The sequence below is a fragment of the Phaenicophaeus curvirostris genome, chromosome 18, assembly GCF_032191515.1.
Source record: "Phaenicophaeus curvirostris isolate KB17595 chromosome 18, BPBGC_Pcur_1.0, whole genome shotgun sequence".
Taxonomy (NCBI): Eukaryota; Metazoa; Chordata; class Aves; order Cuculiformes; family Cuculidae; genus Phaenicophaeus; species Phaenicophaeus curvirostris.
Genome location: NC_091409.1, coordinates 6,854,569 through 6,996,917, shown reverse-complemented (window position 1 = coordinate 6,996,917; position 142,349 = coordinate 6,854,569). Strand labels below are relative to the sequence as shown.

Genomic DNA, 142,349 nt, shown 5'->3' with positions numbered 1-142,349 from the left:
TCTTCAAAAACACACAAAGACTTAAGCTTTGATTCATACAAGCAGAATGGGCTGAAAAGCACACACAGTACAGTGCTGCAGAAAACATTAAAAGAAAGTAAATTAAAACCAGATGCACACAGTAATAGGTTGCTGGAGATGCCCAGAGCCCAAGCAAAATCTGACCTTGCACTGGAAGCAGAAGCAATGGTTCAACCACCAACAGCCTAGAAGATGGGCCCCTTGCTAATGCCACAGCTGAATGTTTGGAAGAACTCACCTTATTCTTCCTTACTAATGGAATTACATGTAGAATTAGATCTTTTTTTGTACATTTTTTCACCCATTTTTGTCTTGCAGCGCTGCTACTGTCACCTATTAATACCAGCCCAATTGCTTCTAAGCAATAAACAAGAGGCAAAGCTGTGACAGAAGATTTCTGTAATCTTTTTCACAGCTCCAAGTTTTCAGGGACAGAAAACAATGACCTTCAGAAATCTATTGCAATCCAGAACAAGATGCATGAGCATATGGCACCTCAGAGGCATCCTACAAACACGTATGGCCACAGTCTAAGTCACAAAACCACTTCTGTAAGACAATATTGACACCGACAGCAGGGTTCGCAAATGCTTCATGTGAAATCATTTCTTCCCCTACCATAACAAACCCTTGATTGATTAACTTGTTCACAATTGCCATATTATCCTAATTACCTTCTGAATTAGCCCAATTAATCCAAAAGGGCCAGTTTGCTTGTGAGACAAGCATTATTCCAAAGCATTAGCAGAGGCTAATGAAGTTTCATTTCCTAAGAGCCTATATCTTATCACGAACATTGGCTGGGGTGTGAGCCTTCATTCGTATCCTTCCTGGGGATGGAACAACTCAAGCATCTTTACTTCACAGATACCCAGGTGTCTAAAAAGCCTCTCCCTTAGCCCCAGCAATACTAGAACCTCCCCTCTTCCCAACCCCCATTATCTCCACTACTTCTGCCCCTTACCAGTTTAAAACTTATTTGAGAAGACAAAGGCAACAGGTAACCCCATTTCCACCTAGTTAGAAACGTAAAGGCAAATCATGTAAGGCTTCTTTCCATTGGAAGTGAGGCTAAAAAGCATTAAGGAAAAACAAGAAAAGGTGGTTTTCATCTTTGGAAAGTCCTTCAGAGCTGATTAAACCTGGCAAACTGTTTATACTGTATAAAAAAACAAAAGTGTAGTCGTTCACCAAGACTAATAGTTCAAGTATGCTACGTGAAGTCATAGCTAGTCAGGAATAATTCCCACACTATCCCATTTACTCAATCATATTTCTGTAAATAAAGGAAAGACTTGGGTACAATTGTGTTTCTAGCTGAATCATCTTCATCTTTACTATCACTCAATTTAGGATAACATCTTAACCTCCATTACAAACACTATGTAATGGGACATTTCTTAGAGGGTCTGCCTTCAATATCCCAGGGTAGTTCTTGGCATACTCACTCCTGGGTCAGACATGCAAATGGAAATCCTGAAGTCATCTGTGTTTATGAAGAGCATGGACAAAAGTTTAGTTCATCTCTGAGAGTACAGAGCTTAGATATCTCTCTCCAATTCGACCTCATTTAAATAGGTTTGAAGAAACACTACTGGATGAAACACACAACATTATTCTAAATGGGTTTGACTCAAGGCAAAAAAAGAAAGGACAGCTCAAGAGCAAATGCACATATTCAGCACCAACAGTGACAAGGAGTCCATGCACAAGAATATACGCGAGGGTGTTACCGGCTCTGGTTGCTGCTTGTAGCCCCAAAACTTTACCCAGACAGCAAGAGAGAAAGAGCAAGGAAGGTAGAAGCAGCTTTTAGCAAAAAATTGGCAGCAATTTTTCAGGCAAGTTAAGTAGCGAGAACCTTTTCCAGCTTTTTTATCTACTGACAAGACAAACAGTGAATATATTTGGCCACTGGACACCAAATAAACTTTTAAACAATATATTACATAAAAAAGATGCTAAATATCTTCTACAGAGCAAAAAATCAGATTTTTCTGTAAGCAAATTTAAGCTTCAGTAACACAGCTTAAGAGTTTAGAGCACCATGTTGCTGTGGTCCTTGTCAGTAGATGTGATGACCTTTTACACTTATTATATTTACATTTTCTAATCATCCTGAAGGAAAAGTAGTTTTTAAGAGGGAAACTTTTTAAGAGGGAAACTGCCGGAAGGCGTGAAAGAAAACAACTGGTAGAACATTTTCACATAAGCCAAGCAGCAAATACTTTAATACTTAAAAGCCTTAAGTTTGGGTGATTTAACAAGACATTTTTGCTGTAAAACATGCACAAGTTAGAGCAGTAATACCCTACTGCATACATATATCTGAACACCAACACTGGCAGTTTCACATTTGTTTTAAGCAGCAGCATCCTACGTGTGCAGGAAAGTGTGCCAGGCTACTGCTAGAGGTACGAGAAGAGTTATAGCTCTAAGTAAAGCTCACTGTATCCTGTATTAACTCAAGTAAGCCCTCTCTCACTCAGAACTTTGGTTCATTAAGTACACATCTTACATCTGAATTTAAAACTTTTCCAGTGGAACAGATTTTTTTGTGTCAGAGCCTTGTGTAATTCAGGCCTGACTGTCGCAGGGTTCCCAGAAATAAAAAAAGGGTACTTCAACTTTGCAAGCATGAATTAAAGGATTTTGTTCTACTGCCTCTCCAATACACCTGATGGTTACACACAGCAGAGTATCACTGTTCCTTTCTTGCTTAATTCAATCTCTGTAGATGATTACAATTCCCACAGAAATAAAAGCTAGAATCTAAAAATTTCTGTGCACTGCAAAGGGAAAATACACTGGTCTTGTGATGATCAATTCCAAATCAACTGATGCAGACAAATACATGACATTTAAAGCCCATTACAGTCAATAAGACAGAGCTAAATCTATAATCACCTTTTGACTTGCTTGAGATCCAAATCTGGTAGCCTGTGAAGAGAAGCAAATATATTTCCGTATATTAGGAATAAAGCCCTTGGTTTTAAATACATACATTTAGAAATGCTGCATCGTCCTCCCCAAGTTGAATGGACCTTTGCCAGAATTTCACAGTGAACAGAGAATATCCATATTACCACCTCTGGCATTCCAGATTGCTCTGGGAAAGGACCCATCTTTCTCAGCTTACAGGGTGTTCAATATATACCAGACCTTGGTGAGGCAGTGCAGAGGAGTAGCAATATTTGTCTCTCAATGTCACCCAAAGTAAGAGATAACAGTCATACTCAGAAGTTTAAAAGAATACTAAGCAAAACTGAAAAATGTATTACACATAATTTTCACAAAAATATTCAATCCATTTCCACCATCGTCTACATAAAACATAGTAAATTTTTCTCTCCTCTGGTTTTGGTTGACATGTAGTTCAATGATTGTGTCCTAAACCCACAAGTTTGTGGAATATACAGAGGGTGAAGACCATGCCTCAGTTTTTCTCAAAGCGTCCCCCTCCAGGCACAACCTCTGCCCAACAAGCTTCCTATTTAAACCAACACAAAATGCTTTAGTTAGACAGAAGTCAAAGGAAGGAAAAAAAAATATTAAAACCATCAGCAATTTGTAACTGGGTATTAAATTCCTGATGGGCTTAATTGGCACAGACTGAAATTCCTGCTTTATAAATCAATTTTTTTTTTTGTTTCTGAAGGAAATATAGAAATGGCAGTTGAGTTCTTTCTTGATGTCCTTGATCACTATTAAAACGCTAACAGAATCTCTGAGTTTACAAGAATTAATGAAATACATTTTGTTTACTTACACCCTCTTTCGCAGCTGAGGCAATTTTGCTGGCTCCAGTTGTAAAACTGCTCCATCCCTTTAAAGAAAGCAAGAAGGCTGTAAGCTACATGTAAATAATAATAGTGAACAAGTGTTTACTATTACACGAAAACCTTCATAGACAGAAATTGACTCTTCAACAAGTAATTCTCATAGTTTTTATATTACACAGTCAAAGGACTCAAGGCAAACCTCAACCACAATTATATCTATTCTTTACAGAACGAGTTGGGTGGTGTAGTCAGCGTGAATTCTACAGAAAATGCTCCTTCTGATACCTAACAGCAGAAAAACACATCTATACAAATGCAACACATGTAGGAAAAACAAGCGTATGCAGCAGGTTCCCTTACTAGGATGAATATGCATGAAAATGTTTGGTCTCACTATAATAAATGACTTAAAATCGCACTGCAGTGTGTATCTACAGTCACAAGAGGGCATCTTAATCATAACTTTCTAGAGGACCTTGTTTTCACACAACGACAGTTACCTGGACTACACGGTGTCACCTCTCCTTTGCTGTCTGAGCACATCTGCAATACATTACAGATGTGGTTTCTAACCTGAGCTCTCTGGCCTACAATCTAGGGCATACCTAGGGAATTGCCATCAGGCCTACGCTAAGCACCCTGTGGGATCACCTGGAATGCTGTTCAAAGGCTCAGGCATTGTCTTTTCCTATTAAGTCCTAAGAAGAAAAAAAATAATATCTTTAAAAAAAGAAAAACCCAGTAGAACCTGATGTGGATATTTAGACAGATTATATGAGGAGACTTCACAGAACACTCCTGGCTACTAAACGCAATAGAAAACCTCATGGTATTTCAAAGTGACTCTGTCTCCCAAATACTGTTCAGCACTTAATTTGCAACCTATCAAAGCACCAATGTGTCCCCAGCTGCCTCCAACTTCATTCCTGTTTTATTTCATGGATGCATCTTTCCCCATCCCTACTCTAATCGCAACTGTTCAACCATATGCTGTTATCTCTTCCCACCCTGTCACAAGCATTTTGAGTGTTTTCCATCACTGCTCAGGGCTTCTGGCAGCCATGTACACACACATTTCAGTTCTGAATGTACCCAATATGGTTAATCTATTTAGAGCATTACCAGCCTAACTGCTATTCCCAACAGGTAATTACTTTTCTTTTTACTCTCCAAGCCCTGTTGAGTATTAGTTCTTAATCCATTGCTATATCCTCGTTTCCTTACTTCTATGAACTAACACCTAATTCCTAAGGTTTTCTCATTTCTCCCGTTGTTTCACCTTTTAATGTTCACCAAGATCATCTTCATTCTTTAGAACACAATCAATACTCTGCAACTCTCTATCTACTTGCAGCCTTGAGTTCCTCTTCTTTGTTTCTATTCTCCCATAACAGAGGATAAAACAGGATAAAATAGTAATTCAGGTCACAGAAAACTTCAAGCATTTCCTTACCGAGTACAATGAAGACATGGCATTATTCAGGAAGTCATCCTCTTTTTTCGGAGGGTTTACTGTGTTTCCAAACCCCACATAGCGATTCTCTTGGCCACTACCAAAAGAAAATGAATAAACAGTATTTACATTAGCATTACAAGCATTAAACAAAAGCAACAAAAAAAAAAAAAGCAATTCAAAAGACCTGAAGCACCTAGCACCCAAAATATAATCCCACTCACTTCATAAAGCTGTAACACCAACAAGGATCCACCAGGGAACCCCCCTTGCAAATTATAGTGTCCCCCATGCAAGTTACTGTGGTCTTAATGATTCTCCACGCTTAAGAGATCAGTGATATCAGAAGTCTGATTAAACCCTAACAGTGATACATGAAAACAGGAAAAGAAAGAAAACAGTGTTAGCTTTCTAAATGCCTATGATTCACTCAAATCACTAAGATACTATAAATACTAAAAATTCCTAGTTTAGAGCCCACCACAGTAACATTTTGACTTACAAGCTCTTTCTCCAGGGCTATACAAACATTTTTGTTATACAAATGCATTAAGAGGCATTTCCCTTCCTCTTAACCTTTATCGTATACTACCAACATGCTTTTAAATGTAACTTAAACTTAACAAGTGAATCAGAATCACAGCTACATAGCTGTAAAAAACATCCTGGTCTTTGTTGTGCTAGAAGGCCAGGCACTCAAGAAGTTAATAAATATTGCATTACCCTTGGTAGGAGTTGACATCATCGTTTAACCAGTCTTCAAAAGCCTTGTCAGAAGAAGCAGTTGCAGTCTGAGATTGTCCAGCAGAACTCCTGAAATGAAAGATTTAAGAGTCAAATCATGTAAAGCAAAAACCACTAGCTCAGCAGTGCAGCCTGACATATATCATAATACAGGTGCAAAATTGATTTCTTTCGTCTGTCAAGTAGGGCACTCTAATGCAACCACTAAAAGCCACTGGAGTACTGAATGAATAAAGCCATAGCAGACCCAGACACAGCCAATACTACTCAAGACTACAGCTGGCCCCTGAACTTGCAGGATGATGGCCAGGCATGAAGCACGTGTTTGCTCGACTTACAATCACGTTTGCAGTTAATTTCATTCTTCAGTGCAAAGAAAAACAAAAGCAGAAAACAAAACTGCTGCAGTCCAGTTTTGGTGCTCCATGAGTAATGAGGACCATAAGCAAAGTCTGTTTCTTCTTCACTGGCACTGGATCACAAACTAGAAGAGCACTGCAGTTAAAAGGCTGTGACACCCTATGCAAGACTGACACCGTGACTGGACTCGGGTGCATTACAAAGAAAGACAAAATCCACATGGCTTGTCCTCTGCTCTCACTCACTTGTCCCTGCCATGGTTTAAGATTCATGTGGAAGGGGCAGAAATTACTGCAGAAGTTAAAGCCCTGCTTCTTTAACTTCAGCAAAAGAGATGCTTGTTCAGACAACACCACCAATAGAATAAAAACAGCAGACTTTCAAACCTCAGGTTTTGATCCTGCTGTTGCTATATCAACGTTAGCTAACAAGAATACATACCGATGAGTGGAAGAGAGAGACATTTTAGGCTGAGGTGGGGTCCAGGTCCTGGCAGGAGAAGTTTCAAGGGACCATTCCTTGCCTTCAGCTACTGTAGCTACCTGGAAGATGTAGGAAAATAATCAGAATGCTAGGTCAAAGTTTTCATGCAAGCTATTCATGGCCCTGTAAAGTAAAGACAGGTCATTTTCCAGTCTGTTTCCAGCTACATAGATCTATTAATTCATGTTTCCACAAGAAACCAACTTTTTTCTGATTCTCAGGCTAGTAACATGGAGTTGAACACTAGTTTTATTTCAGGCAACTGATTTTAGGCAACTTCTTCAAACAGGCAAATTTAGTTCAAAGAGGGAAGTCTAGATTAATACAGAGATGTAAGCACAAATCCCAGAATAAAAGAGGGATAGGAAGAGGTGGATTTATACTGTAGCACAGGGTGGCTAAAACTCACACAGGTAATTTAAATGCCCTCTCTGCCTCCTTCAAAGAAAGAGCCTGAGCTACATCTCTTCACCCCATCCTGCTCCTCCAATCCAGGTCATCACATCAGCAGGTTAATAAAAAACTTCCAAAGGCCTTCCCACAGGAAATCCATAGCACTCCATTTCACACACTAAAAGGCCTACAGCACAGAACTTATGAATTCTTTGCTTTCAGCAAGATATATTTAGCTGACCATCTCCTATTCCTAGCAACTTCTAAAGAGGCAAAGAGACAAACAACAAACTTAAAAGCTGCATGGATGTCCCAGCAAGAATGTACCCTTCTTACTACCTCCATGGTCACTATAAAAAAAAAAAGCATCCTTTTAAATCCCCAAGTTCAAGTTGTTTGTCATTTCACTTTTGGAAATTCCAAAACCCCAAAAAATGATAATGTCATTACAACTACTAATTTGCTTGTTTGTAGGACTGCCATTACCATTTTGGAACTAGACACACAAAAGATTTATCAGCAATCACTTTGATTAGAACTGTACTACTGAACTAGGGGAGTGTCCGCTGTGGATTGGGACAGCCCCACTACATAACCAATTGCTTCTAATCACAGCTGTGAAAGTCTGAGCCACCTCAGCTAAAGGCAGAAAAGAAAGTTGCTACAGAAAATTCTTACATGAGTGGGGAAGAAGCACGCTTAGACTTAGACCTTTCAAGAACCATTGCAGAGGTTTAAAAGGTTGCTACCTCCTCCCTCATTCCCTTCAAAAACAAGTGCTTACAAAAATAGTCTGATGTTTTCAGAGAGGAGGGGATGAGGATGCGCACAACTGACCTGATCTCTAAAAAGAGCTGCAGCTTTGCTGTTGTACTTCTCTTGCATTGACCAGCAGGGATCATAATCATCTTGAGACTCCAAGAACTCTCGGAATTTGCGATTACCTCCAGCCTTCATTTTCTCCAGCTCAATATCCTTCCATTTGTCCATGGTTACAGAACGCACAAAACTGAAAAGCAGGTTTAAAAAAACAATTAAAATCACAGCTTGTTATTTCCCACTAGATCAGCAGGGACCAAAAAAAGGCTTATTACAACACATTCCAAAAGTTTGGAGTCAGAGCACACTCTGCCAGTACAGAAAGACAGATCATCATATGACAGTGGTCAAATCCTCACCAAAATAAACTAAGGTCATACCCTTTACTGACACTTAAAGGAGGCAGCCAAAAGGCAAGTGGCAAAAAAAGCAGCTTTCTTCAAGTCCAGAAATTAATCTGACCCACTATCTAAAAGAAACTTTTCCTGTACTTCTTTACTCTGCAGTTTTCTTTTCCTGTCCGTTTTCAACATTACATTTATATTACCTGCACATCAGGTACTGACAGCAAAACAGTTTCAAATAGCCTACCCTACAACATGACCTCATGCCTGGGCATTTATGACTGCAGGAAGCATCTCAACTATACTTTGAGTCATAAATTCTTGCTAACGCCCATTAAACTATATTAAAAAAAAGAAAACACAAACTACCACACAAAGTGCAAACAATGTCCTGTTGTTAAATATAAGGTTATAAAGGAGGAGAAAAGTGAGACATCCGCAAGAAGGAAAAACTTTATCTTGATCAATTTGTTTCTTTTTGTCCCTAAAGAAAGACTCTACATCACATCCTCATCTCAGTCATTTCACTTTTTCTTTCACACAAAATACAGAATAGTTCCAAATCCTAATTTTCTATGCAACTTCTACTAACGAGCTCCAAATCACCTCTTGAGAAGCAAAGTGTGTACTTCTGAACGGCCTCCTTGCTTTGGTGATTTGGCTCCTGGACTTTCTTTCCCTTTCTCATTTGACTAACTATGCCATGTTCTGCCTCTATTGTATCTACACATACTGTGAGTCTCCAGAACACATAAGTTCTTATTCCATAGATTCCCATCTCAGCTGAGTAAGTTTCTCAGAAAAAAAAAGTCTCCTGGACAGAACAGAAATGTGTTACCACTTGTATACACTACAGAAACATCCTGTAAGCATATCTTGACTTTTTTTGCTCAATTTTCAAGCTGCTCTAGCACTACTTCAGTTCTAAATGGCAAAGATTATACTAGATTAAAAGAACAGAGCACAAAGACCAGTGCAGTATTACCAAACACCACCACACAACCTCAAGATGTAGCTGGAGGTATTACTGTCTAGAACTGGGCATAACAGCTGCACCAGCACAGCACACACCCCAGGTTACAGCTAAGGCACAGAGAGCAAAGTTCACTTCAGAGAGAAGCTTGAGGCAAAACTACTAGTGAAATGTTGGAATCGAGACCTTCTATACCCTCCCCCCAAAACAGTATGGTCTGCTCATAGCCATAATGCACTTGGAGGTAACCCAACTCAGTCCATCATATGCTTGAAAGGCTGACCTGAGGTGAACTCCCAAGCCTCGGTGTTTTCCTGAGCACTCAAGACAGATCCAAATTCCATAGGTCACACTCACCCACTGGGGATTAAACGCACCGCATTCAAAACAGACCTGCAAGAGAAGAACAACTGCCTTTAACACTTGGTCATGACTGGTCCAGGTGACGCAGGACAGCTCAAAAAGTCAAATCACAAAAACACTACATGCACAAAATGATTTCAGAAGGGAGAGTTCTTAGTGTTTGGAAACGATTCCTATTCCTTCAAATATTTATTTACACAGTACAGAAATAAATAGTCATTAACTCACCTAACACGAATTATAAAAACTACTGAACTGACTACCAGTGAGGTAACAGATGAGCAAATTGAAATTAATGAGCAAAGGATTCAACTTGATTTCATTTCCATATTGCCGTAAAGGAGAAAGTAACCAAACTGAATTCTTGAGGTTTCCTTGGCAAAATAAAGATGCAACATTGAAAGTTTGGAACAGTTATTCAGTCATGCCTGGCAGTAAATGACAGCAGATCTAAGCAGAGGTTTTTCTTAAAAAATCCCTTATTGCTCAAACAGTAAAATCACCATTCAAGGTTTAATGCACTGATGTATATAAAACTGAACCTGTCCATGGGCTATCACATTTAAAGTGGCATACAATCTAAGCTACTTGAAATATCTCTTTTTAATTAAGCTGTGCCCAAGACATCACTTGTTCAATAGATTCTGGGAGTTACAGCATTACTAGAACTTGTTGAAAGACTTGGGCCAAATATACAGCAATGTATTAGAATATACATATATGAATAAAAGTTACTGGAACTCACATGAATATGAGATATCCTAAATTATATGTTACCATGAGTTAACCATGCTAATGCTATAAGGATGAGCACCGTAATGGAGTGTAACAGACATCTGGAGTAGGTAAAATGAAAATTCCACTTTACAACACTCATCTAAACAAGATTATAATTTTCTCACATTGTTCTCATCTTGTGCTCTGACTTCCTTCAGAACTTTCCTTGTTCTTGGACTCGCCATAATTCTGCAAAGGAAGAAAAAGAAAACCTAAGTTATAGTCAAGGATTTGATACTGGTAAGATGTTCAGTACCTTACAAGCATATCTCTATGAAAGACAGCTTGCATTCTAAACCACTGCATTGCAGCCATTTGTACAGGGAGACAAAACAAAGCAAACCCCCAAGACCCCACAGAAGTTTCCTTTTCCATTTACTTTCTGTGTAATGGGGGATTTAGTCATCTTCATCCATCCACTAGAAAGGTGTAACTCAGAGCTGAAAAGGAGCCGAACATGGAAATTCTTCCATGGCATATGTTGTATTCAAACAGACTCTTAATCTGTGCTGCTTCCAGACCTGCCTCTTCTGACAATTCATAATCATCCATGATTACACAGGACTACATGCATACAGCTAAACAGACCTAAGCAAAACCAGCACAAACTCTTACACTCGAGAGTGCTGAACACACTGCCAAAAGCGCACTTTGCTATAAGGTACAAAAACATCATGATTTTTTCAGAAGTATTGAGTTTATCACTTGAATTCTAAGAAAAAAAAGGCAACCTAACAACTCCTCATAAGACTTTTTCTCCAGACCCTTCCCCAGTCTCCTTGCATGCTTTTAAAGCTGAGCAGTTTTGCATAATGGGCAGCACAGGTTCCTTACCAAGAGCTTCACAGGGGCACCAAGCAGGGCCACTTCTTCCCACACACCTGCACTATCTGGATCCAAGCTGAGTCCCGTAGAACTCCCTCAGAACATGGCCAGATTCCCAGTGAGCACACCAGCTTCTCCTTCCTAGGCAAAGGGAAATAAGGGAATAAATTAAATGTGGAACTTGGGGGGAGGCTGTTGTGAGGAGCTCAGGCCTCTGCCATGCCAGAGGGGCACCTCCTGCCTTCCCTCAAGCAGATCTTGTTCCAGGAGGGAAGACGGGACACAAATCTGTTCTGGAACTGCCGTAGAGCCAGCTCAAATGCAACAGGGGACCCAAGCTAAAACATGCAAGGGAAACGAAGTACTGACACATCCAAATATTTCTAATTAAAGCAAAAAAGGAGTTATTACCTAAGAGCAGGCAAGATGACTGTTCTGTCCACAGTGCCACAGCCAACCTTTCATGAGACTTTTCCTCCAGACCCTTCCCCAGTTTTCTTGAACACTTTTAAAGCTGAGCAGTTTTTTATAGTGAGCAGCACAGGTTCCTTACCAAGGACCTCACAGGGGAGGGAAGGAAGTCCACTTCTTCCTGCATACCTGGAATATCCTAATCCAAGCTGAGTCCTGGGAGCCTCCTTCAGAACATGGCCAATCTCCCAGTGGGCACACTGACCTCTTCCTCCTAGAGAAATAAATAAAAATGGATAGATTAAATGCAGAGTAGCAGGGAGGCATGTATAAGGAACAGCTCAGGCTCTGCCACACCAGCAGGACACCTCCTGCCTTCCCCCAAAGTAGATAGTGTGTTAGGAGGGGAGACTGGATGCAGTACTGTTCTGGAATGGACCTAGAGACAGTTCAAATGCAACAGGGCACCTAAGCTAGACTGCGAGAGAAACAAATTTCTGACACATCCACATGTCTCCAGTCAGAGCTGAAGAAGGAGTTACTACCCAAGAATAGGAGAGTTGACCCTATGAAAAGCAATGCTTTCTGTCCACAATGCCACAGACAACCTAACATGAGGCTTTTCCTCCAGACCCTTCCCCAGCATCCTTGCACAGTTTTAAAGCCAAGCAGGTTTGTGTCGTGATCAGCACAGGCTCCAAATATCTCCAATTAGAGCTAAAGAAGGCATTACTACCCAGCAGCAGATGAGATAACTCTAGGAAGAGCTTTCTGTCCACAATGCCACAGCCAACCTTACAAGTCATCATAAGACTTTTACTTTATACCCTTCCCCAGTTTCCTTGAATGTTTTTAAAGCCGAGCAGGTTTGGGTAGGGAGGAAAACAGGTTCCTTACCAAAAGCTTCACAGAGGAGAGAAGGAGATCCAATTCTTCCTGAACGCCTGGGATATCCCAATCCAAGCTGAATCCTGGAAGCTTCCCAGCCAGATTCCTGATCTCTCCTTCCTAGGAAAAAGAAAATGAAGGGACGAATTAAATGCAAAGGGGGGGGGAGGGGAGAGGCTGCTTTGAGGAGCAGCTTAAACCCTTACCACGCCAGCCAAGCACCTCCTGCCTTCCCTAAGGCTCGTCCTTTCGCAGCACCCGAAGGAAGGAAAAAAAAAAAAAGGAGGAAAATCCCACCTAGCAGGGGCACAAACCCCTCTGAACCGGGGGCCCGTGTAAGCGCCCCGGCAGCCCTGACGCGGCAGCTCTGGCTCCTCCCTTTCCCTTTTTCTACGTCGAGAGGGCAGAAAGGGATTGTGGGTATTTGATTTAACCCTGTGCTGCCCGGGGACGGGGTTACTGGGGGCCGGGGGGTTCGGTCGAGGCCCCGGGGCCGGGTTCCCGGCCCCGGGGCCTCGACCGAACCCCCCGCCCCCCATGGATTTGTGGATCTGGCCTTATTGCTTTCTACAACTACCTGAAAGGAGGTTGTGGAGAGGAGGGAGCTGGGCTCTTCTCCCAAGTGACAGGGGACAGGACGAGAGGGAATGGCCTCAAGCTCCCCCAGGGGAGGGTCAGGCTGAACATTAGGAAAAAATTCTTCACAGAAAGGGTCATTGGGCACTGGCAGAGGCTGCCCAGGGAGGGGGTTGAGTCCCCTTCCCTGGAGGGCTTTAAGGGACGGGTGGACGAGGCGCTGAGGGACATGGTTTAGTGTTTGATAGGAATGGTTGGACTCGATGATCCAGTGGGTCTCTTCCAACCTGGTTATTCTATGATTCTGTGATTCTATTCCAACATGGTGATGCTGTGATTCTGTGGGTAGCTGTGTCCATAAGCCCCTCGCATCCACGAGAAGATAATGGGACCTGAAATGTGCCTTCATCGAAAGGACAAGGCGCGGGATGGAATATAGAGCCCGTTCAGCTTAAATCATTTGCTCTTCCAGTTAAGGAGAAAAGTGGTCTCTTCTGATAAGCACCGCTATTACCTGGTAAACATGAACTAACAGGCGATGAGGTTCTCATTCTACAGAGGCTATATTACAGGAGCTAATGAGAATATTAAACTTTGGGTTTTCTATATAATTGGCAGGTAATCATAGAATCACCAGATTGGAAGAGACCCACCAGATCATCGAGTCCAACCATTCCCATCAATTACTAAACCATGTCCCTCAGCACCTCGTCCACCCATCCCTTAAACCCCTCCAGGGAAGGTGAATCAACCCCCTCCCTGGGCAGCCTCTGCCAGTGCCCAGTGACCCTTTCTGTGAAAAATTTTTTCCTATGTTCAGCCTGAACCTCCCCTGGCGGAGCTTGAGACCATTCCCTCTCGTCCTGTTCTGCAGTGGGTCTGGAAGGGCACACATTGCAGATTTAATTCTGCTACAGATTCAATTCTTGTGTTGCAGACTCAATACTCGTGTTCGCAGCCTCAGGGGAGCAGTGTTGAGCAACGTTTTTTATCTGTTGTGGTGCAGGGCTAGGAGACTGATGCCTCCTGTGGTCCTGATTTACCAAACATGCATGTTCCCACTCAGTCTGAGCAGCAAACTCTTGCAGTGGCAGCTTTGTCTTTCTGGGATCAGAACTGCTATCACTAAAGAAGAACAAAATAGTGCTTCTGTTTTCACTATAGCAATAACATTGCTCTCTGCCCTGAACCAGGAGCCATCCCCAACCCGTGATGTACAGTGAGCAGTAAAGAACTTACCTACGTGAGCGAAGGCTGCAGGATGGGACTGTCTGGTTTTCAGCAGGAATTAAGGGAAGCCACAAACATTTTCTTTTCTTAGCAAGCAAATAATTGCACACCATTCCCAGGCAAGTCCAGTTTGCTCTGTTCCCGGAATTTGGGATGGGTGCATAGCTCTCTTCCCATCTCTGCAATGTGTGGCAATTCTCTATTCTAAGATAACAGAAAATGCCAGCAAAAAAAAAACATTTACAAAGGCATTCTGCATTGTATTCCCTACTTCTTCCCTTTCTCTAGTTATGAATCCATTCGAGCTTGAAACTAAATTACAAACATTTTTAGCACAATTGCCATTGTTATTATAATTGTCAGGCACATATGAAATGTGCTGATAAGGAACAAATTACAGGATAAAATAATGAAATATAGGGCAGGCGTAGTCTCTTTGAGCTGTTCTCCATGTTAAGATTTTTCAGATAGAATTAATTTTTCTTGGCTACGAAAGAATAATACTCAAACACGTAAAGGGCAGTCTGAGAGCACAGAAAACAACTGGAGCCAAATTCTGCAAAGATTTCATAAATACGTGCACCGTAATTGCAGTGAGGAAGACTAATGGCAAGTGAAAGCTTATTAACCTACCCGGGGTGCAGTTTTGCTTGCAAGTTAATGATTTCGAATCATGGCTTTGAAACTTCTTAGTTAAAAAAAATAAATCTCTGGAAAAGGATTTAAACAGAAGAACATTCATTTTCACTTTTTCTTCTTTTACAGACTTCCCAACCCCTTTCTAATCTTATTAACTAACTTGATTTCAGCCATTAAATGTTATAGTACCTGACATAAATAAAGTGGTCACTCAGTTTAAATTCCTCAAGAATAACTGAAACATATTCTTCTAGAATAGGTGACAGTGTGAGCATGAGGTTGGGAGGGATTCCTTGTAACTCTTCAAATATTAAAGGAAAAGAAGAAATAACAAAACCCTATTTTGACTTGTTTATTAACAACAACGTGGGCTGAATACAATATTGGGAACTAGCAGCTCTGCTGGTGGACTGAGAAGCCATGGGTTTTTATTGCCTTTTTCTCTCCCAGCACACCTGAGATTAGCCAGTATATCAGAATAATGTTCAGGATGTCACAACGTTTAAATTGAGGGGGAACAAAAAGAAACCTAGATATCTTTGTTAGATAAATCTATTTAATAAATCTGAAGAGCAAGGAGCAAGTAATAGACCTGTTTGTATGATAAATGTCACCATTCCAGTTCTGTGTTGTCATTACTTATGACTTATGTGACTATAACTGTGTGAATAATAATAAAATCCCAAACTCAGCCCTTTTAGCTCCATGAGTAGCCTTGTTAATTGATGGGAATGTGATAACACCCTTTCCTGCCAGGGTTTTTTGGTACTTTTGCATGTTGCTTTCTCCGATCACACCCTGTGAATGGCAAGCAAGTTGTCACCCAAGCCACCAAAGACTCAATCACATTTTTAACTTAATGGGCTTGGGAACTAAAAGCTACTTTGGAGGGTGTCTTGTTTTCGTAAATCTTGACAGAAGCTCATTCCTACTAATGTTATGTCACATAAAAAAATTAGAAAAGTAATCTATAAAATGTTTTCTGCTGTGGGCTGAAACATCAGCTCAGTTGTTACTAAATGTTTAATTTTTATTATTATTTATTATGCTGATTAAATAAGATGTATTAATTATAGCAGTCAGGGTTGTTGATATTCATTGCATTTGGCAGCCACAGCAGGGCAACCTTACTCAGTTACAATGAATATCGCCCTTAGGTTGTGGAAATGCCACATCACATGCAAAAATCCTCAAATTATATGAGGAGTGTTACTTTGTCCTTCCTTTTCAGCTAAGAAACCTGTGCTTAAGGGCTTTTCTGATAACTTGACCCTGGAAAAATCTGTAACTATGTCTAATTACCAGTACAGCCCTACTGGTCAGGCAAGAGAAGCTGGAGTTGAGGCAGGAGTTTAGTCCTGCAACTGAAACAAGAAGTTCTTCCTACGCTATGGATCACACGCTGCAGCCTCTGGCACTGAATTTCATGTCCAGCTCTTCAAAGCACAGACAAGAGCAAGAGAGTAATCAACCCCCATCCTTCCACTGCATATTTTTAGGAAATCCACTTATGATCTGAGCTCACCATGCCCACTCCTCCATGCAGCTCTGAGTGCATTTTAATGCCTGCATTGCCACTATTAATCAGGAATGCAACATCCTCCCATTATGTTTCCCCATAGCCAGAGATGAAGAAAAGCTCCAGCAAATGCTTGTCTTTGGAGACCCCTGTCAGACCTACCTGTGCACAAGTTTTTCATTTCAGGAATGAGTCAAAATTTGGAAAGTTTGCATATGAGATGCAGAAGGTAAAAGCAAAAGCTTTTATTTAACAAATAGCTATTACCACACATGGCTTTAATTTTGTGTTAATGTCACCTGTGTGTGTCCCATCACTCTATCACTGTCAATCAAAGCTACCAAAGCAGCCATCTAGCATGGTCTGAGCAGGACGAAAAAGCCTGGAAGCGCTGCTAGGTGCCTGAATCGACTCTGTGGATATTCAGAATGAACTTTGGGAGGCTAGTTCAAGTGGCTTATTTCCAAGACAATTAATTCTTTCTAAAGGAAATGTGTGTAAAAATGCCCCTGGAGCCTGGTGGCACCTGACACTGCTGACTTCTTAATACACATTAGCTCTCATTGGCTGGGATTGGAAGGAATACCACTGGAAACATGGGAGAAAAGTAGCTGGTTTGTTTATGCATGTGTTTGAATAGCTTCTGATGGCACTTTTTATACCTTCCTTGGGGCAATACCTCTATACATCAGCTCCTGACACTGTACACTCATGCATGCACTGCTGTAGATGTCCTTCAAAAGACACTAAAAGAAGCTTGCCATTAACTGCTTCTGTTATCACAGCATATGAGACTTTGTAATCATTTGAGAGGAAAAAAGGATTCCTAAGCAAATGGGGAAGCAGTTTGTCCAAGAGTGCCCTAAGCCACTGCCCAAGATTGGAGACTGCTCTCTCCCTTTTGGCTTTTTTTGTAATCATACCATTTCAGAAATGCAACTGTTGCATGGAAGCCCTGAATAATCACTGAGTGTCAATACCCAGGGGCCTTGGCAGCTGCATTGAATTACTTCTTGGTCACACTGCCTAGTGAAATTGCAGCTGGAAATGTGGCTGCTATAGTGCCAGCTACTCAGATTGCATGGGCAGAGATGCTGGGGTGTCAGCTGTGACAGCTTGCTTTTCCTGCCTGAATTAACCCTTCAGGCACTCCCTCCTTTTCACTCCACCTGTGCTGGGTACCCGGGAACACTGACACGCAATCCCCAGAGCTGCTATGACCCTAATTTGAGCAGCTAATGACCCTAATTTGAGCTGCTATGACCCTAATTTGAGCAGGAAAAAAATTCTTCACAGAAAGGGTCATTGGGCACTGGAACAGGCTGCCCAGGGAGGTCGTTGATTCACCTTCCCTGGAGGGGTTTAAGGGACGGGTGGACGAGGTGCTAGGGGGCATGGTTTAGTGTTTGATAGGAATGGTTGGACTCGATGATCCGGTGGATCTCTTCCAACCTGGTTATTCTATGAGCTCTTCCCAAAATAATTCAGTAGCTGTTTCATACTCTTGGTCTCCAGACTGGGAATTTCTATGAATGAAAAAGACTTCAGTGCTGCTGCCTCAGTGAGGTGATGGTCAGTGGCACAAGGCACCCTCCTCAGACTAAATCTGCTGGCAGGTTCCAGAATGTTTCTGTCCTGTATTTTTCCTTTATAGTCAAGAAGAAGTGACAGAAGTGTTATTCGAAGGGCTACTTGTGGGAATTCATAGCAGAATTGTCAGGGCATCTTATTAAAGCTGTAAAGTGTGAATTTGAACCTTGACACCATTGTACTGGTAAATGGCTGCCTCTGTGTTTGATCCAGAAGAGGAATAATACCAGCTATTCCTTCATGCAAGCCCTTGATCATACAAACAAGGTGACTGTATCTGCTAGATGTGGGCAAATTGCTCACCTTGCTATTATTCTGATACACCAGAGAGCTTTGTGAGTCTGCTTTCCACCTCTGCCATCCTCCACTCACTCATCAGAGCGATGAGAATTTGTTGTGCGGCTCAGCAAGCTAGTACTAGGGAATTAAAAATGTGGAATGTAGATGATGGTGGTGTAGAAATGCCAAAAAGCCTGATTAGGAGCTGCTTTCCCCCCAACATCCAAGACTTCACAAGGATCAGAGAGAAAATGACAGATTTCACACACCAGTTCTGATAAATTTTACAGATTGCCCTGGGCTGCTGAGGAACCGTTTCAAAGCATAAAAGTCATTGAGATTGTTTCCATTCTTGTACAGAGATGAGAACAATTTTTAAAACATTGTGCTTTGCTCTCACAGGGCTGGTTTTCTCTCCAATATATTCACCAGGCTGCAAGAACAGCAGAACAGCAGAGTGTGGTTCCTTTGGACCTCACCTGCTGGGGGTGTACCGCTACAATGCTGCTCAGTTTGGGCTTCTTTGCCTGTCCCCTCCCTCTAGAGAGAAGGATATCTCCGTGCTATTGTCACCTCTCTTCTGCACTGAGAGTCTTGGCTTCAGCTGGCTTCAGTCCCAGAGCAGCTGAGCTCTGTAACAACTCTCTAGTTATTACCCCAGGGTAACGGGAGGTTTAAAAAATTACAACTTTAAAATTTGGAGGTCCCAAGTGCTTGCTTTTGTTTTCATGATTTTTCTACTTCTAGCCGGTTCAATTACCCTTTTCTATGTAAAAAGTCTTCAATAACCCTTTTCTATGTAAAAAGTAAGACACATCGGAACATCACCCATCTAGTCCTTACAGCTGCCCAAGGTGAGAGGTGGCAGCCTCTGGTCACCAGCAGATAGGTCCTGTCATTTCATCCAGCATTACTCTTTCAAGGAGACAGGGCAGAGGCTAAAGTCTTTTTGTCCTCCTACACAGGAAGATGATTTATCCTGACCCATTTTTACCCCATCTACATTTTAGGCATCCACAGTGCCCTGTAGCAGGAAGCTTTGCATCTCACCCACCTCTTCCATGAAGACTTGCCATTGATCGCTTTCAACGTGTCCCCTGTGAAATATTGCTGTACAGAGTAGAAAGCTGCCATCAGTCAGATGACTGGCAACAGGGCTTATTTCTAATTTGTGATAGAGAATTACGCTGTTACATGCCACCTTGGGAAGGCTGCTGTCTGTCCCGAAGGAGGGGAGCGAGCTGGCTGATTACCTCATAGGGCCATAAAGCACCGGGACAGGCGCGCTTTGCCTTTTTGATGTGGCATTGATAAGGTTGGAGTACATGGACACCACTGTGGTTGACTAGACATCATAGAGCACTGTGACCCTGATGGGGTTATTAAAATGGAGAGGAGGGGAATGTAAATTAACTGAGCAGAATAAGGCACCCCACGTGTACTGTGGGATGTAAAACTGTCTGTAGCTTTCAGCAGTTGTGACAATTACAGGGTTTGGGCTGTGAAGAGACATATCCCCAGCTAATACTTTCAGCTTCTCTTGCTCGTCTTGATCTGTCAGAGCAAGGAGGCTGCAGATATAAGAGATAACAAGCTGTGGTAAGGTACTGTGGCTTTGTTTCAAGCTTGCTAACTTTGTTTCTTGATTTCTTCTGAAGTAAACTTGTGACTTCTTGAAGTAATTTGGATGTAATTAGCCAGGAACAAGAGCTAACAAGGTCCTTTTGTCACAGGTTAATCTCCCCTAGCTGTGTAGCTGGATGTGTGTAATCCCCTCAGCACAACAAATTTGGATGGGAAAAGGTTCCTGATTCGAGCTGTGGCTGAGAACAGGGACGTTCAGTCCCTGGAGCATCATTTGAACTGAGGATGGTTCCCAACTGGATTTCATTCCCTTCATGAAATCAGGATGTGACCAGCAAGTGCATCAGGGTCTTAAGGTGAAGGGGCATCCTCGGGAATTAAAGGAGGAAAAAAGAAACAACTAGGATCCCTGAGACATACCTGTGGCGTAGCCTTTGCAATAATGACTGCTTGACCAATTCCCTTTTCTGGGTCTTCTTCTGATGGCTGTCTGAAGGAGAGGAATGGAGCTGCCTGCAGTTGTCTTGCTCTGTATACAAACATCAGGATTAATGTCCCTGCTGAGAATCCCTCAAATCCCATCCAAAACGCCTTAAGCAGGAGAAATCCGTCTTGATGTCCAGATTGGACTCTCGAAGCAACATATTGCCTGTTAAAAGCTGAGGATGAGGTTGTACTTTAGGAAGTAAAAAATTCAGAATACTGAACAATTTTGGTTTTCTTTCTTTGTCGCTAATTTAAAGCTGCAGTTGGTTTCACGGGTTAAACTCTCAGGGTTGATGTGTGGCCCTGCAGCTCTCATGCAGGAATTCAGGTGATCAGGACTTCACACAATTTCTAGGAGATGCTGGTGGCTGCTGGGGCCATGCCGAGCCAAGTGCATGTGTGGGATCACTGGTGGGCTACTGCCTGTCAGCAATTGCACTGTGTTTTGGCAGCCTCTGCTCTGCTTCATGCAATGGTGCCTTGTTAATCCACCTACTAATTAAATAAACATGATTAGGGACTAAGTTCTGTGTGTTTTATTCACTTAGGTCCAAATTCAGCTATGTTAATATTTCATCTCGCAGAAATAAAGGATTTTCTGGAGGTCTGCAGGAGATTTTTTAATTGGCCTGCAAAAAGTAACCAAAACCCCAAAGCTGTTGTTGGGAGATTCAAACTCAATGCACCTCCACTGGTGTCCCTAATCAAAAAAGGTTGGAGACCACAGTACTAAAGCAAGTGTCCAACTTTCAAGATGTAAGAAGCTCCACTAAGCTCAGTGGGGCTACCTGGATGTTTAAAGGCAGATCTCCTCTGTGTCCAGCCCTCCTGCTATCCCAGCACAGATAAGAAATCACACAATTGAAGATGATAAGAACAGGCTCTGGGAGTTTTAAGTCTCTCTCTTTGAAATACAGGTTACATTATCCCTGTGGTTTCACCCTTCTTAAGGAGCGTGCGTTCTCTTTCAGATGCATGTGGAGTCCCAGCCAACACATGGTTGCCTTTTACTTAGCTTATCAAAAAAATCCTGTTTATGTCACACTTAATATTTCAGTTGCGATACCTTTGGCTGTTTCACATGGTGTCTTCTTTGTAATACAAGTGAGTTAGAAAATAGCTATGGTTATGGGAAGCTTTTAGAAGCAGGAGACAGTACAGGAGATGCAGGAAACCTTAAGAAATGGCACAAAGGTCAGGTACAAACTTGCGTTGCTGTAACCCAGCCTTCCACATGCTTTTCCCAGCAGCTTCCAGAGCCCGTGACACACACCAGCCTTACCCCAGCCTGCTTTTGGCACTTGAGCTCCCCTTTTAATTCTGATGTCAGGTTGCCTGACTGTACAGTGCAGAGTGAGACCTCCCTGTGCAGTTTGTAAGGAATGTTTCATCTGCATTCATTAAAAAATAAACTGGTCTTTGTTTCCATTGCCCATGCCACCCCAAAACCATCTTCCTAGGAATACGAACGCTGTCAAGGCTTTTTCAGGCCACTGTTCTCTGGGTGAAGTAAATTGGTTTCTTCTCTAGGTGTTTTCCTTTCGCCTATAATAAAATGTTCTTTATTGTATCTGACTGCATTAATTGATACCCTGGTTATGCACAGTGCACAGGTCAGATAATCAATATACTTACCATTTAAAACCAGTAGGATTTGTGATCAATTCAGAGTCTGTCTCCTAATCTCAGGTATTTGGGTCTTACTTGTTTGTTTGTTCTGTTTATCCCTGTGGCTGATTTGAATAACAATAATGTTGTTATTACAAAGTTTTTAACATTCATAGCGGCTTAGACTAATCCCGATTCCTTGGGGTATAGTCAGGCAATGCTTTCCTCGAGTAAAATGGTAGAACTTCTATCATTTCAGCTACCGCCTCCTTCTCACACCACTGTAAGAAGCAGCTTGGTGTGCTTATTTTAATAGGAACTCTTGGTATGAAGTTGCATCCTGTTCTGGGGACAGAAACAAAACCCTGACTTGCTACAGAGTAAGAAGGAACAGCCTGAGAGTAAGGGAGCAAACTGGAGACTACAAAGAGACGACATTGTCATAGGATGAGTCTCTCCCAAAGCTTCTTATCCTGTTGTGTTGAGCTTAGCAACAAGTCTGTCCCAATCACAGCGTGTGGTGTGTGACTTGCTCCTCAGGTGACCAGAAACGGATAGAGCAGGGAGGGGTGACATGATCCGGTGTCTTCTGGACACTGCTTCTCCTTCTGGAGAGGAGGCAATGCGAAGGACTTGGGCATGTAGAGGAGGTGATTGTGTGCCCATGGATTCACTCTATTTGCAATTGAAGCAGACTGGATTGCTTTTCTACAGGTGCAGGGTATGGTGAGTGGTTGGTAGAGGTCATGTAGAAGTTCTTGGAAGAAGAGAGATGCTCCCCTACATCCTTCTGCTACTGGTCAGCTGCGATTCACTCACAAGCCTGGGTATATGCTTTAAAATACGCACAAATGTGCATTTTAAATAATTCCTTGTCTTATGCCTCTTTCTGAGTTTGTCTTCCACATGCACTCTCAACGAAAAATTTTACAGGAAGAACCATTATATTTTAGGTTAGTTCTAGGCTTCATAATTTTTAGGGTGAGCCTGCCAGCTCACACGGGGAGGAGGGTGATGGGCGTACGTGGAAGGAAGAGTGGAACTCCCGATCCTCATCTCTTCGGATGCCCCATAGGCTCAGTGCCCCATCCACGCAGCTGATACTGCCCAGCACCCCCCTCCGCCCCACCGGGCACCCCCAGTCAGCACCGCGAGGAGAAAAGCATCCCACCACGGGGGAAAAAAGATCAGGGGCTGCTCAGGGGGTGGGGAAGGAGCTGCCTCCGGCTCCTGGCTCAGCCTCCCGGGGAGGGCTCTGGCCGGGAGCATCCCACCAGGGCTGCATCCCACCCCAGTCCCTGCCCGCAGCTGGGACGGAGCGGCCGGCGGGGCATTGCCCTTTTAAGCTGTGGCCCCACTCGCCTCCTCCCCGGCTCCCGGAGGGGCTCCGGCAGCCGCCGCGACCTCCCCCCCTCCCTCCCTCCATCCCTCCCATCCCTTTTTTCCATCCCCTCCCTCCCCGCTCCCGGCAGCTGCGGGTCGGGGCGCGGAGAGCCGGGCTGCCCCTGCCGCTGCTCGGGGACCATGGGATGCTGCACCGGGCGCTGCACCCTCATTTTCCTCTGCACTTTGCAGCTGGTAAGTGGAGGCGATGCGGGGTGCGGGGGGAGGACGGGGGACAACGCGGGGGTCCGGCTCCTCGGGGCCGGGAGGAGGACGCTCGGCTCCCCTAAGGACGATGAAGGCTGCGGTCCCTCCTCAGCCTCTTCTCGGGAGGTGCGGGGATGCCGGGCTGCGCTCCGAGGAGGTTTGGCTCCGCGGGGCAATTTAGTGATGCCTCAAACTCCGAGAAACGCTTAGAGAGGAAGAATAAAAAAGTTCTGCATGCATACATCTGAGTTTATAAAATAGAACTGAACAGAACCGCTCTGCCAAAGGGGTCCCGGCGGGCTCGGCGGGGATGCTGCAAACTAAACCAAACCAAACCGAGCCAAAGCAAAGTTCATTCGTGCCGAAACCCACCGGTACCTTCAGCCTCTTCTATGTCCTCAGCTGCAAGAAAGGGCTCGCCCGCATCCCACCCTGTACGCCCACCCAGGAGGGCTTTGGGCTGGGTTGCAAGGAGTGATGCTCGGATAGATTGTGCTTGTAAATACGGAGAGATGTATTTAGGAATAAACTTCCCGCTGTGCGGAAAGTGTCGTTCCTGGTGGGCACGGGCTCCTTGTCCTCGCGATGTAGAAGATAACGGGATAAACAAAGGTCTGGTTGTTCCCCGAGTGTCTCTGCATCCAGCCGGGATCTGGAGGTCCCCTTCTCGTCAGTAACGACTGGGCTCCAGGGCTCCTCCAGCCTTAAAAAGGAAACGACAGCCTCGATGTGTTTCATTTCATTTACTTCTCCCAAATTTGCTTTGTTTTGGGGCGTTAGAAAGGGCAGGCTCCCTGCCAGCTCTGGGGAACGGTGAGGTGGTGCCAAGGGGCGCGTCGAGTTAAAACTCTTTGTTTTGGAGTTGCTGGCGGTGAGAGCAGAGTGTTTGCTGCCAAGGGGGCACTTTGCTGAAGGTGGGAGAGAAAAACTGGGTGTCTGTTAGTTTTTAAAGGTAAACCATCAGCCTAAAATTGAAGGGGAAAAAGGTGGGAATGCATCCCTGTTAGCGCTGCCCAGCACCGCCGGAAGATGTGGATGGAAGGTTTGACTCATAGTTAAACAAATTCCATAATAGAAGTGGTGGAGTTTTCTTGCACTAAGCTTCTCACTAGGCGTATTGAGCGAGTTGAATAGCTGCGGAGTGTATTTAGTCTCCTGGATTATTTCTTTTGATTTATCACGCGTGATCACAGAATAAAGCAGCTGAACCCTGTATTCCATTAGAAACCGGCAACTCAACACTCACTGTCTCTTAAACCCATCGCGATGTCATCCTGCTTTGAAGCACAAGCTCACACACGCTGGAGAAAATAAAAAGGAATAGGAAAGAGAGAAAGCCTTGAGCTGCCGGTGCTGTTCTTATTTCTGACAAGCGTGGGAGTTTTCTCGTATCCAAGATACAGGGACAAAGAACCCCCAGCATTTTATTTTCCTTAAGACCCTCCTCCCTGAAGAAAAGAATCAGTTTGGCTCATTCTTAAGCAAGTTTGGATGCCTCAGCCATAGCAATTTCCCATGGCGCTTGCTGGGTGAATTGGTAGGGCTGGAAAAATGCGAACTATGGTGAGGGAATTCCTGGAGCCGCCCTCCAATGGGGGTGAGGTCAGGAGATCCTGGATGGTTCGCAGCAAGTGCTTGGGTGAGGGTGAGATCCAGCCTGGTCCTTTTTTAAATTTGATTTGTTATAATTTTGAGCAAACTGCCTGGAAATGGTTACATCACTTCCCCCTCAATGACCTGCAGGACTCGACGCTGCTCAGGGTGGGTTCTGTTAAGGCAGAACGCTGAAGTGATCAGGCCAAGATCATCAATAAATTATAACGACGTGAACTTCCTTTGTTCCTCTCATGTCTCTGCTCTGCTTCATTTGATACTTTGAACCCTTCACAGTCTTCCTTGTATGTTGCTGAGCTCTGTGCCTCCCCACTACCAAAATCCCAGGGGCGAAATCCTGGCTTTTCTATGCTCGGTGGAGGTTTTGCCCCTGACTTAAATGGGGAGAGGATTTCAGCGCTGGGATTTCCACTTCAGTTTTGCAGCATCCTCCAATCTTTCTTTACATGCACTCCTGTTCGTTCCTCAGAGTTTCATTGGGGCTTTTTATAAGTGATGAATGGAAACATAAAACACCCCCCTCCCCCTACGAAAAACCCAGTTAGGAATTTGGGTTGCAGTGCTTTGTAGAGACAGTTTTATTATGAGGTGCAAGTAGTTGGCTGCATGAGGAAGTGTTTGCACACTGCAGTCTAAAGGTTTCCCTGGAAAAAAGGCCAGAAAACAAACATCTTCATCATTGCAGTGTGTGCTCCCACTGAAAAAGTTTGTGATCCAGTTGGAGAGCAGAACAAAGTGCGAATTCAAGGAGCTGCTACACAACACGAATACCAACTAAATCTTCAGCCCCCCACGGGCTGAGAGCTTGTGGCGGAGATAGAGGAGAGCTGTATGCATCTGTCTGAAGAAAATCAGGGCTGACTCCCCAGTGGTTTGCTAATCAAGGGGGGAGGGAAGGCTGTAGTTTGAATAAATAATTTGCCATGTTCCAATTTTAGGTTATTGTTTCCTTGAAACGTCCACATGAAGCTTGTTCTTCATCGATTGGTGCTGCAGGGAGGTTGTGAAAAGGTTCTGGCTCTTCCTCCTCCTGATCCTGGCGTGTGTCACTGTCCCTAATCCTTCCCTTCTCCACGATCTACTCGTCTTCAGCAGAATTTTAGATGAACATGGGCACAGGTCAAGGCCACCCTGCAGATGGGTTTATTCTCAGCCACAGCACAGAGGAAGACCATCAGCAAGGGGATGGGGTGCCCAGAGTTTGTGCATCCTGAGGGTGTTGTCACCTCCCAGCACTTTCTTTACCCTGAACACTTCTACCATTCAGGCACTGATGTTACCTACAGCATCTTGACAGCCTTTGCTCATCTCTCCCAGCTCTCAGGTTAAGGAACACGAGCAAAACTTAAATGAGGCATAGGCTTTCCCCAGGGAAAAATCAGAACTTCTAGGAAAGCCTCTGCAAAAGGCTAAGAAATGTCCCTAGAAGAAATTAGGGTTGAAAACAGCTTGTCAAGGGCAGGATTTCCACACCTGAGTGGTAAGACAGAGACTGTCGCACACAGCAGGACTATGGACTGGGTGCATCACGGTGAGAAACCACAAGCGAGGGCTGGATGTCAGGCAGGGAGATATTAGAAAGTCATTGATTTGCTTCTTTCCTCTTTGCCAGCGTGAGATTGCAGCCAAACGGTGTATTTTCTGGAGCAGTGAGTGATCGTGTGCTGAAGGCACGATGTGAATTTATTTCCACCAAGCATGGAAAAATTCCCTCCCTCCCCATGCCCTGTCCCTATAAATCAAACAACTGTAGTTTCTTTACATTCTGTCCGAGGACTGAGAGCTCAGATGCCAAGAAAAGCCTGGAGACAATTTTACAGATATGTTATAAATCCCCCTAGAATAAGAGCTTCTAATGGAAAAAGTGACTAATACTTCCAATGAGCACAGAACAAGGCGCCCTGGGATGGGACTGCATATTGAGACTAATCAAAAGTAACTATATACATTTATTTATTTATTTCCTCATGCTCTCTTTCTCCCTCACTGCCTTCTTAGCGATGCCCTTTTAATCTCTTACAGAAGGGGGTGATCGGTTCTGGAAACTATTTGAAAGCAGCACAGATTCTTCTCTACCGTCTCTTGTAACTGAAGCGATCCTGTCGGTTTGATTGAGTTATAAAGGGATGAAGTTGCACGCAGGGGGTGAGGGGCCAAGGAGAACGTGGCAGGCGGGTAGGTGGGATTGCAAGGCAAGTCGAGCAAGGGAAAAACAAAAGCATGATTTAGAATAGGTGGGTTTGATTGGATCAGAACACGTGGACTGTAAGAGGGAGGGTGGTGGAGCATCTTCCTACCCAAGGTAAGGAGCAAGCCAGATTGCAGCATCTGCACTTTGGGGGTTGTGGAAATGCCTTTCTTAGCTTTCTCCTCTTCGCCCCTGGGAGTTTTTTAACTGAGGGCAGTGTGAGGATGGAAGAACCTGTCTCTCCCTTCCTCTGCCGCTGTCTCCGGAGCTGGGGCAGTTTGATGCATCTCTTTAGGGAGGTCTGAGCGCACACGGCTGTGGTTCAGCTGAGCACAAGGCGCTCAAGGCAAGAGCAGGTGCAAAGGGAAGCTCTGTGTCCCTCTGCTCATCACGCTGCTCAGGACCCCTCCAAATTTCCCTTGTGCTCTCCCCAGCTGTTTATCTCTTCCATGGTTCATGCTTAAATTATAATCCTTGTAGGGATAGGACTATATTTCATGTTCACGCACAGCACCTAGCACTGTGGTGGCTCAAACTTTTCCTGAAGACCTTGAACAATACTTCAGGCTAAATAATAACATGAGCCTAAAGACTACGTTTGACAGATGCTGTCTTCTCCGTGTCTGCTCCAGACAAAGGAAAATTAAAGCTGTGCCAATAATAGAGCTCGTCAGCATTTTCCACTGAAGCTGACTTTCAGTAGAAACCTGGGGATTTGACTAAATGAATATTTTCATGAGAAGTATCTGCTTTCCAGAGACAATTCTGAGTTTTTCTCCTGAGTTTTGGCCAGAATATTTTGGACAAAAATCAAAAATGTGCTGGCAAATGTTTGCTGTGCTGGCAAACATTTTTAATTTTGGAGTTGTGGAGCTTTTCTTACAAAAAGTTGAATTTTTGCATGAGATTTCTCTTACTTTTCTTCCTTTTCCTGAGCAGCTGGAGTCGGTACTGCTGCAGCACAGTGGGCTAAGTCAAAAAGCTTCTGAGAAGCACAAGAGAAGGGGGGCATGGGTGTGTGTTTCAGACATGCCCTGTTGCAGATTGTGCCTTGCCCTGCAGCCCACATCCGTGTTTCTCATCGCGGTGGTGGAGACAGCAAGTGACTCACAGGAACCGCGTTTCTTTGTGACCCCTAACCAAACCCACCCAGCGCTTCCAGACCAGGAATGCAATTTGGCCAAGTCCAAGCCAAGCAGCAGCTGAGGGTAGGGTGGTATTGAAGTCAACTCTTCCTCGTGGAGAACTAAGGCTTTATTTCGGCTGACACAGGATGTTTGCCTGACCGCTCTCTGATTTCTCCTGGCCACTCTCTGCTCCTTTGCCTTCCCCTTTTTCCTCTCTCAGAGCACCAGGGCCATGCAAGAAGAGGTGGAGACAGTCTTCCCCTGATGGGGAACCTCTCCCCTGGCTGGTGTGGGGTTAAGGGCGTGCGGTGCCTTCCAGCTCCGAGCTGACGTTGCTGTATTGTGTGCTAATAATATACGGAAACTCAGATCATTCTGGCTGGGGTGTAAAATGGAGCTCTTCCAAGAATCTGCTCGGGGGCCCTCAACTCTTGGAGAATTAACTGGATAACAAAGGCCAGATTGTGATCGCTTTTCCTCCAGGAAAACCCTGGAATAGCCCATTGCTTTTTGAGCACTTAAGAAAATGCATACGATCCAGTGAGCAGTGAGTGCCCCAGCTGTAGCTTTCCCTTCCCATTAACAAAACATTGGGTTTGAGGTCAGTAGAGCTAAACCTTTCTTTCTTAGTAGAAACAACACCAGAGATAATTTGTGGTTTAATGTCCTTAAGCTTGCAGGATTCCCTTTGTCCCCTCTTCTCCTAGGCTGCAGTAGAAGTGAGGAGTGCACCTAACTGTGTCCTTGAGTTTGGAAGGAAGAGAGTTTTCAACAAAGTGGAAACTTTTCTCTCAAAAGTAGCTGAATCTTCTCTCATTCCCTGTCTCCAGAGCACAAGGAGGGGGGAAAAAGGACATTTCTGGCCAAAAAACAGGAAAATATTTTGGCATTTAGCAATGTTTGCTGAAAATGATGGGGGGCTTTATTGTGCCAAACCCCAAATATTTTGAACTTTTCAGAAGTGTTTTCAAACTTCCATAAAAAAAAATTGAAAATTCTCACTAAAAAGAAGTTGGTTGATGGATTTATTTTTTTCCCTTTGGAGTTGTGCACACTGGAAGTTTTCATCTTCCAACTATTTCTGATGTCACTGTGTCTCCCCCAACTCGTGTTGGGGCTTACGGGGGGAAGCCCTCAAGAGAAAGCACAGGCTTGGGCGTTGCTGCAGGGTAGTGCCTTGCTGAGTTGACTCATTATCGACTCATAGGCCAATGGGCTTTGATATTTTTGTGGTAGAAGGAAACTCACTGGAGAAACGCCCTGCAGAATTGCCAAGCCGAGATATTTCATAATCATTCCAGAATCATAGTATTACTGAAATCATGACATGAGATTTCAAAAGAGGAATAAATGGCTCCTGCTTCACTTGCTCATGGATTCTGATAAGCATCCAAATCTTACTCCATCTTCTTCTTGCCGGGAATAACAGAGATTACAAAAGCAAGAATTAGTGGTAGTGAAAAGTAGGGAATCAGTAGTAGTAGAGTAATAATAAGAAAGTAGGTGGTAGTGATGGGGATGAGGTTGGGGTTTCAATAAAAGTGCTTCTTCTCGCTAGAGTATTGGATCTGTGTTTCACATTGAACTCAGAAAAGTCAATGGTGATGTTGCTCTGGCTTCTCCCGGGGTTAGCTGAGCCCTAGGCCAACATCTGAAAGTCCTTGGGAAGTAGAGAACAGAAGTGTTCTTTTGCTTTATGTTCTGAGGCTTCACAGGCTGAAGAGGAACAAGCGGCAGTTCTCTGCTGGGGCAAGATCGATAGAGCCTCCCCTGTCTCTGCTGTAGCTCCTGAACATCAACTGTCTTTTCCAGGGAATGCTTTTTGGTCTCATTTCCACAAGGACTTAATTGCCATTTTCCTGGTGTCTGTGGCTTGTTCTCAGCCCAGCTGCTTCTGTGTCAGGATATTAGACACAAATATGTTGTTTATCAGGGAAGCGCACATCCCAGATTTTCTCTCAAAGGTGAGGATTTGTGGAAATTAGGAGAGCAGCTTTTCTGATCCCCCTTCTCCTTTCGTTGTGAATGTTGTTTGGGTGAATCTAGGTTTGGTAATTGAGGTGTCACACTCCCTGACGCCTTTCGGCTGAAAGGATGATGGTGTGGAAGCGGTGACCTCCGCTGCCATCTGCCACTGCTTAATGAAAATATACTGTGGGAATCAAGGCAACAGCTTGTCTTCATCACCTGCTTGGAGAAGGCAGACATCAGGAGTCGTTGTGCCAGCTTCATTTGCCACCTTTCAGGGACCGGTCAGCCCTGTAGACAGCATCCCACCTGCTCTCCTGGCTCTCCTGCCAGCAAAATATCTGCTTGCTTCCCCTTTTTATTTTTTATCTCCATTTTTTTTCATGCAATGCTCAAAATTCTAGAAAACCAGGACCACCATCATATTTTTTCTACACCAATGGAGCAAGCGCACAGGTGTCCACCCACATCCTGGTTTTTAGAAGTGTGGGAACACAAGTTGCCACCCCATTAAGGCACCTGGTGGTTCTGCTGCACAGTGATGAGGTGGGAGGACTGATTGAGTGTGAGAGATCCAACCTCTGTGCCCTTTTGGCACTTGAGGCAACCACGCGTACTTGCTGCTCATTGCACTGATCTCAGTGGAGACAAGACAGTAGCCGAGGATCCCCCTGATGAGATCTTTGGAGATGGGGTGCCTGGAGTGGCATGCACTAGGCTTCTCATCCCAGCTCGCTCCATCCTACACCCTTGCAGAGCTGCCCGTGGGCTTGGTCTCCCAGGTCTAGGAGGGCATTGCTCTGCAACAGGACCTCTCTACTCAGCACAGTTCTCCTGGTTTCTTTCCCTGTGTTGTTGTGCCATCCCCAACAGACCTGGGACATCACTGACCTAAGGAACAGGCTCTCTCCTTCATTTCTGAGCACTTGAGCAACCAGTCACCTGGTCAACGATATGAAAGAACAACAATTTACTATTACTGAGGATAGTTGGGTTGCATTTCTCCTCAAGAGCTAATGAAGACAATGAAAAATTAATCCTGGTGCTCAGATGAATATACACTAACAGCGAGTATACAAAGCCTGGAAGAAGCCTCCTGTGACCCTTCTCTGTGGAACAGGAACCTGTCCTGTGTCTGTGGTGACTTTGACAACAGCCTTGGACCCATTAAAGCATCTGGTGCTGAATGATTTTTCCTAAGTGCTGTTCTCTGGAGATAGTTCATCTGTAAGCACCGTTTCATCTGAACAGGGAAGGTGAGATAGAGGACACTAAAGAAGAGGATGGAGCATTTTATTACCCACACCTAACTTACAAAATATTGAGTGTAACTTGCATGGAGTGCTCTGTATGGTGTGTTCATCCATCACAGATAAACACCTTGCCACAATTAACAGCTTGGCACTGTCTCTTTTCAGCCCCACCTGAAAATTACCTCTCTAGTAACCAGAGCTCAGTCTCAGTACCAGGATGTTTTACCTCCCTGGAGATCAGGAGGATTCTCAATCCTGGCTTTACTCAGGTTTGTTTTGTATTTGGGAGGGCTGGACATTATTTCTATAGTGCTACACTAAGAACATAGCCCTGCATGTTAGAAATGGCTTTATTGTGTTGGGAGTATATTGGGTTTTTCTCTAAGTTGTACAAAACTTTTCTCCGACTTGAAGCTCAGCAGATAGATGGTCTTCTTGTGGAGGGCGTGTGGCAGCATCTTTCCTTAGTATTACTGCTATGATCCAGATACTTAGGAGTGCCTAACTCCATGCTATGGGGCTTGGCAGTGTCCTTTCCTCGTTTCAGAGATGCTGGACCCTTGATACTCTACTAAGAGGGAAATAGTCTCATTTTGATGGAAGCACCATGTCCAAATGCTCCAATAACCACGACGTAGTCATGGGTATTAAAAAAAGCTTTTCTGCTTCTCTGAGAAGGAATTATGGAGTGAAGCTGAGTGGAGAAAAGCTCCTCTTAAATCAAAGATCCTCCCTCAGCAGGATGCAATGGAGCTGGCCTGGCCTGACTGTCTTTGACCTTAATTTATAAGCCTTGAAAGCAGTAGGGACCACAGGTATGTCTTTATCAGACAACAATTCCACAGAGACAAGGCCTAGATCCATAGACTATTAAACCCTGTGGAGGATGACCAAGACCTGAGTCCTCAGACTTGGGTGAACTATGGCACTTCTCCAGAACCCAAAACACCTTTGAGGTTTTGGACCCAACCCCTCTTGTTTAGCTGCAGCACAGAAGAGCTTCTCCTGCAGCTCTTCCCTGGAGGATGATGAAGAGAACATCCAAATCTCTGGCCAGATTTGAAGACTCTATGCTTGCACAGACTACTGGCTACTTAGCCAAATAAAACCCAGTTCCTAATTTCCCATGGCTACTTGTAATCCGTTAACGGCCGATTTCCATGTGTGAGATGAGAATGGTCTCTGACAGGCGGCTGGCATCCCTGGCGCCAGCAGACAACGCGCTTTTTGTGATATCATTGTGGGAAAGGCACTACACCTGCTTATATCGTATATGTACAGTATTAGGGGAGAAATCTGATTATCCTAATTACTCAGAAATGCTAAATATGTGCAGAATACAGTCTGGCTAATTAGCCTGGCTGTTCAGCAGGGAGGAGAAAGGGTGTTGGGAGAAGCGTAACGGGAGTTTGCAGACTGTTATGTGTCCTTTGCTTTCTGAGCATGTGGAGAAAAGTGAGCATGGGGGTTTGGAGGTGGGATTGTGAGCCTTAAAACAAATTACAAAGCTGGGAAAAGGCAATTTCCTCTCAAATGTCTGCCACTTTTTAGGATTCTGGATCTTCAAGTTTCTCATCTTATTATTCTGAGAGGAGACATTTGAGGCAAGGACGGGGCTGCCTCGCTGTACAAGCAGCTGGTGAGAACCCCTGCATGATACCTTCTCAGAGGTATCTATTCTGCGTGCTCTTTATCCTGCCACTGTGCTGACACAGGCAGATTCTCAAATGCTCTCAAGAAGCCTGAAGAGACTGTGATGGTAGTTGGTTCTGTGAATGGTGCTGCTTCGTTTGCATTTAATGCACTCATTTCCATCACTGAAGTTCATGTTAGAAGAGGTCTCCTGGTCCAAAAGCTGACTTCTTTTCCCGTGAGATGCAGAGGAAGTCAGGCAGATTCTAGGCAGGGTGGAGGGTGATTCATGCTGAGTACTTCTCAAGGTATTAGATCACCAGGTGCCTCAATACAGAGAACTGGGCTGAGTCCTCCAGCTCCATGCTGGACATACACCCACCAAGCAAACTATGACACCGTAGAGGAGGGCAGCAGGATCCACACCAGTGTGAGGTCAGGACAGTGGGCATGCACAGCTCGGTGTGTTCTTGGGTCCTACAGTCTGCACAAATCTCTGACATCAGACCAGAGCCCAAACCCAGTTCTTCTGGATGTAATCGGTGCACACTCATCCACTGCTCCTCAGAGCCATCCTTCCTCATGTCTTTAAATAACCCTGCATGGCTTTTATTCTTGACCTAGCCAGAGACTAATGTCTACATCAGGCTTTTCTGTGAAGGTTAACCTTCCTGCCTCTGAATCGCTGTGCTCAGGATCAACATTAGCTTGGAAGTTAGCTATGAGACGCTACATAAGTGTTCAGGCTTCCAAAGCTGCCACCAAAGCAGCTTAAAACTGAGTTGTGTGACAGCCTGAAAGAATAGATAGGGTGATAGAAAAACTCTACCATGGCTTCAGACAATAAAGACTCTGTCTCCCTTCTGATGAATAATGGCTCTTTGTTTTATTCCTTAGATGACAGGGCTGCTAGTACTGCTGAGAACTATTCCAGTGCTAAATATATGGCTGTGTAATAAAGACTCTGCAATCTATGAACTGGGACTGAATGGATACTTGAGTGAATCATTTAAAGTACGATGAATTTCTGAAGCAGCTCGTAGTGACAGGAGGTGGAGGGCAGTAAACTCCTTTGCAGATCGCTCAGCCAAAGGATGCTTTCTTTGCATGAGATGTAACCCAGGGTTCGCGGCTGCCAAGTTTTTCCTGGTGGTGGCTTCCACGGCCACATAAAGTTTCTTGCTCAGAGTTTGAGACACTAACTGGCAAACAAAGGGCATTTCAGATGGAGCTGCAGTGTTTGGTGGTGAGATGTTGTAGAGATTTTCTAGCAGAGATCCTGGAAATCCAGTTCTGGCAGACACAGTGGGAATGCAGCAGTAGGTTGCTTGATCAACTATAAACCAAGGCTGAGAGCTCAGTGGGGTTTTGCTGGACCCCACCACAAATAGTTGTAGGCTGGAGCCTGCAATGATGAGGAGGTAATTGCTGCTTCTTCTGGCTGCACTGTTGTCATGCTAGTGGAAGAAGAGATGCACAGATATTGTTACCACTGTTCTGGCTTTCACCTCAGAATTTTACCAGATTAAGCTTCCTAGGGTAGATTTAGACTGAATACAAGGAAGAAATTGTTTACAATGAGGGTGGTGAGGCACTGGTGCAGGTTGCCCAAGGAGGTGACAGAGGCATCATCCCAGGAAATGTTCAAGGTCTGGTTGGATGGGGCTCTGAGCAACCTGATTGAGTTAGAGGTGTCCCTACTCACTGCAGGGGGTTGGGCTGAGTGACCTGTAAAGGTCCCTTCCAACTCAAAGCATTTTGTGATTCCATGAAATTACTTAATGTAGTGGCAAGGATTTCCACAATGTAGGTTAACACTTTTCTATTTTAGCTAATCCTTGCAGACAGACCTGCAAGCAAGAAGAACAAAAGACTTGAAAAAAGCTGGTTGGAAAGTTTGGGGTTGGGAGAAGCAAAAGGCATCATCTTTCCAAGGATGAGGAGTTGTCTTGCACCTCAAAGGGGAGTGATAACAGCAGAAGGGAGGTAGGGCCGTGCGTGGATGAAGCTTTGGTTACACGTGCTAAAAGAGGACAAGTCTTTGTCCCCTTTCATGGCCAGAGGAGACACAAGAGTTCATGAGTGCCCCACGTCTGAGCTGCCTGGTGGTTTGGGGTTCAGTCCCTGCAAGATCACCCAGCTCTTGCACCACAGAGTCATGACAGCTAAATATTTGTTGCAATTGAATTTTGTTCCCCAGAGCTGCCGAAGTGGCACCTATTGACCAACTTCTAGTTTAAAAGAGGGGAGGAAGAGGGAAAAAAAAGAGAGTGGGGGAAAAAAGTAATTCAGCTTTACTGTTGAATAAACCATGAACCATTGAGGAGCTGTGAGTTAGCAGGGGAGGGGTAGGGGCAGCGTAGAAATGAAGGGGACACAAACGTCATGTGAAAAATGAAGCGCAGGAGGAGCCTGGCCATTGTGCGGTACTCTTGGAAATTTAATTGGAGAGTCGGTTGGTGGGAGGCCAAAAGATGTCTACAATGAGAGGGAGACAGTCGACTGGACTGAAAATGCAAACAAATTGGGTAGCACAACAGAAGAGATAAATTATGCTCATAAAATAAACAATGGCTGAGTGACACTGGATAAGCAGTTACATATAATAACACCACTGTTTGTCTCAGTCACCCTAATTGGGAGGCTGGGCAGCATCCGATGAAAACTCTGCATTGCACATTTTCCCTTTATAATGAGGAAGGTTTTCCCTCCCCCCTTGAAAGCTTCATCCCAGTCCCATTTAGCAGCAAACTGAAAAGCCTGGTTTCATTCCACTTTCCCACAGCAAACTCATCCTGGCAGGAGCTGCATTAAGGAGGACAAGTAGAAAATGATAATGAATTGAGGACTTGCTCTTATTTCACCTTGTGACAAATCTATCCAGTGGGTGACTCAGGGAGGGTGATAAGAGCATGGACTGGGCTGCCACTTTCCTTTTGACGTTTGGTCATGTGGAAAATAACCCCATTCTAGCCCTCGCTCAAAAGAGCTTTCCTTTAAAAGTGATGCTTTTTAAAAGGTACTGAATCCTTATTTACACTGTTGGAAAGCCAGCAGCTCACCTCCATCAAAGTGAACGTCATGGGCTTCATTTCATCATCAACCTGGACTGAAGAGTGAAAAACAAAGGGGATGCTGCTCAAAAAGTGATATGGTCACAGAATCACAGAATCACAGAATAACCAGGTTGGAAGAGACCCACCGGATCATCGAGTCCAACCGTTCCCATCAAATACTAACTGGGTAGCTGAACAGACATACAGCGCACAGATGTCGATGCCATTCACAGAAGCAGGAGAAGTTGTTAAACCTTAGGGTTATTTTTTTAGCATGGTACTGTATTGCTAATAAATCCCTGATGAGAACCTTTTGTTTCATTGAACTCCTCTGAAGTATAACAGGAAAACACAGTGGTGCAGGGAATGGTGAGCATAAGAAAAATATGGGCTTAGTGACTTCTACCATGGCTCATTTGCATGCATTAAACCCAAAACTCTCTGCCTGAAGTGCATATTTCCAGTGCTCAGTCTAGTTTGCACTTTTACTCTTTAGTGACTACTCAGAGCAGATGGTACTTCCCAAGGTGTTTTATCAACCTAGGTTTAGCCTCAAATGTGTGTCTAAACTTCTCCATCCTAAGTACTTACTTAGGTTTAACCAGTTTGAGCATTACATGTATCTCTATTTTCTTGCTCTTATTGATTTAAGAAAAATAGAGTTGGATCTCTGCTTCCCAGCCTGTAATGCTCTTGGGGAGATTGCAGTTAAGGAAGGAACAGGAGAGGTGGTCAGCCTTCCTCGCCTCTGAGAGCAGCAGGTACCTCTCTGATGGGGCTGTGCTGAGGGTACCGGTGACTCCTGGGACGTGGATGGCAGCTCAGAAGTCATAGAATAGTTTGGATTGGAAGGGACCTTAAAGCCCATCCAGTGCCATGGGCAGGGACACCTCCCACTGGATCAGGGGCTCAAAGTCCCATCCAACCTGGCCTTGAACATCTCCAGGGCTGGAGCAGTCATGACTTCTTTGGGCAACCTGGGCCAGGGCCTCCCCACCTTCATAGTTACACAGAACTTTCTGATATCTCATCTCAATCTCCCCTCTTTTAGCTTAAAACCATTCCACTTCGTCCTATCCCTGCGCTCCCTGAAGGCAATAGTGATTGATTCATTTTCTGGCCACATGGTAGAAGGGAAGTTGTGGGGATTGTGGCTATTGGAAGATTGCTGCAACGCCCCCAAAGCCTCTGACAGTCCTTATATGTAACAAAATAGTCGTTTTCCTGTTTGTTCCAATTTAAAATCCGCCCTGTCAAAAGCGTTTTACTGGAACCAGAAGCTGGACCACCAAATGTTTTTCGTGTCCAAACTACTCTTTTCTTCCCAGTTCTTTTTCATTTCATGCTTTGATGACAGGCCTGAAAGTTTGCTGGTACATTTGTTAAGGGAGATTTGGTCAATATTTCTTCACTGATGTTTATTTTTTTGGCTGAAAAAAAATGCCTTCATGCTTTTTCAACTATAGTTTTTCAAGGGAAATTTTTCTTTTGTCCTTTTTTTTTAAACTGAAATAAGCACATTTTTATGTTGGGCTAGTTTTCTTGGCAAAGAACAACAGAGTGTTACTAGTGATGCTTAAAACTCAGCTGTCACAGTATGGGTCACGTTATACTGATGATAGGGTGCATGAAATGCAAGCAAATCCCTCGGCCAGCTTGCAGCCAAACTCCTAAAATACCTCCAGCTTCTAATTTGCCTGAAAACCCTCTGCTTATTGCCATGACGTCCAGAGCAGAAAGTCTCCTGGGTCAGTTTTGATATATAAACCAAATCGCTTCTGTAGTCTTAACTCGTCTGTTCTGTCCTGACTTCCCAGCTGTTGATTAGACTACAGATACATCCTTTGCCTGCGGAGGGGATGTAAGATTAATAGCTGAGATGAGAAGCAGTGGAGGTCTGGCAGGTGGAAGGACTGGGCAGCCTTTGCTGGGCGTTGCTGGGATTTCCTTGGAGCATCACCGCGGCTGACGTTGGAGGGATGCAGGCACAGGAGAGGGGCGAGTTTACCCCTCCGTTTTGAGAATGTGACAGTGATGGGAAAGGTGAGGGGTTTGGGCTTGTGCTGCAAGCATCATGGGGAGGTTCCCAACCTAAAATGCCACCTCTTTTTATCTTTATGGGTGGGTGGGCATCCAATAGAAATGTTATTCCAGTGAGGATGCGGTCTCTGCTGATGAAGGATGATTAGGAGGAGGTATTAGAGAAGCTTTTCACAAATACAACCCAAGTCTCCAGCAATTCTCTGTGCAAAATGAGGGTGTTTGTTATTTCTAAATCCACTATACAGATGGGAAGACAGACAGTTAACAACTGTTCTGGAGGGCTTTGGTGGAAGGAGCAGGATCAAACCCAGGACACTGATCTGTATTTGGGATAACACCAGTCTGTGGTGCCATGTGCAGGAGCGGGGATGGATGGCAGTGCGTTGATGCTCAGATGCCTCTGTCTTATTCACACAGGATCTTCTCTCTTGCCCTGTCAGACCCAGATTGTACAGAGCCCTTCAGCTCGTGACTACAGCTGGGTGTACGCTGTGCCTCAAGTCAGTGGATGCTCTAACACTTCACTGAACGAGGGCTTCGGTCTTTCTCAAGGAGCTGCTGCTCGTGCATTGCAATGGAGCAAAAAGCATCGGATGGAGTTGCTGGCAGGTGGAAAGGGAAAGCTGTAAAATGATGGGAAATGCATCCCTTTGGCTTCCCATGTTGTCTCTCGCTGATCCACACAACTTCACAGCTACGTATTAGGAAGAAGAAGTGCTAAAAGCATTTCCCTGTCTCCTGGTGGGAGAGATAAAGTCTTCATGGCCAGTTTTCTTTCCATGAGAAACATTTGCTCTACGAAACAGTGTCCGTTTGTGCAGTAATTACCAGTGGAGATGTGGGGGTGGCCGTGCTCTCTGCCCTCCTGCTGCAGGGTGGTTACAAACGGGCTTTCTTTCTAGGAGCAAAGTTACAGCAAGACCATGGCAGGTCCCAATTTCCTTGATTATTATTATTAATAACAATATCATTTTCTTTCTCCCCTATTTCTCACCCACCCCGCGCTTCCCTTTTAATGAATTCTCTTCTCTCACTGCAGACTCTGCAGTGACACCAGCCTGATTTGTAATGTTAATCGGCAGCCCAGTGTAAAGGCACCTGCAAGAGCACCGCAGGGCTCTAATTATAATTTTCATTAAACTCCTTCTGTTTACGAATATCCAAGCAATCTGGCATTGCAGCAGGAGCAAGAGGAAATTAAAGCAACACTACCACTCAGCCACAGGGTCAGGGAGCAGGGACCCAGCTGCTGAGCAGAAACTGAGACAGGGCTCCTGCAGGCGAAGTTTTGAAGAAGTATTTCAGCTTTCTCCTTCCTCTCTTGAGCTTTTAGCCCAGTTGCAGAGCTTGCATGTTTTTCCTTCAGAGGATCTGGCTGGTGCAAGTGTTTTACGCGTGATCTATTTGTGACCTAATTAAGGGGATCAGCTGCCAGAGCTCCCAGCACGATGTGCAGGAAAGAGAGGGGGGAGAGCTGGCGCTGAGCTGACCTGAGCAGGATGGGGTGGGTGGAAGGTGCAGAGCAGAGGGAGAGGGACCATCATGCAAAGGGGAGAACAGGGAGCTTTACCTAGCAAAGCCTGGAGGGGTTCCACAAAAGACCAGCAACGGAGACCGTTGGTCTGCGCATACTGGGGAGCATCCTGCAGAGCTGGGGAGTGCTCTGGCGCACAGACCTGTGCAGAAAGCAGGTTTTTGCTGGCCATGCTGCATGGTCACCAAGAAACTCTGATCGTCATCTTCCACTGGATGAGAAAAATGGCTTTGGGTGGCTTTCTGCCATTTTTTATGCCTTCAGAGAGGCATTTTTGTAACTCAGGCCACAGGTCCCTGAAGAGAAAGTGCTGCAGATGCCAGCCATGAATTAGACTTGCAGAGGACACCAAATGTGAACACTCTTGTTCCTATAGTGAAAGCTGTGCTGTTCTGGGTGTCTCTTGGACACAGTGAGTCATTCTTGGGCTGTGTGTTGACAGGACAGTGAAAAAACCAAGCTTGGCTTTTTGAGCCTGGAGCAAGAGCTTCTTCCTCCTTTGGGAAACTGCCACTAGTATATTTAAGATCATAATTCAACTTCGGGGTAACCAGAAGCAAAATAAAATAATAAAATTGCAGTTTGCAGTAAGAGCCCATAAAATAAAAAGAATAACAATAATTTCATCTGAACTGGGCAAGTCCAGCTGGTATCTCTTGGGCTTTACACATCCTGTGAGTCTTGTTCCAGCCCCTGAATGATTTTGAAGTCTTTCTACTGTACTTGAGAGCTTCCAGGGAACTCTGAGCCATTCTCAGACTGCTGCCCCCACATCCAGGACATCCCAGAGAGCTGCATCATTAGAAGACAGGTTTGGCAGGCCTGACCAAAACAGTACTTAAGTACAGCCTTGTATCTTCTGTGCAAGTCCTGTTGATGTGTTTGTTCTCTCCCTCCAGCAGCAGAGCTGGCTCTTTAAGCTAAGCAGACAACGCTTAATATAGCAGGTCCAGAGGGTATAGGATATATTCCCTAAACCAAACAACCCCTTTTGCTAATTTTTAAGTATTTCCACTTTTTCCCAGCGTCCCTGTCAAGTGAACAAGACCAAACTCTGAGAAGCCTTCCTGGCTGAGCAGAGGCAGGGACCATGGAAAATAATACCCCGCTGGTAGGAAGTAAATCACTCTATTAGAAAATTAGATTCCTACTGATCTCCAACACTGCTCTGCTTCACAGACTTTATAGAGTTTAGATGGCTTCATAAATGGTAGCAGATCTCCCGCGGGAAATAGCTGGTGAGTTAATGGCACGTCTTTAATATACTCTGCTCAACAGGGAAATTTGTGCTACTGGTTGGAGAAGGTTCCCCCCATTGCTAGAGGTGCCTGCCACGCCAGGATGCTTTTTGTGAGGAGCAGCAAGGATGTTTGTCCATCATCATCAGTGTGAGGAGGGCTAAGAAGTCCTCCAACAGGCAAGGGAAAGTGTGGAGCCTGAGCCTGGGATAAGGCTGTGCTTTACAGAGCATCTGGCTGACAGGAACGTCAGGCACTTGTTGAAGAAGCTCATTATATTTGATGTCTGTTGCAAATACAGTCACGTCCCGGTTGTCCCAGTGCCTCCTCTCCGCTGCCAAGCTGGAGAGCCACAGCTGAACTAAGAAACTGAGGGAGGAGGAAAAAGCTGGGGGGGTGAGGAGAGTAATGTGGGCACAACAGATTAATTTAATTATGTTTGGGAAACTTAGATTTGAGTGTTGACGTAGGTTACAAATAAAACAAGTTTGTCATTCTTGTCAGAGGGCTTTTTCTGCCTGGATCACAAAGGCACCTGCTTATTAATTTAGCCTGATTGCTAATCTTGGCAATCAGCAATCACAGCAGCACGCAGTACTGAGATGCTATCAGGAGACACAAGCAGGAGTAGAGGGAACAGAGGAGCTCCAGGATCTGATGCTGCTGCACAGACACCTCTCTCCATCCCTGAGCTCCAACTGAGCTCTGAGGCAACATGTAGTCCAGGAAAACCAAACAAGCCAGAGGCTCTGTGGGGTGTACAGAGCACAACCCTCACCAGGCCCGTAACTGACCCCAGTTTGGGAGAAGTTTAGGCAATTACAGGACAATAATTTTACTGAAACATTCCTCCTAGGAAGCAGTCGTCTTCCTGGGAGCTGTATTCTGAACACCAGTGAGAAAGTCACTGCTGAGCAACCTCTTCTTTCCTCTGCAATGTTATGTGCAGGAGCCAGCTGTTTAACTGTAGTGCCGATTACCCTGTTTAGAGTGTTGTGGAGCACAGGAACACATGTCAACCATGGGATGTGCACCTGGCATGTGCTCTTTGACAAGGACCATCATCACAGAATCACAGAATGGCTTGGATTGGAAGGGACCTCAAAGCCCATCCACTTCCACCCCTGCCATGGGCAGGGACACCTCCCATTGGATCAGGGGCTCCAAGCCCCATCCAACCTGGCCTGGAACCCCTCCAGGGATGGGGCAGCCACCACTGCTCTGGGCAGCCTGGGCCAGGGCCTCCCCACCCTCACAGCAAAACATTTCTCCCTAAGATCTCATCTAAACCTTCCCTCTTTCAGCTGTAAACTGTTTCCCCTCATACTATCCCTGCACTCCCTGATCAAGAGCCCTTCCCCACCATGGACTACAAGGTTTTTCTAGAAAAAGTACTGCCAGCTACTGCCTTACACACCAGTGCCTTCTCTCTCCCTTGACATATCCCTGCTGTTTAAGAGGTTTCTGTGCATGGATGCTTGTGCACAGCTCATGTCTTCAGCTGAGCAAGGCTGGTGGCTGTACGTGATGTACTGGGAAACCTCTCCCCTTCTGAAGCCAGAACCTCAACTCCAGACAGAAACAAACAGGCGTCTGCACGGCTCCAGTGCCAGTCTCATGCCTTATGTTTAGCAAGGATTGTGCCTTTCCTGGAATGCTAAACAGCATTCAGGCATGTGGGACTGAATAATGACGTATCTTTGGAGCTAGGTTCTTTCTGAAAGGCATCGGCAGCACAGAGCGTAGGGATGAAGGTCAAAGCATCGATACTTCTGAGAGCATCATTGCCAACACACAAACTGATGCCATGAACCCAGAGCACAGAGGTGCCAGGCCAAGGGGAAGGAGGAGGTGAGGACTCAACGCCCCAGGCTTCAGCAGGGAAGTTGTGTTGAACCACACCAGGGGGTTAATCTTGCCCAGGCCCTGCACAGGATGGTACTGGGGGAAGAAATCCTTATCCTCAGCTACGGCATGAGGCAGCCTGAAAGCTGTGTTGGCTGGGGCGAACACCCCAGGGGTGGCCAGTCCCTGCAGCAGGAGAGTGAACTGGTTTGGGTCACCTCCAGTTGCTGGCAGGCATTGGTCTTCCAGGGCATCCCAGTGACCAGAGTTTGTTTCTGAAACATAAATGATTTCAAGATATAAGGTCTGCTGTTGGCAGGCTCTGTATCTGTGTGAAAAGAAGGGGTTTAAGTGACTCCTAGGGAGGAAAGGGACCAAACCGAGCAGAGAACGGGGCTTATTGTGTCCCTTTGCCAGAGTGACCAGGGATGTCTGAGAGACAAAGTGGCAAACAGAGACCTCCTGTACAATTAGTCTCTTGACCTCTGTGATTCAGTGAGGGACGCTGGCAGAGGAGCTGTGGATCACAAGGCCCTGAGGAAGGTTTCCTTGACAACACTTACTGAAGAAAAATGAGATTTCATGAATGCAGTGGGTATTAGCACATGAGTTGCTGACTTTAGAAGAGACAAGGACGTGGCACCTAGCAGAACAAACCCCTCGCTTAGGGAGATGTGAAGTAGTGGCTCACTGAACTGCTTTTGAAGATAAACTTAATTAAACAGCTATTATGACCATTAATATTTATTTAGAAATGCAGTCACTGTGGAAAAAACAGACTGATTGCTTAATAATTTTTGTGCCTACAAAATCTCTAGGTTGAATTAGCAGCGGCACAGAAGGGAATTTTCTGCCCACCACTGACAGTTTCATCACACTGCGGCAGGGGGTGCGGGTTCTTTAGATCTAGTGTTGTTTCACCATTTACAAACACAAAGCAATTGTATAGGAAGACTGTGTATAATAATAATATATCATATTAATACAAATAATACCGATAATAATAAATAGAGCAGACAGGTATTTAGTATTGATAAACTTATTTGAAAGAACCAAACAGAAAGATATTTATGCTCAAAACCTAAATAGATTTTTTTCTTAATTATATATTTGAGACTTTTTCATTTCAGCCTGCTGGACTTAAAGTTTCATCTTTATATGATGTCTCATAGGGACAGCAGTACCGTGACTTTGCCCTGAACTCAAGCCATCAGCGGCTGCATGGCCAAAGCACCTCAGGAAATCAGTGCAAGTTTTTCCTCAAGAAATGACCCGTGACCTTTTTCAGTGAAAGTCTTGGCCGCTCTGAGGGTGTTTGCACAGTAGACAAACAAAGAGCATCTTCTTAAAAAAGGAAAGCCAGTTGGCAGGAAACCAAAGGCTGAATCAACACGTCGGGAATCAGCCAGGCAGTTCTGAACATCACAGGAGCGCGATGGTGACCGAGGGCTGCAGCTGAGGCTCTTCCTCTGTTTGGGCTAGAGAGAAAGTAAATATCAGCGTTTAAATAGTAAACTTTGCCCCTGTTGAAGATGTAGATCTACACGTAGGGCTCCAAGGAGGCTGCGTACATCACTGAACAGGGGTAGTGCAGGACCTGGAGCAGGCTGTGAGGTCTTGTGTCCTTATAGTGGTGAAAGACGGGAGTAGCTAGAGAGTTCTGAAGTTCCTTCTTTACAAGGCAAGTGGAAAACTGTCTGGGTTTCTGCATAGAATGTTTTTGCTTCTTATTTTGCAGGAGCATCTCCCTTAAGTCCTGACTGCCCCATAGCAGTAGGATCAGCCTTTCCCATTCACTCTGTTTGTTGCATGCTTGTAAATTTATTTCTAATGTTTAGTTTTAGAAATGAATCTCTCATTAAAAGTGAACTTGGAAAGTGTGAAAAAGCAGGTTTTCTTGCAGGAAATGATTCATAAGGACGTGTGTAGGTGTAGGCAAGATGTCCTCTTTGTGTTTCTGTGCCTGTCATTGGGCTTTCTGAGCATCTTTCCTGCCTCTATGCGAGTCATGTCAACATCTTGAAAGTGATATTTATTATTTTCTGTTCCAATTGATTCCAGAAATGCAGTGAAAGACACAAATCCAAACCAAATAAGATTAAAGGCTTTAAAAGCTTAATAAACTAAGAAGAGCAAATCTAGCTGATAACATGTCCTTGATAGTAGGTTCTAAATGACAGGGAGTTAAAGAATTACAGGGAACTGATTCTTTCATCAACATTCCTTCTCCCTTAACAGTGTGGAGGCACAAGGGGAACAGGTTGGACACTCCAGCTTATCAGCATGACAGGAGCAACAGAAGACAAAGATGAGGGGATAGAGAAGCTTTGAGGGACGAGAATTTAAACACACACACCCCTCCCCCTAGCCCATGTTGAATCAGCTTGGAGTGTGCTGCTGGCATTGACATCTGCCAGTGACACTGTCCTGTCAGAGCCGTCAGAAACACAACTGGAATAGTTTGAATCCCCCAACAAGAAACTCTTCCACATTTTGAGATGTTTTCTAAGACCATTTTCCTGTTCCGCAATGAGGTCCATCAGGCAATGCTCCTCTTCAGCTCAGAGCTTCCCTCTCTGGTGAAGTTTTAATGGCGCAAAGACCTTGAGCATGCCCCTTCGTGCTGGCACTCAGAGCCGTTCTTTGCTCACTATGTGTGAGCTATGTGACAGCAGAACATCTTCTCTGCCTTTCTTATCTTTCTGTCCATCTAAATGAATGATGGCCCAACAGAGAGCTTCGCCTTGTTTTGTTTGCCTGGCTAACAATTGCTTCACATGGTTATTTGCTATTCCAGTTTCGCTCGGATCAGCAGAAATCTGGTTTATTTCAGGAGAGTAAAGTCTGCCACAACTCTTCTGATTTTAGTACCACAACAAATCATTTCATTTAAAGAATGAAGGGTAAAAATGTTCTGTGGGCTAGAGAAGCAAAAGGAGCAGAAGGAATCCTATTTTTAATAAGAATAGTCATAAAGAAGAAAAATTTTTTCTCCCTGATGGAAAGGTCCTGTCAGCTTTGAATGGGTTGAAACCTGTGCCACGATCTGTGAAATTTCTCTTTACAACCAATATCTCCAGAATATAATAGGTTTTCTGAATAGAGTAGTGTGAATCATCATAAAGAACACTACAGCACGGATATTGCTCTGCAGAAACTTGGCAGCAGCAGAGAAACATGGAATTTCTCCTGCTTGACAAGTGAGGTTCAGTATGAGGGTGCGGATAGATCAGCCCCCGTAGGCAGGGGCAAACCCTGAGCCAAATCAAAGGAACCGTGCCTGAAGGTGGTTCATTCTTTACATCCCAAACCCAAATCAAGCCCAGCTTAGCACAAACATGAGCCCTGTTTATAGATGCACAGAATCATAGAATCGTTAAGGTAGAAAAGACCTCTAAGATCATCTAGTCCAGCCATCAACACAACACCAACATGCCAACAAAAGCAAGTTTACCTACAAGTCTCAGCAGGGTTTAATAGGGAAGCTTTGCATACAAACCCATGGTGGAATGAGTGAAATAGGTGTTTATTATCTGTTTTTAAGAGATATTTTCTTAATTATGCCAGGTTCCTGGGGCAACAGGGACAAACCCAGGGTAACCTCAGGCTGCATTTCTGACAGCTGGATTGCGGCACAGACTCACTACTTGCATGTCAGTCATGCAGGGTTTCATCAGTAGCATTTGTGCTTGTCACCATCACAACACATCTTACAGAAAATTGCTTTTATTTTTAGAAATGAGGAAACAGCTTGCCTGAGCTCGCACATCCCACAAAAGCACACTGACCCAGCTCCTGCTCCCCTTAGCTGAACCAGCAGACAGGCACAGCCCATCTCTGCACCAGCTGAGCCACACCTGCAGCTCCAAGGGACACAAAACCATAAAAAGATGCAGAAAAAGTGGCAAAGGAATGTAAATCAGAAGAGCAACAACCTGGAGACAAGGGGAGTTGCAATAATGAAGAGGGAAGTATGACATGAAGCTGACTTTTGGGGTAATGGGGAAAGCCTGGTGTGGCCAGAGACCTCTTTAGCAGCTCTGCCCCAATCTGAAGTCAGTGTAGATAGGAGATTCATCTCCAGGATGGTTGGGTACATCTCACTTTACAGACTGATGTCTTCCCTTGTCCAAACAAGCCAGGAAACACCATGAAGCTGTAGAAGGACAAGCTTTTCCCTTTTTATACAGCCCTATTGGTAAATGTTCATTTGTGAGGAGAAACATCTCCCACCATGAATACCCTGATTCTGGAATAGGAGAGCTTGTGGCAGAAGGCACGGGTGGGAAAGCTCTATCTTTATCCCCTTTTAGGGCCTGAAGGCAAGAGGCAAAGCTGAGCAGGACGTTATCTCTGCAGAACACACCCCCGTTGTGTCCCCTCAGCTAACTGACACACCAGAAGCTGGCTCTGTGTGGCACACACTCCCATGCTAATGTAACGCCCAAAGCCAATTAAATTCCTGATTGGATGAAGCGGTCACAGTCAAGTGACCCGCTGCCAGCCAATCAGGATTCCAAATTTCCAAATATCGTTAAGGTATGTGCGTTAATCCCTTCCTAAAAGATTAAGCATTTAACCTATTACTGCTGTTTCTGATGAGATACAGAAAATCTGCTGTGAAATGAGCAATCCTTGCCCTGTTCCAGCCCCAGAGCCCCGTGCGTGGCAGTGCCGCAATCTCCCAGCATCTTCTGGTGGTTCAAATTGTTCAGAACAGGGCAGCATGTGTCGCTTCCAAGAGAAGACTAATTATTTTGCAGAAGAGATAGATTTGGCGACTGCCTCCATTCCCTCCCCACTTTCCATGCCCCTTTGCCAGGGAAGAGAGATGTCAGAGAGGGAAAGCTGCTTACCCCACGCTGATGGATCTCCCTTAGCCAGGGCTGCTGTAGGTTTCTTTGAAATACAGATTTTTATTGGACTTCCAAGGTAGTGTTGACAATTGCAACACCTTCCTAGCCTAAGAGAGGTGTGAAGGTGATTTCCCCACTGACCCAGGAAGAAGGAGGAATAATGGTCATTTGATAGATGTGATTTTCTCATCGTGTGGTTTGACTGGGACCTGCAGCCGCTCACATCCTTAAACGCTTTAAGGCATCACAGATGCTCCAGTGCTTGGTCCCCAGCTGCCATTTAAAAGCCAAGCCAGGAAAAGATGTCACATAGCTGATTACACACAGTGGATGGGGATCATCCATGGCTAATGTCTAATTAGCAGTTAAATTATTTTTGACTATTGATGGTAAATTGTAATGATTTCTTTAGATGAAAATTAATATGAAATGCCATAATGCAATCCCAGCATACTACTAGGACATTTAAACATGCTTTGAAACCTTACCCTGACAGGGGCATGTGCTGTGCCTCGGCACTAGCGAAGTTGCTGGTCGGTGAGGGAGGTTGGTCGCAGTGTTAGAGAAGAGAAGCAAAGAGAAAATCTCTATGTGTAAGGCTGGGCACTGGGGAAAAAAAACATGAGAAACCATTCTGCCCCCTCCACTCGCTGTTTCACGTATAGACGTGATATTTAAAGGCTGAGGAGATGTAAAGCTTAGCATGCAGTCTCAGGGTTATGGTGCTCTTTCAGCTGCCCGCATCACACAGCCTTTCAGGTCCAGGTGACAGTTGTTGCCTGGTGCACAGATGATGGCTCCAGGTGAAAAACACATCTTTATGCAAATATGATTCAAAAATCAGGCCCAGCACTTCAATAGTAATGGAGTTTTATTTCTGGAACATGGTACTAGCTTTGAACCGTGTTATTAGTGTGGCAGAGGAACACAGCCAGTCCTCCTGGAAAACTGATACGTTTGCAGGATTTGTTTGCTGGGTAGAAGCATTTTCTGTGGGGTTAAGGTAGGGGGGAGAGTTTCCTGCTCTGTCTCACTTTGATGGATGTGTGCTGGAGAGTAGAAACATAAGAGGTGTCAGGGATGATGTAGTGATGCTGAAGGCTCTGACAAATGAGCTCTTGAAAGTCCTGCTGCAGTTATTTCAGACGTTACTGTCCCACTGGTCACCTCTGCCAGGGCCACCTCCCCATGGCAAAGGGCACGGAACAGAGAACCTGCTCCCTCATAGACACTGGAGCTCACTGGTCTGCGTTAGCTCGGCCATCGGAGGAGACGGGATGAGGACAAAGAGGAAGGGGAGGCGTGTTGACACACGTTCCATCCTACTGCCCTGGCTCATAGGCAGTAAATTGCTTTGGGAATGGAGTAACATCTTCAGCTGCTGTGCTGATTTGCTCAGGGAGCACGTCAAAACCTTGAGAATGAACGCCACAAGCCCAGAAGCTGTAACTCTCCTTTTCCTTCTCCCTTCCAGCTCGCTGCATTAGAGAGGCAAGTGTTTGATTTCCTGGGATACCAGTGGGCCCCCATCCTAGCCAACTTCCTCCACATCATCATTGTTATCCTCGGCCTCTTTGGCACTATTCAATACAGACCTCGCTACATAGTGGTGGTAAGTAAATCCCTTTTGTTCAGAGCCATTCAAAGCCTCACAGCTTTTGCTCTGGTGGGTTATGGCAAGTGCTGAGGAGACGAGAAAAGCCCTTGGGAAGTCAGGCACGAGCATTGTAAATGGTTTTAGCAGGAGGTGCCTGTGCTTAGGAACACATTGTTCTGTGTGCTGCACTTTTACTGTGCTTAAGCCAAACCTGGAAGATTTCAGATGACATTACTGGTACCAAAGTAACACAGAGACCCTACGCAACAAAGCAGGAGAACTAAATGCTGGACAAATTCATGCCAGAGGCTCTTACATTGCCTCCAAACTTCTACCCCTGTGTCTGTAATCAGACAAGGAAGCATCTGCATATAGGAGACAAACAGAGCAAGAGAAAAAGATTGAAGTGCTGACTAAGGGCATTTTACTGCCCCCAGCTGGATCAAAATACATCATATAAGCTAATTCCAGTGACTTCCTAATGTTTATTGCTCCTTTCATCTCTTCTCTCTCCCGTTCCCTTCTAGTATGCCATCTGGACTGCAATTTGGGTCACCTGGAACATCTTCATCATCTGCTTTTACTTAGAAGTGGGAGGGCTCTCAAAGGTGAGTAGGAGCTTTGTGGGTGAGTGCTCAGGCTTTGTATCAAAGGTGATGGAGCTTAGCTGTGAGATAAGGGAGGGGGTGGTTAAGGTGAGTGGCAGGAGGTTGCCTGGGAGTAGGTCCTGTCTTTTTGTTGGTGTGCTGGGGGATGGATCAGTGCTGCTTGTTGTGTGGTAGGAGAGGGGAGCTAACAGTGATTTCTGAGGCGCTTTGCGGGTCCGTGTGGGTGGTGGCTGGAATAAACCCTGCCCTTATAGGGGGTAGCAACTGTTTACCTTTTGAAGGTGAGAGCAAGCCTGGTGGCAGAGCCATCCTGAGGGGACATCTGATTCACGAGGTGGCTGAGGAAGCCTATGAGCTAACTAGATTGTAGCTGATCCTCCTGTGATCTTGTAATACCTTGGGAAGAAGGTGTGTGGGTTGGAGGGGAAGGTTCTCGTGCAGTGGTGAGCGTGCTCTCTCTGCCAGCCCATCCCAGGGAAGAGGTGCAGCAGGGATTCAGTCTGGCTGGGCTGATTTCAACCAAAGACTTTGCTGTAACTCCATCCCTGACCAGCTCCTGATATGTTTTGGCCTCTTGGACCTACTGAAGACCTAAAGCACTTGAGCAGCAGGGGCAGGTATCCGGTTGTGGTCACACCAAGCAAGATATTTCCTGTTGCACCATTTATGAGAGGCTCCAGAGGGATGCTGGGGAGGCTGGAACATCTCCTTAAGGTGCAGCCTCAGAGGTGATGTGGCTTAATTCATCCTTCTTAAATACAGCGGTGATTATTCATGGCTCTTGGCCAGGCATGCTGTGAGTTAATATGTGAAGCTCTTCAAAGGCCAGATAAGCCAAGTATTGCTGTCTGCTTAATGAGGGCTGAGTCAGAAATAATAAAAATGGGAGGCAGACCCTAAATTAAGTCTGGGCCGTAAGCAACGTATTACAGAGTATTGCTGTAGCTTAGCAGACTCCGGGCGATTATAGGATGCAGGTTCATTTCCGAGCACTCTGTTCTACATCTGGCCTGAATTCCCAGGTCATACATCTAAGTTGCAGGCATAATTGGAACTGCGCTATGGATTTTTTTTTTGGTTTTTTGTTTTTTTTTTTAGTCAGGCCTAAAGCAAGTCCTGAGTGACAGCATAAATCCTTTGCAGATAAGGAAATGTAACTTCCTAATTCCTCAATTAATCCCCATTTCCCCTCACAGTTATCCACATAAACTTTGAGAGAGTTCTCACCCAAAACAGTGATTACATATGGTCGGAAAGCCCAGCCTGATGTGATCTCGGTGTTGTGACCAACTAAAAAAGGATTTTATGTAACTATTTAAACGCTCCCATCTGCAGAGGAAATATTGGCTTGATAAACTGCTCTGGGAGCTTCTCTGACAGCCTGTGTTTGCTTCCAGCCAGGTGATTACTTGTGTTTACTAATCCCAACCTGCCCTACAACATGTTAGGTAGCTGTTCTTCAATTCAAAAGGCACAGCAAACTCTGCTTTCCCTACAGCAGAGGAGCTTCACCTCATAACCTTGCTTTGTGCTTGGCTCGTTTTAGCAAAAGCCAGCACACAGAGAACCTTTATTTAGCCCACAGGGCGATGCTTGTGACTGGGGACGTTTTTAATAGAATGGGGCTGCAGTGTAAGCTGTTATCTACTCAATGGGCTTCCCTCTAGAGCTGCAATGAGAAAGTCATGCTGCTAGATGGTGGCAAGTGGCAAAGACATTGGAGTACTTGTGCTTGTTCGGTGGTGAAATCCTTTACAGCCTTTCCACTGTTCATAATGGGCTATTTTGTTTGAAAAGGTTGTCTTGTAAAGGAAAAAAGCTCAAGGCTGACTTTTTTTCCTCCTTCTCCTCTTTAACTCAAGTTACCGGTGATGCTTTGCAGGCTGGATTCAAGTAGTGTTGCTCTCCTGCTGCATCTCTAGCAACCTGATCCAGAGCTAGATGACATCTGCTGAGTCTTATTGATCTACGTGGCCTTGGGATCAGACTCCAGAAGGACACCTGGGCTTGGATAAGCAAGTGCTGGACAGGCCCTTAGAGGGGTCAAGGACGGGGCAGTATCAGCCCAGGGTTTTAGAGGAGGAGTAATTCTTGCTCTCACCTGGCTATGGAAACCCTGCGAATGGCTATTCTGGCCAGCCCCACTCAGGGTAGTTATAACTACTTATGAACCTTCTAACTCCTAATTGCTACTTATAACTATGCTGAGTGATTTTTATTGAAAAAGGAAATGCTCTTTCCCACTCTGTGAATCTATTCTCTATGTCTTGGAAGAGCTCAACTGGCCTGATTTCTGTTTTTCTATCCTGTCATTTTTTATCTTGCAGTCTCTTCTCAGTAGGAATAGGAGTGTAAAATATGGCATGGCAGAACTTCATTAGGTGGCCAGACCCAAACAGAACAGCAGAAGTGCCTAAGAAAGCCCTTCCCTTGTTGCTGCAAGTGCCTTCCAAAGTGTGTAGCATATGCCAGCTTTCCTGGAAGTGCTTTGGCAAGGAGCAGGCAGGAGATACAGCAGCCTGGAGGGTTGCTTCTCAGCACTAGCAGTGGGATCATGATGTGCCTCGGAGTGACTCTTGGCAGCATTGCCTTCCTGCCTTGCTCTGCTCAGAGTTCTGAGCCTAACTGCAGCATCTAGGGGGAAATGCAGCCCCTCCAACAGGGCTGTACCGCTGCTCTGGCTGAGGCTCACAGCTGAATTTCCACTTTGTTCCTCCTGCTCTGGTCTGTTCCTGTTCCATCTCCTCCTCTTGTCTTTGTCCATCTGACTGTTTGGTTAGGTGAATTGCTGGGAGCTGTCTCTGAAGTTTCTAGATTCTGCTTGAAGCAACATGTTAAGCTTCTCTCTCTCTCTCCTCAAGTGTGAAACGTACTCCCTCCTGCACCCCCTGGTCTGAGTTAATTATTAAAATCCTGCTGGTAAGACACATGAGCATCTGTCTGTCCAGCTGCCATGCTGATTGACTCGTCATCTTGTACTTGAGAAACACTCAGAGTCTTGAGGAATCGGTATTGTGTATTTCAATGTGTTCCTTTGTCTTTTCCCTGTGGAATTATTCATCTTTTATACTTCCTTTATATTCTCTCTTGTCTATGTGGCACTTTGATGTGAATCCAGAGCCGTGGTGGTCTAAATCTCCGCTTGAAATGGCAGCAGCTCTTATTAGTCAGATGGGGGTTATTTGTACTCCACAGAATCTGGATGGCACCTTGGGATGACTTTGTACCTGGAAAAACTACTGTGAGGCAGATAGATAAATGCATGTGTAGTCACAAGTGTCCCTCAACTCCATCTAAGCTTAGAAACTGGAAGCTGGGGATTTGGCCTTTAAATGCTGTGGTGTTGTCAACAAAACTGCTGAGAAACAGTGGAAAGGCTGCTCTGTGGTCTCAGGGTGATGCAGCTATTCAGCACACTCAACTAAACAAGAAACTTTATATTTCTTATTTTGATAAGAAATGTTTCCAACTGAGAAAACTCACAATTATTCTGCTCGCAAGCTCTGGGGGCTCCCATATGGGGTTCAATTTGTTTCCAGAGCCGTTATAGTGCTGGCTTGCTTGATAATTAAGGAAATTTGTGGGGAGGTGGTTCCAGAGGCTGTTAACAACAAGAAATAAAACTGTCTCTGATAACATCCCTTAGCAAATCATTTTGGAACAGCTTTCAGAAAACCATTTTAGCAAAGGAACACAGCTGGCTCTGTGGGTGTCGGAGGTAGGTGTGATCTTCCTGTGGGACACAGTGGGGTGAGGCTGGGAGAAGAAAATAGGCTTTGTAAAGTGTAGGTCCTACAGTTTTAGTGCTGTTGTCTTCTTTCTCGTACTCATGGTGAATGGCTGGTAACCAGGTGCTACAACCGTTCAGAGGGATGTGTGATTTTTTTCAGCTGTCCTTCAACATGCTCCTGAGAAGGAGCTTGTGTCACTCATTGCTTGTATTTCCCCTCAGGCTGAAGGTTAAAGAGGCCATATCCCCTCAAAGAGCAGCCTGTCTCAAAACAAGGGGAGTGTGGTTGTGCACAGATTGTTCTCTCCATACAGCAGGGCTTGCTCACTTCTGGGACTGATTAGCATCTTCCAACCTGCATCCCATTTCTGGGAGTATTTCAGTCTGCTCGGATTCAAATGCATTGCAGAAAGGTTTAGTGAGGTAGGTCTTTCCACAGCTTCCTTCCAACTGGTTTCCTCCTCCTGATATTAATGTGCTGGTCCTATTTCATGGTTTCCTTTCTCTTCAACCACCTCCTCACAAATGAAGCTGGCAAACCACAGGAGACATCCTGGGATTTTTTTTTTTTCCCAGTGTTCCAGCAAGCACTGAACAACTGAAGGTCAATTAAGTGATTTTCTTGAATGGTCTTTTATTGTGTCCCATCAGTGCAAGTATCCTCCAAGGACATCCAGCCAGGGACACAAGCCAAGGGAAGACATTGTTTTGCATGTTGAGACCCTTTCTTTCATGCTGCCCTCGTGCCCTGCACTGCTCCAGACAGATGCTTCTTCAGAAAGGTGTCTCTGAACGTGAGGGCATCCACAGTCCCAGTGTGCCATCAGTATTCATTTTACAACTGTGAGATGGATGGCTTGTGTGTGAGAGTCGTCGTGGTGCTTTTAGAATCCAAATGTGCTCAGTTTTCCCAATCTGTTCTTAACTCGAGTACATTTTTTTTAATTTTTTTGCACAGAGCTGGAGTGTGATTGCAGGCACAAATCAGTAAGTGCTGGTTAGGACCTCCTGTTCCCCCACCTGCCTGCCTCCAGCCCAGCACCTGCTCTGCTTTTTCAGGCTTAATTCACAAGCCAGTTCAGTTTCTGCAGCAAAGTTAAGCCATATAACTATAAGGACTGACAAAAGGGAGATTTAAGAAGGAAAGCTGCCTGTTTCTTACTTTGCCAAGGACACGTAGTTGCCGCTGTGAGGAGTAGAGGAGGCTCTGACTGGGCTCTTTGCATCAGCGAGGCAGAAGGTTTGAGAAGGCACCATCTGTGAGCTGGGGGAGGGAAGCCCTGGGGACTGAGGTTAAGAGTAGATCCTGCAGTGCCCTTTGTTTCTGTGATAACTGGGGGAAGCTGCAGGCAAAGAAACAGAAATTGAGTCCTTTTTTTTTTTTTTTTTTTTTGAGGAATAGGATTCTTTCCTTGCCTAACCAAGGTGGCGAGTGGCTTGTGAGAGGGAGACGAGCACAGCAGCTTGGAGGGCTGGCTGTCTCCAGGAGGAAAAGCTTTTGCTGGGGAAGATCCATGTGTGTCAGGACATGCAAACATGGGAGAGAAAGAACAAGCTTTGCAGAAAATGTGCGATTTGGTGGATGTGAGGGATTTCTGAGGCCACGGGAGAGCAATGTCCAGCAGAGGGAGCAAGCTAAAGGCTCTCCTGCCAAAACTGAGAGGAGATGGAAGAGGAAACTCTCTAGTAGTGGAGATAGCACAGCACCTTGCTCTGTGACCACTATCCTGTAGCTGCCAATCTAGTAATTATTCCCTACAGCGTTTAAAATGCAGGCAGCTCCCTTTAACTCCCAACTGCTAACGGTTTCCCCCATTGCCTTTGCTGCTGAGGCTGCTTTTGCACTCACTGGTGCCACGCTTCATCTCTGTGCCTTCCTCCATCTACTGTAAAACACATCCCATCTGTTGTGGGGATTGTCAGGAGTTTGGTAGCTGTCTCCTCACTTAATTGTCCCCATTTCTTAATGTGTGCTTCCTACAGCATATTTGAACAACAGCTCTGCAAACTGTTGTTGAGGACCTGTGGTGGAGTGGAGGGCACCTACAGAACATGCGTAGTTAGTTTCTGTTGAAAGGTTATCTGGCTAGCGTTCAGATTTTCTGCTCTATAACTCAAGTTTGCCCCTGAACACACTTTTCTGTGCACATGTTTGTATCTGCAGAACTACTTAGCTAGGCCCCCTGGACTGGCTGTGGAGAAAAACCCTCTCTCCAGAGGGTAATTTGGAGCCAGAGCCTGGATTAGCATCTCTGACTCTGATTTTCCCTCTTGACTGTACAGGGAGGCAAAGGAGCTTCCATGTGAACGTTTTCCACGTCAGGAAGTGTGAATACACCTTGCACTGACTGCTGCTGTTTTGGGAGCACCTTTTTTTCTCCAGGGACTGTGTAGGACCCTGGCACGAGCAGTGGGATGCAGTGTATAGATGCATGCTAAAATCTTCAATAATGGTTAGGTGGGGTGTGTATATTCAATATCTACTTCTACCCTGAGAAACACAGATTCTCTGCCTGGTCCAGTTTATAATCTATCTTTCAGAATAAAGCTTCCAACCCCTTGCTCCGTATTGTGGTCAGAGGGGTTGTTGATTCCGCATCAAAGAGACCGGAGAGGGCTGCTGGGGCACCCAGCGCTTGGCACTCATCCGTCAAGTGATGTGGCTTATCTGTTATCGGTATCTATTATAGTTCCGAGTTTGTCTTTCACAGTCTGTAGGGAGGGCTTTGCTATATCCTCTAAGCTGAAAATCCCAAAGACCTCCTGGTGAGCATCCACTCTTTTCTCAAGTGTGAGAGTTTGCGTAGAAAACTCCTGCACTACTTTTATGCATTTCCCTATGTAACTTCCACAATCTCATGGCTTCAATCATGGAACTAGCAAAGATGAGAAGAGCAAAATACAAAGCCTCTCCTGGGGCAGAGATGAGAAGGAATTGCAGGGGAAGTATTTGCAAGAAGCTTCAATCATCATCTTGAGGTCAGCTCAGCTGGGTAATCTGACCTGAGGCTGATAGCATGTCAGGTCAAAGGAAGATGCAGAAGCTCCAAATGTGAAGAGTGTGGAAGGAAATCAGACAGAAATAGTAAGGGAACTCGCTAGATGTGTTAAAAGCTAGAACAGAGGAAGATCTGTTGGATTTTGAAACTCGCTTTGGGGTTATGAAGTTCATGTTTCCTTGCTCTCTATGCTGGGAAGAGCACACCCATAACACATGATTCTGTGACAGGGTGCTTAGTGATGCCTTGTTCATCTTTTTCTTCTAGATCTGCAAGGTTAATCTTAAATGCAGAATGTGAAGGTTGTTTTCTGGGTGCAGGAACTACTAGCAAAGTGTTCTTGGGTCTGCAGCCTAGGAACTGTCTTTCCTGCTTTAGAAGCTGCTCAGACCTGCTTCCAAAATGTGCTACATGCTGGTAAAAGTGGTTTGTTGGAATGCTGCAGGACTGAAATCGTTCCCACCACAGAAGCCTGGCTGTGAAACACTTACTAATAAATGAGTATAAAGCCAATGTACTTTGACCTGTGCTAATCTTTTCTTGAGAGCGGGGATCTTGGAAGCATTAGGCTTTCCAGTAATTTAATATAACCTCCATCTGATGGTGTGTCCAATGCTTTTATAGTAATCGGAGATCTCTGAAACTTTTCTCTTCAGGACAGCGAACTCCTGACATTTAACATCTCCCGGCACCAGTCATGGTGGAGTGAAAATGGACCTGGCTGTGTAAGGAAGGAAGCTTCAATGTCTGGCATCAAAGGGCTGGATGGCCATTCCTACATCTCTGTGATAGGCTGTGCCCTGGAGTATCGATACATCGAGGTCATGCACAGCTCCTTCCAGATCCTGATCGCAGTGAGTACATTGCTGGAAGTGCCGTGGGCCACTGTTGAGGGGATGCTATTTTCTTACTTTCAGGCTGACCTGTATGTTCCACCCTGTTTTCTATTATTGGGAACCAATTTTCTATTATTGGGAACCAATAATGGTGTGGGAATTCATGTTTTGCCAAGAACAGAGATCCTTCTGAAGAAGGATTTCTCTAACTCCACAGGACTCAGTGGTGGGTGGCAGAGCATATATATGTGCATTCGTTGTGAAGAAGTGAAAGGGAGAAGATCCTTATCTCCAGAAAGCAAAAGAAACTTCAAGGGAACAGAAAGCATGTTTTCTTTCTGCTGACACCTAAGATATTTACACTAAATCTTTTCATCAACCCTTTCTTCATCAGAGTCTCCCACAGGCTTTTTAAAGTACTCTGCAGTAATTCAACGTCCTTAATGCTCGCTGTTCATTACTTGTTTCTCACTTGTCTGTGAAATTAACTGAAACAAAATGGCCATTGTCCTCCTTACTCTTGCATTTTGTAGCTGCTCTACAGTTAGCAGCCCACATCTTTCTAATCTGCTTTGGTTTGTTGTGTTGTGGTTAATGGCTTTATGAGCAAATGGATGTGGACTGGTGAAACATTCACGTTTCAGCTTTGGCTTAAAAAAGAAGGGCAACTTGTCCTGAGTTAGTGCTACAGGATAACAAATAGAGAAACTCCAAGCTGCTGGGGTACCAAGTACACCTCTGCACGGCTTTGGTACAACTTCCCACTGTCCTGATCCTGCATTTCCCATTAGCTGGGATGATCTGTGTGACCCAGCGAACTGCGAGGAGGGATAAGAGCGACTCCTTTCTTGCCATGTCACAAAAAAAAAGGCAGACAGAGAAGCTCCTGTTTCCTGAGCTGGACGGACGCCCTGGCGTGTGTGCTGGCTGTTAATATTTGCTTAGTTCTCCTTCAGGGAAAATGATCCGCATTAAACTGCCTGAGAGTTGCTTTGACACGTGTGTATGAGCAAGGCAAAGCTACAGGTCCCCAAGAACAGAGCCTGTTGTCTCTTATAAAGGGCTCTTAGCTGGGACAGGATTGATGCTGCTGAGCTGGTGCTGTTCCTGAGATCAGTGAAATGATCAACAGACGTTGAAGTCAGAATATCCTGGACTTCCAAAGCACAGAAGTGTGTCACTGTCAGCATCCTTCCTAAACGCCTCAGCTGGCACGAGCCCCTGTGCCCCAGGCTAGAGGTTCAGCCAACAAATGGTCTTGAGTTTGTTTGGAATAGACCTTTGGTTTACAGCAGCTTTTTAACTTAGGCACATGGCCCTGAGCTAAGTGATCAGCCTGATATATAGAAGTCTGTCTCTGGGAATGTTTTCTCCTTTGTTTCTTCCCAAAGGCACATGACGATATTCTCTGTGCATCTGCAAAACACCACAAAGAGCCAGATGGGGAGACAAGGAGGGAACTGTAAGATAAAATAGGATTTAGGTAAATATTTTCTCCCTTCTTCTCCCAGAGGTTTAATTTGCAATGCTTTTTTTTTTTGAATCCTAAACCCTGGAAACAAGGCTAAAATGCTTGTATGCAAGAAAGCCACATGGGCTGAGCAGAGTGAACTGAATTTCTACTTGTCCTGTAATAAAGGTGTAGAGTATAGAAGCCCCAGGACTGTAACTCCTGCCAGCTGTGAAATGCTCATAGGACTGTGTCACATAGTGGGAGAAACAGAGCTTTTCCTCTCTGCTTTGTTGAGGTAAGGCAGAAAGCAAGTCTTTTCACTTCTCATTCAGACCTTGCCTGAAAACAGTCAGCCAGTTCTCTCCCTTTTTAGTCTCTGAGGGTCAAACGCTTTGATCCCTGCCAGTATCTTTTTCTGTCCTCTTTATCTTGCTTTAAGGCAGATTTTATTACAGGCTGCTGTCCTTCCCAGAGCGCCTGGCAGGTTCTGTGCTGCAGACAGGCAGGGAGACTGGATCAATAGTACAAAAAACATGACTGGGAACTTGAAGGCTCAGGGGACACAGCAAGGGACATGACCTAGTTCCCTCTTTGTCTACCACACACTCGAGACCGGAATAGTCAGTTCCCTGTTAAGAAGGGCAAGGGACAGGCAAAATTGTGTGTTCTATAGTTTTCTGCTTTGTTTAATGGCTTTTAGAAGCTGTGGGGTAGAGGTCTTGTGTTTGGGAAGGTTTTATTCCAGATATGGTACTGTGAAATCCATGTTCTTTCAGAATGCAGTAGAAATTTTTGTTGTCTACCAGTTCCTTGAGACTATTGAGGAACTGAAGTGCACCGTATGGCGTACCTGGGGGAAGGCTGAGTTCCCCTGGCTGAATTTGATCTTGCATGCCAAAGGAGAGGGAAAGCAAACCTGAATCCATATGGTGAGCGCAGTGTTGGCTGTCATCTTGACTCCTGCTGACTTTATCATCCTGCTCCTGGGCATACATTTGAAGATACATAAGGTCTCAGTCTGTTTTCACTCTGAGCTTGTCTGTACTCCTTGCAGGCAAAAGCAACTCCTTTAATCTGGAATGGGATCAAACTTGAGCGTATCAGTCGCCATGCATGACAGAAGTGGCTGTAGGGCTCAGCATGAAAATCTTTCTCAGTGCTTTAGCATAGAACACATTGGATAAAAAAGCTTATTGTAACAACATCTTAAAGTCTATTCTGGTATAAAAATGTCACTGTAAAACTAATGCCACCAGCCCAATTAGGAAATGTAACAGCAACTAGTTTGTCAAGAAATCAATTCTGCTTTGTATTTATCTTAGCAAGGATTCATCTTTCATCTCCCCAGCTTGCCAGCCAGAAGGGAAAGGAGTGATTTCTAGTTTTGAAATACCTGGCATAGCTCTGGGCTGTCCATATGGTAGTTCTGGGAGTGGGGAGGGTTAGGCTTTTCCTGAGGCACCATTGAATGGGATGAAAATGGGAAATGTCTTCCCAACTGAGAGAACTCATTGCCTGCCTGTCTGCTGTTTTCACTCAGACTGACAGGTTGGAAAGTTCCCAGGAAGGCAGCAATGCAAGCCTTGACAGCAGATGTTATGTGAGAAGCAACACACAAGAGATGCTTTGCTGTTGGCAGAAGCTAGATTTTCAGCGGCTATAACTGTATCTGAAGAGTAAAGGTCGAGGAATCAAAGGATTCTGATTGCCTCTTTTGGGTTATATGATCACAATAACTCTTTCACAAACTGGCTTTTTGCTTTCTTGTAGTAGAGATCTCTTCATTTTCCCCCCTCTTGCACTGATGAGAGAGTACACACTTCATTAGCTCTGATTAGAAGTGAGACCTAGAATACATCTGCCCTGAAGGGGAGACTCTGCACATATTCTCTGTGGTGGAAAAATCAATGGCAAGTTTTTGTGTTGAGAGAAGAGTTGAAGAGCCCAGAATCTTCACTAGGACAGATGTAGACTAAAGCTAAGATTTTACAGAAGCAACAGTAACGCTTCCAAAAACTTGACTTCCCATCTTCCATGTATTTTGCACACTTGCAGTCAGCTGCTTCCTTTTGGTAGATTTTGCTGTAATTCAGTCTTTCTAGCTCCAGCACTTTAGTTCAGTGCTGCTGTTTTATGAACGCTTTTCAACTCACTATTAAAAAGTTAACCTCAGATGACTGAGGGATGTATGGACTTGTTTTCCTCCTTCCTTTTGGGCGCACTTGTCTCTTCCTCTCTGTTCATTTGTCTGCAGAATGTTTGGGACATCCCATCTGCATCCTCGTTTGTTGAACAGCATGTGTGTTCCCAGGCTGTCTGACAGGCTGACTGAACACACCTGCCTACAACATGTGTTCCTAATAAAAAGCCTAATCGGATACTCCTGCAGGCTGGAGGAAGCTGGTACTGAACATGCAGAACAAGTAGAGAAACGGCAGCAGAGGCTAAAGCCCGAGAACATTCTTTGGGGAATTAGAGCAATAGCTTAGTGTCATTTTACATTGTTGTTTTCCCTCCCCTACATAATTTGCAGAGATCTAAGAATTATTGCAACTTCCCTGGGACAGTAGAGCTCGAAAACCCCTTTTGTATTGAACTTTGAGCAAGAGCAAAATTGCTTCTGAATTCTTGGCCTCTGTGAAGCTTTCTGTTTTACCTTAATTGTTGTGAAACTTAGTAACATGTTAGGGCTTGATACATCTTCATCAAGAATGTAGTCAAAAGGGAACCAACTGGTGTCTCTTGGAGTCTGCTTTTCCTACATTTTTGCAGACTCTTCCAGTGAAAAGGACCAGACACTAGGATCTGTGTCAGGAGCTACAGAGGAGAAATGCCACTGTATTTAATTCATAATTCAAGGAAAGGTGAGACATAGGGAGTCCCAGGAGTCCATTTCATCCCTGAGGTGATATATTTAATTATAGTTTAGGTAAGCCCGCATAAAAATGCCATTCATGTTTATGTTGAACATCCTTTCCTTCTTTGCCACTGAAACTCTCCTATTCTGGCCAGGTCACAAAACTAACAAAGCTCCTTTGAATAAGAACTGCTATTAAATAAACAGTTTTTTAATCGATGAAACTTATGTAAGGAGGGAATGGATTATGAAGTCGATAAAATTAAAATTTAGACACTAAGCAGGTAATTCTGAAAGAAAGCCAGGAGATAGAAGAAATAAAAAAGGAAAACTTCCACTCCAATGGAGCTGGAACTACAGATTTAGGATAGGTCACTTAATTTCTAGCTGTTCATTGGTTGATTTGTTTTTCTGAATGCAAAATTTCACCTTAGCCATGAAAGGAACAAATGTATGAGTTGTGAGGAATGATGGCTGAGGGTTATAAGGCAAAGGTTTCTGTGTAAAACAAACTTCCAAAGTTAATCTTACTGCTTGCTTGGTGCTCCTGAACCATGAACAACTTTCAGAGGTTTAACAGGTTCCCTGTGACAGCACAGCTGATAATTGTTTATGCAGTCTGCCTATAAACTGGGCAGGTAAGTAATTTTGATTGTTAATACTCTCAGAAGTTCCCTGACCCAAATATCACATAAGGTTTGTGTGTACGCTTATATAGTATAAAATCAGTGAATATATTTAGGGCTGCCACTTTTCATGGCTATTAGCCCAAAGTTCCTACTCTGAGGCACGATGGAATATCTAGGGAAAAAGAAAACCTTCCAAGAGTTCCCTTGGAATCAGAGAGCACATTCAAGATGAATCTTTCCTACTTGGATATTTTTATGGAAGTAAATTGCATGATTTGACCTTATAGTAAGACTGGATCTTCAAGCTATAAGAATAATAGTGCAAGTATAAAGAATATGTGTGACCACACTCCTAATTTGATCCTAGGATGAGCACAAAGGTGCTTACATTGGAGACCAGAGTGTACAGATGGGTGGTTGGACACCTCACTGAGTGCTGGGATGGCTTTAAGCTGAAGGTCTCTGTTTGCCCAAGAGCATCTACTAGTGTTCACGTCCTTAACTACCACAGCCCAGCTGATGAGCATTAATTGGTGATTTTGTAGGCAACCCTACTCATGATGCAAGGTGATGGGGAGCTGCCTCGGGGCTGTGTCAGCACCACGGCCAGTTCCTGGGCCATGGCCGTGGCCACCAAAACTGCCCCCAAATGGCCACAAACTTCAGTAAATGAAAAAAAATCCCCCAGATTTTCTCTTAGCACCCTACAAGCAATAGAAGGGAGGTAAAATCTCTGATTATCCAGAGTGGATTGGGTTGGTTTGGGGTTTTGCCATTAAAAAGTAATGGCTCTACTCAGAGGCAATTCTAAACATCAGCAGGTAAAATTAGATGGGCCATTGCATGTGGCTTCGCAGTTACCATCATACCCAGGAGGATATTAGTTTTCTGCTTGACATCCTCAGTTGCTCAGAGAAACTTAGTGTGAAGCAGCCCTGGTTTCAAAAATACACAGCAGGGGAATGAGTTGAGTCCATAGTTACCTGTCCTCCACTGAGGTCCTAGGACATGCTTCTGTAAGGCTCATCCAAGAGGAAAGGAAAGAGATGGCTTGCTTTTCAGGCAATTATAGAAAATTGTAGAGGAAAGACAAGGTTTACTGATGCTACAAAAACATTCCATTTCCTTCCAACAAGGTGTGTTTTGTCAGGAAAGCTGGAGATACCACAAATGCCTTATAACTTCAGTAGAAATCTCATTAGCTTGCCTTTTGTTTTCTGGTGTGATGTATTTTTCTGTCATATTAAAAATGAATGGACTCTACTTTTCAAGCCCTACCATGCATCATTCTGTCTTCCCTTAGAGTGAGTCACTGTATGTTACATTCTAACTCTTGTTTAGGAGAATTGAGTTCACAGTGGAAAACAATTATGTCTCACAATAACTTTACTAATACAGTTACTGTCAACCAAGATCTCGCTAAGTGGGGTGTTATGTAAAGATGTAAAATGAAGGATGGAGATGATATTTGATTAACTGGAAGGAGACAAAGCAAAATAAACCTCTGCTGGATCTAGAATGCTTAACTCCCATAGCATCAGAAGTTTATTCCGGCTGAGTAATGACTCGCTACTGAAACTGAATGAGGCAGTTCTGATACTCTAGACCTGCTACAAACTGCTAACTAAGGACAGACCCAGCAGACTGTTTTAAATTGCTTTTTTAATGTTCACTCTAGTTTTCTGCTCTATAGACTGCTCTGAGCAGTGGGTTGACACGAGGGCCGTGCCATGCCAGGATGGCTGTTATTTGAGAGGTACCCTGTTGTTTTACTGGTTCCCAGGAGGTGGCAATTTACTGCTAACCTATGCAATTTGTGAATTAAGACCGTTGCTATCATCTTGTCTGTTTCTCACTGTCCTCTAGCCCATTTACTTTGCAAGTCTAATGCTTGATTAGTCCGTGCAGGAGTGTTTATTATCCAAAGACAGAAAGACTTTTGAACTTGTAGAGCTAGGATTCCAGACTAGAGCTGGATCCTAAACTCGGATTTCTTTCCAACTAATTTTTCATTCCAAGCCTAAATTACAAAGGATTTCAGTATCTCTGAAAGTTGCTGCAGTTCATCACCATATTTATGGTTAACTAACCTTCCATCCCATCCACACAAAAACTATTCACATCTTATTGGTAGCCCCTACACTGAAGTAATTTGCCTTTCTTGCATAACCCTTATGACAGGAATAAGAGCTCATGACTTCTTGCCCCTAGACCTCTGTTAATAAACGTATGTCTGTGTGTCTGTCCTGTATGTAGTTATCTGTCTATAATGTTATGTAAGACACTCTCCTGCATCCTCATGGAGTAAACTTAGCACCATAGTTCCAGAGTGAGCTTGTGTTCTTGCCAATGATTCTAGCAACATCATGCTCCTGCTCTGAAGGCGAGGATGGGTCTTGCGAGTTTTTAGCTTGGACCTTTGAGTATGCTCCCAGCAATGTCTTTCCTCAAGCCTACACCTGCACGCCCTGCCTTACAGCAAATATGACTTGGGTCCACTGCTGCAGTAATGCTACCGAGTTGACAGTGGATGTTGGCTCTTGCAGTTCTGTGAAGTGGGCTTTGACCAGTCTTGTCAGATCAATGCTAAAATGATTTATTCTCTCTCTATTCCAGCTGGTGGGCTTTGTCTATGCCTGTTACGTTGTTAGTGTTTTTACAGAAGAAGAAGACAGCTGTAAGTATTTATCAACAGAGCCTTTGGGAAAGGTTTTATTATGTTTTATTTATCTCTCAGGTATTTGTCTATCAGGACTGTGTTGCAATCAGACTTCTTTCCATCCAGTTGCTAATGCACTAGCTACCTCTCAAGGATCAGCTATTTTTACTGTAAGGGGTTTTTCCCCCATTTCACTATGTATTAGATGATGTAATTCTGCTACTCTTCTGACCCCAAAATGCTTTGTGCTGGCTACCTGCTCAGGCAAGGCTTTAGAGAAACTGTTTCAAGCCAACATAGCTTAAAACCAGTGCAATAGTACCATTGTAATTAGGAATACCTACAGCAAAGAACACAGCCTGGTACTCAAGTAGGCTGCCTGCTGAGTATCATATGCCACAAGGCAAGGATGAACCAGAGCGTGAGATTTCTGGCCAAGAACCAGCCTGACCACTCAATTTAAAAGCAGAGAACGTAGCGTATCTGAATTACAAGAAGGAGGAAGGAGCTGACTCTCTCGTGTTTTGTATACAAATATCTTGAGTGTCAAGACGTGTGAGAAAGGAGTAAAGACTTAGAGGAATCACACGGGTGGCTGGGTCTGTGGGATCTATCCAGGTATCTATGCCCTGTGTCTTGTTTACTTTGCCCTTCTGAAAGTCCCTTTGAGAGTAATAGTTTTGCAAACAAGATAATGGACGCATAGGGTTCAAATAAATATGATGTTTTATTTCTTTGGCAATATGTTGCCTTTCTGTGTTTGAATCCTCGAAGTGTTTTAATCAGTAAGGTTTTACTGATATCAGTGGTTCTAGGGCAGTTAACTCCAGGAAAGGATCTGATCCAAAGGCTTCGTGTCCAAGTATGACTTCTTTAGTATTAGGTTTTGCAAGTAGCTTTGTTGTTTTAAAGAGCAACTGGCATGGATTTCAGCTGAAAAGCAGCAGCTTTGAATGGAATATTTGAAATCATGTGAAGAAAGCTGGTTTCATAGGAGTGAGATGAGATGCATTGCCTGTCTGACTTGTCCTCATGTTTTTCTCTTGCTTCCCACGTGCCTGTACTCATTCTACCGACTTTATTGACCATTTGTTTAAAGCTTGGCAGCGCACTTAGCTGAAGTGCTACCTTATAAGTAATAATTTTAAATTACACTACAGCTCTTCTATTAGCTGAGTAGCTTGAGTTCTGAGCCCCTTTTGAATGCTGTAAAGTAATAACTTGACAGAGCTCATTACTATAGCAGGGATCTGTTAGGAGAAGCAGCCACAAGGAAGGAAGCATTATCTAGAAGCACAGAGCTGTTAATTTCACGATATGTATGTTTTTTTTCCACTAACAAATTTCTTTTCCCTCCTAGTTTCCCACCTTGGATGTAAAATGCCAGCTTGAATAATTAACAATGACAAGCCATCAATATTTCACACTCACAGTGGTAGATCCTTCCAGTGACCCGAACAAATTTGAGCTGCGTTTTAATTTTCTCTTCCATTTGAGGTTTCCTTTAAATGTTGCTTTGATATGCAGCATGAAGTAATTACAAGTGCTGAGGCACATTAATCAGGAAGCTAGTGCTAACGTGATTTTCATGAGAAAACACAGCAGTGGGGATCTACTAATGCTGAATTGTGGGCAAGAATATTTTAGATGTGCTAATGCAATGTAATATATTGAAACAATGAATCATGGTTAAGATTTTGTTTAAGTGACTTGGATTTTGAGTGCTTCCACGGTTGAGTTCTCACAGAAGAGGACTTTTGTTTGTTCAAGGTAGTAAAGAGTTACTGAGAACTGCAATTATCACAGAATGGTTTGGGTTGGAAGGGACCTCAAAGCCCATCCAGTTCCAACTCCTGCCATGGGCAGGGAACCTCCCACTGGATCTGGTTGTTCAAGACCCCATACCATTGTTTAAGGTTTCCTAATTCAGACATTCCACAGCCAAGGTAATACAGTTATTATCTGTTTTTTAAAACTGCAGACTGACTTGATTGTAAAACACTCCAACATTTTCATAAGTGGCTGAGAAAAGGTCAAGTCGCACTGGAACTACTGGGAATTATTCCCCCTAATTAACTTAGAACCTCTACAGATTTTGCTCATTAACTGAGAATTGTTCCAAAATCACAGTGGCAGCATGAAGCAATCCATCGAGATGGAATATATTGTCCTCTGATTTCTAAATATATTTTATGAGGGTTTTTTTAAAAAATCCAATATATTTTGTAAATATTTTTTTCTGTTTTTCTCTAAGAAAACAACAACTCTCCTTACCTAAATTTAAAATGATAGTGCCACCTTCAGGAAAGAAAAATAAGCAGACACTTATATAGTTAATAAGACTTTCCTGTTATTTTTGAAAGGGATTTGGGCTGGATAGCTTTCACACTTCCAAACGAAATGCACTAACTTGGCACCGAACAGTGGTCTAAGCTGGATCTATTGCGAAGGTTTTTGCAAAGCCCGCTAGGTCAGCCTCGAATCGCCCCCCATCGCCCTGCTGCCCCGGGCTGGCGCAGGAGTACAGGCTTGGCCTGATTTCAGGGGAACTGAGAGAGACACGGGAAATTCTTCTGTGGTCACCAAGGGAATTGTCACTTAAAGCTTTCCTTGTTTAGCTGCGTTGCCCTTATGTGAGCACTGGAGAAGGGAAGCATTGTTCCTATTTGTCTACAATTAAAAGAAATTGAGTTGGCAGTGAGGACATGAAAAATATCCGAGCTGAAGATAATGAGATATTTGAAGCTTTCCAAAGCCGCTGTTGTCTTGTCTTGCAGGAAAGACAAGTGGGGCAAGAAAATTCTCACTTGACTATATAACCTTCATGGGGATTACTGTGCTGTCAGCTTCTCTGCTGATGTTCACTCACGAGCTGTTCCCCAGCTTCTGTCTTTCAGCTCATTGCTGATGGGCTGAGGCATCATCAGCTCAGTTCCCACGTGGAGCCACAGCACCGTGGCAATGTCCAAGGAGGAGGAGTCAGGCTCTCTTGTTTTTCTAGAGTATTTTGCTAGCTCCCCTCTTTGGCACACTTGGCCATCCCAGGAGATGCTAGAAAAGAGGTCTATACAGGCAGAGATTTCCACCAGGCAATCCATACCTGGAAAATCATTTTTCTGTTCTCTCACTGATTTTTCTGTTATGCCATGACATGCACCAACTTTTCCTTTCATTTCTTTTCAACTTTCTGGCCATGTTTGTTTATTTATTTGAGTTTTGATTTTTTTTCAGTTGATTTCATTGGTGGATTTGATCCATTTCCTCTCTACCATGTCAATGAAAAACCCACAAACCTTTTGTTCAAGCAGACATACCTGTAAGTATCATCTCCTGTGCTAAGAGGCTATGCATGCCTCACAGACTGATGGCTCAAGGGTGCCATACGTTTGGGTTTTCTCCTCCTTCCAGGTTCATTTCTCCAGCAGGCTTTTTTTGACATGTAAGGAACAAATGAGTGGACACCAAAGGGCAGTGAAAGTGCCTCTGCTCAGCCTCAGCCTGAAGCTGGTGTAGCTGTACTTGGCCTATGGAAGGGCTGTTTGATAGGAAGCGGTGGGGTCAGCTATAGGATCTTATTGTAAACAAACTATGGGATGCTTTTTCCTTGAAGAAAGCAGAGAGAGGCTTTCCGGCAGTGAAGGGTGAAGGTGGGATCTGCGAGTAAGGAAGAATCTGCCTCAATGGACACAGAGTAAATCATAGTGATAGCAGAATACAGTCCTCGATCTCAAGGTTATATTGCAGTCTGTCAGGCAGAGTCTTAATTAAAGACCTTTACTGGGGTAAAATCTACACAGCATCTAGTTATTTAAACCATATTTTAGTTCTGTGGCTAGTCAACACCTGAACTGACCTATATACATCCATGCAGTATTCATCACTGGCCACGTCCCTGTCATCTTCCAATAATCTTCTCATGGTGGCACCACAGAATTTGACTCTATTTTGACTCTATTTTTATGTACAGGCATCCCTATAGCTGCTTGCACTTGTATAGAGCCTACATTGTACAAAGCTAATTCACCCAAGTGAATTATGTTCAACTAAACATTAGATGGTTTGTATGCAGAACGGCACGGGCTTGCTCTTAAGGTTTCATATTTGTTTTCAATTGTCGCCTGCAAGAACAGAGGCTTCTATATGTGGAGCATCCCATAAGCTCAGCTGAGAGCAGCGAGCAGAAAGGGGTGTTGTCCACAGCAGCTCCTCTCATACCCCTAATAGAAATGCATTGTTGAACACCAGCTTCTGCCCTCTGATAATCCCTCCCCGCTGCTGAAGGCACAAGGTCCCACTGTCACCCAGTCCACCTACGAGCTTGTTCTTAATGAGCTTCTCAATAAAGGCCAGTATTATCTGTTCAAAGCAAAGCTGATACTCCCTAAATCAAGCTGCAAGAAGGCAATTCAATGTGCAGAATTTTAAAGCAGCTGCTAAGGAAGGATGTTTTTTGGGGGAATAATGTTCTGAGAGAGTCCTGCCAAAAAGAAGGATGTGTGGACAGGAGAGAAAAGCAAAGCACAGGCAAGAAACACTGCTCCCAAATAGATTTGTAGATGTGCCCCTCTAACAGAGCATGGACTTACTCCTCAATTTGTCCCTGCAGCACAAGACCAGGAGAAAAGTCATTTTTGCAAAGCAGTTAAATTCCCTGTAACTTTGGGGGTTCTATAGCATTATGAGAAAGGATGCTACAGGAGATTAAATATTGATTTCCCTCTTATTTTGTCACAGTAGGATGCAATTTTCCAGTCTGCAGAAGCTGTGGAGCTTTAAGCAGCTCCCTGATTTACAAGCCTGATGCAGCAATGTGCTGAAGAAACACCACACATAGTAAAGGGTTGGGGCTGCATTTTCCTTAAAATGACAAATTCTGGTTTTGAAAGAAAACAGTACTCATAAATGACACTTTCTGTGTAGGGAAACTGTAATATGAACAGAAACTGGCACTGCAAGGCTTCCTTATGAGGGTCTCAGTAAGATTGTAAACCTCTAATGAAGTACACAGATAATTTTGCCACTCTTCAGTCTTATTCTTCAGATGCTCATTTAAGTATTGATAGCTTCTGCCAGCAGAATATAATATTTATTTCTGGCTAAGGGGAGGTGAAAGCAGCTGCTGAGCAGTAGATAAAGTGATGCTCTATAAATTTCACAGCAGCCACTAAATAGCAATTTTTATTTATTTACTTCAGTCTAGTTCCTGCCTTTCTTCCACATGTATGAATGAGAGTCAGAGGAGAAATGGTCACTTGATTCTCCACTAACAACTCCATGGAGTTTTGCACTCTGGGGTACCTGCCCATGTCATGCTGTGAAAGTCATTTCCTGATGACTCCGTTGCCTCCTTCAAGGAGGAAAAAAACATCTCCCTAGACTATTACTGACAGCTGGATCAAGTTCTGGAATTACCTATTATCTCCCAGTTTTACCAGGGTGATCTACTGCCTTCCTTGGCATCAGCTGCAAGTCTCCAGTTAGCGGAAAACCTCACAAATTATCAAGTCAAGTCTTACTTTTCTTCTTCAAAAAAATCCAACGACAATAACAAAATTGACTGCCAGTTTTGCACTGTTGGCATGATTTAAATGTGCCTCATCTTAATTAGCATCTCCAACACTCAAACAGCAACAAAGATGTTCTATTTCAGGTTCCACAACCTCTTCTGCTCTACATTTCACTGACTCCAGGAGGTTTTGGTTGTCATGGTTCCTATTTCAAGTCACAAGCTTAAGTAAAGGAGACTCAAATTATCATGAAAAAAAAAAACTGTTCTGGAAGTTTTACTGTGTAATAGAATTACACTTAATCTCAGCGCTGCTTACCAATCAAGGCATTGCTCCAATTACTTAACAATACATTAAAAGTCTTCAGTATGTGAGTTTCTAGGTCAAAGTACTTAACCAAAGGATAATAAGTCACTTATTTCAAACGGAAGTTATTCTCCCCAGGCCAGAAGAGAACATTTCCAATGAGTTTTCAGGAAGGAAAGGCTGAGCTCTTCTCCCTCCTTAGCAAAAGCTCATAATTCAGGCTGTGCCTGCTTGCACCACTGTCTCTTCTTAGACTGCACAGGAAAGGACATCACTTCAGGGTTGCTTTTCTTCTCCCACACTTGTAGTAACCAAATTCTCATCCTTTGAGGTGAGTAAACATTCTTGCCCTGATAACTGTGGAAGGGTTAACCAAGACAGCTTTGAAGTTTCTGACTAAAGCCGTTATCTTCAAGCACCCTGCAAGTCCTGCCAGGACAGCAGAAGGCTCAGATCATCACCATGGTTTGTCAGCATTTCCTGCCTGCTGTATCCGTTCAGTCTTTCTCCAAATTTATTTTAGAAAGAAGCACCTCGCAGTATCAATTACAAAGCAGAAAGTAGCAAAGCATGATTTTGTACATGGTCTGGTACTAACCCAAGAACTCACTGGATTATGAGAGGTAGCCTCTATTTCTTTAAAGGGTAGAGAGATGGGTAATAGATCTCCCTACTTTTTAAGACTATTTATAAGGCCAAGCAGTGAATTGCAGTTATGAGGCTCCTGTCTGTAACGCTCACTACATACTACATAATATTAACGGCTTAAGAGCTTTAATTTGATTTTAGTTGTGTAGCCAGACTTCACTGCCTGCTTTCCTCAAACCTACCACTGGGAAAGGCCGTGGGCTAAGAGAGGGTGTGACTTTTATCAGATGTAGACTTAGATATTGACAGGGTAGCAACTGGAGGCATGGGTTAATTGAATGATCTAAGGCTCCAATTGGCAATTGCTCACTTTACTCCCCAATCAATTCCTTTGTGATGCAGTCTGTCTGTTGGCCACAGGCATGAGGCAGCTGAGAGCATGCAGCCTTAAAGGGTGAGGCCCCATGGAAAAGTCATCCACTAGGCTGAAAGTCAGTTCTTCAGTAGAAGAGCCGACAGCTACAAGCTGGCAAATAATCTTCAGTTCAAAAGAAAAAATCAAAATCCAGACTGAACCACTCATGGGGAGGGTGAAGAAACTAAACTCCTTTAAGATTGTTTCCCACCACCGCCTCTAAACTTTGTTAGATGACCAGAATACTTTATAAAGGAAACTTCTGCTTAAACAGGAAGAAAACACCACTTGGCTTAGAGGAGGAAAAAAAAACCCACCACAACAAAATACTTCTGCTTTCCTTTCTAGGTAGCCTTTTTACCAAACAATTTGCTGAGCATCAACATGAATTTACAAACTGTTTTGATCAACCTGAAAGGTGATATTTCAGCTGAAAACATTCACTCATCTTTACTGCTGGCTACAAAAGTAGATCTGCTTCTACTGCTGCATCTACATAAAAACCACATTACTGCAATTTCAAGAAGCTACTTTACGCTAGAGATGGCCCCAAGCTTTTAAAATTCCTAACCAAGTTTTATACAGCTCCAAATGCTGAGGATACATAGATCTAACATCGGCTCATGTCTGTTCCTTAGTCTAACTGCAGCGTATTCAGGTCTGGTATATGCATAACACTCTTTCCAGACTTGAATACTACTTAACCACATTCCCTCTGAGCTCTCGGTCCTATTCCTCATCTGTAGTCAGATCATATTTAGAAACTCGGGACAGGAAAGAGAACACCACCAAACAATTTTGTCCTCATTATTTCCACACCATTTCTGTTACCTTAAGCCAGCAACTTAGTACCTGTTCCTTATTGATGCTGTGCCTTCACCTCCCCCCTACAGGCCTGCGTAAGTGAAGAGGAGCCAGAGGATGGATAAACCTTGCACTCCACCATCAAAGGTGCTGCAGGAAACAATGGCCCGTGGCCTGGATCTTTGGCAGAGGAAATGCAGGATGGAGAACTCCATTCCATTTTTTTGTTCCTTGTCTTCTATACAAATGAAATGAATGTACATTGAAGAATGGCCACGTGGTTGGTTTTTAATTGTCCAAGTGCCCTGATGAACCATTTCTACCATAGCCTGGTTGTACTCGCCAATAAACAACATGGGCCTGAAGACCTCGGGCAGAACAAGTCCACCAAGAGCCTCGCTCAAGAGATACAGTTGAAGTCAGAGCTGCTTTCTTGCACCGTGGATCCATAAAGGAAGCACAGCCTAACACCCTGGGACATTTCACATTTTGTTGTTTCTTCCTTTTCTCCTTTCCCTTGTGCTGAGAGACCCCAAATGCCCTAACACAACCTCATCTCCTCCATGCCTGTATAGAACTAGGTGGGGGGATTTACGTTTGAGTTATATAGGCTTTTTATTTTTTTTTTTTAAGTTATAGATGAGAGCTCTTCCCTTCTTCCCATCCAGCTTTCCCTTCCTCATCCTGTATTCTTTAGGCATGGTCAGCACCTTAGCAGTAGGTGGATGTCAGTGTTCTGTGACAACTCCTACAACACTGAACAGCTAAAAACTAGTACCAGCACCAAATCTTTACTCAGCATGGAGCTTAGCCGTATTTCAACATGCCAAGCCATTCTCAGAGAAGCCGTAGTTTACTCTGGCTTTCCCATCTACACTGGTGTAGCCATACGCACAGCTGAAACCTGCAGCAGGACACTGGAAAATGCCTAGTTCTTCATGGGTCACAGATGTTTCTCTGCCTGCCTTCTTCACCAAGCAGCCACACTTATTCCAGCCTGGCAACATCCTGATGGAAGGAGTTTTATGTGAGAAGATAATTTTGAGGGGAGGGAACGGGTTCAAGGAAAGGGGGAATATAATTGTAACTAAGTCACATTAATGAGTTGCAGCAATTAAGAAACAAAAAAAAATACCATGCTAGTTTTATTAGCTATGTCACCCCAGCATGCTATGTGTCAAGCAGAGAAAAGAGCACTTGTCAGCCACGCGCAGCATCCCGTGGCTGGTACATGCCAAGTAATCCTTCATTGTCTTGCCTGATCTGCTTGAGATTACTTGGCATTTTGAATAACGCTTTTCAAAAGTGTCAAGCTAGAAGCCATGCTAAGGAGGGGAAGCGTGAGGGAAGAATTAAAAGAAATAAAATCATTAAGTGCTAAGGCAAAGACAGAACGATGTACCTTTCTTTGTCCCATTCCAGAGGGCCCGGGAAGCAAAATCCTCTTCTATAAACACAGAAGTGTAAGCACCAAGAGAGCATTTTTTGCTTTGGTGCCACTTCTATTTCAGGTACCCACTGCAACCCAGCATCTGGAGTTCTGACCAGGTCTAGCTGCAAGTAAAGATGTTTTCTTCTGTAAGGATTTTACCTTCTTTCAGTCAGCAGAAGCCACAGCTTCAAACTGAGCAGAACAGAGCTGGCAGTTGCTGGTTTGATGCTAGTGTCATTTGAAGAAGAAAAAGCTCAACCTCTTGTAAAACAGCTCTGCCTGACAAAACATAACCACCTCCTGTTTTAGTCAATATTGTGCCACTACCAAATTAAAGGAAAGATCAGTGGAACACAGGCTACTATACCATTTAGACAGCACACATAGTACACATACACAATCTTAGTGCTTTCTCCCCCTGTTCTTTGATTTAGTTTATTTCTGTATTGCACTCATTCCTACTTGTTCCCTAGAGGTGCAGAAAAAGGAATGGAAGAATAAATATCCTCTAGTCAATGAGATTGTTCCATTAAAGCTTTCATTTAGATGGGGTTTTTGGAATTAATGTTCCCTTTCCTCATCAGAAAACACTGACTTTACACTTCCTGGTTTAATATGATCCCCTCTTCTCCCCCCTCAGAGAGAACTGTTGTGCAGACACCAGCATTCTTCTTTGGCCTTGTTTGAGTGCAACCAAAATCCAGCACAGATGGTGGAGAAAGCACAGTTTCAGCTTTGAACAGCTGAAACATTTCACTAGTAGGTTCAGGAAAGAATTCTTGTAGATAGTGGTATGGAATCAGAAGGAACTCTGAAATATTTTGAGGTCTGTATGTTTTTAACACTGTACATCTCAAACTCACCAAGCCTTGAGGCCAAATCCACTAAGGAAACTGATCAAAACCACTTACCAAGTAGTCTAAAGCTTCAAAGCATCAAACTATGCACTTAGCAGCATGTCTCTTGACTGTAATACACACTAGTAAAGATAAATTAAATAAAGACAAGTCTGATGACCGAGTAGCTCCATAACTACCACCTTCTGCTATGATTAAGATAGGTAATGCGATATCTTTTAATAGAAGTAAAATAAAGGCTCAGGTAGGTCTATAATATTTACTGTAATATTTAGTATCAATGCCTAACAATCATTAAAAAAAAAAAACAGTTTGAGAAGAAAGAAAATAAGACAAGCTACCAACAATAATATTCCACACTTAATTATCTCTCTAGTTCTCCTTAGCAGAACCATTCATCCTCATGCTCCGACAACCCTTCCTCCTGGTCTGCTTTTTCTAAACCTGCTTAAAGTCAGGAGCTTCTGAAGGTTTTGCTCCAGTGGTTTCCCTTATCACCAGGTTAGGAGTGCCCTCTGTTGGGGACAGGCATCGCTTGAGACACTACTCTTCAAAAAAAAAAAATCCATATTCCTGTTCCTGAGGGACATCTTCTCATAGGAAAAACAGCTCCACCCTTCCAGATGTGGAAAAGCCACGATTTTCAAAGTGTTAAACAAAACAAGCTTCAAATAGCTGGTATATTTACAGCCTTGCAGTCCTGTTGATGCTCAGGCAAGGTTCCAGCCACACTGAGCTAAAGTTTAGGAGGAAATAACACCAGTCCTTCACTGAGCTGGTTTTGTTTTCCTTTCTCAGATTAGCACATCCACTTAAACTGCAAGCTTTTGCTGTGATTTACAGAGGCAAAATAAAGCCAATTATAGCTTGAACCCAAACACAACACCTAATTTGGCATGGTGGTGCAGTTCTGTTCCCTGTGAAAGCTGCTATCTGGCAAGGACTCACCAGTTCCTCTGAGAAACGGAGAATTTAAACTGCTCAGCTAGTTCTTTCTCTCATCTTTGCCAAGAATTGTATTAATACTATCTTCTTTTCAAGGCAGGGATGAAGAGATCTGCCCAGGGTTATCCGACACCTTAAAGTTACTCAGGGATGAGCCTATAATCTTGTTCAGTGTCCAGGGCTGGAGCCAAACTGAAACAATTCAGGAGCCAGTGCTCCAGCTCTTAAACGCATCTGTGGAGACTGCATAGCAAAACTCTGCATCAAGTCCAGATACAGGACTATTCCACACTTGCACAGCTTCACGTATCAAGTCCTCACCCTCCTGCATCCTTACCCCTTCTTTTGCAGTTCCGAGTCTGGAGGATCCACATGCTCTCTTGGGGATTCCAAAGGAAGCTACAGGATGGTAAGAACAGTTGCTTCTCTCACTTGTACCCATGTAGTACTGAAGGACAGAAATTCAAGTGATGTACAACCTGATGCTGCTCTTAGGACAGCGCAACCACATCTGCTCCCACAGTAGGACTTTATACTAAAATCAGATACTTGGACCTCTGCAGGATAAACAAAAGAAAACTTTTTTATTACATGAAAAAGAAGATTTAGTTTTTAAAAAGACACATTTCTTTCCTATGCAGTTAACAAGCTATAGAATTGACAAATTTTCTTTTTGGCTACATAATAAAACATTCTTATTTAAAATGGAACAAATCAGTGTAATCAGCAAACTGAACTCCTAAAAAAGTAAGTTTCTGTAGTTATTATCTAGTAGGATAGTACACAGCAGCCAGGGAAGGGGCTCTGTAAAATCTTCCATGACCTCATCTAGTGACCCTGACCATCAACGAGCCTTTCACCTGTCTAGGGATGTCAGCCAAGAGCAAAGAGGCTGAAGAGTCTCCAACAGGCCAGTTTTTTTCACTTAGTTATGTGGATTTGAGTATTACTGAAACATTTCACCAATTGTTGACAATTCAACAAGGGTAGGGGGATGGAGAAGACAGGAAAGAACTCAGAAGAAAAAGCCAGATTCTCCCTCTCCCACTATACATCACTACTGAGAACTGTACTGTCAACAGAATGCACTTTGTATAAATACTCCCATTTTGACTTGGGCCTGCTGAAGTAAGTCATCACCCCTAGCAGAATAATCTCTAAACAACTGCTAAATAAGAGAAAAAGAACCAGAGACAGGTTGCTGAAAACAGCCCTTGATTTCAGAGCAGAGATTCATTTGAGAATAGAAGAATTTGAAGAAGAATCTCCGGTTTTGGAGGATGAAAGAAACTAGTGGCATTTTTCCTGGAGCAGCCTTACAGCAAGGTCAGCAAGAGTACAGCAAGCCAGCAACTCTCACTAGAAACACCATGCATGGGAGGAACATTTAGTAAGGTTTTACACTTACGCCAAGCTATCCTGCAAATAAGATTGCTCCAGCATCAATCAAGCTACTTATTTTCTGTCTCTGCTGTGTTATGAACGAGTTGTATAGACTTATCTTTCCTCGTAGCCTTATCGAGGCTTAGGACATGAAAGTCCTCACACATCCCCGGATGACTGCTCTGCAGATAGGACACGAACTCAAATTGGAGGCACACTCTGCACAAGCTACCAGGTGGCCACAAGGAACAAACACAACAGACACATCTCTGTCCATGCACACTTTGCACGTCCTTTCCTCTCGCAGGCGTCGGAGTTGTTCTTCTGTGTTCATCTGAGGCTCTTTACCAAAAAAAAAGACAAAAAAACCCCCAAACAGTCAGTATTATAAACAGCCCCAAGGTTTATAAGATGACACTCCTGTCATCTTAGAACGACGCACTGCAACTTGCTCATAATTTTGCTCAAAGATTGCTTGTGAAGATGGCAAAAGTACCTCTCAGGCAAATTTCATTTAAGCTGAATAACTACAGATATTATAGACGCCGGCTAATCTACACAAGATCCAGGCTATCTACACATGCTGGACTGAGCAGGGACCTCTTTTTACTTTATTATGCAAGTTATCCCTGACAAAGCAAGGATTTTTTTGTATAACAGTCTGCTTTACAGTGGAACTCTAATTCCTGAATAAGAGTCTATGTTCAGTTACCATTCAAGCTATCACACATCCCCTTAAAGATTAAAAAGTTAATTAAAACAATGACACCCGATACCATTACTATACACACCATCCCAACTATGCCTAGCCTCAGTTTCACTACCACTGCCAGCCCAGTGCACCTGATTCCTTCTGTTGCAGAGATTCCATTTCTTCTCTTGAACTTGATGTTTCAGTCTCTCTCTGAACAGCATCTGTGTAACCAGAAGAGAAGATGGCATTAAATGCTACCCCTTTCTTCCCTCTTCAAACAGTGGTGTTTAAAAAGATGAAATAGCCTGGATTTCAGTAGCTTTGGGTTAAACACCTCTTTACTCCACGGTTAAGTTCACACACTCAGCCTGGCGAAGCTGATGTTCTCTGTGCACTTTAGTCACTATGCATGTTACCCTCTGTCCCAAGACATGTCCACATCACATCAGCTCCAAGCTGGTTTACCTATCAGACAGCAGCTGCTCATTCCTGCTCCTGTGCTACTAGTTAATCACTCCATTTTGTGGAAATCTTTTCTTTTTTTCCTTAACTAAGGCAATGGCAGACCCATTGGAGAAGGAGCTTTGGAAAGAAGGGTGGCTCCCAGAAAAAGCCTGTGTGGAACTGCATCTTCAAATAAACTTCACTTATTAAACAGACTCCACAAGACAGACAATACAAGGCGGACAGATAAGTTAAGGACAGTGTGTATTATCCAAATAAAAAAAAAAAAGTATGGCTATTTCTAATTAAGTCATTGATTCAATTTTAAATAGGCTTTGATCATCCACCCTAAAGGCTTGCTTCAGACAACTCTCTCTGCATCAGATGTGACTTTGTGCATAAGCCTCCACATCATACAGCTGTCTGCTACTGCAGGTCTAAGGGCAGCAGACAATATCAAGGATATCTACACCATAGCCTACTGGAGGCAGATACAGTTACTAATACCCCAGTAATCACAGTTTCTTGAGGCTTCTTTAGAGGAGAACCTCATTCTTCAGCCTCTCAAAGAAAGGCAGGCTTGGGTACGTTACTACTCTTAATTTCAGCTAAGGAAGACAGAAGGCAAACCTGCAAGACACTCACACCAGTGCTCAAGATAAGAGGTTAAACATCCACCAAAATGTGAGTGCTGGAGTCAGACGTACCTCTGCTTTCCTCTGCACTGCTGCCCAATAACCACTCTGGCTGAAGCAGTTCAAAAAGCAGTTCAAGTCCAAATCATCACGTAACCATCTATTCCCACGTCAGCCACCCAGGTCAGGGCAAAGCCTTCCTGCTGCACTGTGGCAAACAGATTTGGAGAACAAAATGCCCCCAATTCCCAGTTCCACAGAGGATCTGTAAAGCAGCGAGCAGGTACTTTACCAAAAAGGTGGAACTTCGGTCAAGAAGTATGCCACTTCTTGAAGCTGTTATGTATGAAATGACATTAATACACTCTAGAACATTCCTCAAGCTATACAGACAGCTTGATGAACATCCAGGTTTACAGTTTTTCCCTTCAATCATAGTTCACAAGAAAGTAATCAAAAGCAATTTCATAAAAGCCAGGAGACTAATTTTGGATGGTTTATTCTACCACAGCAGTGAACCAAGACTCCCATGTTTGGTCCCAGTCCAGAATTCTTATCTTTGTTTTCACATTCCAGAAGTCTCAAAACTGCTTTCATGAAGATCAAGTGGAACATCCCAATTGAAGTTTCTCCTACCTTATAATCTAACTCAATCACTCAGCAGCACAGACAAAAGTGCAAAATTCAGCTGGCAGCCCACGCAAAGGCTTAAGTCTTTAAGCTCATCCTGTCTGATGGGCTCTTCAAGAGAATGAGAAAAAACAGTTTCCTACAGTTTTCGGAGCCAAATTTCACCTACTTAAATTTCCAGGAAGAACTGATTAATGGAAATAGATCCCCAGGTTCAGCCCTTTCACAAACAACTAGACCCTCCAGCTGGTCTCCTACAAAGTACGTGTAAAATGCTATAGTCTCAAAGACTCCTCAGACAGAACATCAAGAGCACAGATAAGTCAAAGGAAACATAGGCATACACCAGAAGTCACATTATTATCCAAACTAGCTAAACATCTCTGGTCTTAAACCAAGAGGTCTCACAAGAGCAAGCAGTGCTGTTTCTTGTGCTAGAGACCTTTTCCTAAAGATAAAGTGAAACAGCTTTTAGAATATCAAAACACCTCTCAAACACCATGTCTACAGAATGCACAGTAGCTGGGTGGGTAGAAGTAAGACCACATCACCTTCAACAGAAGACAGAACACCACGGAATTGCAGCACTGACCTTGGGAAGCAGAGAAGTCTTGTCCAGTCCGATACCAGGAATGCCTCTGAAAAGGTCACAAGACAGTCACAGAAGAGAAGCACGTGTTCAAAACCCCTGCTATGCACCAAGCCCCCATCCACTCTACACAAAATATTCATGACTCACTGGAGTTAGCGAGGTGCTGGCAAAGGATTCTTGAACATGACTGACAAATTCTCTCCCTTTTGACCGCAACAAAAATTCACACCTATAAGCAAACAGATTGAAATACGTTAGTACAGGATCTGGAGTGAAAGTAGCAGTTCTAGTTAGAATTTTAGGACCAAAGCGCACAATCAGATTAGGAGCAGACTTATATTCATGGTTTTTTTGGAGAGGGTAGAAAGGAAGAAACAAGAGAGGAGAGGTAGTTGAAGATCCCACGATTGGTTTGCAGGCCAATCTTCAATTCTTTTCCATGAGGGCAGAGGAGGAAGGTATTTTCAGAAGACAGCACAGTGTAAGAGGCAGAGTTAGAAAAAAGTTTTCTACCTTGACCCACTACTAGGATCTATCTGAAGACAGTCCCTTGCTGTGCAACTTTGAGGATTCAGAAGCTGTTTCTTGAGATTCCAGGGCTTTCCAGAAGGTTACAGACTATTGCAACAGTTTATGCATTTAAACACGATTGCACACACCTGATTAGCTTTTCACCTGCTTCAGCTAGGTGGAGAAATCTAGAACTAAGCAAATAACAGAGTCTGGAAGCAGCATTTACTACCAGTGCACCCGAGACTCATTTGTCTCTCAGCTGGGGGTACTTCTACCTTATAAAAGAAGAAATCAGTGTAGAATATAGAGACAATATCTTTTGGTCTTGCTACAAGGGGCATTTGTCAATCAAGACTGACTTACTCCGGATACCATTTGGCATGTTCCCTCCAAGGATCATCTCCAAGCAACCAGTTCCTTATTCTTCCATCACAGTGAAAACACCTCACTATATCACCTTGTCCTGAAAAAAGAGATTATTTGATATCTGAGACACAATATGCTCTAGCAGCCCCAGATGAGAACCTAGAGAGAGATTCAGCAAAAAACACAGGCTACCAGAGAGAACAGATGAACACATGACAATTTACCAACCCTGTGCAAGTTGTATAGGGGCAGGAAATCCAATGAGAATTTGAAATCCCAGCGCTGCGGCTAGTTGAGATGATTCCAGAACTGGGTCACAAGCTAACAGGCAGCATGCATGTGAGCACCATAGCTCCCACGTATGCTCACATGCCTACCCAAGCCCCTGTTGCCTGCATTTAGGGCAAAGTTGTAAGTAATTACACCTATAAACATACTTAATTTCCTCACGACAATTTGCCATATCCAGCAGCAGTCAAGTGACATGCACAGTTTCTTCCTCACAGGTACAAGACTAAGGGCAATGAAATAATGCCTGTAAAAGCTGCCAAAGAGTTTGGGTCACTGACACACTCTTGCTTACAATCTCATATTAGCCTACTGTTTGGCTTAACTCGAGTGCTCAGTTCCAGAGTTCTGCTCAAGTAACCGCAGGGAAATGGCACATCAGATTGCTGCTGCCTAATGAGTCCCCAAAGCAACTCTGCACTGGGCTCTCAAACAGCTGCTCTGCAAGTGTAAATCAAGTACACCACAAACTACACAGGTTTGTAGCTGCAGATTCTGCTTTATTCTGTGTTTCTGAGCATGCTGGTCTTTTATGTGCTTTAAAAATTGATAAAGAGAAAAAAGCGGCAGATAAGCCAATCTGCTTATAATGCTCTTCTATTTAGGCATGCATTCTGACTAGCCCCTGCTACTGTGCTCCAAGTAGACAGGTACAGATTCTTAATATTAATATCCTAGTGATCACCTCAGTACCCAAACAGGAGTTAAATAGACGTGAATTCTGCACAAGCAGCATGAGAAACAGCATAGGCTGAAGGAAGGATGTGGTTTCTGACTATACTACATCGACCTGCAAGTATTTGTGCAAGCAATAAAGCATAGTGGCACCTTGAAAAGGTAACTTGAGTAAGAGTTAAACATTTCCCTGGAGTACCTACCTGTGTAAAAGAATCCTGCTCTAGCCAGTTGTTCAGGGTGCATGTCAGTGTATCGTGGCCAGTTCTGAAACGTAGATAATCTCATCTCCTCCCTTACCATCTCTGGATATTCTGGTTCGTTGGGCAGGGCTGGCTCCTCACTGTCTAACTTCTGCAAAAGGCTGAGGAACTGCCCATCCACAGTGTCAAAGATTTCCCGAAGAGGAGGCAGCTCTTGGTTCCCAACATCCTCACCACAAATGAATTTACAGGAAGGGAAGAACTCCAGGTGCATTGCTGCCGGGCAGTTACCAGGTTCCCAGTCCTGCAGGACACCACCACAGCAGAAACACTGTACGATATCTCTTGGACCCACAAAGAAAAAGCCAGCCTTGGCCAAATCTTCAGGAGACACAGGTGAGGTGTCTGGCCATTGTTGAAATGTCATCAGCCTTCTTGCTTCAGACCTCATGCGGGATTCAAACAGCTCGCAGTGAGCAGCTCTGAGCTCAGCCTCCCCTGCTGGTGTCGCATCCCCCATGTTCTTGTTCTGAAAGAGGACGAGATAACCCAGAGCAGTCAGCTGGATTCCCGGCAGCACCCACCCTGCATTATTTGTTTCTCATCCCCAAGCATATTCCAGAAAGCTCTTGGTATTGACAAAACTGAGCTTGTTTCAGAATTGCAGCCCAATCAGAGGTCTGGTGCTTCTGTACTTTGCTGTTGAACTTCTGCTGAGTCCTCACCAGTGTCTGAGGGGAAGAGACTGGCACTTTCCGAGCCCCTCTGCCAATTTACAGGAGAGACACCTGTGGGAACAGATAGTGGAGGGGCAGGGCAAAACCTGTGCTGACCCCCTGGTTGAGCCAATCCAGCTTTCAGCAGCTGATCTGTGTGATAAAACCCCAGTCATTCTGCTCAGTTTTTAAATTGACATTTAAAAGACTCTGCTTTTTCTTCCTAAAAACAAATTTAAGAAGGTATGCCATAATAAAACAGAGAACAGCCACACTCAAACATCTCACAGCATTCATTTTACAGCCTGACAGAGGCTACTTCTAATGCTTCATTTTCCCCAGTTGGTTGGCTCTGTGAGTGGGAGTCACTAGGGCAAGATACAAAGTTCAGCTCAGATTTCTGCAGAAAATAAGGTTTAGGAGGCTCAAAACACAAGTCTTGTGGTCTTATTAAAACTTTGCCTAGTACCAGCTGTGATGTCTTGGCTCCTATGACATCGTGCTTGTAAACCTCCTATTTTGCTATGGTGCCTTTACTACAACATCCTATAAAGAGCCCTCGCAATCCTGTTGTTACTCTACTAGCAGTATCACTGTGTCTTTCTCAAATTGCTGGCACGCATTTATGTTTTGCACTGTACTATAAAATAAACAGACAATAGCACCAGGAATTTCCTCAAGACAGCTTCAACGGATTGCAGTGCCTTTTGAACACTGACTCTCTTGCTACCATTGCATCTTCACAATTAGAAATCTTGCTATTCCTTCACCTTGCTGTGGCCACAACTCAGAACAAAGGATTTTAAGACTAGTTTTGAAAGCTGCAATCATATGAAAATGTGTTTTCCTCTACCACTGAGAAGATGCATGTAGCTTATGCTTAACAAAATGCTAGTTTTCTGCATTAAAGTAAGAACATGGTTGGTTTACATTTGTAAAAAAGAGATAAACTAGCATTTTTCTTCTAAGGAAAAGATCCAGAGTCTTTTTCTTACATGCAAACCTACACAAGTATTTTAATTAAAACAACAGTGTTTAATTTATTTTTTTTTAATTACATACATGCTAATGAAAATCCCTGAGCAGCAGAGGGCAGTGCTTATGTATGGAATTTACAGAACCTCCTACCAAGGGAATGTGGGAGCCCAGGAGAGATCAGTGATAACAACCAACAGCACCATCACCGTTCCTGGAGAAATATGAGCTCCTACATCACTGAGCTCATTTCAAGCATAATTGACAACCAATATTAGGCAGTGAGTTGAAACATTCTAAAAATAAAGGAATGTAAACACATATAATCAAAAATATGTTTGCTAATATCAGCCTGTTTTGGAAGGAAAGCAATCAAGAAATACCAGGGCCAGAGTATAGCTGGAGACAGTGTGATGAAGAGCTCAAAAGGGCTGAAGTGACTGGAGACACTGGAAACACTCCAGCAGAGTTCAGCATCTCTAACCTTGAGGTTCTTCATAGCTGTAAGGGGACAAATTTTGTGTGGTTTAGCTCAAGGATGACTATTGGTCTTTCATCAGTTACTTAAGAGTTAATAAAAAAAAGGCTTTTATAATGGGGGGGGGGAATCTATCAGTGCCATTGCAACTGATGTGTAAGGGGGCCAGACATCAAGGAAATTAATGGCATCATTCCATGGATTCATTTTTCAGAATAAAACATTCAGACCTTGTGATACAACTGCTTTCCAGACTGAAGTACAGCAGATAAAATCATTAAATTTGTAGCCGTAGAAGTAGGTGACTGCTCCTGTTTCTCTATTTAGGGCCTTGCTTTTCCTTTTCTGGATGCCTTTTCCTTGTCCATTGTCCTTCATGCAGAATGGCCAGCTGGTTCCATCCTGCAGCAAAACACCTGCACTCTGCTGCTCTCCGAAGGGTTGCTGGCACTGTGTTTCCTGCAGCCATAAAATCTGCAAGGGTGCCTGTCCGTTCAGCTGCCTTCCAGGGCAGCACGGAGGGACCAAAGCACATCACTGCCTGTTGACACAAGACTCCAAGGCATCCATAAAACAAACACACTATGGACAGGCAGCATGATCCAAGCCAGTGAATAATGAGGAGACATACTGAGAAGTGACTGGTCACACTAGAGACAAACACAACGTCCTTCCCTTAGGGCAAAGCTCAGAAGCCTCATTTTGCTCTTTCCTCCAGCTCAAGGTTCTTTCTTTTACAATAAGCAGTACTGCTAGGGACTAAAAGGGATCTTCTCTGCCTATCAACGTTCTCCTCGCTGTGCTTTCCTTATTTTTTCAATAAAGAACAAATGAACACAATAATAATAATAAACTATTTATTCCCCTAAATATTAACAATCATTAATTCAGGAAGTCTTAAAAATGTTGCTATAAAGTAAATACCCACAGTATAACTGTACACTGGCAGAACTAATGCACAGGGGATTAACAGGTACTTGTTTGGTGAAGTGATTTCCTAAGGATTCAATCCTTTTAATTTCTTTCCCTAACTCTTTCTTCTGGCCTCCACTACCACAGCATCTGATTTCCTCTGAACTTTCTATATTGTAATACTTAGTAATAGCTAAATGTAGCTTGCAATATGATTCATGGAAGCACTTATAATCAAACACTATTAATATACCAGCCTACAGGAACAGAACACAGCACATATCGAAAGAAAAATCTCCAATGTGCAGCAGATCCTCAAGAAATCAAGAGGAACAGACCTTAAAATCCTAATGTGATTTGAAAGGAAAGCAAACTAACATGGTAGTTCCTTGGAGCAAGGAACATGTTTCTGTTACAAGCCAATACTATGCTTATATTGTTTCATAATTCCATTATTCCAGTGTCCAGGTCATTATAAAAAAAATATTTCTGCTACAGAAGATAGAGTTGACTGAAAACTGTTCAGTGCTTTTTTCAAAAGGTAACCATTTAGAGAAAATTGCTCCTTTTTAGTTTTCTAAATGGCTTTTGGAGCTGAAAAATTTTAGTTTCTTTTTCAAGGGTGGTTTGGTTTTTTTTCTTTATTTGGTTTTCTTTCCTTTCTCCCCTTTGCCAGTGAACACAAAATATCATGGTGAAAAAAAAAAAAAAGGGAATTGGGGTTGTTTAGCCTGGAGAAAAGGAGGCTGAGGGGAGACCTTATCACTGTCTACAACTGCCTGAAAGGAGGTTTAGCAAGGTGGGTGCTGGTCTCCTCTCCCAAGTGACAGGCAATAGGACAAGAGGAAACAGCTTCAAGTTGCACCAGGGCAGGTTCAGATTAGAAATCAAGAAAACTTTTTTCACCTAAAGGGTTCTTGGGCACTGGCAGAGTCTGCCCAGGGAGGTAGGTGGTGGAGTCACCATTCTTGGAGGTGCTTAAAAGATGATAGACAAGGTGCATAGGGATGTGGTTTAGTAGTGGACAGGTATGGTTGGACTCAATTCCAAAGGTCCTTTCCAACCAAGCGATTCCATGATTCTATGATTTCCAGATTCCTTTTTATTCTGACACAGGGTCTCACACTTGTGCTCTATTCACTCTGCTTACTCAAAGCCTGACAGGAGATACATGAACAGAAGACAGGTAGCCTCATGTAAGCTGGGTGGCATTGCTACTCTGAGTTGTTCACAAATAAAACTAACAGCTCTTCAGATTGCTATCAGCTTGTGACTAATGTACGTTCCACTATTCAACCATTAATTACCTTTAAAGAAGGATTTGTCAGGCATTGTTATGACTCTAATGGAGCTCATCCTACTTTTTAATTGGTGGAAAATCAGCCATCAACAAACATGGAACATCTGATTTTCCAATTAAAATCTGCTATAGTTTGGAACGCATTTTTATTGCAGAGAGATGTGCCTAGCTGCCTGAACACTGCTTGGACGACAGACAGAAAGATCTGTTCTTGCACTACTCATTCTAGCAATCATGTTTTTCTCCATGCAAATTGACTCAGATTAGGTTTATTTTGTCCCTGTATAGATAATCAATGGCGAGATTGGAAGATGAAGAAGAAGGACAACAGATCAGCCTGAAGGACACTGCAAAAATCTGATATGAAAAGTGGGTGACCACATTGTAAAAAGTAAACAAAGACAGACTGACCTTACAATTTAATGGAAACTACAAGACAACAGCAACAAAGAGTGGCTGATGGTGAAAACCAAGGGGAAGACATGGAGAGTCCTCATCAGCTCCTTGCAACAGCTGTCCAGTGAAGTAGTGCGATGATGATGTCAGATGATATCTCTGAACAGACCACACTCTGCTATAATTTCCCTTTTCATGTTTCACAAATGATGTGCCAGTGACAGCAAAAATAGAAGAGAAGGACAGATACTGTTTCTCTGTGTCTGCTTTTATTTTTTGCCCTAAAATGATGGAAATTAAGGATGGGTCCTTGCTTTGGCTACAGTCCACGGGAGTTGGGAATGCAGGAGGAAGAGGATTCCAGCATAGCAATGTTTGATTTTACCTCCATGCTCATAAGAGGGGGCTGCAGGAAATCCCTGTAAAATCTGAATTCAAACAGACAAAGCATTCTGTAATTTGCACATGAACACTTCTGAGATTTCAGAGTGTGTTAGCAAAGGAAGAAAGATTCCCTCAGCTTTTTCTTATACTAGAAGAACATACCACTACGTTTCTCTCAACCAAGACAAAGCCAAACAAAAACTTGTGTTACACCTCAGTTTAAAGTGTTACGCTCCAAGAGTATCCTGAGTTGATATAATTCTGAATATTGTGTCTTATCTACGTGCTTCAAGTGAGACTTCTTGTCTTACTGGTTTTGCCTAAAAAAAATTGCGTACTTCTCAAAGGATAGGAAAGATCCTTCTTAAAGTTGCCAGGAAGAAGCAATAAATAATGCAAAAGAAAAATAATATTCCCACAAATATGGACTTAGACACATACATGTGTATGTGTGCTTGATGTGCTCTGCCTTTAAATCTGAAATAGCAGGTATAGCCTCATAGCTTTAGTCCCCTGTACCCTGCAAATACAGTTCTAATATTCTGCCTACATACACTCATGGCTGGGATGATTCATAGTCACATACTTTCTATATCAAGACTAGTGAACAATCACAATCACATGGACTTCAGAGCAGTGCCCATCACCCAAGTATCCAGGACAAGCCTTTCCCTCTTCCTTCCAGACAGATGTTCGGCTCTGTAGCGATGCTGCTCATTTTTTTCTCACATTTGTTTTTGAAGACACTGACCCAGGGCAATGTACAAGCATTTATGCACAGAAACCTGTTAAACAGCAGAGATATGTGAAAGGAGAGAGAAGGTTGCTCTCTACAACTACCTGAAAGGAGGTTGTGGAGAGGAGGGTGCTGGGCTCTTCTCCCAAGTGACAGGGGACAGGACAAGAGGGAATGGCCTCAAGCTCCACCAGGGGAAAAATATCATCAGGAAAAAAATACTTCATGGAAAAGGTCATTGGGCACTGGCAGAGGCTGCCCAGGGAGGGGGTTGAGTCACCTTCCCTGGAGGTGCGTAAAAGACTGGTGGATGAGGCGCTGAAGGACGTGGTTTAGTGATTGATAGGAATGGTTGGACTCGATGATCCTGGGGGTCCTTTCCAACCTAGCGATTCTATGATTCTGAGGTTGGACCGGGCTTCGAGCAGCCTGATCCAGTGGGAGGTGTCTCTGTCCATGGCAGGGGCTGGAACCGGATAGCCTTTGAGATCTGTTCCAACCCAAACCACTCCACGATTCTGTGACTCTATGATTCTGTGATTCTCATTCTACGACTCCACGATTTTATGACTTTTTACAAGGGTGTGGAGCGATAGGACGAGGGGGAATGGCTTTAGATTGGACACTAAGAAGAAATGTTCTCCTGTGAGGGCCATGAGGCTCTAGCTCAGGTTGCCCAGAGCAGTGGGGGCTACTCCATCCCTGGAGGTGCCCAAGGCCAGGCTGGATGGGGCCTGGATCCCGTGCTTTGACGTCCCCCCCACCTCGAATCCCACCCAGCGCGGCTGTGGGAAGCGTCCTCCCACCCCCGCCCCGCCCCGCCCCGCGCATGCGCAGCCCCCGCGTCTCCTCCGCGCGCGCCGGGCTCCGCGGCCCCGCCCCTCGCTCCCGGCGTGCCCCGCGCGCTGCCGGCGCTGACGTCACCGCAGCCCCGCGCCCGCCGCCATTGGAGCGGGAGGCTCCGGCTCCGACCGTCGCGGCGGCCCCAGCGCGGCGGGCAGGGCCCGGGTTGGGCATGTGAAAGGACGGGGAACCCAGGGCGAGCCCAGCCGCGGGTACCGGCGCCGCCCGACCGCCCCCCCGGGGCCCTCTCGAAGAGACGCCAGCGGCCCCTTTCCCTCCCTCGGCCCCTGCGCGGCCGCCGCCTGAGGGGGAGGCGCCGCCAGGCCCCGCCGCGCCCGCCCGGCCTCGCTGCCGCACCACGGCGGGCCCCTACATGAATTATGTCTGCCACAAGCGTTGACCCTCAGGTAAGCGTTGGAGCGGGGCTCAGGGGCGGCCGCCTCCGCACCCCGGGCGGGGGTTTCCCTGGCCGGGGCCTGCGGCTGTTCGGGAAGGGCTTTTCCTCGCTCTCCCGGCCGCTCTGGAGCTTCGTTACCGCCCCCGTGGGCGCGGCGCGTCCTCTTTCGGGGTTCGTGGGTATGCCTAAGGGAGGCTTGAAATTGGAAAGGGGAAGATTCAGATTAGGCGTTAGAAATTCTTCACGATGAGGGTGGGGAGGCCCTGGTGGTGGCTGCCCCATCGCTAGAGGTGTTGAAGGCCAGGTTGGATGGGGCTTTGATCCAGTGGGAGGTGTCCCCGCCCGTGGCACGGGGTGGAACTGGATGGGCTTTAAGGTCCCTTCTAACCCAAACCATTTTATGAGAGCATCAACAGCACTTCTCAGCCCTAGTTCAGACATACCCTGCTGTGTTTTTGGCCATTTTATCAGCCTCTTATCCCTTCTCAAAAGCTGGGTGCTTTGTAGTGACAAATGAAGCAGTTTTCTAAAATTAACTTTTTATATTTATCTTATTTTTTTCTCTCCTTTTTCCTTTACCCAATTGTGTGCTGTGGCTTCCCAGAGACCGAAGGGACAGGATAATAAAGGTGAGGATCATGCTGCAGTCTGGTGGTTTACATTGTTAGCGTAATAGATTAATTATGCAGGTACCTGTAGATGAGTGGAGAGGTATTGCTCTTAGTGCCTACGGATACTTTCTGGAGCAAGGGAAGTTGTACTTTGTTTCAAAAAAAAGGCAAGCTGATATTCAGACAAGTTTACATCCCACTTAATGCAACTGAGCTATAATGGGAGGGACTATGTGTTTGTTCTCTTCATTTCCTGAAAACAAAACAGGCTTCTACAAAAAGTCACAAGGATTTGCCTATTCAATTTGTATTTTCTCCGTAGTGTTTTGTAGTCTCTTCCTGTTCTGTGAATTCAGTTGCATTCCTGGTTTGCTGTTGGTCGATATATGCAGCAGCTGTTATATATAAGCCTACAAACTTAACTATTTAAGGAATTTTAAATAAAAGCCAGTTAACCTCTGATGAGAAAAAAAAGCTTTTTATAATAATTTCTATACTTCATTTGAAATTCAGTAACAAATCATCTAAGGTAATACCATGATCGTTACTGTGATTGCTGGTAAATGTGTAACTGTTTAGGCTTAGGGACTAACAGTATTCAACTCATAAATGCTTTTTAATATATCTTAATCTGCCTTAAAAGTGCAGCTGCTTCTACTTACAGAAAGTTTGAGACTCTTTGTTATGTTTGTAAACAGCTTTTTTACCTCTACTCTCCTTGATAAACTTCACAGAAAAAGTTTGGTAAATTCCCAAACTTATTTGTTAGGCATCCTGTTCTGTGTAGTGTTTCATTTGGTTCAGCTGAACTGTTCCATGAAATAGTTGCTTGATCATGTAATGTGTTAATGTGCTTTCTTAAGTTTAAAGCAAAGAACAGAAATTACTTGAAGTGACCTAATAGCAGTTTTAGTTTTGTCTTTTAGTACTGGGTTTTGAATACTTTGCACATGTGAACTTATGCTGAAGTAGGCCTTTGGTTATGGAAGATAATCTATTTTACATACGAGAAATTGAGACTTAAAGTGTCATGATATCAAGGCACTTAGTCATTATTTCATAATTAAATATAACCTCATCTAATTTTAGCCAACTTAAATTAAGTAGTAAATAACACATGCTGGAAGGACAGTGAATCGGTTGCAGAGAGTTTTGGTTATGGACCAGAACAACAGATGCTGCTTCCCAAAATTTTTGTTCAGAGGTAACTCACGTGAATTTTGGTCACTCTTGACTGTATGATTTATTTAAAAATAGAGTCAAATTTAGCTTTCTAAACAACATAAATAGAAAATGGTTTGGGGGGGAAATGTCATCCTTTGGTCTTTTTTTTACTTGCAGCATGAGACTAAAAGTACTACTTATCATAAAATAACACGGTAGAAGTCTTTAGTGAAATGCTACTAAGCAGCATCCTAATATCTTGTAATCTTTTTCTTCTAGTACAAAATGGTTCATTACATCAGAAGGATACAGTTCATGACAACGATTTTGAACCTTACCTTTCCGGGCAGTCAAATCAGGTTAGTGTATTTTTAACTTGGTTTGTTTTCTTAGGCATGGTGTAGGCATTCAATTCATAGGATTGTGTTGAGGGAGCAAATTCCTTAAATAGAAATGGAAAAAGAAATGACTAGCATATTGTGTTACTTGGTAATACAGCTAGCATTTGTGCTCACAAAGCTAATATTACTCTGCATATCCAGATGGCCACAAGTGAAAATGAAGTTAATGCTCCAGCTAGTGTCTGCTGATCACTCCTCGTGTTGCAGGTTATTGATAGGTCGGACTGTGACTGTTCTTTGACAGATGAGTTGCATGTGGGAGTCTGAACACTCTTCTCTGGGCTCTCCTGATTTGTGCAAGTTGTATAATTTTAGGAATTAGCATAGCTGGAATTTGGTTTTGAAGCTTCCTAGATGGCTTGTAGAGTTGTCCCGCTTGTTCTTTATACTTCAGCAGATATTTTTGGCATGTCCTCTGAAATATCTTAAGGATTAAAAAACTGTTATTTTAAGAGTAAGGCATTGTAATGTAAACTCTCAGTGTAATCCAATTCATTATAGTGTATATTAAAGCAACATCCATGACTTAAATGCCATTGTACTTAAAAATGTCTTCTAATTGAAGTAATTTGGGGCTTAACATCCAAATTTTTAAAGTGAACAAAATGCATGGAAACTGGAGATGCTAAAAGTTTTCTTTCAGAAGCGTAACATACCATTTCAGAGAGAGACCTATCAGAGCTAAGCTGTTGTTCCTTGGCGGAAAGGCTCAGTGTTATATTTAAAAAGGGAAATTTCTAATTCAACCTGTAGCTGACAAATGCCAGTGTTAACATCAGTAATGTCACTTGCAAAACATACAGGTGCTGTGTATCTGTTATCTTCAGGGTGTGCTAAACATGTTTGTTAGGGCAGTTGGACAGATCAAACTGTCTTACAAGTTTGTTTTGGATCGTAGCAGCTTTCAGGAAGGGAGCAGACTTTAACACAATATAGATGTACTTGAGCTCTTTTTCATCCTGGAGGCTATTGAGAGACACTACTCTGGAAGTTGGGACAAGTGTCTATATGACAATGTGAATTGTCCCCTTAGCTCTGCTGTGGGTGGGAACAGTCTCCTCAGCTGAGCTTTGTAGTCCTCTGCAGCATAGATGTGTCCTCCAGACTTAAACTTGTGTGTGTGATTTTTAATTACTTAAAACCAAGATATGTTTTTCTAATGTGGAAGAAATGTGGAACCATCAGAACTATCTACTATAATTTAATTGTAGCAAATTTGTCGTAACTGTCAACAAACCCAGTTATTGGGTTAAATGGAAAAATCGCTATGGCCATTAGAATTGTCATAGTCCTAAAAAAGTTTTCTTATGTAAAAATGTAGCTCCATTGACGGATTTATTTATGTTGCAGTAAGAAATGGGCATGCTACAAGAAACAATTGTGTGTTGTCTTACAATTTTAAGTGGAAAGTGACAGTAGTGTTAATTAGGAGACTGAGGTTTTGTACTGAAGGCAACCATGTTTCTGAACAAAGCACTATTATCTAGTTATTCAGTCAGATTTATTCAGCCCCTTAATTACTGTAAAATGTGACTTACAAAAAACTGATGAGATATTTCAAACAAATACTTAAGAATGAGAAAAAAGAAATTAAAAGCCCTGCTGACACAGCAATATGTGATATCAAAGATCAAATATAGGTTGGTATTACTGTGTTAGCTGCATATTTTAAAAAATACCAGTTAGGCTTTAAAATTAATATTGAGTGTATTATACAAGCAAATAAAATATTTGTCTACCATCTTTCTATTGAAAACTTCACCGAAGTAGTGGTGCCTTTTTTCTCTTTCTATAAAGGTTCTAGTTTCCTAGAGTTAGTACAGATGAAGTTTGAGGTGTGGTAACTTTATCTTATAAAGCACACTAAAAGTACTTTTAAGTGTAAAGGGGACTAAGTGGAGTAGAGTATTTATATACAAAGTTACTCCTGGCAAGAAAGGCTTCCCCTGTGCAATGTCAGGGAGAACCAAAAGATTGTTGAGTAGCATGGAATTACTTGGAACAGCAAGGAGGATTCCCTTCCTAATTAACAGAATGGTTGGGTTGGTTTTTTTATTAATTAAGGAAAAAGAGGAAATAGGGGAGGATGCAGGAAGGTCAAGGATGAGTTTGTTGAAATAAATGTAGTGAAGTTGCAGTGAAGGACTTCTGTCGGGGTTTCTTTTATGTACTCTGGCAAAAAGCCAGTCAAAATAGATCGAATGTTTTATACGAATGTCTGCTGACACTTCCCTTTAATCTTGCTAGAATCCTTGTGGAAACTTCACAGGCTGCGTGACAGAAGTGGTTGTCTCAATAACTGCCTAGAATCCTTCAGCAGAAATGTTTTAAGACAAAACATCTGCTTTTTCCAGGCTTATTCTTTTTGTCTTAAATTCTATGTGTAGAATATATGAACATAAGTATCTCCAAAAATACTACTTGTCTCTTCCCTTTTATCTGCATTTGTTTTTACAATTTTCTTGATATTAGCACTGCAAGATTTAACACAACATTCTCAAAGTTTTTTATTAAAGTCTTTTATGCTAAATATTGATTATTTTAGATTGGGAGTCTTAGAAAATTTAGTGCGTTTTACAGGGTCTTCTCATAGGAAGGGGGAATTGTGTACCTCTTGTTAGTGATAGAATTTGAACATGAATAAAGGCAGCACGGACAGCAGCAGAGACTTTCTTTTGAATCAATAACAGAAGTGGTATGAATCAGTTTCAGAAGTGGTATGTAAGTCTTGGATGCATTTTATGGTGTCATTCTAAATGAAGAGTAAGAAATTTGAATTAGTCTGGCTTTGAGATGTCATGGAAGGGAGACATTGAAAAATGAGCAGTAAAAGTGATACTGTTTGTAAGTGGAGTGTTATGTTTCTCTTCATCAAGGAGTTTTTTTACTTCATTTTTATAATGAGCTGGAAAAATGACTGATGTTCCAATGCAGTTTTGCTCATTTTGCAGATATAGTTTTTCGAAGTTTGAAATCTTGTAGTTTGAAGGAAATCTTAGTTTTTATTTTCTTAAAATAATCTTTATCCATGAGTAGAAAAAGGCTGGCTACTGTTTGACTAGATAATGGGAGATGTTGACCTTCCTTCCCTCTCGATGGTAATTGCAGTTAATGTCACTTTGGAAGGCCCTCACTATATGTGCTTCAGGTTTATTTGGAGAGGAATAATACCTATTTTAGAATATTCTGTGTTTGTTCCTTTGCATTGTTGAATAGGGAAACATATGGAATGCCTCAAAATCGGGTGTCAGCAGAAGATTTAGAGTGGAAGGAAAGGCTTGACAGAAGCTTGGTCTAAGCAGCAGTTGAAAGGGTGCAAAAGTTACAATTTCGGAGGGGGGTTCTGCCGGATTACTCAGTCTCTTATTTTATAGAGTGGAAAAGGTGGCCTGTTGGTAAGGACAGTCAGGAGGAAGAGACTTTTGCAAAAGCCTGAATAAGGTCTTTCCCAAACAGTTCAGGTTGGATACGTACATCACATGACATATTTGCACATATTTGTATCTTGTATAGCAGTTACACTAGCTTCAGTTGCCAGTCATTAGGTTTAGTCACAGCAAATTTGGTGTGCTCCTTATTGTGTGTAATTCACTGTGGTCCTGGCTATGTCAGAAGTAGCTTTTATGTGTTTTACTGCTTCAGGTATGTTTTACTTGTCAGGAACTGTTAGCCCCTCAAAGCAACTCCGTAATGAGGACTGTAATAGTATTTCCTGTCATATTAAATTAATTTTGCCTAAAACTTCTCTCATGTAGTGATCTGGAAATACCAAATATCCTTTGTAGTGTTGGATGCAGAATGTAGTGTTCTACAAATTCTTTGAAATATTTTGGAGTATCGGTAGATTAATTGTAGAAGAAGCCACTATATACCTTTAGTAATGTAACTAAGCTTACATGCTCTCAAAATCTGGAGTACTAGCCTCATTATGAGCCACTAGTCTTGGGATGTATTATAAATACCTGGATACTGCATGTTAGCCCTGAATCTTTCTGGAAGCATGAACTAAGATCTGTAATTAGAAGTTAAATTATTTTGTCTCTGTTGTTCTTTTCTGTTTGATGAACAGTGTTGAGGCTGTTTATAAATGAAGGGAGGTTTTGCATCTGAAGTTACCTTTCTTTTTCTTTAACAGAACAGTAGCTATCCATCAATGACTGATCCTTATTTGTCCAGTTATTATCCACCGTCTATCGGCTTCCCCTATTCTCTCAGTGAAGCACCATGGTCTACAGGAGGAGATCCTCCTATCCCGTATCTTACCACCTATGGACAGCTCAGTAACGGAGATCATCATTTTATGCATGATGCTGTTTTTGGACAGCCAGGCGGTCTGGGAAATAATATCTATCAACACCGGTTTAACTTTTTCCCTGAAAATCCTGCCTTCTCAGCTTGGGGAACAAGCGGATCCCAAGGACAGCAGACTCAAAGTTCGGCATATGGGAGCAGTTACAGCTACCCGCCTAGTTCCCTGGGTGGTACCATTGTGGATGGACAGACAGGATTTCATAATGATACATTAAATAAAGCTCCTGGAATGAACAGTATTGAACAGGGAATGGTTGGACTTAAGATTGGTGGAGATGTTACGACTTCTGCGGTGAAAACAGTAGGTTCTGTGGTCAACAGTGCTGGAATGACGGGTGCTCTCTCTGGTAATGGTGGATCTAATGTAAACTTGCCAGTATCTAAACCAACCTCCTGGGCTGCTATAGCTAGCAAGCCTGCGAAACCGCAGCCTAAAATGAAAACAAAAACTGGACCCGTAATCGGAGGAGCGTTACCTCCTCCACCTATAAAGCATAATATGGACATAGGTACTTGGGACAACAAGGGTCCTGTGGCAAAAGTTCCTGCCCCCCAACAGATACCTTCTCCTCAGTCTGTTCCACAGCCACAGCAACAAATTGTTCAGCCTGTTCCAACTCAGCCTCCTCCATTGACTCAGCCGCAGTATCAGACCCCTCAGCAGCCACCTCAAAATCGCTGGGTAGCTCCTCGCAACAGAAATGCAGCTTTTGGCCAAAGTGGGGGAACTGGTAGTGAGAGCAACTCAGCTGGCAGTACCCAGCCTAACCCTCTTCCAAGTGGTGAGTCCCATCCTGTCCTTGAAAAACTGAAAGCTGCTCACAGCTATAACCCTAAAGATTTTGAATGGAACCTTAAAAATGGACGTGTGTTCATAATAAAGAGCTATTCTGAGGATGATATTCATCGTTCCATTAAGTATTCTATTTGGTGTAGTACGGAACATGGCAACAAACGCCTGGACAGTGCTTTTCGGTCCATGAACAGCAAGGGTCCAGTCTACTTGCTGTTCAGTGTCAATGGCAGTGGACACTTCTGTGGAGTAGCAGAGATGAAATCACCTGTGGACTATGGCACCAGTGCAGGTGTCTGGTCTCAGGACAAGTGGAAGGGGAAATTTGATGTCAAGTGGATCTTTGTGAAGGATGTGCCCAACAACCAGCTCCGACACATCAGGCTGGAGAACAATGACAACAAACCCGTTACAAACTCCCGTGATACACAGGAGGTGCCCTTAGAAAAAGCAAAACAAGTGCTTAAAATTATTGCTACTTACAAGCACACGACCTCCATCTTTGATGACTTTTCTCATTATGAAAAGCGCCAAGAAGAGGAGGAGGTGGTGCGGAAGGTAAACTTATTAAAAAATTTATTTTATACACAGATATGGGGAAAATGAAATGTGAAGGCTGCTGTGGTGGAAAAAATGTAAGTAGGAATTCAAAAATGTTTTTACTACATCTCAGCTTGATGGTTTTGTGTGTTTAACAACACAAAAAAACAAACTGGTCCTTACTTGTCCATGACAATTTCATAGATAATTAGTTTCAAAGCAGAAAACTAAGCAGTAATGTATGTCACCTTTAAGAGCAAGAGACCTGATCTTGTTTGTTCAGTTGATCTTTCTGGAAAAGGAGTTGTGGAAAATTGCTGGAATAGTGTTAGATTGCATTTCTGCTGAAGCCACATGTTATTATTTGGGTATATAGTGTTTCACTGCCCAGGTCTAATCTGTCTACTAATTCATGAAAAGTTTTGAGTGGAGATGTAGTAAGAGAAAGTTGGGCAGTAACTGGGAAGGTGTAGTAAAAACTTGTATGCCCTTCCATGGCGCTTGGCCTGCTTCAAGAGACATCTGTCCCTCTGCAACCCATGATCTCAGTTCCTAGAATGCTTTTTTTCTAATTTGGCATTCTAGATGGTAATGGACTGATAGGAGTTGGGTTGTGTACCAGCCAAGTAACACGCAAATTTGCTTAATCTTGATAGTGTTCCATACACTTTTTTTATATAGCATTTCAAGTAAAGCATGTATTTTGACAGGCTGGTTCAGTGCAGCTCACACTTGCTTCAAAATGCTTTTGAAGCGCAGAGTTAATGCATGTTCCTGAAGTTTGAATCAAAGTTGCCATTTTGAAAGTTTTATTGCCATTTAAAAGTGCAGTTGAAATTGCTTTAAACTGTCTTCATGGAATGTACCATTAAATTCTAAAAGAAAGAGATCAGTGGCTTAAACTTTTCAGCTCAACTTTTTGTAGCTGTCAGATGTGCAGAGCGTACCGCAGTACAGCAGGGAAGGAAAGCTTAAGATTGGAAGGTTTTCTTGAGTACTCTCTGTGGGGTTCCACAAGCTAAAACCTAAAAGCCTTTACCTCAACACTCCATTCCTTCAGTAGACAATCGGCAATTCAATATTTAATGCAACCTGTATCTTGGAGAGCTCTTTTATTATGTAGGACAGAATCCTGAGTAAGTCAAAAGGCCCGAGTTTCTTGGTGCTTACATTGTAGGGGGGTGATTGGGTTTTTTTTTTTATGCTTGTGATTTACTGCTGGGTTTGGATGGGAGAATAAGGTGAGACTTTAAGGAGAAAGAGTACTGGAAAGGCGATAGGAGATGTAGTCTTGAGCAGTTGACTTACTAGCTTAAGGAAGATCTGGATGACTGTGCACTCTACACCACACTTCCTTTTCTCTGTAATAGCTCATGGGGCTGATATTCAACTATTGGGCTGATCTCACTTTGGGTTGTCTTAATGTACATAACTATTTCCCACTTTCAGTTCAACTGCTGATGCAATATTGTTACCTGGGTCACTGCTTTATAACAGGATCAGATTTTCAAAACCATGCATTTTTCTTCTTTACTTAAAACTAAGGCTCTAGCTTGTAAAATGCATTCAGAAAATAAGCTATGAAGTCTCCTTGAATGTTTCCTCTGAATAGCTTGGAAAATTGGACAATTTACAGACAGTTGAAGGTAGTAGTGCTAGAGATGTGAAGCAGATCAGCAGTGAGGAAATGAAGTATAGGATCCCGCTCGTCAAGTTGCATCCTATAAAGCTACTGTCTGGGTAGTGAATATTTTCACTTTCATTGACTAGGGTTTTAGAAGTCCAACTGATTACTCGAGGTTTTTTTTGCAGGATATGCACATGCATAAACCTCTTATTGAAGTTTGTGCTCTTGAAGCTGAAGCCTTCTCTTATGCAAAGTTAACCTTTCTATGACAATAACTTTTGAACCAGATAGTGTTCATCACCAGTTAAGACATCCTGTGATCTAATTGACGCTTTCAAATGGTGGTTTGTGTATGTGCCATCCTAACTGGTTTTCAAGTTGCAATGTTTTTTATTCATTATACTCTGTGGTCTAGCTGAAAAGTTACTTGGTGAAATTTTGTGGTTCGATTTCACTACTGTTATGGTTACAAAGGACCAGAATTCTTAAAAACCTGCACATGGAGAGCTTGAATGCTTTAATTTCCTTTATCCACAAATATTTAGCAGGGAAGAGTGATGTCATGTAATCTGTACAATACAAACCAGTAGCATTTCCCTTCTCTTTAGATGGTTACAAGCTGTTGCTAGCCAGTGTTTCCTTAACCAATGTGTGCAGAGTAAGCTCTGGTGTGTTCTCTCCAACTTTAGCTGACTTAGGAATCTGTGTTAACACCAAGTCATCAAATGAGGATTTGGCAGGTATAATGCTGGATTAAATTCAGAGTGCCAAAGGCTCATCAGTAACACCAGCATTGCTTAAGGACCATATCATCATCTAGACTTGAGGGAAGGTTTGTTTGTGCTGGGGTGTGAGTCCAGCTTCTGCTGTGCCATAGTAATAAACTATTCAAGCTTGTTCTGGTAACCCAGAACCTGGGAAGCAAATGTTAGAAGAATATTGGTGCCTGGAATGAAAGCGCAAAACAGTGAGTGGCCTGGAATCCTGCTTGACCTTCTTGGCATTTTTCAGTGTTTCCAGAGCCACTACAGTGTCCAAAAAGATAGCAACTTCTGCTATCAGATCTCGGGCTCTTCAAACATAAAAGAGGTGTACCATGTGCAAGAGAGCTTGTTGAAAAAGAGAATAGAGTATAACATTGTACTAGTTATTAACATTCCCTAGAAACATGCTTTTACGTTCTTAGTTTAAAAGCTTGTGAGAAAATAAGCTTGTTGCAGATTTTGGTGGTTTTATTTGCATCTTGTGGTAGGACAGGGTCAACCTGTTGTCAGCAGTTCATAGTTACTGCATGGCTGTGCCGTTGTATCTGACCTGTGTCCAGGCACTTGGCTAGGTCTACACACACTTCCAAGGTCTGCACCTTGCTGTTGTGTTGGAAAAGCTGCGTAATCTTATCTCAGAAGGATCTTGAGTCCCTAAGGTTACCAGTTCTGTTTGAGTAATTAAATATTGTGAACTGTTAGCTAGTGCATGTTGGCATTTGTAAATACTCCTTCTAGCGTTGTGTGTTTCCTTTCAGTATACTTTCTGTGAACACATCCATTGACACAAAACTTTTAAGAAGTAGTTAAGCATTTCTATTTTTGTGTCAGAAGATGAATCGTACTCTCATCATACTGACCTTAACTAAAGTTTAGTTGGAAAGTTGACAGCTACTTTGTAACCGAAGTTTGGCATGGATGAGTCCCTGCAGAAGCTTCCATTTTGAAGGTTTTGTGGGAAACAGTTTTTCCTGCGTCTGAAGACTAGACATATTAATGTCATGAAGAAGTATTGACAGGAGCTCGTCTGTGAGGTATCAGAATCCTTCCAGGGAAAAGATTATGAAGACCTTTGGGTCTTCAGAACCAAAATGAGCAAAGCTTTGTTAGTTGCTTACAAAACTGCTTGTTCTTGCTTGCAGGAGTGCTAAATAGCAGTAAGGAAGAGAATGAGAATTAGAGCTTCTAAAAAGCAGCCATGCTCAAGAGCACAAAGAGTTATTGCATCAGTTTCCTCCCCATCAGTTTATGTGGTTTCAGACACTTCTTAAAAGGAAGACTCAGATTAGGCCCCAAGAGAAAAAGCGAGCAGCAAGGTAGGAGGAACTGCCTAATAAGTTGCTCAATAAATAGCACTTTACTGAATTATAACACCTGAGCTGAGTCTCTGAATGCTCTGAGCATACTTTGTAGGTACTGTGTCAAAGTAGCTTGTCCTCTGTTTGTGAGACCAATCCATGAGAATGAAAGACTTCAACTTTTAAAAAATGTGGAGTCACTAGGGTCAGTGAGTGCCAGCATAGAGAGCTAAAAGTAAGTTATGTAAGGTGGCAATGGGAAAGAATGGGCTGGTGAATGTGGTGGTGCAGTGCAGCAGAGTCAAGGGGGTTTACCACCTTAAAAAATGGAAATAGAGTGGAACAGTGGCTTTTTTGGGAGCCTAAAATGGGGTTTAGATTCTTTGTAATCGCCTTTTGTTTGAAATGTCAGGCAGCTGTAAGTTCTTTTCATTAACAATTCCAACACTCAATATGTTCTGATGATCTACCACTAAAAAATTAGTTTTTTGACAGTTCACCGTAAGTCAGGAACTGAAAGATAGGGGGAATATATATTATAAAAAAAATTATACCACTTTACATGGTCTGTTTTGTTGGTTTGGTAAAAGAATTCTGCTATCTCTTCTGTCTTCAATCATATATTAAGAATTTATACTAGACTTTTTGATGCAATTTCTTTATGAACATTGAAATATTAATATTATTCTGCCTGGAGGCAGAAATCAATGTATTCCATTTTAAAAAAAACCTCATCTGATTTTATGCTGTGAACAGCTGAAGTAGCAAATAGAACATGTTATATTTATAATGTTTGGTGTATTTGCAAATAAGCTTTATATCACAACAGAAACAATTCTGAGATGAATTTTGTAGAGAAAGATTCCACAAAACAAGTAAAATCTGAAGGCGTTAGTTTAGGAGTTCACTTGTTTATGCTTGAGGTGTTTCACAATTTTCTTGCTTGAAGTAGGATTTGGTGCTGTATTGATGCATTCAAGTGCAGCACACAAAGTGGTCTTTGCATGCCAGCTTTGTTGGGATGGAATGGAAACACTAAGGCTGAACCCTTCCTGTTCGATCTGCATGGTGGCTTAGCTGGAAAAATGCAGCTTGTCTTGCTGTCTTCTGCATGTTCTGAAACTCATGGGGCTCCCGAAACGGTTAACTGGCAGTGTCCCTCCCCCTTTTATGTTACTGGGTTGCTCAGCTTGCCCCTGTGCACCCTGTGCAGAGCCCCTGCTCCAGATCAGAGCATCTGCTGCTGGGGGAGCACAAGGCAGTTAGATGGAGACTGAGGGATGCCTGCAGGTACCCCTTAGGTTAGCTTTGTCTGCTTTCTATATTTGTGGTTAGCAGGAGCTTTTGAGAGAGCTTGCAGGCTAGAATGTTTGGAAATTCATGGGTTGTTCAGTCTGCCTGTGCTGGGTTTTATCAGACCCTGAAAAGCACATAACTTCTTCCAACTGATGTATTCCTCCCAGAACGGCTGAACAGGTAGGAAGAATTAGGAAGAGAATTTCTAGAGACCTCAAGTCCTACTTGTATGTGCCTAAACTCTGAGATCACCAGAGTACTTCAGAGTGATACCGTGTCTGTGGAGTTCACTAATCCAGCGTCTCCTTTCTGCTCTTGTGCTACTGCTGCAGTAACTGTGATAATACAGAAAGTAGAATATAGCAGGTGCTGTGTCTGCTTAGGAATGTTGATACTCCGTACCTTTCTGACTGTGACTTTGATCTGCTCTCAGTCTGAAATGACTGGGTATTCATTCAGCTGTTCCACCTGAAGCTGCACTTCATATTAAGATATCAAGTCCCTGGGCTTGTCAGGTATATACAGAATGTTTATAATATGTAGCAGTGATGTTCTAATGATGTGTATAATTGTCTAGGATGGCCTCAGTGATGTTAAAGTGCTAAAAACTTTTTTGCTTGTTCATTTGGCTAAAATCTTTCTTAACTTTTAACTTTTTTCTCTTTGCAGGAACGTCAGAATCGAAACAAACAATAAGAATAAACATATACAGTTTGATATGTATGCTAGAACTGATACTAAATTCGACTATAAGAAACAAAAATTAAGTATACTGGTGCTGTATCCTGGCATCAGGACAAACTAAAGCTTTCAGCTCCAATGTATCTTCTCGTGCAGGGGAAATTAAGTTGTTGCATCTTTAAGTACATTGTAGTTTATTTTTGCCCAAGTGGATCTGCATTAATTTGTATCTTTTTTCTATGTAAAATTCTGTAGAAATCATGAATAAAGGTGTGTCTGATTTTATTTTTTTAAGTTGGCAAACAGTTATGTTAACCTAATGTGAACCTACCCATGAGCATATTCAAGTGTCAATGCTTCCCAAAGAGTTCATTTTGGCACAAATTATGTTCCTAGCCAGGTATAGAGATTATGGAGAATACATGACAAATCTTCCTTTATCCTCCTCCCAACCCCTTTGTCTTCATGGTGGAAATAGGAAACTATGCCTTGATTTTTTATTTTTTTTCTTTTGTCGTTTGAAAAACTTTTAAGAGACAGCACTTCAGAGTTTTGAAATGGAACCCCTAAATTTCGGATCACTCTGTGCAGCTGCTCTGCCTCTTTCTTGATCTGTACAATTACACTTTTAAAACTGCTAATGCGCCATGTTTTTTTCTGTCTAGTAGAGAATCAAATTGTCAGTGAAATTGTTTCTCTGGAAACCCTTTCCCTTTCACATTCTGTTAACCAGTGCTTCAGTGTGCATTTGTTATACCATATCCTGCCGGGAGTGAGCGAGGTGCTTTCTCTCAGCCATGATTCTGCTTTACGGTTTTTGTAGCTTAATTAAATAATAATGTGATGCTATCAACATTGCAGGGGTTTTGGACAATGTGTTTAAACCTGTTTCAGCTTTCAGGTGTTATTAGTTAATTGCAGATCATTTTTAATCCTTCCCTTCATTACTCCCTCCCACCCCCAAGTCCTTATGCCATTTAAAGTTTTTATACCAATAATGCTGAGCTTTAACGTAGGAACTAATAGTACGGATAATATGATGGATTATGCCTCAGATGTTTAAAATTGACAGTGTGTACGTCTAATTTTTTTCTGTTGGATGAGTAAAAAACCTGTTTTAAGAAACTGAATTTGCTGTCATGTTTTTGTGGAGTGAGGGGACCGTCGGAGAACCTGTCACCAACTGGAGTTCCAATTAAGCATGGAAATGGTGCTCATGTCCGCTGCTCTAGCACACTGAATCTGCACGTGTTTATTGTAGAGGATCTTTTACTATATTAGAAAGCAAGTATCTTCTGAATACTATTTACTCCAAAAGGACCTCCAATTTAAATAAAGTTTAATCTGTATCATTTAGACTTGTATTTAGAACGTATAACTCTGTCTCTGGACTGTTACTGCCTGTAAGGGGTAATGGACAGCATCAGATTAACTTTTTCCTCTAGGAGAATACAAGCCTTAATAAACAATACATATTTAGCAAGTTTGATGTCATTTTCTTTTTTTCCCCCCCTACTTTCAGTTGTGTTCCTATGTGTATATACTCCTGAATTAAGTCTGATTTGAGAAGCGTTTTGATTGAATAACTTGGTAACTGGACTTTTTACAAGGGTATGTAGCAATAGGATGATTAGGACTGGCTTTATATTGGAAGGGAGGATATTTAGATTAGATTTTAGGAAGAAGCTCTTTATGATGAGGGTGAATTTGAACAAATTTAGAGGCTTTAGCTGAAACGGGTTTGGCTGTACTGATAAGAGAAGCTTTGCTATGTCTTACCCTGCAGTCTGGCTCTGGGTAGCAGAAAAAATTTGTAGCAGCTTTAGCATCCAGAGATTTTTTACAGATGCTGCAGCACTGTGACTGGGTTGTGCAGCAGTATCTGAGTTAAAGCAGGGAGAGAATTTAACAGCAGATAAAATAATGACTGTCATTAGGACTGTGTTCAGGTAACTGAAAGGCAGACTGGTTGTTCTAATTTTCAACTGACTGTCATTTCAGTTTAATGAGATGCCTGACTCTTTGTTTCATGGTGTTCAGATTGCACTGAGTGGGGAGAAAGCATTCTTCCAATGTCTGTTGTAGAATAACTTAATGTCATGGGTCTTACTCATTCTTTAAGTAATCAAAGTAATAGTTATGAAAGAATCTGAGAGCTGGGCTTGTTCAGCCTGGAGAAGAAAAGGCTCTGGGGAGACCTTAGAGCAGCTTCCAGCACTGGAAGGAGCTTCATGAATGCTGGGGAGGGACTTCTTACAAGGGCATTGAGTGATAGGGTAAGGGGAATATGGCTTTAAATTGGAAGGGGGAATATTTAAATTAGACATTAGGAATAAGTTCTTCGTGATGAGGGTGGGGAGGCCTGGCCCAGGTTGCCCAGAGCAGTCACAGCTGCCCCATCCCTGGAGGTGTTCAAGGCCAGGTTGGATGGGGCTTGGAGCAACCTGATGCAGTGGGAGTTGGAACTGGGTGGGCTTTGAGCTTCCTTCCAACGCAAACCGTTCTGTGATTAAGGTTAGATGTTGGATTATCCCATACTCATTCCTGGGAGGTGGGAGTAGGGGATGTAAAATTTAAAATGCTAATTCTGGTTTTTTTTCCTTTCACCCTTTAAAGGTGTTGATATTGAAATACGTGAGTGCCTGTTCACAAAGCACTTGGTTTTTGTTTGGAGAACCTACTCAAAGCTACTGATGGATTTACTCAAAGGTACGGGTTACATCTCAGTGACAAGTGGAGTGGTGTTTATTCCTTAGCGTTAGGCTGACTGTGCACTAGAGAGCACGGACAAGTTGTGACAGAACATGTGTGCTTTTCCTCTTTAATAATGAGTGATTTTATTTAGCCAGGGAAGATGGAAATTCCATTAAATGTCAGCATTTAAAAACTTGTAGGCGAAGATGGCACAAAACTGTCAAAAGCAAAATCACTGTTGTATTCTTAGTGCCCTTTCCTTGCACCGCTGTTGAGAGAAACAGTTGAAGGGAGTGAGGGAAGCTTAGTTAAAGTAGCAGATAAATGCAAAATTGAAGCACAAATAATGTCTAACGCGGGAAAAGCGTGTTTTGATCTAATGCTCATTTTCCTGGTTTCTCAATTACTTTGAATTCTTCATGTCGAACAATCTGTTTCACTTGGAAAAAGCTATGGCTTTTTCTGATAACAGCGCTCAGCATCTGCTCGTTTTAGGAGAAAGCTGTTAGCTATTTTAGGACAAGAGCAGGTTTTTAATTGGAATTTGTGCTGCTGCCCAAGAACAGTGGGAGTGTGGCTGTGGCTTTTTCTGCGATGACCACCTTGGCTGGAGCTTGCCCTGTCCTCAGTTCCTTTGAGAAAGAGCAGCCCTTGTTATTTTTAGAAGTAAGGGAGTTGAGTCAAAATGACTTAATTGGGGTGTGACTTGGCAGAGAGAAATGTTGGATTTTGTGAGTAATTGGGGTCAGTTCGATGGGCTGTTTCAGAGCTGACGTTGTTCTCACAGCGCTGCTTCCAGCTCAGATATATTGGCACATGGACCTAACGTTCAGGTGAAAGGGATTCTCGTGTCTGAATATTCCTGACTTCATAGCTTTCCTGTCTTCAGAAAACTGCTGCGGAAAAAAAACCCTTTCAAGCTGGCTTGCATGTGCGGCGATGCCTTGCCTATGTGATGTGATGACAGGCCGTAGTATTTTTCGTTTCCTAGCAAGAGCATAAGCAGGGCTTTAGGAATTAAAGGAATGGTTTTTATTCCCTGGTGTGATACTGGATTCATTTCCTGATTTTATGTAGGATGGTAATTTCAGGGCATCTTTGTAATCCTTTGGGAAATCTGCATAGAAAGAGCACTGACTTGACTTCTGTTTCATCTGTTTGTTTTCGGTATCATTCTATTTCTCCCTTTGTTCACATCCCTGAGGTGAGTTCTGAAAGGACAGGGAAGACCTTGGATATGTACTTTCCTCAACACACAAAACTTTGTAGAACTGGCATCTCCACTGCCTTCTACTGCATCTCCTTTAATCTGGAGAGTGGAGGAGGGTTTGTGCCATCTGTCTGTTTATAACTTATTCAAGAAATTATTTTTACCTGGGATGTCACCATGACAACAGACAGTTGGTAGAGTCTTCACCAAATGCATTTCTAATGTTGTCCAACTGCTGCTAAATCAGTAGGATCTGGTGTTTTGCTGTGGTTTCAATAATGAAGACAGTGTGAAAGAGGTGTAAATACTTAATTGCCAAGTCTGTGTTCTCCAGGTATTTTTAGGTTGTTAATGCAATACATTGGGCAGTAACACATATTTTGAGCAACCTCGATTCCCCCCCTTCAGTGGGATGAGAAGAGGAAGAAATTAAGTTTTATCAGTAAATGATTTATCAATCTATATTTTTTTTTGATCGTAGGTAATACCTGCTTAACTAAAGTAGTTTATTTCTCAGTGTTCAGTCTTAGGAGCCAGTGATTGTAGCGATTGATGCTTTTCTCTTTAATGCTCTCTCAGCCAGCAGAAGTTTGGAACAAAAGAAACAATTGAGGAGGAGCATCAGCGTATTGTGTTGCTCCAGTAGGTGTGCAGCACTTGAAAAGTAAAGGTCAAGGAGACTGCTGTGTCCTTTAATTTGATACATTTGACCTCTGTAAAACAAATTAAAATTAAAATTGTAATAATTCCTCATTTGCTCTGGCAAGCTGTCCCTGCCCATGGCGGGGGGGGGTTGGAACTGCATGATCTTCAAGGTTCCTGCCAACCCAAACCGTTATGTGTTAAGAATGCCTCATATTAACCTGTTAGTCTGGTAAGGGGATCTTGCGTTGTTCCTTGATTCGCATAACTTGACAGTTCATTTGTTTGTCATCATTAAGGTTAGAAGTGGAAGTTTCTGGACCAAAAGCTCTGTCTTTCTGAAAAATGCCACATTAGAACTGGGGAAGGTGGGCGCTAAGTCAGGAGGAGAAACAAAAAGCAATTTTTACTAGCTGGGAGTAAAGACAAATGCAAAAGATTTTGTAATGCTGAGCACAGAGCAGCATTAATGAGCTCCTATGGGAAATGTGTTCTGCCTATAGTGAGTAAAATGGGGAAGAAGAGTGATTTTATGGGCCAGGTATCATTTCAGATTTTTCCTTAACTTACTGACCTTGCTGAGAATGGGAAAACACTGCGTGTTGCTAATTGGGTTATTTCAAAGCACGTGGTAGTGGAAGATAAATCATAGAAGGAGAGCATTCATAAAAGCCTGGTAGGGAGGGTGATCCTTAGACAGGCTTTTTTTAATTATTATGATTAATCCATTAGGGTTTCCTTTAAATATAAATACAACCAAGGTTGGAAACCTGTAGATTGCAAATTGCGGAGAGGTTCCTCTTGTTAAATTGCAAAAGCCTCCTAGTGAAATGAGTGGATTGAAAGGCATAACCATCCTCAGAAATACACACAAAATTATCATCTGTACTGGTAAATATGAGCTGTGGTACGAGTTGAGAGAGCACACAGTCCTTTCCCTGCTCAGCACCTCCTCCTGACAGGTTGATGTTATAGAAAGTAAGCGGCCCATAGAAGTAATGAAGAAAGTGAGTAATAAAGATGCCAGGCATTTATGAAGCAGCACTTTTGTGTGTTTCAGTCGTTGAACATACGTAGTTTTTCATGTAGAAACACTTCGGGCATTGAGGTTATTCGTGGTCAAAAGCCTGTGGAGACACTCACTCTGCAAGCAGAGCAGAAGAGACCCTCTGTCCCCACCAGTTCTGCAGTGTGAACAGAAAGGGAAGCTAAACCTGAGCAAAGCTGGGGGAAAGGTGGCAATTGTGGAAGCAAATCTCTATTTTTATTTGTTCTTATTTGCTGTTTCAAGTGTGAGGATGTGGTTCTATTGGAGATCAAAGGAGAGATAGAAGGAGGGGAGGTGAAACAGGTGATGCACAGTGTGTGTGGTCGTCAGCTTCACCAGACACCTGCAGTGAGAAGCCTGCATGGGCTTTCCCAAGAGGCTCATGGCTATTAAAACATGCCTCAATTGTTGCTCATATAGCAATAAGAAGCTGTTTGAATTATTCCCAGGAACCCAGCTGTGCCATTAGTCAGTCTGGTAAAGTTTGTCCAGAGGGAGAAAGCATCTCTAGCGTGTTGGCTCCAGCAAATGTTCAATCTGTTTGAACGATTGGTTACAGAGCCATCACATTGCAGACAAAGGGGGATTTAAGGGCATTACCTCTCTGCCACCCCTGCCCACAGGAAATACAAGTTGTACAACCAGGAGCCCCACAGTCCTGGAAAGGTAAAATGGATTTTCTTTGAGCTCTAATTTAATTATTTCCAATGCAGTTAATTTTGCAGCTTTCCCAGCCTTAATTCTACAAGGCACTTTCCATCCTCAATAGAATAAGAACATTCTGCACATAATAAGCAATTAGTTTCTCAAAGAAATCCCACTCTGGAATAAACAGAATCACAGAATCACAGAATCACAGAATAACCAGGTTGGAAGAGACCCACCGGATCACTGAGTCCAACCGTTCCTACCAAACACTAAACCATATCCCTCAGCACCTCGTCCACCCGTGCCTTAAACACCTCCAGGGAAGGTGACTCAACCACCTCCCTGGGCAGCCTGTTCCAGTGCCCAATGACCCTTTCTGTAAAGAATTTTTTCCTAACGTCTAGCCTAAACCTCCCCTGGCGGAGCTTGAGGCCATTCCCTCTTGTCCTGTCCCCTGTCACTTGGGAGAAGAGGCCAGCACCCTCCTCTCTACAACATCCTTTCAGGTAGTTGTAGAGAGCAATGAGGTCACCCCTCAGCCTCCTCTTCTCCAGGCTAAACAACCCCAGCTCTCTCAGCCGCTCCTCATAAGGCCTGTTCTCCAGCCCTTTCACCAGCTTTGTTGCTCTTCTCTGGACTCTCTCCAGAGCCTCAACATCCTTCTTGTGGTGAGGGGCCCAGAACTGAACACAGTATTCGAGGAGCGGTCTCACCAGTAAACACTGGGATTTCTCCCCTAGATAGTAGCTTTTATGTATATCGAATAAACACTGGGGTTTCTCCACTAGATAGAATCTTTTATGTGTATCATAGAACCACAGAATGGTTTGAGGTGGAAGGGATCTCAAAGCCCATCCAGTTCCAAATCCCCTGCCATGGACAGGGACACCTCCCACTGGATCAGATTGCTTTAAGCCCCATCCAACCTGGCCTTGAACCCCTCCAGGGGTGGGGCAGCCACCACTGCTCTGGGCAACCTGGGCCAGGACCTCCCCACCCTCACAGGGAAACACTTCTCCCAAAAATCTCATCTTGATCTCCCTTCTTTCAGCTTAAAACCATTACCTCTCATTCTATCCTTGCACTCCCTGATCAAGAGCCCCTCTCCAGCTTTCCTGGAGCCCCTTTCAGTGCTGGAAGGTTGCTATTAGGTCCCCCCCCCGAGCCTTCTCTGGCTTCTGTGTGCACCGTTCTGTATGGGGGTGGGGGGTTATCTATAGAGATATGTATGCACACACATACGTATTTGTATGCTTCAAAGGGAGGTACAGTAAGAAATAGTGCTGGGTTTTTCACATCAAATGAAGAGGTGATAACTATTGCTGTGAGCCTGAGCTGAAGTGCATTGGCACGGCCCCAGACACTGCTGATTTCCACTCGCTGGCAATCACACCCTGTTTCTTGTAAGAAATGCATTAAAAGCATTAATGATGATAACAAAGAGAAATGCGGAATGATTAAAAAGGAAAGAAGATAGCAGAGCTGGGGGGAGGTCTGGAAGGCAGGGTGTACGTCAGAGACTGTTTTCAGAGACAGAGAGCAGAGAAATCAACCCTCTTTTCCCATTTATAGAAATCCTTCATCAGACAAGTGCTCTGCTGTGATGCCCAGTTGCCCGGGCTCTAAAAGCCCATTCCACAGTGGGTGGTTACAGCCTGGTGGGTTTTGCTTTCCTTCCTGCAAAAACCTGCAGAGAAATAGAAGAGGAATGAGTTTGTGAAGCTCTAATGATTTTGCAATGTAAAAACACTGTTAAGGTAATAGGGATTTTATTCCATATTATCTCTTCTCTAGGAGTAAGGCTGTCACTGAGGGCTGCTCCCCTTCCCCTTCCATATCTTCTTTTTAATTGAACCCTAATTGTAAAAAAAAACCCACAAAATACCTTGTTTCAGTGATTGGATTCACACCCTAGGCTGTGTGGTTAGCACAGCTAGTGCACGGTAAAGGATCGGAACTAGCAAAGCTGGAGAACATGTAATAGCAAACTGCCTGCCAAGAATGCTACTGCGGAGATCTTGATTGTCTCAGCAGTGCTAATTCAGTCGTTGCTGATGCAGTCAACAGCGTTGCCATTTCAGTGTTGATCAGTAGAGCTCCGTTAGATGAGCCAAAGGGAGCCAGTCACTGCTTTGACTCTTTCCAAAGGTCCAACTGTGCATTCAGGGTGCCTTTGGAGAGAGGGTTGTGACAGGGCAAGGGCTTTGCATTAATTTAAGCTTAGAGATACACGTGGATCATTCTGAGGTGATGCGTTATGACTGGTAAATTGCTTCAGGAGTTCTTAACGCCTGTTGGATTGAGTAGTAAATTCATGTGAAAATAAGCTGGTTTGTAGTAAATTGAATGTGTGTGTCTCAGAGTGACCTCCTGCAGTGCCTTGTATCCTCCTCAGACAAGTAGATTCATTAACCTATGTGGCCTCTGCTGCTCCAGGGTCAGAATGGGTTTCTTTTACCCTTGTGCTGAATGTTCCAGGAGTCAAATATATTTTAATTTTTCTTTTTTAGTTAACCCTACACCACACTTGGCAGTAGTAGCTCTCACAGATTTATGAACCTTAATCTTGGCTGCCACAGTAGGGCGATGTCCAGAAGGCAAGGAACCCATCTGTCTGGGGTCTTTGAATTGATGCCCCTAGAGCTGAGAATCAGTCTCTCTCCTCAGTGTGATGACCAAGCAAGGAATTCAAGGACTCCGGCTAAAAACCTCTCCTTATTCCAACATGATCAAGATTGGAGTTTTCTCTTCTCCCCGTGCTGTCACATTACAATGTCCTGCAAAGTTAGATGGGTTTTAGGTACCATTTGCCTGGAATTTATTCTCATCTGCATCAGTTACTAAACTCTTGCTGAAGAGGTCTTTCTGTCCCTCACCTACTGTTCCCATTCTTCTACAGATTTGTGGAATGCATGGAGAGAAGGACATGGGGAGTGTAACTCCCAGTTAGCACCATCTGGCATAGCTCACGCTTGGGCTTCCCGTGATGTGCTTGCAGCCAAGCAACTGTTCCATCCCCATGTAGATGGGGCCTGTGCGCGCTGCTGGCACTGTTTGTTCTGGAAGGAGTCTCTGGTTTTATTAAAAACAAAAGAAACAACAAAATTAGAGCAGAAAAATGAAGGAGAGAATACATAAAGCAGAATTCCATCAGCTCTGTTTGAAAAAAAAAGGTGGAGAATTCTTGGTTTGGGATATGAGGGGTTGTAGAACGTGATGTTCAGAACTGAAATACAGCTCCCTGCCCTAGGGAACTCTCTTTCTTACCTTACCTTTTGTTCTGCTCCAGACAAGCTGGCTGTATTGCTCCATCCCAGGAATCATTTCCTTCTGACATAGAAGGTTGCCATTAATACCTTCCTGCTTGCATCTTTGTTTCTGGGCAATTTCCAGAGCATTAAGCCACTTATTCTGGGACTCCCCATCTCAGTCATTAGCTTCTTTTGCAAAGCCTTGTCCACTGCATGCTGCAAACCTAATTGTGCTCTGCCTGTCTCCTCCTTTGACTGCTGTAGCAGTTACAGCCTCAAAGAGCTCCATCAGATTAACCACAACTTGTTCCTTGCTGAAACCGCCTTGGTCCCTATTACTCAAGCTGTGCTTTTGCTTTTGATCTTTTAAATGCTTTGTAATGCTTACCCCACCGGTTGAGGTGAAGCTAATTGGAATGTAACTTCCCACAGCACTTCTAGATCTTTTCCTGTAACGATGCCAAAAGCTTTCCTACCTCTGGGGCCTGCACCTGCATTTAGCTGTGAAGCGATGGGCTTTCGGGAGGTAAAGTTTTGCATCAGGATCTTGGTAGGGTAAATTTCTGACTTTGTCTAGCCATGACTTGCTCACTTCACTGGGAAAGGGGGGAGCCTGTAGTGGGTAGAGTCTGAGAGCCAGGTAGTTGCAAGAGCTCCCCAGCAAAGCGTGCAGTGAAGTACAAACCCTCACGCTGCCAGCAGACAACATCTACGGTGGAAAACAGGCAGCACAGTAAAACAGCCCCCCATGTTCTGCTTCCACTAGCCAGTTTCCAGGGCTTCTTTGCTACATCCCAGCTCCTCCGTGGTATTTCCAGGCACTGAGGAGTCAACTTCTCATGCTTTATGCTCCAAGCCTGCAACTTGGTTGTCCCAGATTTGGCAGCCTCGTGCCTTGATATCAGCACTGCCCAACCCCTCTTGCTGCAGGACCCAACGGGATGACTTTTGTGAGCATACCAAGCTAAAGTAACCCCTCTAACAGGGATGTTGCCCATTTACAAGCATGAGATACAAGACCTCTCTGCTGTGAGCTGGTGTGCAAGATTTTGACAAAGGATCTCGTGTGCTCATCGCCCCCTCCTTTCTCCTGCTCCTCTTTTTTCTTTTATCTGAATGCAAGAGTCTTGACACATCACATCAGGTGATTTCGGTAGATCTCATTTAAATTTCACTCATTTAGAGGTGCTGTTGAAAAGTGAGCTAGAAGCAAGTTTCTTGTGTTGTGCAAGAGCTAAAATCAAACTCAGCAGTTACAAGCAAGCCTTTGATCATTTCTTCGGGTGGATGAGGTGCTGAGGGACATGGTTTAGTGGTTGATAGGAATAGTTGGACTCGATGATCCTGGGGGTCTTTTCCAACCTAGAGATTCTGTGATTTTTTGCACAAAACACGAGCATCTAAATCAGATGGCATTTCCATATGGGAAGGGGTACAAATATTCCTGGAATAAGGAGGGGTGGCAAATCGGATGTTACCACTGTGCAGGTGAGTGGTAAAGAGCATCCAATCTCCCAGGAGGCTGGGTACCACAGCTAACCCAGAGGGGCAAGGCTGGGGAAGGGGAGGCTTGGCTGCGTCCAGGGCTCTGAGGACGTGGAAGGAACGTTTTCATGTGGCTCTCAGTCGGGGAAACCTCTGGAAATGAGTGAAAGAAGGGCAAACTTGTTGCTCAGCTAAGCGTAAGCTAAAGCTGCAACCTTCTACCCTTACAAGGACAAAGATCTTCATATAGGCTGCTTTATTGCAGCACTGCTTTGCAGCCCAGCAGGAAAGGTTATGTTCCTCGCACACTCCCAGCCTTGTCATCTTAAATACGAGCTCTTGGCCAACATCCAACGCATCCATGGAAGCGGTGGCCCTGGCATCCAGCCTTGCTTTCTGTGAGATAAAGGACCAGCGCGTCAGCTGGTGTTTTGGGTAGCCGGAGAGGGGCCAGGGGACGCAGGGAAGGAGCACGGATCTTCTGACACGGAGAAGCGATGCAGAGCCTGCTTTGCATCGCGCAAGGGCAGGCGGTTTCCCGCAGGTCCCTGCAGCCTCTCGCTACGATGGGGAGCTGGTGCCACCTTGTGCACAGCAGCAGCCGTGCCGAAGCTGCCCGAGCTCTGCAGAGGGGACAGGAGGCACCCGGAGGCACCAGGCTGGCTGCAAGATGCTCGGGGACTTTTCTTCTATAAGGCTGAGGGTATCCGAGCTGAGTCGGAGCAGCAAAGCCAGGGGGGTGATGCGGAAAATGCCAGCAAATCAACTCCCTAAAACTCATTTTGGAATTTTAGAAAGCAAGCATCTTTTAACAGACCTGAGCAACACGAGTGATCTCCATCAATAGTGTGCAGCGAGACAAGAGCTGGGACAGAACAGATTTCCCACTTATGTGCATATGTATAAATTTTCCCAGAGATCTTATGCATATTCGAACACTTTCCAAGGACTCAATTTAATATTATTATGAACTTCACAAAAGTCAAATTTCTTGCTAATTCGGAGCTTTGGAGCCAGCTCTGCCTGACCTTGCCTTTGAGATTGGGAGAGACTGCAAACAGAGGGGATTACAGGAGACACATCTGTTCAGCACAGATTGTACAGAACACACGACATTATCATCTCCAAGGAATGAACAGTGTCTGGAAAAACACTGTTTGAAAAAAAACAAACCACACTGCCAGAGGGACATTGTGTCTAACTTTCAAAAAATACAATTACTAAGATGAAACTTAACTCTACTTTAGCTTAAATCAAAATATTCTACTTCTTATATCAGTAGCTACACCTTGTAGGGGCACAGGGACGATGGACTGAAAAGCTGAGGGTGCAAGAATGGGGTAGAACATCACTTCTGGTTGTTTCTGTGAATCCCAGAGCAGAGGGGTGAAGGGAGGAAGCAGAAGGAAGGAAGCAGAATCGCCTCCTCAGTTCAGGATGCAGTTTAACTCAAGCTACAGGGCTTGAACCCAAGTTCGTGGCCGGGTGCCTGCGTGGGGGCGGGACTGACCATCGCGGGGGGCTCAGCAGCCTCTCCGGCTCCCGGTCCTGGCACCGATGTCCCTCTAGGAGAAGCGACAGCAGTGCCATCCTGCGGTCACCTGGGCCTTTGCAATAGGGAGAGCGGCTTTGTCCCGCTATTGTTCTCTCTGCTGATGGAGGAACGGCTCTTATCTTGGTTCTCCCTTTGCAATAAGGGTGATAAAAGTTTAAACGGGTATTGCCTGCTTAAGCTGGGCAGCAGCTGGCGATGGGGTTACTTAGAAGGTTATGAGAGCAGCCTGTGAAAGCGATCCCTGTCCTCTAGCAGTCCTACAGCCGCTCTGCCCGCAGCGTGGAGAAGGCTGCTCTGAAATACAGGCTAGCTCTGCAGGGCACTTACATGCTCCCTTACCTGCTGGAGTCAAAACTCTGGCAGCCCAGGCTGAGAAGGCTGTATACAGGTGAAGTGAATTGTCCTGACAGCCTAAAAAAACTCCTTTTCCTTCCCTAAGAGTAGGGCAGAGAGAGTCCTGGGTGAGCGCTTTGAATCCTTCCTTGTCAGGCTTTGCCAGTCCCCTGGGCACGTCCTTTACAGAGGGACAAGAAAGCTGCAGAAACAGCTGTATAAAATATACAGAATCCTAGCGACATCAGATTATCACTGTTTTCCTCTGTTTCTGCAAACATAGCCAGGAAAGCGAGCAGTTCACTGAAAAGGACCTTTTAGGGGATGAAAGGAAAGAGCAGTCCCTCTGCAATGTCACCTGGCTGGGTTATACCTTGGTAATGCTCTCAGTTGGGTTTGAGCTGGCTTGGGACAAACTGAGTGAGGAATTAATCCCAACTAGGATTGTTTCTATAGGGTGGATGAAGGTACATTCTGTTTGTATCTTTCTGGAAAGAAACGACACTGTGAGTTTGATCACTTCTACTGGGATGCCTCAACACGGTTCTTATATGAGGAAAACAAGCTTTTATAAACACTGTGCTCCGTCATCGCCACTTGAGCAGTGGTGCCCTTCCAGGTGTCTGTGACACAGGAAAACCCTTTGGGCTCAGGAAAAGACATGAAGATGGTTGAGGTCTTTTCCATTCTTCTGGGGGAAACAGATGTGTGATGCCACCTTCTGCCTAAGGCTGGAGGGACCATTGCTGTCTGGGGATGCCTGCTAGGTGTTTCTCTGGTATCTTTCCCAGCCTGGAATTTCTCCTTCTTCACAGATTGTTCTAGTGCTTCTGTGTCCTTTCCACCAGAAAGCTCTTTTTCTAATATCTGAATCGTTCCTGCTGCAGGTTGGGCCCATTACTGCCTACACAGCTGTGGAAATTAGGTGGTTCCCTCCCCTTACAGAAGCCTTTTATGCACCTGACTGTTATCCTCTTTCCTATCACCTCCTTCTGTCTCAGATTTACCCACCCATATCATCAAACCTTCCCTGGAGGTCGGGCCTCTGCCTGGGCTTGTTTCTCCTTATTCTCTTTGCAATCAATCCATGTGTTTCTCGATGTAGCTCAAACCTGAGGCCTGCCCAGCACTTGTGGTGGGATGACGAGACGGGTCCATCACCCACATGGTGATTTGAAAGCAAAAGTACATATTTGTTTAACCTGTATTTAATAACCTATGTCAGGACTGGTGTAGGGTGAGGTAGTCATATGCAAAGCCATTCCCTGAGCAGTTGTCATATGGATATGGAGTGGAGACTGGTGCTTTGCGTACATCTACAAGGGAGTGCTTACAGTGCTGAAGGTAAATCTTCCTTCTCAACCTGACTTGGACCCAGCTGTGCTTGTCCCTGGGGCAGGACACAACTTGACTGATTAGGTTTTATGAGTGGGGGTGAACTGTACAGGGGAAATAAGATGCTAATTTGTCCTCTGTGGTGACTCCATCATGGGATGGCCTGATGCAGGCCTTCTGTTGCAAGGACCACCTTGTATTCTCCAAAGCTTTTCCATCAGGAAACTGGATTCAACTCCTCTAAAGCCATGGGTATGTCTGATCTTGGATAAATCCTACCGAATGAGAAGGAGGGGTGCCTGGGACTGGAGATGACTTGGTGTCGGTGCTGTCCCTGCTGTGTGACTAATGGTGTTGCTGTAGCGGCTTTTGCCATCTTACCCAGGCTGCAGGATGAGGAAGAGTTGCCCCCAACTGAACCCTGAGCAGAATGAGCCTCTGAGCCAGCTGGGAATTGCTGTAGAATCACCAGCAGCCAAGACTAAGGAGCTGTCTTTGACACAGAAGTGAGACCATCTCCCTGAGAACATGGGATCCCACCGCTGAGCAGAAAACATGATGGAGGAGGCAGGGTGAGGGCAGCTTTATGGATACACATAGGCCCCTGTGCAGTGACCCTCCTCTCCCAGGCGACTGAGTCCTGACTTACCTAAACAAATGGATCAGAATATATAATAGATGAGCAGAAAACATGCAGAGTGAAACCACGGCCGGTTCCATCCCCAGCCTTTCTTGCTTTTCCATCCACCAGCTGCAGCTGATCCGATTCTTGCTGGCTCATGGTCTTGTCCCCCTTGATTTCAGACTGGCACGAAAGGCTTGTTGCTGTGTAGCAGCCCCCGAGCCAGGGACCCATGACCGTGCTTGCGTGGGGTATGTGAACTAGCCCACCTTGGCCGTGCTGCAACCATGGGCTCATGCATGCGCAGCGGCGAGCACGTTCAGGGCAGTTCTGCAGCCTGCGATGGGGGTGGCTATCGCTGAGCATGCTGGAGCAATACGCATGGCTACATTGGAGGGGGATTTGTGAGGGAGGAAGAAGGCTACATCTAAGTGGTCTAGCCTCCTACATCCCCTCTTGGATAAGAAGAAGGGGGTACATTGGAAGCCCAGGGGAAGAACGAACATTTGAGAATCGAAGCAGTCTTCTTTGCTAAGGAGTCTGTGTGACCCCCTCCTCTGCCACCCTGGAGAGGAGGGATCTGGTCCAGGATGAGCACCTGGCTTGCACCATCTTGGCACAATTGATCTTGAGTCTCCATCCCCATCGCACACCATATTGGCCTGGTCCAGACCATCATGCCCCACACAGCCCCCCGCTTACCTGTGATCCTTCAGAGCTGTCCTTGTCCTCTTGGTGGCCCCTGGAGGGAGCCAGCAGCTTTCCTGCTGCACTGCAGATTACCCTGCAGTGACTTGTTCCCTTCTGTCTCCTCATAATGATAGCTTTCCCATTCAGTGCGGTCTAGCTCCCTGCACTTGGCTTCTTATCCCTCACTACCTGCTTTGCAAAGAACCAAGGGCTTGTTCAAGAGCAGAACCGCCCCGTGGTTGCAATTCTGCCCCTGCTGGGTTGCACAGAACAGATCAAGATGGTACAGGTGTCCCTTGCCCCAGCAGTGAATCCAGTCACCATAGAGCCCCTGACTTACGATGGGGGCAAATGAGGTCAAAATGTGTCTTGTGACCCTGCAGCACTTGATGGATGTGGGACCAAACAGGTCTCCGACACCTTGGTGCTTGCGCTGATCTACTGATAAAGAGAGAGGGGGAAATCCAGCTCCTCTTAAGAATCTCTGCGCCTCTAGAGCCTTTCTGATGCGGCTGGCCCCTCCTGCACCTCGCCGCCTGTGAGTTTCTGCAGTTACATGGTACTTGGCTTTGCTGGAGATCAGGTCCGCAGGAGAGGAATGGGTTGCTGCACTGCTCAATGTAGCCATATGGGCATCGCGTGCTTCCTCGCTCCTGCCTCTTGTCAAGGTTGGAGGCATGACCCGTGCTCAGCTATTCAGTTGTGCGACGCCTCTGCTGCAGAACAGCCTTCAGAGCCGGGGGCAGCTACCTTCCTCCAGCTGCTGTCCTCCAAGGCCTGTATCCTCTGCTGCTTCCCCTTCCTTGTCCCTCAGGAGCCCTATCTAAAAGTGCCTGCTTTTCACAGGCAAGCGTGAAATCAAGTGATCCCACAAAATACAGTAAGGTTTTTCTTTCCCCCCCCACTCCTAAACAAGGAAAGCACTCTGGTACTGCCATCTCTGTTGCAGACAAGGTCATGTGTCCCATGTCAAACAGTGCAGGGATGGAGGATGGAGATATCTATGGACTCAGTTCCTTGGACAGACGCAATGCTGATAAAAGTGGAGCAGAAATGAAGAGGGGAGGGGATGCAGAGAGTTGTGTGTATGCGGCTGAATCCAGCTATATGGCTTTTTGCAGCCAAATAATTAAATCTTCCCTTGCCCAGGCACGGGTCTCAGGAGGCTCAAACTCAGGGCTCGGCATGTCTTTAGGAAGCTGAAACCACGAGACTTAGAACAGAGATTTATTGAGGTCCAGACCCTAACCTAAGAACGGACATGGGCAACCGCAGTCTCGCTGGAGACTGTGAAAGGGGATGAGTCCCACATTGCAGGGGTGGCACCGGGGGCAGCCGTGGTGCTGCAGCCCCTCACCTTGTCTGGATTTTGGAAAAAAAAGGAGGTTCATAATTGAGTTCTGTGAATAACTGAGTCGCAAAGGGGCTGTGGGGACAGTCAGGCAGGACAGGACCGCAGCCCCGTGTTGCGGCTCCGCAGTGCAGCGGGTACCGCGTGGCCAAGCCCCCGCGCAAGGGAGGAGTGGGGCAGGGATGCGGGCGCAGGGCTGTGGGGGGCAGCAGCAAAAATAGAAAGCAAGAAAAAGACAAGGGAAATAAAATAAAGGAAAAAGCACCCCCTTCCCAAAAACCCTCTGAAAGGGTGATATTTTTTCAGGGAGCTTCTGAACTGCTCCTTTCATAAGCACTAGTAAAGGGGGTGTACGTTGCTCTGGGGGGTCCCTGTGCATGGGAAGGGGTTGTCCCTTGCTCTGGGGGTGGCATCCCTCGCTCTCGGGGGTCCCTGTGCATGAGAAGGGGGTGCCCCTTGCTCCTGTGCATGGGAAGGGGGTGATCTCTTGCTCTCAGTGGTCCCTGTGCAAGGGAAGAGGGGGTGTCCCTTGCTCTGTGAGGGGGGTGATCTCTGACTCTCAGTGGTCCCTGTGCACGGGAAGAGGGGGTATCCCTTGCTCCCGTGCATGGGAAGCGGGGGTGTCCCCTGCTCCCGTGCGTGGAAAGGGGGTGTCCCTGGCTCTTGGGGGGCCCTATGCACGGGAAGAGAGGGGTGCCCCTGGCTCTGCAGCGTGGGGCCACTCGTCGCCCCCCACCCTTGGCTCCCGCCCCCCACCCCAGCGCCGCCGCATTGTCCTGCCGCTCCTGCTGCCCTTTGTAGGGCGGGAGCCCCCCCAGCCCCGGTGGGGCCGGAACGGGGCCCCCCTCCCCACCTCCCCCCGTGCCCCGGGAACGCGAGGAGCCAGCTGCCCCGCCAGCCGCTCCGGCATTGTTACTCCTATTTGTCAAAAGGCCGAGGATGCTCCATAGATCGCTCCGTGGCTGTTGTTAAGTGTAATTAGAGGGTTTATGTCCCCAATTTCCATGAAAATGAAGCTGTGAGGCTCCTCTCTTGGCATTCACCGCGTGCCTTAATTGTATGGACATTAAATCAAGGTCCGCTGTGAACACGCAGAGAGGGGCTCGGAGCAGGGCAGGCGGCGAGCGGGGCTTGAGGGAGAGAGGAGAGGGGGGGAGAGAGAAAGAGAGAGAGAGAGGCTGTCAGTGCAGGGTCCACCCCGCCGTCCTCCCTCCCCGCTGCTCGGGGCCCCCCCTCCGCCGGGGCGACCGCGGAGGGGCCGGGGGCGACTTGGGGGGGGTGGAGGGGGAGAGGGAGGGGGGGCTGCCTTGCTGCCATCCTCCCTTCTCCTCGCCTTTTTGGGGTCAGCATGGCCCCCCCGGGCCCCCCTCCCCTCCCTCGCCGTCCCGCAGCATCGCGCTCGGGGGGAGCATCCCTAGCGGTAAACGCGTGGGTGCTAATAATAATTAATACTAACCACGATAATAATAATAATAATGATTCATGATCATAAAAGCTGATAGAGCCGAGGACAGCTCGCAACGAACCTCCGTGCGGCGCATCCCGGCGCTCGAGCAGGAGCCGGGGATGCTGCACAAGCCCCCGGGATGCAGGGACCGGTCCCCCCCGGCCCCCGGGAAGGCAGCGAGGGGATGCGGGGGATGCGGGGACCCCCCCTGCGAAAGGAAAATCCCTCTCGTGTGGGTTCTCTTTGCTCGCGAAGGCAAAGGGACCGGTTTCTCTCCTCTGGAACGGGAACCGGCGGAGGTTTAAACTCGCGATTCCCAGCTCTCGGCACAATAATCGCTCCACTTTAAATCGAAAAAATAATAAAGCAAAAAAAAAAAAAAAAAGAAGAAGAAGGGGAGGTATAGAAAAGGGGTAAAGCAATTACAGCGGTTTCCTGGATCGCCGTCGCACTTAGGAATTTAGGACGATTTTGCTCTCTAGGTACCGCGGCTGAAAATCCTCGCCCCCTCCCCTCCTCCCCTGCTTTTTTTGTCAAAAAAAATTAAAATTAAATAATAATAATAAAAAAAAACCAACCAAACAAACCACAAGCCCATTAAGGTCGCTTGCACAAGGGGAGGGGAAAAAAAAAAAAATCCTGATGCTCTTCCAAGTTAGCAGCAGAGCCGGGGCGCTCCCCCGCCTTTGTCGCCCGAACCCCGTAATTACGGCTCGGCCAGCCCAGCTCTTAGCGGATTTACCCACTCCAGCGGCTCCGGCGGCACAAACTCCGCTGCCTCGCTCAGATCCAGTGCAAACGCCCTCCCGTGGCTCAGGACGCTTGTTTTTGTGTAGGCAAGCTGGAGATGAATAAGAAAGGCGCCTAGGCTCTCATTATCTTTGAATTTCAGACTCTTTTTCCTCTCTTTTTTTTTTTTTCTCCTCCTTTTTCTCTCTCTCTTTTTTTTTCCTCCTCTCTCTCCTCCTGCCCTGGAACAATGCAGAAGGACCTCATCAGAGTGAAAACCAGGCTCCCGCTAGGCTTTAAAAGCAAGATGAACTTGGTGCACCACCCATCTTTCTCTTCTCTTCTCCAAAGCTCTTTAAAGGGGTTATGAGGCGTCTCTCTCAATTTATCCCTTTTCTCTTGATCTTCCTAGCAGAGGGGTTTGGGGTCTAGTCCTGGCTGTTTCAGCTGATCTCATCCAGTCTAAGGGATTAGAGCTTCTTCTCCGCATCCCGACTCTCAGCACATCTGCTGATTGGGTTCAGCACAAGAGGATTACATTGGGACCCAATGACGTCACCGCTAGGACATAAGTTCTCCTCCATTAACCAAATCCTCATCAGCAAGATGTCCTTGAAACTGGAGGAGTAACATTCAGGACTCCATCGCCAGCCCGTCCCCACCTTCCTCCCAGGCAGGCTGCTGGGGCTTTCGGAAAAAAATATTGTTTAAGCTTTGAGCACTTGCAGCTGCCTCAATAATGCATCGCTCCGGGCTGGAGGACCGAGGCGTTATAGGAGAGCGCGTACCCTATAAATAGGGCTCTGCACCTAAACTGTTAATCGGAGGAGCTTTATATATTCTGTTGCTTTTCCTTTTTTTTTCCTTTTTTTTTTTTTTTTTTGGTTGGGAAGGGAGGGGGTGGGGGGGGCAGAGGGGGAGGGGAAAGCTGCATCCTTACAGTTATAGTTCCAAGCTTAAAAAGACATCAGCAATAATTTTCTTTAAAGCTGACATGGATGTAATTTTAAAACATGTTTTCTTTTCTTATTTTTTTTTTAAGAAATGTGTAGGATTTCACCCCCGTTCTCTCTGAGAAGAGACAATGTGTCCTGAGTTATATAAAGTAAGAGGTTCTCTTTAAATATACAATATGAATTTTATATTATGGGGTTTAATGCTAGATTTTTCTTAATATTAAGACACACAGCAGCAAGGACCTGAAAGGAAATGGCTTTGACTTCTAAGTGACAAACAGAGAGAGCATATTTTTTAAGGCTTCCACCCTGGAAAACACCAAAAGCACCTATAGATTTGTTGTCCTTAACCTGCTCTAACCTGTGCCGTGGCATCCAGGCGTCTCTCCCCACCGCTCCATCCCTCTCAGGCATCCTGCGCTTGCAGTTTAGCTGGTGTCTCACTGCATCCTTCCACCACATCCATTTTGTGAGCTGGAAAGCAGTGAGACATGGCTTTGCTGCAGCTCTTGTCGCTTAAATTTACAGACCTCATCACAGGGCGGCTGTTACAATGGAAAGGGGTACCGGCATTTATTTATTTACCTAGAATCACCAAATTTCATCTCTGGGGAGAGAAAACATGTTTAATAAAAAGCAAGCTATGTCCAGCTAGGAGAGGTCTTGCTTAGAACCCTTGCATGTGTGTAATTTTTCAGTAAGCAAGCTGCTTCTTCACTGCTGATTATCCATCCCTCCCCCTCTGGACCCCCTCCTTCCCCCAAAATATGTGCACACACACTCGTGCTGACACTATTTTTTTGTGATGGAAGGTGCAGGTCTGTAGGTTTCTACACACTCTAGAGTAACTTTTATGGCCAGCAGCACTATGCGCATTCGCTAGAATAGCTTTCAGGCAAGGATTTATTTGCCTGTGTGTATTTCCATGCACTGTGGTTATTTTCCTTCTTCTTAGGAAGGGGGTAAGGCAAGGGGAGGCAGGACACAATTGTTTTGATGGAAAGCATCTTGCTCCAGCTCTGGAAGTCTCTCCCTGCCCCAGCAGTGTGAGCATTTCCAGGACAGCTGCATAACAACCGCTGGAAGAGAGATCTGGTCCTTTCCTACTCTATCGAAACAAATGTTTTGAGGATGGCGTCTCCCCTCCACACCAGACCAGGCTCCAAGGGAGAATCTGCCTCCAAATAGCAGCTCATAAAAACCTGGTGGGCCACGTTTGGTTACCAACAAACAAACAGGGATACTCTGCGGTAAGGTGAAATATCACCTTCCAAGATCAAGAGCCATATTTAAAAGGCAGCCACAGCACTGTGAGCCTCTGTCCCTATTTGTATGCGTTTTTCTTGTCCTCTTTTATAACGCTGCAGTTCCTGACATAAGCACCAAACCGGGGAAAATCAGGATTTGACATTACGCAGTGAAGGGAATTTTCCCTTAGCTTTTTGTCTTCTGAAACTTTAAAAAAACCCCAACGAAACTGCTTATTTAGAGCCTATTCCATATTGACCTATTTACTCCGACAGACCGAGGCTCTCAATCTTTCATCGATTTAAAAGAAAACAACCTAAACAAATTAACACCGAGGGGAAACCGCTCTTGTGATCCCGAGGGATCACACAGGGAGGCTCGGAGACGGCCTGCGCACCCAGCGCTGAGGATGGGGAGCATCTCGGGGGGCCAGGGGGGTCCTTGCCCTGCTCCCCGAGCCCCCCTGGGGGCTCCCCCCGCCTTCGCTGTCCATGGTGTTGAAGGAGAGAGCGCCGAGCAGGTTCCGTGCGGGACTGGGCACGTGTGCGCACGCTTCTCCCATAAAACAGGAGCTGTTTTCCTTCATAACCCCCTTTCCGAGAGGTCTTCGCTCAGCTGCAGGGCCCTGCGACGGGAGGTCAGTCCGTCCGTCCCTCTGTCTGTCACCTATGCGGGCAGAGCGCTCTCCTTCACCCATCTCTTCCTCCCCTGCTAGGTTTTATTTTGCTTTTCCCCCGCCCCGGAGTGAAGCGAGGATGGGGTCTTTTGAACCTCCTGTCAATGCAAAGCCCCGTGCTGGTGACTTAGCAATGTCACAGGGTGGTGGGGGGAGCATTCCTGCTCAGCAGCCTGGATGCGGGGTTTTATTTCCCCTTTAAACCAAACCCCACCAATAGTTTGGCCCCTCTAAAGTTTACCATTAAATATCCTCACCGGCACATTCCACCCCTCCCGCAGCCCTGCAGCTTCTTCCCGAGTTGCAGGCTTTAAAAGCAGGCTGCTACTTTACTAACACTTCCAGTGAGACATTTTGTCTTACGCACAGCCCTTCCTTAATCTCTAATGCAGCATTTCTACATCCCGGAAGAAAATAGTCAGATGATTTGCAAAGGGCCATTTTTTTTCTTTTTTGTTTCTTTCTTCTTCTCCCGATCTTTCGCGCTCTGCCTTTTTAAACCTACCACCTACTGTTCCCCGAACAAAGAAATCCCAGAGACAAGCAACATGCCTCCACTTTCCTCCCATTTCCAAACCCCGACTCCGCCGTGCATAGATGACCACATTAGAAAAATATACAGAATTGAACCCAAAATCAACTGCGGCACAACAAATCGTAGAAAACAGACGCTCAGCCCTGTCCCGGGCAGCGTGACACACGTACACACACGCTCACACACGCACACACTGCAGAGCGCTCGCAAAACACCCCCAAAAAATTCATCTCCCTCCTCGTTTCTGCTCAATAATCAGCAACGAAACAGCCTTTGTCTGTTTGCCACCAGGATGCGGCCCAGGTACCGGAGCAGCACTCAGCGGCCGGTACCCAGTCGCCATCCCCAGCATCACCTCGCAGCTGACCCGCAGCCTGGAGGAGAAAGCAAAATCTCTTTAAAATGAAGCCCAGATCTCTTTCAAATCTCAGAGAAAGGTTCTGCAGTTTCTAGGCCTCTGGTCTCTGCCCCAGAAATCTCGCTGCATAGGAAAGAGATCAGCAGAGTTTGGTCCTGGCTATAATTTCAAGCATTCTTCTACATTTTTTTTCCCTTTTTGTTAGAAAGAAATTTGTTTTCTTAGAAAGCAATTACACTTACAAGAGGTTTGGGAATCAGATTTTTCTATCAAGTCTCCTCTCCCTCTTTTCCTCTCTCAGTCTCCTTTTGGTCTTCGTGGCTGCTGCAGGGCTTTTTTTTTTTTTTTCAGATCTGTAATAAAAAAAAATAAATAACCCCCCTCCCTCCCCTCTTCCCCTAGAAATATACAATTTGCTGATTTGCAAAGCCTCTTCCTATGTGGAGGGAAGCTGCCTGCTCTCCCCACTCGCTTTCCTGGCCTCCCAGCTCCTTGCGAAAGGAGGAGGGCCTTGTGCATTACAATTCCATTCAATCTCATTCATTCTTGCCTCTTTCTAACGGTCTTTGGACAGCAAATCCACACCAACAGGGGGTCTGAGCCCCCTCCTCAGGCCCCCCCCCCAGCCTTAAACACACACAATAGCCGTCTGCTAACAGCACAGCAGCAACTTTGAAACATTCAAGCTTCTGAAGTGAAGAATGCCCGCAGCTCCCCAACCCCCACCCCCCTCCACTTGTTCCTGGGCTTGACATTTAAAAAACATATAATGATCTTAATTCTAAAAAGGAAAAGGGGGGAAAAAAAAAATTCCTCACTTGGGTCATGCATGGTTTTGCAGGGCAGGATTCTGGTGTCAAGAATTTCCTCTGCAGGAGAGGATTGCTCCATCACATAGCTAATTACCTGCTTCCCCTCTCAGCGCTCCGAGCTGGAGAAAGCCTTTCTTTTTGCCTTCCCCCCTTTCCCTAGAGATGGTTATTTGGTTGTAGCAATCACTGGGACAGTTTCCAGCCTAATTTTTTTGCAGTCACCTCTCAAAGGCCCAGCCGAGGGCCCGGAGCTGCTGGGGGGAAGGCTCCTGGTTATTGTGTGCAGCACGGATGCTGCGCTTGTGCGAGCGGCGCTGGGAGCAGGGACTGACATCTCCCCGTGTGGGGAGAGGGGGGGATGACCTGGGGAGAGCCCCTCCCTGGCTGAGGTGGCACAACTGTGGTGAGGGATGAATCCTGGCACGGTTGGGGGACCGTTTCCCCATCCCTGTGTGGGGTAAGGTGTCTTCTGCCTCTTGGATGGGATGTGAGCAACCAGCCACCATCTCCCCACATGAAGCGCTGCCCTCACTGGGGCTCGCTGCCCCTTCCTCGCTAGCCCAGGCTGGGGGGCTCCGGCCCGAGGGCCTTACTCCCATCCCAGCTTCCACCGGCTGCTGGGCAAAGCCAGGACCAGCCTTGGATGAGCTTTTCACAATTTCCCCACACCACCACCTTTTGCTTGGAGGTTTACGTATTTTCTCCTCTTTCCATTTCCTGAGCGAAGAAGGTTTCTTTCATCATCTCAAACCCTCTGCTCTCCCCCTCCTTTCAGGGGATCGGGGAGGACCCCCGATCCCAGCAACGCTCTCCCAAGCCTCAGGACACTGTTCCAGCATGTCTTTTGCCTAAGGATGCGGAGGAGAGAAGCTTGTGTGCTTGAGACCCCAGTGCTGTTCCTGCTGAGATCACAATGTCTTGAGTTAAGGCTTTGGCTAAGGGTTTCAGTGGTGGTGGTGGTGTTCTCCTACCCTCACCGACCCCACCTCCTCTGGGTCTCCAGGCATTGCCAGCTCTCCTGGCCAAGGCTGGAGCTGCTGCCGCCTCTCTGGAGGAGGGGGACAGGCCTGGGGATGCTCCTATCCCTCAGAGGTCAGCCTGTCTCTGCTGGAATGCCTTGGAGATGAGGGCATTGGGGTAGCGTAGATACATCCTGGTCTGGTTTGGCTTCCTGGAAGGGAAGAGGAAAGGAAAAGGAAAGGGGAAGGTATGCACGGTGAGGTCAGGGCTCTGCTGTCCCCGCTCACTCCAGTACTGGGATTTTGCAGCAGCAGCAAGCGTTAGCAGGAGGGGAGGACCACGGCTTTGCTGTACACATTTGAGGGAATAGTCTGGTCCTAGAGGCAGCCTGTCGCTACTGCAATGCTTTTAATACAATTAAAAATCAATGACACTCTGGGCACGCACACAAATAAACATCACCCTTCTGCATCCGTGCTTCCCTGCCCACCCCCTCTTGAGGCCGGTGGGGAAGGCATCTTCTCCAGAGCCTGTTCATTACTGCTCTACTTAGGTGGGGAATTGCTTAACCGGTCTCTCTCCAGTAAATCATATTAACTCCAAGCACATCTATTTATAAAATGTTCCACAGCCCAAGAGTACGACATCCAGATCACTCGAAGAAAATTAGGCGATTAGACGTGCATAATCCAAGCCCAGTGTGTCCATGTACAAAGCCTCGCCAGCCGGCCTGCCTTCAGCTATTCACTGACATTAAAGAAATCACCAGTTTTATTGGAAGCCCAGCCCAGGCCCAGGTTTCAGCCAGGGACAGGGAAATAACCTTTTGCAGGGCAGAGCATTCCCAGATGGCTGGAAGATGAAGCCCAACTTGGGAAAGTCTCTCCTCTCCAGCCCTTCTTCTTCCCTTCCTACAGAAGGGCCCCTCCAAAGATATAAAATTCATCACTCTGGGCTGGATTTCTCCCCCTCCTCCTTTTGCGACCCATTAAGTGTCTTCTATACATTTCCTCTTCATCTTGTCAAGGCCAGTTGCTCTATGACTGCTGGTTTCCCAGGCAAATCACACCAATTTCTGAGTTGATGTTGAAGGTCCACATTGGCTCAGCAGGGGTCCCAGCGAAGCACTCATCCATGGAGCCGGAGGTCAGGCTCTGCCCTGCTTTGCCAGCTGAATTATTATTATTTTTTTTTTTAAGTCGTGTTGCTCTTTGAACATTTACAGATCTGTTGACGACGACAATAACAACAATAACCAAAGGAAGGGCGTCCTCATTGCAGACGTGCTCTGAGCCTTTCAGATGGTGAGGATGCTGAATGGGACGCAGCTCCTTCGCCGTTATTTCAGCTTAAACTCTTAAAGCAAGAGGTTTTTAGCAGGAGACTAATGGGGTGCACACGTGCAACCCCCCCATACCTACCCCAGGCAAGAGGTTTCCCCTGAGTGCCAGGCAGCTGCAGGCGCCCTCCGCACGGCCGTGCCCCTCGGGGTCTAACCACGCACGTCCAAGGTTGCATTCACATTTTAAAAACATTATTCGCTTAAGGGTATCCGGATGCCTCGTCTGGGCCTTGGCCTGAGATCGTGGGCACACGTGCAGCCGTGGGCAAGCTGTGCGAGGGTTCCCCGTGCACCCCAGCCCTGGGTGCTCAGGGCAGCGCCTGGGATGTGCTGTTGCAGAGGTTAAAAATAAAATAAACCTGGTTCCTTCTTTTGCACCTTTATGCTCTTTTTTCCCCCTTTCTCCATTCCCCCTTCATCAGCTTTAGCATTTTTAATTAAATTACAAGCCTCAATAATGTTTTCCTAGCTGCAGTTCCCCGCTTCCTTGTGGAGTAGCGTGCGGAAAGGTATAATTTTGCAAACAGTTTCTTTAAGAGCTGGGCCTGAAGTACCATCAGTGATGTGTGTGAATAGAAAAAGAAACACCTCCACAAAAGAAGGGATTGTTAATGGAGGACAATCCAAAGGGGGCCCACTAAGGCCTGTCCTTTACAATAAGGATGGAGGGCGATGATTTGAATGCAGGGGGCCCTACTTTCAAATCTGGACAAAAACAAAATGGTAATAAGGGTTGAATCCCTCACTGGTCAAAGCAGTGGGCAGCAACTGGTCTCTTTAACTCCCCCCACCCCCTCCTTCCCCCAAATCAGACCCCAAACAAGAGGAACTCTCCTCCTCTTTAACTTTATTTCCTTGATTAGCTCTAAAAAAATAATCACCCGGGTGGACTTGGGGGAAGTTTTCAGGCATGTTTGAAAAGAGAGGGCTCCTCTTCAGCAGGTGGTGAGGGGACGTGCCTCGCTGCGGGCAGGTAAGCACCAAGGGGCTTCTCTTTCTTATCACGCTTTGGGGTTTCTGAGGGCTGCCTGGGTTCTCCAAGGCAGGAGCGGGGATGCAGCTTGGTAGGGCCCATCCCATCCACACTGGCTGCACGTAGGGATGCTCCACAGAGATGCTCTTGCCTCCCTGCCTGACCTGCCTCCAGATGTTGCATCATTTCGCGGGGTCAGTTCATTTTATAACTGTGCTTGTAGCTTCCTCATCTCGGAGCCGATTAAGCCCTCGTATTCGATGAGGGTGTGTGGGGGGAATTAATAATTACAGTTTTATGTTTAAATACTATTCACTACTTATTTAATGGGATTTCTGCAAAGTGTTGGTAAATGACTTCGGAATACTGGGCGCAGGCTCTGCCTGCATGGAGGGCCGTGGGAGGGTGTTTGGCCATGAACGGGCCCTGCATGCAGGGAAGAGGGTGCAAGGGTTGTCGCCTCACTGGGGACACCCCTGGCTGGGGCTGTCACCCCCCAGATAAACCCCTACAATTCCCTTCCACACATCTCCCATCCCCCTGGCTTTGCTCCTCCTGGCACCCCCCCTATTCCGTGGATGTTTAACCCAGCTGTGGGGGTGCAGGAAGGGGGTGCGGGAAAAGGATGCTCAGACCTTCTCCCGTGCTTCGGCACAGCCTCCAGCCCCCAGGCCCCACTTCTCTGCCCTGCTCCCCACATCCCGCTTGGGGCAGCCCTGCAGCGGAGTGAGGTTCTGTGCAAGGAGGGCGGGTAAAATCGGGGGCAAATGCTCCCCCGGCACCGGTAGGCACAGTTGCAGCTCATCTCCCATGCATGCAACACTGCCCACTTGTCAGGGACAGCTTTCTAGCTCTGTTTGTGTGGCTACACCCAATGCATTGGGTTTTCTATATGTATATATATTTATATCTAATGCATATATAATTGCGGTAGCACGTATATTTGTACGGCTAGGCTGCATGTGTGTTCACACCCCATGTGTGCTTGTAACGCCCTGCGTGCTCCGAGCCTTTCCAGCTGTGTTTGTACAACTTGCGCGGTTTATTCAGTGCGTGCCATGTATATCTAGTTGAGGGAGATAATTCATGGAATCTGTCTTTAAATTCCTATAGCTCTGGTGGGTACGGAGCCGGTTTGTCTCCGCTGCTGTCCATCTGTCTGTACAGATGAGGACATGTCCATGCATCAGCAGCCCCGTTCAGGCATCTGCAGCCGCATTTCTCCTAATTTTGGTGTTGTACCCCTCAGTATAGGAGCAGCGGCTTTAGCAGGGTCCTGCCTGCACTGGGGAGAGGTGAAGGAGCAGGGAGAAGCCCAGGCTGAGCCCAGCTCTGGCTGCTACATCTCAGTGGCCTCTGCACCCCCTCCCCACCAAACCCACCCCCCTTCTAAGCAGGAACTTAAAAAACAGTGCAGAAATTCTTAATTTTATTACTTTTCGGGAATTCATTTATCCCAAGCCATCCCTAGGAATGCGCTCCTGGCTGAGGCTGAGGGGGAAGTGGGGAGGGGGGAGGCTTTGGAAAGGTTGTTTTCCTCTAAGGAAAGGAGGAATAGAAGTACTGTCAGTGTGAGTTTTCCACCTCCCCTTACAAAATCAGCCCTGGTACAGGGGAAAGGCACCTTCCTGCTCCTCCACTCGCCCAGCAACTTCTGGAAGGACCAAACACGCATTTGTGCTTCACTGAGCATCACCGGCATCCCCTTTTCCTCTTCCTTTATTTATCACAAGTCCAAAAAAAAAAAAAATTCTCCCCCCTCCACCTCAAGTTTCACCTCTCCTTAAATATTTACGCTAAAAATATTAGTCTTTAATCGAGGCAGGAGCCTGTTTGATTAAAGAGAGCTTTCCAAACAAATCCAGCAGCGTGTAAACAGCACCCGCGCCGGGTCCCGGGGCCGCGGAGCCGCAGCCGCTGCATCCCTCGCTGTGGCTTGAACAGGATAAAAAAACGAGTGTAAATACCTGCAAATACCACTCTGGCAGACATCTCTGCCTTTGATTCCTCTGTGACAAGTGTGACAATTCGCTGAAATGAAGGCGCCTCAGAGTTCATGACGAGAGGGGGAAAAACTACTGCGTCTTTGCTGCTGCAGCATCAGCTCCGCGTCTCCTCCAGCGGAGTTTTGGGGAGGGGGGGGGAAGGATGCATGCATTTAGCGGGCATTAAACTGACCCTTTGATGCTCTCTCAAACCATCAACCCTGTCTCTTTGGGGTTCTGGAGAGAGGTTTCAGTCTTGGGGGTCGGTTGTGCGAAGTTTGATGCAGTAGTTTGGAAAGAGCGTGTTTGTAAACACCGACCTCTGCTGCGGAAAAGCTTGATTGGGGGGGGGATGCAGGGTGATACAGGATTCTGGAGTCCTAGCAGTCCTGCTCTCCCCGTGAAACGCACTGAGAATGTGGCTTTAATGCTGAGGCTTAAGGCAGAGGAATAACGCGAAATAATTCTCTGCGCAGGGAGAATTCGTATAATGCGAAATACGGGCTCAAATATCCCTCGTTCAGACAAAACACGAGCGTATTTAACAATGCCTGGTTAAAAATAAAAGAGAGAATCTATTAATGTAATAACTAAATCGCTATTATAGGCATCAAAGCACCCTGATGCTTTGAGGTAACTTTATTTCAGTCTTTTTAAAGAGCACAACATTGAAAGAAAGAAAGAAAGAAAGAAAGAAAGAAAGAAAGAAAGAAAGAAAGAAAGAAAGAAAGAAAAGAAAACAACAAACCCGTACCCTCCCGCCTCACTGAAACCCTGCCATTTTACTCATTAATTTTGCAATTAATCAGTTAAGAAGTTCTGACTTATTGGATTAAAGGGACGGGGAAATGCAATTCCGCCCAGCCTCATTTTAATACGCGATTGTGAAATTGCTCTTTTGAGCCTCCCGCCCGCTGCCAGGGCCGGGGGGGCTGCAGGAGCCCGGGGACCCTCCGGGGGGGACCCCGGCTGCCTCCCCACCCCATCCCACCCCCACGGGGGTTTGGGGGCGACCACCCGGCCAGGAGCGCAGGGAAGAGGGTTTCTCGCCCCTTTGCGGCTGGGGGACAGCAGCGCTGGGGGGGGGGGACACGGGGTCTCTGCTGTCGCCGGGGTCCCTTCTCCTCCCCCCGGGGCTGCGAGCATCCCTGCATCCCTGCATCCCTGCATCCCTGCATCCCTGCATCGCCCCGCTCCCACTGCCGGCCCGGTGGTGTCCCTCTATCACCCGAAATACGGGGAGAGAGGCACCCCCCGTCCCAGGAGCCCCCCCGGCCAGTCCCCATCCTGCCTGCTCCTGTCCTGCTTCTCCGTGCCCTGCCTGTCCTTCCCCGCCTTTGCCCTGCGTATTTCTTGCCCTGTTCTGTTGTCCCTGCCCTGTCCTTGCTCTCCCTGTCCCTGCCTTGTGCCTATCCTTGTCCTGCCCTGCCTGCTCTTGCCCTCCCTGTCCCTCGCCACGCCTGCCTGTCCCTGCCCTGCCTGCTCCTGTCCCCTCAGCATCCCGCAAAGCTCCCCTCGCGCAGTGGCCCCTGGTCCCCAGGGCAGTGGGGACAGCAGTGGGTGGCTTTGTAGGGAGAGCGGGTCCAGTTTGGGATGGAAGAACTGTAGATCCCACCCGGCCATTCAGCATTTGCAAGAAGGAGGTAGAGAACCAGCTTGTTGGGGGTTTGAGGGCATCCAGACTCTCCCCATCACCCATAAAAAGGCATTTGGGTGTTCACCTCCCAGAGGTTTTTTCCTCTGAGTGAGCACCGAGTGGCAACTGCCTGGTGTGTCCCCAACGTGACGGCTCAGGGTGTCACATCCCCTGGCCCAGTGACCTGCTCCGAGCTTTCTCCTCCAAAGACACTCCAGGTTTGTCCTCCCTCTGAGACACACACGTTTGCACACCAGGCAGTGCGATGCAGGCAACGCTGCAGCAGCAAGTGTGGCCGCTCCTCGGTGACGCTCGCACAGCCCCATGCGGACCCAACGCTGCACAGAACGCAGGAAGCGAGATTATTTTTTTTTTACAACATAGGCTTTGCAATTAGACACGTCCAATGGATTATTTCTCTACCTCTGCCTTTGATCTTTTGAAAACTAGACAGCTTTATAAATACCGTTCCTCTATTTTCAGCCATTTTGCATTTCTTGTACAATTAATGTGCGGCAGAGATCTGTTTCTCTTCTTTTTCTTCCAATTCTTTCCAGAACAAACAGGCACTCCTGTCCACGCTGCCCTGTTGAGATTTATTTCTTCTTTCTCCTTGTGTCATCACTGATCCACTATAATAAAAAAACCCAGGCATTTTACTGGTCAATTTTAAGGAAATTATGGACGAGGCGTAAACCCCATGCCCCAAACCCACTACACAAGACCTGTTCCTATTGTTGATTTGTAAAAACAGCAAAACTTGCACACAGAAATGGATGGTTTATGCTAATTCCTTAGTAAAGATTTTTTTTTTTTTCAGCAGTGCAGCAAATCTCTGGAGTTTCTGCATTTGTTTTGCACTTAAAAGAACTTGGTGCGAATGTAATCAGCACATTAAAGTGCATCTTTCATTAGACAACAGGGAGCAGGGAGGAAGTCTGTCCCTCCCATCTCCATGCCACCTACCAGGTGACCTTGGAGCATTTCAATCATGTGGACTTCAGAGTCTGGGTATTACTATTTATTATTATTATTATTGCTATTCCTTCTTTTCCCATTGCAAAAATTCCCAGCCTCTCCCAAGGCACTTAGGAAAAATCCACAGGGTTAAAGCTCTTTCCCTGGCTTTGCTGCTAGAGATGTGGCCCCTTGTCTCTAGAACTGGAGATGGCAGAGGGCGGTGGGGACAGGGATGGAGATCCACACCAGACTCTCCAGCACCAAGAGGACCTCTGCTTCTCGTTTTGTGGAGGTGGTAAAAAGCAAAGGCAATAAAGCTTCTCCAGCAGAGGAGATGGGTTGGTGGGGTTAAAAGACCCTGAGTGGTTTCTATCCATGTCACTTTTTTTGCAGCCAGGCAGGTGGCCTGGGAAGGGATCCCCATGTAGGACCTACCCGCACAGGGGTCAGGTCCAGGCAGCGTGGAAAGATTGGTTGAATGTCACCCTCCCTGGCACTGAACCTTTTCTTTATGACTTCTAGCTCTACCTCTTACCTTTCTGGGCTTCTCCCACCCTGTCCTCCTGCCCTGCCTTTCTGCCTAATGCGTCTCTCCATTTTTGCTCAAAAATAGATGAGCAGAGACCTTGTCCTGCTGCTTTCTCACCTTGCTCTCTCTTTCCCTTGTGTTGATCCCTGCTCCTCCTTTACTTCTCTCTGGCAGTCCTTGCCCCCTCTCCCTCTACAAACCCTTTCTGCGAGCAAGCTGTTGTGTGCACGGAGGTGAAAATCCAGCTGGAGATGATAAAATCCATCAGCTTAGCTATTCCTACCCCTAAAGATCGTCCCTCAGTGAGACACAAGAGAGAGAGGCATCGTAAAGGTGTTTTCTCACTCGGTGTAAGCCATGAATTTTAAGTCCTCAGGACAGAGACCACTTCATATGGTGTGTATTTGCACAGATTCAGCACAAGGCATGGACCATAGCGTTACTGCCCCAATATTTCCACCTCCCTGACTCCTACAGTGCCACTGCTTCATCTTTACTAGGCACGTATATTTTTACATCCCTCTTTTTCTTCCCTCTGTCTGACTTGCTCTTTGGCGTTTATAGTTCTGGACATATTGTTTATTATTCATAATATTAATAACAGGTATCATCCTGCTATAGTAATTAAATAATTATGGAACTCACTCCAGTCTGGTCAGCCAGAATGTTCCATATGGCAGAAATACACCTTGTAATACAAAGAACTAAACCTGTACATAGCTGGGCACTAACTGTTAGGTTTAGCTTTCCATAAACTTAAATATGTCCAATTCTTACCCAGTCAGATCCTCCACAGACCCATAAAGCAAGTGATGCAGTGATCTACTCTTAAAATACTTTAAGAACTTGGAGAAACATATTAGGAGTGCTGCTTCTGTAGGCTCTTGTTACCATGAATCAGTGATGAGATTCATTGTTTGCCTACGTTCACTTCTCTGGGCTTTCCCAAGCCCAGAGCAGCCTCTTGTTGGAAACAGGGCACTTGTTCATGAGACTGTTTTTTGTGAGATACTGTTAAAAAGGGATCGTTACCCTTATTCTGTAGCAGCTTAGCCATTGCAAAATGGTCCTCATGCTACCCTGATGCACCCCCTCACCTGCTCAAGTGTCGCTCTGTCCGGGGCAGATGACTGGACCAACACATGCCCCAGGTGGTGCAAGACAGGGGTGTTAAACTCATGAAGTAGTAGAGCCCAGCCTGCCTGAGAAAGCATCTCCCCACTCATCCATCCTTCACTGACTCCCCACTTGGCAACAGATGTGGTTTCATTATGGCACAAGTTGTTCCCAAGGCTCAGAGAGGCTGGCGTCGGTAGAGACCCTTCGCTGCATTGAATCACAGCCATTTGCAAATGCCAAGTGGATTTTTCTCCCCCTCAATTCAAGAAGAGAGGCTGAAGATTGTGAGAAGAAAACTAAAGATGTCAAAGGTCTGAAGGATGTTTTCTATGCCTGAAGGTCTGTGTTAGGTTTAGCCGACACAGCCAGAGCTTTCTATCCCTGTCTGTCTCCACCACCCTTCTGATGAAGGCAGATGAACTGAATTTTCAGCCTCTTCCCTTTGCTCCTTTGCCATGACATGATGGTTCTAGTCCAGCTGAAAGTTCATTATTTCATAGCCTGATTTCATTTTTGGACTTATTCTTCCCATCAGACTCTGTTTTCTCCATGTGTGCGATAATTCATTTGTATATTAGCAGCACCAACTCCTGAGCAGTGCAGAGCTGACCATGGCCATCACCCATGAATGAGGGGTTTAATGCAGTCACCACTGAAAGCAATATTAATCATTTCCTTTCACCTTGCTCTCACTTAGCTCAGATCATTGTTATAGCAAACTCAAGGACAAGATTAAAAAACTCACTTAAGTAGATATAGATACCGGCTTCTGTGAGTCAAGCACTGAAGGTGACACATGGACCACACTGATATCTCTAGGATGTTTGATCCAAAGACTGGAATCTCCTAAAGAGGACAGAAATGGAAAAGTGACAGATATCCACACTTTTAATACTTTTTTTTCTATCTTGATGATATAAACCTCTAAAAGGTTAAGAAATAAGTGATTGATTGGAGTCGGAGTAAATAGTAAAGGAAAAGAGTTCACTCACAAAAAGGTGAATTATTATGCCTTCTCCCTTTACACTCTCTCTCCTCTGTGTCACCTCTATTGTCCACACACCAAAGTTTGGTAAAACTGATCTAAAACCCTATGGAAGTGAACCATGAAATTATAAAAACACAAATAAAGAAGGTGAAGAGCATTATTTTATTGTGCACAATGCCAACAAACCTAATTCTTGCACTCGAACACACAAATCCCAATTTCAGCGTGATATCTGTACCCAGAGAAGAGCAAGCCTTGATGATTTTTTAGAGTTCCTGTATATGAATTTGTATGACCTGGTCAAATCATTTTAAAAACCAGCATTGGGAAAGTAAAAACAAACTGTTGATGACCTAGAACATACATGGAGAGAGAATCGGGTGATATAGCTACAAGGTCATAAATGCTCCAGATACTAAAATAAATATCAGAAGTCTTGAGCTAACGAAAAGCCAGTTAGGCCATTAAACATCCAAAAGAACACATATGGACAAACATCTATCTTTTCAGTTCATCAAATGACGGCTGTTTACAACTTTAGCAGATTTTAGGGCCGGTTCCTGTTGGAGTGGGCAGTAAACAAGTGAATCAGCTGGTCGCGGTACTGGCTGAATTTCTCAGCCATGTATAAAAGAGTCCTTACAAGAGGCAGCCCTGGGTAATTGCTGAGCATCCCCAGCAACGCAGAGATGCTCTGTGCTCCTGTGGATGCAATATGGCTATATTCATACACCTGACACCCTATGCCCAGCCTAAGCTAATGGGCTGCATACAAAGGAGCTATGAATATATGACAAAAGAGAGTCCGTCACCAACCCTGCAGGCAGAGCTTGAAATCTCTTCTGCGTTGTTAATATCCACGCTGGCCTAGGGGCTGGAGCCTTTCTTCATGGCATAAGTCTGAGCCCATGCATTCAAACGATAGCAGGTCAGTCAAGAATTTCTCTTGTCCCTTCATTTATTTGGCTCTAACCTCTCTCTGCACATGTTTTTTTGTCCAACAAAGAGCTCGTACGTGGATTCAGTATTCACTTCTGCAGTATTATGTCCATCTTGGCCACTTTGCATTCCATCTAGGGGTATCTGTGCGTTACCGAGAGCGTTGAATTCCACCCTGAGTATATGTGTGGAAGCGAGGAACGCTGCGGTTTGCATTTTAAATCCCCAAAACATATTTTAAGGGCCCTGCTTCTGTCTGTTCTCCAGTTCCTGAGAAAAACTCAGCTAAGGAAAGATTTTGGTAGGAACCCAAAACTGACATTCGCCTGCCTTTTCCAGGTAATGCATATGCATGCATGCAAAACTCAGGCATTGGTTGTTTCTGCCTCAGGATTAGAAGCTATGGCATGAACAGAAATAGAAGCCCATCTTTACAAAATTGCTTTTAAAAATCCCATATGCCAGTTGCATACCCTGCAAAGATGTAGAGCTCGAGTAGTGGTAAGGAGATGGGGCTGCCAGCCAGGAACATGAGCAATAAGCTCAGCTTCCCAGCAGGTCCATTCTTTGTCTTTGGGTCATTACTCCTTCCCCAGCCTGTTTTTCCTTCTTTAGAAGGGAGGAGGCTAATGCTAAATATTTATTTGTGCTTCAGAATAGTCCTCAACAGGGACACTTTATTTGCGAGCAGGAGACTGACCCCGCATTTGCCCAAATGTCCTGAACTACAACGAATGGACCTTTATGTTTGCCACACACAAGAAATGCAAGGATGGCTCTCAAAACTGCTACTTAAAACCCAGGTGGGTTTTAAAGGAGTAAACGGCCCATCAGAGTACTAGGAGTTATGTCAGAAGATGCATATAATTGCTTCCTGAAAGACATATAAAATGGAGATCATTTTAGCCGAGAAGTAGAAGTGCCCCAAAGCCTCCTGCAAATTAGCAAAAAAAGCAGCGCTGACTTTGGTTGTTGTTAGGAAAACAGCAAAGCGAGTCCTGCTTGTTCTCTATCCCACTCTGAATGACTTCTGGGTAGAATAAATCTTTTCTGCTTTTAAAATAAATGAAAGGGCTTCACAATGCCAGGGCCATTTAAATTTACAGTGAAATAACGCCAGGAAATGATTCGGGCTCCAATTTGTATTCCCAGTGTTTTCTTCTAGCTGAGGAACACAAAGTTACACTCTCGCCCCTGGCTTGGTGCTGAGCGTCCAGCTCAACCGCCCCACGAAGCTGATTTGAATGTAAAAGCAGAAATCGAAGGAGCCGTCCAGAGCAGAGGATGCAACCTTGCTTTCTGGAGAAGCTGCAACCGGAGCATCCTCATCAAGGTCACACCCTGCAAGAGACTTTTTCCCTTCCTCTGGATGCTGAAGGGGATGGGAGAGCGGGGCTGAGCGGCTGCTCCCATCTGCCTCCCTGAACTCTTTGTTTATCACAAAAGATGAGCCTTCCCGGGAATGCTGCGAGCAATGCTACGGTGCAGGAAATTTTCAGCAGCTTTATGATTTTTATTAAGCGCAATTGAAAAAACAAAAAAAAAAAAACCAAACCAAACCCACATGAACTATACAATCCATAAGGAACCTTGTAGGTAAAATCCTGAAATCCCCTGAGGAGAGGGATAGGCTGATTTTACGGTCAGGAGACTGGAAACAGTGGAATGGTTTTCCCTCACCCATCCTCGATGGGTGTTGCAAAATTTTAGAGTAAGCATTTTTCCCTCTGACCAGGCATCTATCATAGAAAGGATTTCTTTGGCTTGTTTTGGGAGGTCAGGGAATTGCCATTTTCTTTCCCTTCAAAGCTCCTGTTGGAAATGTCAGGACCCTTCCTGTTGATTTTTGTAGCCCTTCATTAATCCATTTGATTAGTTTTGTTTGGAGGAAAAATAAGGTGTTCCCTGCTTATATTTAGCAAAATTACCCAGGCTGCCTTTGTAGCTACTACAGCTTTATTTTTGAAAAATCAGCTTTTAATCTGAGAAAACATTTTGAAGGGGCATGTTTTTTAGTAAAGAAATTTGCATTAGCTTTAAATGTGTTTGCATGATTCTTAATAGAGTGGAAGTTTTCTATTTCCCACAGCTTACATGATGTTTAAAGTCAAACAAAGGAAAGGTTCTTAGGGAGAAGTAAGTGAAAATAGCCTTGTAGAAACCATTTGAAATAGGTTTAGTCTTTTTCGAACTACTTCAGCTTCCCGAAATCTGGGTTGGAGCCTCCTTCTCCTGCGATTAACTGGGACATCGCTCTTGTCTCGGTGGAAATATGAACTAGTGCCTTTCTGTGAAAGTCTTTTGAAGTCTGTTTGGAGGCTGAATGCCCAGCCCCAAATCGCTAACGCGAAGCTGCGCAGTCCTGGAACAGAAATTAGAAGTGATGTTAGCAGGCAGCTAAGAAAGCAAATACCCTTCATGAGCCCTAAACAAAGATAGGAGAGTGGGACCAAGATGGGATGGTGCAGAAATTGCGCATGAGGTTACGTATTTTTTTTTTTTGTATTTACATTTTCAGAGCTGGAGCTTAGAAAGTGTTTGGAAGGTTTTGTGTCAGTTGTGAGGAGGCTCAGCGAATCCCCGGGTTCCAGCAGGGCATGGTCTCATCCTTCGGAGAGGTAAAGTGGCAAATAGAAGAAAGTGGCTTAGGAAGTTTTATATTATTAGGGCATAGGAGGAAGATACACATAAAACAAAGGTTTTTCACTCTCATCCCTCTCTCATTCTTTACATTGGGATGATTTCTGTTTTATTTATGGCTGTCAAAGCAAATTGCTTCATTTTTTTTCCTCTAACAAAAATAAAAAAAAAACACAAAAAACCAAACAGAAATTAGAGCTGATATGAGCTAAGAAATCCACATTTGGAAACTCAGCTGCACTTGCCCATTCCCCCTCCTGTCTTTATTCAGCCTAAGCTGGATCCATTTTTCCTCACTGCAATCAGCTGTGAAGGAGAACGTCCATTGATTTCAATAGGAACAAGCTAGAACATGTTACATTTGTATATTTGAACCCTCAGCTGTGCTACCAAGGCATGTCAATCTGTCTTAATACTTCATTTCAGATTATTATATTAACAAAATTCAATGATATGCTATAACAAAATTGCATTACAGGCTATCTCTGTGTTTTGAGCTATCGTATTCCATACGCGCCGGCATTCCTTCTCTGCGTGTAAGGGAGGGATCGTATGTGAGCTATTTCTCTAAATCCACTTTGAATACGCTATATTTTGAATTCTTCAAGAAGAAAACCTTGGAACAACAACCAGGAAAACCACACAAATTTCTTAGATTGTGAAACCAGATTCTCTCAGATTTGTGTCTCAACGCAGAGAAAGAATAAATGCTTGGGGGTTGGATATAGGCTGTCAGACACAACCACAAACAGCACTAAGGGATGCTTCAGCTAAAAGAGAACACGAATTAGTGACCTATATTAGGAATAAACTGGTCATGCACCACAAACGTGATTCTGTAATTAAAACCCGCCCTGGTACAGGCACAATTGATGCACCGTGTGTGCGTCGAGGCACACAAAGCAAAACAACTTCACTGGGAGAGTTAACTTTTTAAATCGAGTGCTGATGAAATGTTGAAAATACAAGCTGGAATATAGGGAGGAGCCGCAGTTCTTTATAGCCTTGAGATACAACACTCGGACGCACACGTGGCTGCGAGGAAGGAAAAGCAAGCAAGGGGACAAATACAAATCACATCCAAACGTGGAGCTTAATCTCTCTATTATTTAGAGACGGAGTCTGCTGCTCCATACCGACCTCTCCCAGTTTCAGATACTTGCTTACAAACCCTCTCTTTCTAAACGTGGGCTGATTCTGCGGAGCGTGGTTTTGGTTTTCTGCGCAGACGGCTCTGGGCTTTGCTCACCTCTGCTCGGGGTGAATTCCAGCACCGCTGGGGCTGCTTTGCCAT

General features: G+C 44.6%; 4 protein-coding genes across 15 annotated transcripts in view; 2 read left to right on the top strand and 2 right to left on the bottom strand.

The window, feature by feature from the left end:
* The window catches only part of ARFGAP1 (ARF GTPase activating protein 1), a 21,106-nt gene extending 8,366 nt beyond the window's left edge, over positions 1 to 12,740 (bottom strand). For 4 of the 8 annotated variants that reach the window (XM_069871960.1, XM_069871964.1, XM_069871963.1 and 1 more), the window contains exons 1-11: positions 12,646 to 12,738; positions 11,891 to 12,022; positions 11,347 to 11,478; positions 10,638 to 10,701; positions 9,656 to 9,765; positions 8,074 to 8,245; positions 6,802 to 6,902; positions 5,980 to 6,069; positions 5,257 to 5,353; positions 3,791 to 3,847; positions 2,929 to 2,961 (exon numbers count right to left, since the gene is read on the bottom strand). In XM_069871960.1, coding sequence (XP_069728061.1) covers positions 2,929 to 2,961; positions 3,791 to 3,847; positions 5,257 to 5,353; positions 5,980 to 6,069; positions 6,802 to 6,902; positions 8,074 to 8,245; positions 9,656 to 9,765; positions 10,638 to 10,697 — 720 coding nt within the window. In that variant the 5' untranslated portion in view covers positions 10,698 to 10,701; positions 11,347 to 11,478; positions 11,891 to 12,022; positions 12,646 to 12,738. Of the gene's footprint in view, positions 1 to 1,754; positions 1,785 to 2,928; positions 2,962 to 3,790; positions 3,848 to 5,256; positions 5,354 to 5,979; positions 6,070 to 6,801; positions 6,903 to 8,073; positions 8,246 to 9,655; positions 9,766 to 10,637; positions 10,702 to 11,346; positions 11,479 to 11,890; positions 12,023 to 12,645 lie in introns of all 8 variants that reach the window. The other 4 variants (XM_069871958.1, XM_069871962.1, XM_069871959.1 and 1 more) reach the window with 3 other exon arrangements.
* Positions 12,741 to 23,422: 10,682 nt separating this feature from the next.
* NKAIN4 (sodium/potassium transporting ATPase interacting 4) lies at positions 23,423 to 75,529 on the top strand. 3 transcript variants are annotated; one of them, XM_069872170.1, is made up of 7 exons: positions 23,424 to 23,725; positions 49,566 to 49,703; positions 50,216 to 50,296; positions 57,682 to 57,879; positions 65,417 to 65,477; positions 68,691 to 68,775; positions 72,624 to 73,162. In XM_069872170.1, exons 1-7 carry the CDS (start codon positions 23,672 to 23,674, stop codon positions 72,625 to 72,627), a joined length of 621 nt encoding a protein of 206 aa, XP_069728271.1. In that variant the 5' UTR covers positions 23,424 to 23,671; the 3' UTR covers positions 72,628 to 73,162. The 3 variants fall into 3 exon arrangements, with proteins under 3 accessions (XP_069728272.1, XP_069728271.1, XP_069728270.1); XM_069872169.1 differs by lacking the exon at positions 72,624 to 73,162 and adding an exon at positions 73,169 to 75,529 and having other exon boundaries at positions 23,425 to 23,725; XM_069872171.1 differs by lacking the exons at positions 68,691 to 68,775; positions 72,624 to 73,162 and adding an exon at positions 73,169 to 75,529 and having other exon boundaries at positions 23,423 to 23,725.
* Positions 75,530 to 77,838: 2,309 nt separating this feature from the next.
* Positions 77,839 to 83,329, bottom strand: BIRC7 (baculoviral IAP repeat containing 7). The gene is given in 8 exon segments (XM_069872173.1): positions 77,839 to 78,038; positions 78,540 to 78,611; positions 79,542 to 79,606; positions 79,608 to 79,734; positions 80,692 to 80,737; positions 80,839 to 80,920; positions 81,568 to 81,667; positions 82,737 to 83,329. Coding segments are annotated over 8 exon segments (1,212 nt in total). The 5' UTR covers positions 83,257 to 83,329.
* A 6,213-nt stretch (positions 83,330 to 89,542) lies between these two features.
* On the top strand, positions 89,543 to 103,644 carry YTHDF1 (YTH N6-methyladenosine RNA binding protein F1). Of its 3 annotated transcripts, XM_069872212.1 has the most exons (5): positions 89,543 to 89,883; positions 90,478 to 90,502; positions 91,928 to 92,007; positions 96,185 to 97,711; positions 103,348 to 103,644. In XM_069872212.1, exons 1-5 carry the CDS (start codon positions 89,857 to 89,859, stop codon positions 103,372 to 103,374), a joined length of 1,686 nt encoding a protein of 561 aa, XP_069728313.1. In that variant the 5' UTR covers positions 89,543 to 89,856; the 3' UTR covers positions 103,375 to 103,644. The 3 variants fall into 3 exon arrangements, with proteins under 3 accessions (XP_069728313.1, XP_069728314.1, XP_069728312.1); XM_069872213.1 differs by lacking the exon at positions 90,478 to 90,502; XM_069872211.1 differs by lacking the exon at positions 103,348 to 103,644 and having other exon boundaries at positions 96,185 to 97,774.
* Positions 103,645 to 142,349: the final 38,705 nt, after the last annotated feature.

What these genes read in the sequence shown, in the direction of transcription:
- YTHDF1 (XM_069872211.1), top strand. Translation starts at nt 89,857, where the DNA reads ATGTCTGCCACAAGCGTTGACCCTCAG. An exon ending in CCACAAGCGTTGACCCTCAG is followed by an intron (nt 89,884 to 90,477) that starts GTAAGCGTTGGA and finishes GTGGCTTCCCAG; the next exon opens with AGACCGAAGGGACAGGATAA. An exon ending in TTTCCGGGCAGTCAAATCAG is followed by an intron (nt 92,008 to 96,184) that starts GTTAGTGTATTT and finishes TTTCTTTAACAG; the next exon opens with AACAGTAGCTATCCATCAAT.
- NKAIN4 (XM_069872169.1), top strand. Translation starts at nt 23,672, where the DNA reads ATGGGATGCTGCACCGGGCGCTGCACCCTCATTTTCCTCTGCACTTTG. An exon ending in GACCTCGCTACATAGTGGTG is followed by an intron (nt 49,704 to 50,215) that starts GTAAGTAAATCC and finishes GTTCCCTTCTAG; the next exon opens with TATGCCATCTGGACTGCAAT. An exon ending in CCTTCCAGATCCTGATCGCA is followed by an intron (nt 57,880 to 65,416) that starts GTGAGTACATTG and finishes TCTCTATTCCAG; the next exon opens with CTGGTGGGCTTTGTCTATGC.